The sequence below is a fragment of the Bombina bombina genome, chromosome 5, assembly GCF_027579735.1.
Source record: "Bombina bombina isolate aBomBom1 chromosome 5, aBomBom1.pri, whole genome shotgun sequence".
Classification (NCBI taxonomy): domain Eukaryota; kingdom Metazoa; phylum Chordata; class Amphibia; order Anura; family Bombinatoridae; genus Bombina; species Bombina bombina.
Window position 1 is genome coordinate 1,016,419,987 of NC_069503.1, and position 144,179 is coordinate 1,016,564,165.

The 144,179-nt window shown below is 38.5% G+C and overlaps 2 protein-coding genes across 2 annotated transcripts; one reads left to right on the top strand and one right to left on the bottom strand.

The window, feature by feature from the left end:
* Positions 1-26,001: 26,001 nt before the first annotated feature.
* SLC25A32 (solute carrier family 25 member 32) lies at positions 26,002-46,197 on the bottom strand. The gene is given in 9 exon segments (XM_053715267.1): positions 26,002-28,512; positions 29,203-29,348; positions 29,889-30,002; positions 30,919-30,927; positions 34,162-34,232; positions 34,235-34,312; positions 35,916-35,990; positions 36,586-36,741; positions 45,857-46,197. Coding segments are annotated over 9 exon segments (957 nt in total). The 5' UTR covers positions 46,029-46,197; the 3' UTR covers positions 26,002-28,376.
* Positions 46,198-46,257: 60 nt separating this feature from the next.
* On the top strand, positions 46,258-102,661 carry DCAF13 (DDB1 and CUL4 associated factor 13). The gene is made up of 11 exons (XM_053715266.1): positions 46,258-46,498; positions 47,773-47,972; positions 50,045-50,152; positions 51,906-51,995; positions 53,018-53,173; positions 61,234-61,311; positions 61,909-61,991; positions 67,110-67,274; positions 68,484-68,619; positions 101,156-101,319; positions 102,081-102,661. Exons 1-11 carry the CDS (start codon positions 46,429-46,431, stop codon positions 102,166-102,168), a joined length of 1,338 nt encoding a protein of 445 aa, XP_053571241.1. The 5' UTR covers positions 46,258-46,428; the 3' UTR covers positions 102,169-102,661.
* Positions 102,662-144,179: the final 41,518 nt, after the last annotated feature.

The following is a 144,179-nucleotide window of genomic DNA, read 5'->3' on the forward strand; positions in this document are numbered from 1 at the left end:
CAGCAGCTCCAGAACGTATATACACAAAACAGCACTGTGCAACATCTAGCCTAAACAGCCAGCAGTATGGTTTACCGGGTATGTATTGCGCTATTTTCCAAACCGGGCTACCTCTAAGCCCTCTCTCCCACACAGCCTGACTCGGCTCTTACCTGGGGTTGGATGTTAAATCCCCATACTTCAGAGGACTTACGCTGCAGTGCAGGCACCCATTTTCTTCCAGTTACTGCTGGTGCTTCGCCATCTCTGTAGATCCATTGGCTGCCCTCCTCTACGGTTACTCACGACATTGGCTAAAAACAGACACCAAACTGTCACGGTTCAGAGCCTTGAAGATGGTCTATAAATACGGCACATTTGTAGGCCAAAACGCGTAAGACCAGATCTTTTATTGTTCACCGCATCTATTTCACAATAAAGAGTGATTATTTTTAACGCTTGGATCTCCTCATCTTTATTCTTATGTAAATATGAATATTTTACATTCCAACGATTATCACTTAGCAGAATATGTTTAATTTATTAAATATTTATTCATTAAAACGTATTTCAATATATATCTGATGGTATTTTAGTACAATATATATCTATAACTATATATATATATATATATATAAGACTCCAAACATCCAAAGGAGGAAGAAACAGGAACTCCGGACTCATGGAACTTGTGCAAAGAAGTTTATTCAGCAATGTTGCTCATAGTAAGGTGTGTAACCTAGAATACACCTGACGCGTTTCGCGCATGCGCACATGCGCTTCATCAGAGGTAACGATCTCAGAGCAAAGCCCAAGCCTATAAGCGAACCATCAGCCAATCAGGTAGTAAAGAAACCAATGCCAATCATGAACTGTTAATTCAAGTGCTTAGTCCACCTGAGTGTACCATTGGTAAGCATAGAGGCTTAATATCTCTCACAAATACGTTTGTAAATATGTATTAAATTAAATTAATACATCCAAATATGCATTCACATCAACTTATAAATCAGAAAAATGAGATAATAAAAGAAATTTTTTTACAAAATAAATAAAACAATTTGTTTGAAAACAAAATATATATATGTAAACACAAAAATAGAAGTGTGTACATATATGTCAATACAAACGCAAGAAACAATGCAATAAAGGACCATATATATAAGAATATGCATACATAATACAATGACCATAGGACATCCAAAATATACACATTTAGGTAAACATAAGGTGGTATATCATTAAACAATAAAGATTATTTAGTGTCCCAATAGTCATTATGTTCCATCAATATAAATCAATTAGTTTAGGAAAATAAAAAATGTTAAATGAGATAAAAATATATATACACTTGAAAACAAAAAATATGTTTTCTCCATATGCACTATAGAGAGAAATACTGCAAATTAATAACAAAAAATAAGAATGAATGAAACCATAAAAATAGGTACATTTGAACTATAAAAAAGAGGAACCAAAAGAACAGATAAGTATAACTAAATCTTCTCTAAGTAGACATTTAATTGGTAACACATCTTTAGTCAAGGAGAAGAAATAGAAAGAAGATTCAAGGATTGATTTTCCTAAAAATAGGTCCAATGATAGATACAAATATAAAAATAGATATAACGGGGGGCGGAGCCAGCAGCATAACTAGCAAGACGTGTAGTGACTGAGCTCTCCTTGCAAAAGCGGTATTTTAGCCTTTTTTAGCCAGATACACCTAGCGAATTTGCACACAAACCACCTGGGGCAACTAGTGACACTACCCGGAGCAGATCCCTGCCCGATTTTTCTGTTAATTTTGGCCGCAAAATTAGACTGCCCAGGAGAACCGGACCGCTTCCCAGGAAAGACCGCGGCTGCGGCCTACACCGGCACTCGATACCAGGCCTGAAGTAATAAAAGTGTACCTGGTGGCAACAATACACCTTGTAGACTTACCGGACCTACAATAACCCTAGGAGAGAGGAGAAGCACCGACTGGATTCTACTTTTTTCCACTTTGGCAGATATAGTGACCCCCGCAGCATCCCACGTGGCGACCTGTAAGTAGTGAGTTCCTTGCTGCTCCTATAAGAGACACATAGACTGTGACTATTGTATCCAAATCACTACGTATATTACCCCCCTCTAAGATACAGTCCACACGCAATTGCTCACGCAGACTTTTTCACAGCGGCTTTTTAACACTGTCACGGCCCTATATACCCTGGACACCTCTGAAGTTCGCTGCAGCTCACTTCTCCCTCATACTTACTTGCAGCCCCTCAGAAGCCTGCACTAACAGAATTCTCAGTACCTACTGGCCACAATAAGGGCCTGGCACTACTCACTATCCTTATTATAACTACTCTTCACTAGTCCCCCCCCCACCCTTTCCTGCAGGAGCGGGGTACCTGTGGGTCATACCCCCTAACCTTTTACCGAATTCGCTGATAGGAGGCATATCCCCGGGGGGGAGACAGTGGTTGTAGACGGCTAACTCTGTTAATTGCTTTTTCCTCACCCTGAAACTGTTTGAAACCGAGGAGGCTCTCACTATAAGCCGCCACTGGGTAAAGTACAACCATATGCTGGTTCTAATCTTAAACTAGTCGATCCACATGGCTCACAACATGCACTAGGAGACAGGGGTCCTTAGGGCCGAGGCATAAAAATGGAACATAAAGGGATATGATCTAAGAAACTAAGAGAACTCTACCCAATCATATCATTTCATATTGGAGTACTTCTACTGAACCCCCACTTCCTTTATCATGCCACAAGGGTCTAGAAGAAAAACCGCTAATCCCTCAGAGTATAGGAAATCGGTGGTAGACCACTTTAAAGTCAAACCTACTCTGGGAAAACCTGCAACCGACCCTGACACTCCACAGCAATTGCTAGGGAACGGCTGTGATATGGCCGAAGCTGCTAACATTGAGAGCAGTATCCCTGACTCTGTAGCCTCAGATATTGTCACTACCCTTACTCAGAGGATGAACTCTCTCCAAGATTCCCTTACAAAAGCTATTAAGAGCTCCACGGCAGACCTCAGGCGAGATATTGGCGTTATTAGTGAACGCATTGATGTCCTGGAAAAAAAACAAGAGGACTTAACAGTTGAACAGGGAAACTTGGCTAACCACTCTCAAGTTCTAGTGGACATGCTAGACACGGTTGAAGCCAAGATGGCGGATATGGAAGATCGCTCCCGCAGGAACAACTTAAGATTTAGAGGTGTACCTGAAGAGATTACCCCAACTGATCTTGGCAAATACCTTCTTGAACTGTGTGAAATACTCCACCCTCCAGGTTTCCCCAACGAGACCCTGATAGACAGAGCGCACAGACTCCCCAGGGGGAGGAATGTCTCAGCAGAGAAACCAAGGGATGTGATTGCCAGATTCCACTACTTCACATACAAAGAACAAATTCTTAGAGCCATGTTTCTTCGCCCCACTCTACCAGCCAAATTTGCCTCTATACAAATATTTCCAGATCTGTCTCAATTTACGATGCAAAAGAGAGGCACATTCCGTGAAGTGACAAAGACATTGAGACAGATGGGAATTAAATATAGGTGGGGATACCCTACTAAACTACTGATTCAAAAAGATGGACGATTCTACACAGCGGATACCCCAGACAAAGGCCTCTTCCTTCTCAAGGGATGGACCAAGTTCCCCAACCAATTTGGAGAAAATAGCTCCCTTATCCCTCAGGATACGGAACTCAACACTACCCCCTCCTCTATCCTAAGACCATCTGCATTTGAATGGAGGCCCCTTGCTCAGAGAAGTACCCCTTCTAAAAGACAGAACTTAGCACCTCAGCAACTATCATCAGATAGGGTAGAAGAATCCTCAGGAGATGAAGACTGATAAGTATATCCTTTGCTACTAAATGTTTTTAGTTATATTGTTTTGCAGGGGGGATGTTTTATTTGCTCCCTAGTTGTACAACTGTTATGAAAGGGGGAATGTTAAACTACAGGACTAGAGACATTGGATCCTGATTGAAGATAAGTTTCATGGGCACATACATATTATAAGAGACTTTCTACCTCAAGAACCATGCTCCTGACTCGGCTTTAACTGTGAAAATATCTGAGTACTACATACCTTTCTTGCAATGCTTAGGTTTACTATTGCTGATAATGTAAATGCTAGAATTCTTTTTATTGTTTGCAGTGTCTACAGTTATTATGTGTTACTCTTGATATTGATTACATGTACTGTCATAAGAGACTTTCTGCCTCAGGATTCATCCTCCTGCTTTGGCATTGACTGTGAAAATGTCAGAGTAATACATACCTTTCTTGCAATGCTTAGGTTTATTCTTTATCTGTGTCTACAGTTATTATGTGTTACTCTTGATATTGATTACATGTACTGTCATAAGAGACTTTCTGCCTCAGGATTCATCCTCCTGGTTTGGCTTTGACTGTGAAAATGTCAGAGTAATACATAACCTTCTAGCAATGCTCAGGTTTATTTTTTATCATCTTTGTTACTTGTTGCAAATTTCAATGAATCCTATATGGAAGGTATAAATAGGGATATGCTGCAAAGACATGGACACGCAATAAGGGACTATTCCATTTTGTCCTATTGCTGATAACGAAAATGCTTGAATTTTTTCTTTCTCTTGCAAGGTTTACAGTTATTATGTGCTACTCTTGACACTGATTATATGCACTGTTTATCATAACTCACAAGCCCTATGTTTATTATATGTTACATGTGTCTAGAGATTTGAAACAGGTAATTCCTGACCAACCTAACAGTCTCTACAAGAGATAAAACATCACTATCTTTGTTCCAAAGTACGTATCATTTCCCAGGACCTCAACTGCCGCACCCTATTCCCTAGACACTCATACTTGCTTTAATAGCTCTCAGCTCATAGTACCCTACAATTATATTCAAACCTAGCATACACCCACTAGGTACTAATAGAGACACATAAGCCGTCGAACATGCGAATGGGTATGTTAAGATGGATGGGATAGGAAGGATATGTTTCACCACAAAACTAGAGCCTGTTAGCCTTAGTTGGAGAGTCTCGCTTGATAAGGCATAACTTATTGAGTCCTAAAGTAACTGCTATAAGACAAGTCCTAAGCATATTTGACAAAAAGGCTTTACTAGCTCCCCTCTAGTTCTCTATTGTTTATATGAGTTAATTATTAATTAAGATATATTAGGTTTGCACCTGTGAGTATAGATTAGCCTAAATATCAATAGATACCCGCATAAAAGATGCGAGATCAGAATAGAAACACCTGACCTTGGCAATTAAGATGCCATTATGCACTTAAATGTAGTTGGCAGGTTTTGGTTATACAGAGTGAAGCTACTACGACCCATACCAGATGTTAGATCAGAACAGAAACACCTAACCTAGGCAATAAAGATACCATTATGTGCTAAAATATAGCTGGTAGGTTCTAATTACACAGAGTGAAGCTATTATGATTACTGTGATCCTTCACCAGTTTCTCTCGCATTTATGATTGAAAGATATTGTTTTGATCAGATAAAGTTTTTACATAACCATCAGGACAGCACACTGAACCATTAATATCTCATTTTTCTCTCTTTGACATCTGCCCTCTTAATCATTTACGGTTAAACCCTATACAGGACCACCTTTTCTTCTTTCCTCATGACCTATAGAATGATACTAATTTATACAGTTACACCTCGATAAATATACACAGAATTGACCCTGCTTATCAGGGAAGCGATGCACATTACTGTTTCTCCTCCCCCCCCCCCCCCCCCTGCTTACAGACTTTGCCTCGGCCCGAATCCCCTCTCCTCTCCCCGATTTTCAGTTTTTCTCTCTCTTTTTTCTTACTCTTTTGGACATCGGTTAATGGAGTCGTAGGACTGTATCTCTCCACCCCCCCCAAGGGTAACACCATAGCTTACCGAAAGTAAGCACAAGAACACAGATTCAATCGCACTCACTAAGTGACCTACTTTTCATATTTTCATAACTTATAAGCAGACGATAACCACCAGCCCACACTCATTACTGCTCTCAGACTACTAACAACGGCTATTTAACCTCCCTTCTTCCTCCTCCCTCACCCTTTAGATCCCCCCCCCTTTTTTTTTTTTTTTTTTTTTTTTTCTTTCTTCGCGATGAACCCTGGTCTTAAATTTGTCTCCCTCAACACAAAGGGACTTAACTCGCCAGAGAAGCGAAGCATGGTACAAACTTACTTAAGGAAGCTCCAGTGTGATGTCTCCTTCCTTCAGGAGACGCATTGGTCTTCAACTAATACTCCAGTATTGAAATCTAGACACTTTCCGGTGGTCCTTAATTCGACCTACCATGAAAAAACCAGAGGTGTCTCAATTTGCATCAGTGCAAGAGTTGCATTTCAACCACAACATATAGAAATGGATCCAGAAGGGAGGTTTCTTTTGGTGGTTTGCAGACTGAATTCACACCTCTTCACTCTAGTAAACTTGTATGCCCCTAACCAAGGTCAGATAACCTTCCTCCGCACAATGCTGCATCTTATCGACGGCCTGAAGCAGAGCACATTAATTTTAGGAGGAGATTTTAATCTAGTCTGGGACCCCCATACGGACAAAAAACTCCCGAAAGATAGAGTTTTAGACAACTACTCTAGGTCTACAGCTCCTAAATTTCAAAACCTGATATACCAGTCTGAGCTCTATGATGTGTGGAGGGCATGTCACCCATACTCACAAGATTACACGTATTTTTCTCCCCCTCACCGGTCATACTCGAGATTGGACTACTTCTTTGTCGACTCCTGGTCTATGAACAACATCACAAACTCTAGTATATGCAGCTGTCCATGGTCAGATCATGACGCTGTTACAATGTCTATCGACATTGAGAGATCCGTACTGGCTAGACCGTCATGGAGGCTCCCGAGGTTTCTCTGGGAGGACATCTCTTTTGTCACAGAATTGGTCGACAAGGTTGAGGAATTCTTAGACACTAACAGACCCAATCAGACTTCGCACCAAATCAGGTGGGCAGCATTAAAGGCGTACATCAGGGGATTTTGTATTGCAAAGGCATCGAATATCAAAAAAAAATGGGGGGCCCCGCTAGGCAAGCTCACTTGCGACCTACGGGCGAAAGAAAGGCAAAACAAACTAATGCCTACAGCTAGCCTATCCACTGAGATTTTGAATCTGAAATCACAGATTAAAAACCTGGAAGTGGAAAAATTTAAGCGAGCCCTTTCGAGATTCAAAATGGTCATGTACTCAAAAAGCAACAAAGCGGGCTCGATGCTTGCAAATAAACTGAAGCAGAAACTAGCTAGCTCCCGAATACCATACCTCGTCCTTGAAGGACAAAAAGTACATGCCCCTGAAGACATAGGAAAGGCTTTTGCCGACTTTTATGAACGCCTGTACAACATCAACTCTCATGAGACACCCAAAGTGATGTCTCCTCCGGACATCTCCTCCTTCTTACAGAGACTAGGCCTACCTAAACTCTCAGAAGAAGACAAGGTTAAGCTAACTGAACCTATCACCGAGACGGAACTTGGAATAGCAATTAAACAGTTGAAGACTGATAAAGCCCCGGGCCCGGATGGGTTTCCGGGGCAATTGTACAAAAAATTACAAACGCAACTCAAACCTGTACTCTGTCAAGCGTATAACGAAATCAGAACTGAAGGACAGATACTACAAGAATATCTTGAAGCAACTATAGTTGCGATCCCAAATCCGGGTAAAGACCCGACCCTTTGTGGCAATTTCCGTCCCATTTCACTTATTAATGTAGACACAAAATTATATTCTAAAATTCTCGCGGAAAGGCTATCTCCCCTGCTGCCGGGATTAATCAACACAGACCAGGTCGGATTCGTGAACGGCCGGCAGGGTCCGGACAATACGAGACGACTGATTTCCGTCTTTTCCGAGGCGAAGAGATGAGCTGTCCCCCTTCTGGCCCTGTCACTAGACGCTGAAAAAGCTTTGACAGGGTCAGATGGGAGTATATGTGGAGAGTCTTAGACACGTTTGACTTCCCACCCGAAGCCATAACCATGATCAAAGTCTTGTACTCTAATCCAAGTGCCAGAGTAAGAGGGTTGGGCTTCTGCTCTCCTCCCTTCAATATTTCTAATGGTACCAGGCAAGGCTGTCCATTATCCCCCTTGCTATTTGCCCTGGTCATGGAACCATTGGCAGAACTGATTCGGATGTCGCCTGTTATTGAGGGATTACCAGTAAGCACTAGTCAGGAAAAGATTGCTCTGTATGCGGACGACGTTACTCTCTTTCTCATAAACCCCCAAAGTTCAGTCCCGGCAGTTTTCACTGCCCTAGAACAGTTTAGCCTTCTGAGCTATTACAAGATAAACGTCTCAAAAACAGAGGCATACAGTATTAACTTGCCCGAAGACCAACTCCTGAGCCTACGCGAAACGTATGACTTTCACTGGTCTACAACGTCCCTCAAACATCTAGGTGTTCACTTAAGTGCAGACTTAGACGTCATCCTCTCTTTAAACTTTGACGCCCTCATCATTGAGTTACGATCCTTAACACACAGATGGGATTTCAGAGAAATCTCTTGGATGGGCCGTATCGCCACGGTGAAAATGTCACTGCTTCCTAAAGCGCTGTACCTATTCCGATGTCTCCCATTGAACATCCCGCATGGCACACTACAACAAATTCACCAAATTTTCTCTAAGTATGTATGGGGGAAAAAGATGCCTAGGATTGGCTACAAAACCATGCAGAGAGAGTTCTCTAAAGGTGGAGTAGCTTTTCCAAATATATTCCTTTACTATGAAGCCGCTAGGCTATCACAGATCACGGCTTGGGGCCCGACTAGAGAGGAACCGAAATGGTTCAAAATAGAGGAACTACACCTACCTGAAGGCCTAGACTTACCAAGTATTTTCTGGGTTCATAAACACAAGCAGCTGGTAGATAGGGTTCCTAACCCCATAGTACAACAAAATATTAAAATGTGGCATGAACTTAGACATCATAAGGAGATTGCCCCACATCCCTCACCGATTCACCAGATAAGGGGTCTTCTCTGGGACCTACCGAATATCCATCTTGAGTTTTGGATACAACACAACATAGACATGGTGGAACATCTGTTTTCAAACGGTAAACTTATGACAGTCCATCAAGTACTCGACTTACTAAGCGGTTCTCCTTTATGGCTCTACTTTGAGTGCTGCAGGGTACTCAGCTTACTTCGCTCCTGGAAATTTGGCACTCAGACTCTCAGACCCCATTCTAAATGGGAAGAAAGATGGCTGCTTGAGATGGGGACGTGGAAACCCCTCACATTCCACTACAAAGCCATGCTACAAGATCACTCAGAGGGCCTCCCAAGCCAAATCAAAATGTGGTGCAAGGAGTTGGCTTTGAACATATCAGATATGGAGCTGAAAGCAGCGATCGAATTGACAAAAAAAACGATCCATTGTATAACGATCTTCGAAAGTTACATGAAACTAATGCTACAATGGTACAGAGTGCCCACCAAGCTGTCGAGAATGTTTCCTAATGTATCTCCCGATTGCTGGAGATCGTGCGGAAGGGTAGGCTCCAATTCTCATGTATGGTGGTCATGTCCTAAAATAAAGGACCTATGGAAAGATGTTGAGACACTCTTGCATTCTATGAATCTGACTATACAGCTAACGCCAAGGGTGGCACTCTTCCACATCATGGATAAAACTCTCCCCAAATGTAGCAAGCAACTGGTGATCTATGTGATGGCAGCCACCAAACTTTGCATTGCTAGAGCCTGGAAACAGGTTACCTCACCCACGATTTCGGAAGTCTGTGAGGTAATACAATACTTAGCCAACATGGAAAAATTTGCATATAGCTCGTTAGAGCGAATGGAAGTTTACTGGGCAATTTGGGGTGACTGGATTCAGATCCAGTAGACCCATATGGACTCCCGTACCGCTTTCCCTCTTCCTAGGCAGTTGGGACAGGAGATACCGCGCACATGTAGTTTTACCCCTTTTTTTTTTTTTTTTTTCCCTCTCTCCCCCACTCACTTTCTTCATGTCTCCATCTCCACTACCGCGTTCTTTACCATAACCCCTTCCCCTCTCCTCACCTCTTCTTACCTGAACTTCCCCACCCCCTCCCATGTGATGACTCCCTCCCTACTTACCCTATAACCTACCCCTTACTCCCAATGTCACTGAATGACCATGTTAAAATAAAGACCGACAAACTAATTAAGAAACGTGGTTATAACTGTCACTTCAACCTTATCATTACGACTCTGGAGTTATACTCTGCTATCCGTGACTTCTAGGTACATTGTAGACACTCTGCATTGACTGAATAGAAGCACAAATATTGCTTACAATATATATGGATGTATATAACTCTGCAATATGCCTAATTGCTATATGTTAATGCTATGTAATTGTTTTGATGTACTTGTGGAAAGTAATTTCTTTCTTTGGTTATCTAACTGTATGTACTTTTTGTTCTTAATAAAGAAAAAAATTTAAAACTTAAAAAAAAAAAAAAAAAAAAAAAAAAAAATAGATATAACAATCTAGTTAACAAATAAACCCCTTATTTCTACATTCCAGATGGGAAATGGATGATATCTACACTCATTCTACAAATAGATCTACATCCATTCTTTTATTCATTCCCTCTGGAGTTCTAGTATGTAACTTAACTATCCAAAAGATCTCTTTTTTTCTCAGACACTTTTCTCTATCACCGCCTCTTGGATGCTTTTTGATAATATCAATACCAACACAGGAAAAATACTTTGGTCCAATACCATGGAGTCTGAAGTGTTTCGCTACAGGTGTTTTGGGTTCCTTGTCCTCCAGGGATCTTAAATGTTCACGTACTCTATCCTTAAAGGGTCGAGTCGTGATCCCTACATATTGTTTAGTACAATGAAGGCAATTAACCAAATAAATGATAAATTTAGAATTACAGTCAATTCTATCTTTAATTTGGAAAACTTGTTTTGTAACACTAGAGGAAAATGTATCAGTAACAGATATGCAGGAGCAGGCCTTGCATGGTACATGGCCACATTTAAAGCATCCAGTTCTGGGACTAAGCCAATTAGTGGTAGTGTTATCAGTGATTGGTTTTCCGACTAAATTTTTCCTAGTCAAGTCTGCACTATTTTCCAAACCGGGCTACCTCTAAGCCCTCTCTCCCACACAGCCTGACTCGGCTCTTACCTGGGGTTGGATGTTAAATCCACGTACTTCAGAGGACTTACGCTGCAGCGCAGGCACCGATTTTAGAAACATAGAAACATAGATATTGACGGCAGATAAGAGCCATAGGCCCAGCAAGTCTGCCCGACCTTACCTAACAGTATAAACTTATCTAGTTCGTAGGATAGCCCTATGCTTGTCCCATGCATTTTTAAAGTCCCCCACAGTGTTTGTTGCTACTACCTCTTGAGGAAGTTTATTCCATAAATCAATCACTCTTTCTGTAAAGAAGTGCTTCCTCAAATTACTCCTGAATCTACTACCCTTTAGCTTGAGCTCATGACCCCTTGTTCTTGAATTTTCCATTTTATGTAAAATACCCACAGCCTCAGTTTTACTAAACCCTTTAATGTACTTGAAAGTTGCTATCATATCACCTCTTTCCCTTCTCTCCTCTAAGCTATACATATTTAGGTCATTGAGCCTATCCTGGTAAGTTTTATTTTTTAGACCATGTACCATTTTGGTAGCCCTCCTTTGCACAGATTCAAGTTTGTTAATATCCTTCTGAAGATATGGCCTCCAGAACTGCACACAATACTCAAGATGAGGCCTAACTAATGATCTATAAAGTGGCATAAGAACCTTACTATTTCTGCTGCAAATACCTCTACCAATACATCCAAGCATTCTGCTAGCCTTACTCGCTGCATTACTACATTGTTTACTAAGTTTTAAATCATCTGAAATAATAATTCCCAAGTCCTGTTCCTCGTCTGTAACAGTCAGTAAAGTGTCATTGAGTCTGTAATTAACATTTGGATTTTTCTTCCCTAAATGAATTATTTTACACTTTGCTGTGTTAAACTTTAGATCCCAGTCGTTTGTCCAATCCTCCAATTGTTGTATATCACTTCTCATTTTGTCTACCCCCCCTGGAACATCCACTCTGTTGCAAATTTTTGTATCATCTGCAAAGAGACATACTTTCCCCTGTAGCCCTTTGCTGATATCGCAGATAAATATGTTAAACAAAACAGGATCCAGAACTGACCCCTGAGGAACACCACTAGTAACAGCCCCCTCTGCTGAATGAACTCCATTTACTAAGACACTTTGTTTTCTGTCCTTAAGCCAGCATTCCACCCAGTTCACAATTTTTGAATCTAGACCAAGGAGATATAGTTTGTGAATAAGTTTATTGTGTGGGACAGTGTCAAATGCTTTGCTGAAATCTAGATATGCTACATCAACTGCTCCTCCCTTGTCTAATACTTTTGTTACATAATCAAAGAAGTCAATTAGATTAGTCTGACATGATCTCCCTGAAGTAAAACCATGCTGATTTTGGTCCTCTAAATTGTTTGTCTTTATGTAAGTCATAATTCTTTCTTTTAAGAGGCTTTCCATTAATTTCCCTACTACTGAAGTTAAACTAACTGGCCTGTAGTTGCCAGATTCTTCTCTACTGCCCTTTTTATGAAGAGGTATTACATTTGCTATTCTCCAATCATCTGGGACAGCTCCTGTTAATAGTGACTGATTAAACAGATCAGTTAATGGGACAGTTAGCACTGATCGAAGTTCTTTTAAAACCCTTGGATGAATATTATCGGGACCCACTGCCTTTGTAACATTTATTTTTGATAATGCTAACAAAACCTCATCCTCTGTAAAAAGATTACTGTTAAGCTTGTTTCTATTTTGCGTAGCATCCCTTAATGTAGACATTGTATCTTCACAATCTTTAGTGAAAACAGAACAGAAGTAATCATTGAGACAGTCTGCAATCTGCTTATCTCCTTCTATTATTCTACCATCAACTGATTTCAATTTTACTATTCCTACCTTATTTTTTCTTCTTTCACTGATATATCTAAAGAATGTTTTGTCCCCATGTTTTACTGACTGTGCTATCTTCTCTTCTGCATGAGCTTTAACCTTCCTAATTAACTGCTTAGTCTTTTTTTGTTGGAGTCTCCATATTTTCATATCATCATCTGCTTGTGTGTGTCTGTAATTTTTATAAGCTATCTTTTTTGTCTTTACAGCATGTGCTACTTCTTTGGAAAACCAAATTGGTTTCCGCTTTCTTTTACTTTTACAGACATGTCTAATACAGTGTGCAGTTGCATCTAAAATGGCACCTTTCACAAATTCCCACTGTTCTTGAACCCCTGTAATAAGAGTTTTCCCCTTAAAATAGTTTTTTAGGTATTCTCCCATTAATGAAAAATCTGCCGTCCTAAAGTCTAAAACTTTTGTTTTAGTCTGGGTGGACAGTTCCTGAACATGAATACTAAACCAAACAGATTGATGATCACTGGATCCTAAGTTCTCACCTACAGACACATCTGAAACTGTATCACTGTTTGTAAGTATTAGATCTAATATAGCTTCCTTACGAGTTGGTTCCTTGACTAATTGTTCAAGTGATTCCCCTAGCAGAGATTCAAGAATATACCTGCTTCTAGCCGATCTAGCAGAAGGAATCTTCCAGTCTATATTTTCTTCCAGTTACTGCTGGTGCTTCGCCATCTCTGTAGATCCATTGGCTGCCCTCCTCTACGGTTACTCACGACATTGGCTAAAAACAGACACCAAACTGTCACGGTTCAGAGCCTTGAAGATGGTCTATAAATACGGCACATTTGTAGGCCAAAACGCGTAAGACCAGATCTTTTATTGTTCACCGCATCTATTTCACAATAAAGAGTGATTATTTTTAACGCTTGGATCTCCTCATCTTTATTCTTATGTAAATATGAATATTTTACATTCCAACGATTATCACTTAGCAGAATATGTTTAATTTATTAAATATTTATTCATTAAAACGTATTTCAATATATATCTGATGGTATTTTAGTACAATATATATCTATAACTATATATATATATATATACATACATGATTATATATAGGTATAGATATATACAGATATATATAGAAATATCTATTTATAAATACATAGAACATTGGAATGTGGAATATTAACAAAAAATACACAGTATAACACTTTATTAAAATGTGATTTTATATGTTTTCATCTACTTAACTGCAAAGGGCTCCAATGCATTTATATATATATATATATATATATATATATATATATATATATATATATATATATATATATATATGTCTATATATGTGTAGACATGCATTTGTGTTTATATGTGTATATGTGTCTGTAAATACATATATACACATATCAATACATCTGCGCACACATATAAATATATATATATATATATATATATATATATATATATATATATATATATATAAGTCTCCAGTGGATTCCGCACTCACTATTACAAAACAACATACAGGGTGCACTTTAAATGCTAGCATAAATAATCAAGAAGAAAGGCACTCTCCGTATACTGAAAAGTAAAAACTTTTACTACTGTGAACGTTTTTGGGGTTGCCCCCGTCCTCAGACTTACATACATGTTAAACAAACACACAATTTATATGTGTTACCTGACCCCTGGTGCTTCACAGAGCGTGTAGCGTAACCCTATGCGCAACTGCGCATGCGCAAGAATCCGTACGGTGGCCCTGGAAGATCAAAAAGCCACCATGTCAAAATTAAAAACAATTACAAACCGGCACATTATTCTATACTGTCTAGACCTTATCGCTATACTCGTCAACATGTTAGTTGGATAATTAAAGGGACACTGAACCCACATTTTTTCTTTTGTCATTCAGATAGAGCATGAAATTTTAATCAACTTTCTAATTTACTCCTACTATCAAATTTTCTTCATTCTCTAGGTATCTTTATTTGAAATGGAAGAATGTAAGTTTAGATGCCGGCCCATTTTTGGTGAACAACCTGGGTTGTTCTTGCTAATTGGTGGATAAATTAATCCACCAATAAAAAAGTGCTGTCCAGAGTGTTCAACCAAAAAAAGCTTAGATGCCTTCTTTTTCAAATAAAGATAGCAAGAGAACAAAGAAAGATTGATAACAGGAGTAAACTAGAAAGTTGCTTAAAATTGCATGATCTACCTGAATCTTAAAAGAAAAAAAATTGGGTTCAGTGTCCCTTTAAGCAATATGTATATGTCAGTCAACACAGTGAAGGGAGAATTTGTCAACTGCCCTATATTATTTTCTAGTGTTACGGTAGCTGTCAGAAACTGCAGAGATTGAACCGGAAGGTTACACAGGACCAATATCAGAATCACTTGTGGCTAGAGAATAACGATCTCATAAAGATATATTTGCTTGTATTTACAGTATATATATAATAATAATAAACTTATTCATCATATATAGAAGAATCAATTTAACCTAAGACATCCCAAGGTCTTCATATCACCAATCAAAGTGGCGATATAAGCCTCAATTAGCATACGATCATACCACATAACTCTGTGGCAGTAATGAGTTGAGCTTGAGGACATAACTGTAAGAACATATATAGGCTTATCTTGATGTATAGCAAGCATGTCAAACTCAAATCCTAACACGGGCCAAATAAAGAATATAAAAGTTTATGTGGGCCACAAAAAAAATAAAAGACTTAAATGTTTATAGTAAACTAGGTTTATTTTGAAAAGTATAAAAAAAAGGTAAAATTAATATTTTTTCCCAGATATTTGGCACCTTTTCTCTGCAACCATCTTTCCGACTTCAGGGGCAAACTTGTTTGCAGTGATTAATTTTAAAACTGACCCGAGATGACTGTCAGTAATTCTTGATCTGATTGGAGACTTATTTCCTTTCATAAGAGAAAATAACTGTTCGCACCGATAAGTACTTCCAAACATGGACATAATTTCATATGCGAATCTTCGAATGTTTTCAAATCTGGCTGGCAAATATTTGTAAAATTCAGAAACTCCAACTTCAATGAATTTTGCCTTCAAATTAGAATCACACTGGATATCGATAACCTCCATTTGCATATGGCTAGGTACAGATTCTATATTTATTGAGAAAATTGAAGAAAACAAAGAAAATTTGTCTTCCAACGATTTGAAATCAGCAAATCTGGTTTCAAATTCAGTTCTTAAGCTTAAAATTTTTTCCGCGTATTTTTCATATGATGCAGTTTCACCTAAACTGGATTTATACATGTTGCATGTCTGAAAATGCATTAAATTTTCATTTTTCAACTGCTTTTCCCAAAGAACTAGCTTACATTTGAATGCATTAACTTGGTCACACATGTTGATAATGATCTAATCCTTTCCTTGCAGTTTTAAATTTAAATCGGATAAGTGTTTCGTTATATCAACCATGAAGGGTAAATCTTGCAACCACACCGTATCAGAAAACAAGGTGATGTCTTGATTCTTGGACATTAAAAACTGACATATTTCTTCTTTCAAATCCCAAAATTGTTTAAGAACCTTGGAGCAGGATAACCAACGTACCTCGGTATAGTACGACAAACCAGAATATTCGCTTTCTAATTCAGTTAGAAACCTAGAGAACTGTCGTTGATTTAAACCTAGAGATCTTATGAAATTAATAAAAATTTTTATAGGGTTCAACACATTTTCCATTTTTATTACTTTCGTACATAATACTTCCTGATGAAGAATACAATGGGTATGATGAATCTTGGACCCATCATATATTTCACTTAGTTTTTTTTGCAGTAATGGAGCTCCATCTGTTGCTACAGAAATCAATTTCGACTGAGGTAAATTGTATTTTTGCAGAAGTTCATATACGCAATTAAATATATCTTCTCCTGTAGTAGTGCCATGCATCGGTACTAGTTCCAATAATTCTTTGTAAATGTTGAAGTCTGTGTCGCACGCTCGAAAAAAAATAGCTAACTGGGCAACGCCCCCAATATCCGTACTCTCGTCACAGGCAATGGAGAATGCTTCGAAACAAGATGATTTGGCTTTAATCTGATCACTTAGATTTCTGGCCATATCAGTAACTCTTTCCACAACGGTATTTCGAGACAAAGAGATTACTTGAAATGCCTTCACACTTCCAGGACAAACAATTTCTGCAGCCTTAATTAAACATTCTTTGATGAAATCACCTTCGGTAAAAGGTTTCGAGTGTTTAGCTATCAACTCCGACAAAACGTAGCTTGCATGCACTGCCGCTTCACTTTCGTGTGACACTTTAGTAAACATGAACTGTTGTTTTTTCAGTCCCAACTTAAACTCTTTTAACTTTTCTTGTCTCATTAATCCTTCGTAATTATCATATTTTGATTTATGTTGCTCATAGTGACGTTTAACGTTATATAATTTTGGTACACTGATAGCACTATTACATATCAAGCAGATGATTTTATCACTTACTTCAGAGCAAAAATACTCCAGTTCCCACTTTTCTTGGAAATTTCGATGTTCGTCAGCAATTTTTCGTTTAGTTTTACTGCCACTTGGTGTCGATAAAGACATACTGAATACAAAGGCTTGAAATAAATTAATTAACGCTTTCAAAACGACTAAACGACTGTGACTTATTGCAGGACGTCGTAAAAATTTATTTTCGCTTCTTAACTCATTCGCTGCCTTTCACGCGCAGGCGCGTGATATGGTTCCATCAGCAACAGCCAATCACGTGATGTGCGTGATGTGTATTCAATATATTATTCATATTCAGATAAATCAACATTGTGTGTTAAGCGAGTGTAGTCATATCGGTGTGGATGAAAAGACAATTTTAAAGACTTTTGAGCTTTTGGTTTTAAGTTTTCTGAAAAAAATTTATAATTAAATTGTTAAATACTGTTATATCAAATGGGCCGCAAAGTTATACGTTGTGGGCCGCAAGTTTGACATCTCTGATGTATAGTATACTTTTAGTATCATTACAAGACATTCACTCATAGTAACAAACCTATATGTATAGATATATGCTAATTTATACAAGAAGATACAGAAAGATATTACAGTACCAAAAGCATTATACAGACAAAAAGGGCAACTTAAGTCAACCTATGACACATTAAATATATGACATGGAGCCTGTGCCACCCTACCTCCAATCATACTCATGATGTAGCCAATAGATCAATATCTCACAACTGGTCATCATAGGAGACTATATCTATGTACATCAAATAGTTAAGACCACTCTAATCATATTGGGATCCAGACATAGCCCAAAAATAAAGGCTCATAAAAAACATTGCATGTCCAAATGGACATTTAGGTATTTTGGGGCAAGGGTGTCAAACGTGTAAATCCAACCACTCTCCCTCTGCAGTAACAGTCTACCCCTATCACCACCTCTTGGCAGGGGGACGACGACGTGATCAATGATGATAAATCTTAGATCAGTTACACTGTGTTTTCCATGGACAAAATGTCTAGCCACAGGTTAATCTGATCAACATATAAAACCTGTTTTTCCCACCCCAACGGCTAAAGTTAGAATTAATGGGCAATTGTCAGAGGGGTTCCAGATAAGCAATGGTACAAGACAGGGCTGCCCTCTATCCCCATTGTTGTTTGTCCTCAGCATAGAAACCCTAGCGGCTCGTATAAGACAAAATAAAGATATCAAGGGAATCTCCTTGGGAGAAAACGACTATAAAGTCTCACTTTATGCAGACGATGTCCTCCTGTCCCTCACCTCACCACACACCTCCCTGAGAGCAGTCACAAAAGAATTCGAGGCATTTGGAAATCTCTCCTACTTCTCAATAAATTACTCAAAATCCGAACTATTAAATATTAACCTCCCTAGATCTGACCTAAACACTCTGCTGAGATCTAGCCCCTATAAATTACAACCCAATGCGATAAAATATCTCGGGATTCACATCACACCAAATAATAGATTGCTATTTAAATTAAACTACTCCAAACTGTTCAGCTCTACCAAAGCAGACCTAACTACTTGGCAGAAGAAACCTTTCTCCTGGTTGGGTAGGATTCAGACACTAAAGATGACAACCCTGCCAAGAATACTATACGTAATGGAAGCCATGCCTATAAGACTTCCTGCACCCTTTCTTACTAGATGGCAGAGTACTTTGAATAAATACATTTGGGGACCACTAAAACCCAGAATAAACAGAAATACACTATACAGAACACAAGAGGGGGGAGGCCTGGGTCTCCCATGCCTAGACACGTACTACAAAGCTATATGTCTCCAAAGAATACTTGACTGGCATAGGAACGCACAGACTAAAGCCTGGGTGACAATAGACTCACACATCCTGAGAGCACCAAACGTTGGAGCCCTCTGCTGGATTCCTAAGACACACAGACCGGATTCTACGTGCTACCCACAATATGAGAATATCTTCTCTATATGGGATAAATTAATCACACAGTGTAATTACATCTCCACCCCACGCTCACCACTATCCCCAATCTCACCAAACGCTGAGTTCATGGGGGGGCTAGAATATACAAAAGCAGTTCCTTCCAGGCAGGAAATAGGCTACACCACTCCGATATATAACCTGATAGCTAACTCAAAAGTTAAACAAAGGAATGACCTGACAGACTATCTAAATGGGGCCTTTTCTCAATGGCTTAAATACAAGCAATTAATACATCTGGTAGAGACATCTGAACACAGACGGGACTGGGTGAGGCCACTAACTCTATTTGAAGCACAATGCCTTGCTCAAGGTACATTGAGACACACACTATCTATAGCAAAACGCATAATAACAACAGGCAGAGACCAAGAACAGCTGTCTTTTACACACAAATGGCACAAGGAATTAGATATCGAATTAGATAAGGCCACATGGAAACGCATTTTTCACTCCACCAAAACTACTTCTACATCAGCCAAAATTATAGAACTAAATTACAAAATAATGTCAAGATGGTACCTCACTCCATCACGCTTAAAAAGCATATACCCAACAGTGTCAGACAGATGTTGGAGAGGGTGCGGTCTCAAGGGATCCATGTCACACATATGGTGGAGTTGCCCAATTATTCGCCCCTTTTGGGACCAAATCGAATCCTTCCTAAAACATTTACTTACCCCTACACTTAAGCTTAAGCCAACCACAGTACTCCTAAATTTACCAATCCCGAAACTGTGCCGAATTCGCCAACACCTTCTACAATTTATTCTTAATTCAGCTAAAACCGTGATAGCCCGAAATTGGAAAAACCCAACAGCTCCCACACTACAAGAATGGCTTCATCACTTTGAAGAGACACTAGCATTAGAGGAATATGGTTTTTTCAGAACCCAAAGATTAGAGATGTTCTTAAACATTAAATTTTACTGGGATACAATTAAACAAAAGCAACTTGGTAGTCAACCCTGAAAGAACAGATACCCAAAGCCACTAGTCCTGTAGAATACAGTTAGATTGGAAGCATGCCTTTGGTTCAGACTGACATAAGGGTTTACATACTGTGAAGTGAATTGAAGATGACATTGTATAATGACAGCCCCCTTATATAAAATAATAAAAGGATGGTAATATGACAATAAGGGATTCCAGCATAAAGATTTATGTAAGACTGTAATTACTCATGATATTCTGCAATGCTTCTATACTTGATGTATGACTTGATGTTATTGTTGTTTATTGTTTATTCCTCGGTAAAATCAATAAAAACTATTTTTCAAAAAAAAAACAACCTGTTTTTCCCTGTGGATGTCAGACTTTGTCATCTGCCTGAAGGAACTGTTTGAACCATTTGATAAAGGTGCTGGTTGGCACCGAAAGGTCATGGGATCGTTTTAATCTTTGAAAATTCGACAATAAAAGCTAAGTTTTATTTTTAAATCCAGTGAGTGCTATCTTATTAGTGACTGTTTATATATATATATATATATATATATATATACATGTATATTTATGTATCTCTATGTTAAAGGGACACTGAACCCAAATGTTTTCTTTTGTGATTCAGATAGAGCATGCAATTTTAAGCAACTTTCTAATTTACTCCTATTATCAAATTTTCTTCGTTCTCTTGCTATCATTATTTGAAAAAGAAGGCATCTAAGCTTTTTTTTGGTTTCAGTACTCTGGATAGCACTTTTTTATTGGTGGATGAATGTATCCACCAATCAGCAAGGACAACTCAGGTTGTTCACCAAAAATGGGCCGGCATCTAAACTTACATTCTTGCATTTCAAATAAAGATACCAAGAGAATGAAGGAAATGTGATAATAGGAGTAAATTAGAAAGTTGCTTAAAATTTCATGCTCAATCTGAATCACGAAAGAAAATTTTTGGGTACAGTGTCCCTTTAAAGCCCTTTGTCTGCATTTTTTTTCTCTAACTCCTGAGACCTCATATCTTTGAGTCCTTATAACTTTTTTGTGCATCATTTTTTTAAATTATTTTTATGAAATAGTGTTATTATGAGTGTAACTATACTTTGTAATGTATTTTTGATGTGTTTTGTGACACTATTTTGTTTCAAAAAACGGTTAACCAGAGCTCTGAGAACGTGCTAACCTGATGCGCGTTAACTTCAATTGCACTCAACAATTACGTTTACTTTCAACTTGCAATACGAGCTATAAACACAATGCTCGCAAACATCCACAATAAATCCCTTTTCACTTGTGCATAACTGTTAACACGTCACTGGTAATCTGGCCCTTGATGTTTAGATTTAACATTCACTTGAAGAAAGATAGAGAAAACAAAATTTGTGTTTTCTGCCTTTGCAAAGCAAAATTAAGTGAGAGAAGCATTTTGCCCATGGGGAAAACAGAAATCTTCAGACAAGAAGTACAGTGCACATCAGAACAGGTTCTGTCACTTTTTTATGCAAATGTAAAGGTATATCCAGTGGTTGGGTTTCAAAATTTTTGCAACAGGTTCTCTAACTTCTCTTTAATACAGAACCTATCTACTTTATAAAGTATAGGAACAGGTTCTAAACATTTCTAAATTTTAGGAAGATGTTTTTAAGAACTGGTGAGAATAAACTGAATCCCACCACTGGGTATATCATTGGTTACACAAATGCTTTATGTGCTATAAAAGCACATGAAGCTATTGAGAGACTAATGTGCCCATAACAAAGTTAAAACCTATCTCAAATACCCAGTAGAAAAACAGAGAAGAAACATAATTAACAATAAATAACTAAATAATAAAAATGGAAGCCAAGAAAACAAATCTTAAAAAAATTACAACTGAAGGAACCGTCGGCCAATAAAAAAATATGCAAAGGTGTGTAAGGAAGATATATATTGTTACATAGCTGTTCTAGGGCATGTTGAGAACCCCACCAAGGATGTAGCCCCTTAACACAATGTGGAGTGTTGGGAAAAAGGGGAGATTTTCCTGCACTAATATTAGTTATTTGAATGACCAAATGGATACCTTTGGGTTCGCTGCATCCAGGTGAATTCTTTTGCCCTCGCGCTGCCAACATTCCATTGAGGATGCGTGCGCAACTGCCGACGGCGACGGACATTACAAATGCAATTATAGTATATATATATATATATATATATATATATAGTATTTTGGTACAATATACACAGTGTATATATATTATATATAGATGATTAGGTATAGATATACACACACTATTTAAAGAAATATTTAGAATGTATGCTATGTGCAGGACATAGGAATGTGAAATATTTACAGTAAATACACAGTATGATACTTTATTAAATATAAATATGCTTTAACATTTTTTCCTTTAACCCCTTAATGACCACAGCACTTTTCCATTTTCTGTCCGTTTGGGACCAAGGTTAGATTCACATTTTTGCGGTGTTTGTGTTTAGCTGTAATTTTCCTCTTACTCATTTACTGTACCCACACAAATTATATACCGTTTTTCTCGCCATTAAATGGACTTTCTAAAAATACCATTATTTTCATCATATGTTATCATTTACTATATAAAAAAAATTAAAATATGAGGAAAAAATGGAAAAAACACACCTTTTCTAACTTTGACTCCCAAATTCTGTTACACATCTACAACCACCAAAAAACACCCATGCTAAATAGTTTCTAAATTTTGTCCAGAGTTTAGAAATACTCAATGTTTACATGTTCTTTGCTTTTTTTGAAAGTTATAGGGCCATAAATACAAGTAGCACTTTGCTATTTCCAAACCACTTTTTTTCAAAATTAGCGCTAGTTACATTGGGACACTAATATCTTTCAGGAATCCCTGAATATCCCTTGACATGTATATATTTTTATTTAGAAGACATCCCAAAGTATTGATCTAGGCCAATTTTGGTATATTTCATACGTCATCGGTCGTTAAGGGTATTTTTTTTGGACGATGTACCCTGCATGTTGTCTGTCGTTAAGGGGTTAATTCAATACAAAAGGGCTCCAATGCGCATATATATATATATATATATATATTTGTATGCAAAAGTTTAGGCCAAAACTTTTGCATACGATTGTATATATACACATATACATATGTTTTTATGTGTATATGTGTCTGTAAATACATCTGTACACACATATCCATATTTAGACATGTATATGTATGTATCTCTATTTTAAAGTCCTTTGCCTGACCTTTTTTTTCCTATCACCTGAGACCTCATATCTTTGAGCCCTTATAACTTTTTTGTTCAATATTTTTGTGAATAATTTATATTAGACAGTGTTATCAGGAGTGTAACTGTACTTTGTTATGTATTTATGATGTTTTTTGTGAAAATTTTGTTTTTTACGAAACAGAGCACTGAGGTCGTGCTATCTCGACGTGTTAAATTCAACTGCGCTCAAACAATAGCGTTTACTTTCAACTTGTAATACGAGCGCTATCAAATGTGCAAACAGCAGCGACAAACCTGATATTGCTGATAACACGCCACTCGTAATCTGGCCCTTATTGTTTTCATTATTCTGTAGGACAGTGCTTTCCAAACTGTGTGTCGGGACATACTAGTGTGTCGGAAGCAGTGTGTAGGTGTGTCCCTGTTTCAGCACAATTTTTTTTAAATTTAAATTTTTTTTTTTTAAATTGTTTTTTGGTTTCTGACTTTCCACCTGCCTGCTACGCATATCACATGGTTAACACGTGATTGATACCTAGTGGGTCACAGATCATCTTAACCAATTGGCACAGCTCAGTGGGAACTGAAACTATTACCATTGGCAGATTTGGCGACACATTGGCTCCTGGCTGCACATGTAGTCTCCTTAATTGCGCGGGCAGTAGTCAGTCAGACTCACAGAGCTCTGAGGGTGGCAGCTTAAATGCTGAGCTGGTCAGTGGGATTTTTTTGCAGCTAGCTCCCAGTAGTGCATTGGTGCTCCAGCTCTTGAAATATGGATAGGAAGTGGAAGCTTAAAAATGCTTGATGAAGAAATGTGAGTGTCTTTATCTAATATTCCACCAAATATTCAGAAACTGTGTTCATCTCATCAGCCTCATACATCCCATTAAAATAGTAGCTATTGGTGTTATTAAACTTTTTTTTTAATTCTTGCACATACTTACTGTTACTTGTAAATACATTTTGTTATTATATAATTTATGTATGTGTCCTTATCTTTTAAAACAAGTTAGTTTAACCTCCTGTTTGCTAGTACAACTGAATTACTGTGTCACGAAATTATGTAGGTCTACAAAGTGTGTCACCAACATGAAAAGTTTGGAAAGCTCTGCTGTAGGAGCACAGAAGCATAGGGCTATATCTCAAAAGACCTGTAAAAACGAATCTGCTATTAAAAAATAAATTGCTATTTTATAGTGGCAGCATGGTAATTATTCATCACTAAACAACAGTTACACATACCACAAAGACCAGCTGCATAAATAGCTTTTGATCCCAAGCATAAAATATCTTAATTGCACCATCCTCTATTTCAACAAAAAAGGGGTTATGTGTTTTTTGTCTGCCTGTTTTTTTTCTGGTTTTAAAGAGGTCTCATGCATGTTGCCCTGTACTTTATTGCACATATCTTTTAGAACAAGATCTGCCGCTGTAACTCTGGAAGCAGATTTGGCCATAGGTATCTGTGATGGGTGGAAACCAAAACTTACAAAAAAAAAAGGAGAAAATCCTGTATGGCCACACCTTGTGAAGATGTGCAGCCCAATTACCTTGCATAGAGGAGACATAACATCTCAGATTCTGTTCCAAAGACTTAGTGGGTTTGGTAAGCCCAAGTCAATTAATAATTTCAGAACACATGTGGGATCCTCCATCAAAGAAAACAGCAAAACGAATCCCATAAAGTTGGGGTGTTTAAGGTACTCTTTAAAGTATAAAATAAGAAAAAGAAGTTGCAGACTTATCTTTGTTGTAAATAAAAGTTTATTTTATTGTATACAAAGTATATACATATCTTCCAAACAGTAGATCATACCAAAAAAGATCTGACGCGTTTCCTGTGCCACCAGGCACACTTACTCTCTTTAAAGGACCTAAGTTACTGCATATGAATGATTGAGTTTGTCCACCATTACTAAAATTACTGTGAGTTCTTTTTATTTAGGAAAATACATTATAAAATCCATAGGTAGGTATGGGTGAGATTGTACCAGTACTGGAAGAAGTGGACCAACGCATCAGCTACGATGAACTTTGGTACAAATATATACCTTGGAAGCTGCTTCAAACTATTCCTTGTTTAATGGTCAGTTACAAGTAACAATTAATGGTTAGATCTAAGGTATTGTGTGCTGAAGTTCAACTGCAATATATCAAGATGTAATTCAGGAGGAACAATTACTTTGTTAGCAGGAACCACAATCTCTCTAGTAACAGTGTTCTGGGTGTCAACAATTTGTTTAACAGTATTCAGAGAAATGGAGACAAGAATATCAGGAATAGTGTGCTCTGGGCCTTGTATAAATGGTTCATGTGGAAACTGCCTAAACAAAGCATCTGTCTTAAAATATCATGATCCAGGAAGATGTTGTTACAGGAACTTTCCAAACACGGAGATATAAACAAACTTCTTTCATTCCAATCCTTGAACAGCAAGTAACAGGTTAAAATATAACAGATGAGAGACATAGATGCAGATGTTCCAGCAATGTCTGATATAAAGGGCTTCAGTACAGGCTTTTATACCCTACTTCTCACATACACACCATTTTCTACAAAGTTCCAGAATATTCTCTGACATTCTATAGTGAAAATAGGTTTATTGTGTAAAATAAAGTAGGTTTGTTTAACAAAACATACATTTTGTGACATAAGATATTAAAGCAGTGAAGATGTGGACAGAGGTAAACACAACCTGGTACTAAGACATAGGGGCGATTTAACAACCCCCAAATGCAGGTTCGCCGGAAACAGGAGTTAAGAAGCAGCAGTCTTAAGACCACTGATCCTTAACTCGTCTGCCACATGGCAGATAACAATCAGCTTAATCGGATACAATAGGGATGATTGACACCCCCTACTAGAGGCCGATTGGCCGGCGAATGTGCTAGGGCGGCATTGCACAAGCATTTCACTAGAAATGCATGTGCAATGATAAATGCCGAAAGTGGATGCTGTCGGAATTTATCGATGTGCGGCGGACAAAATCCGCTACAGCTGATCATGTCTGTCCACACTTTCTGTCCCCATTTTCCAAAAGTAGGAGGATTGTGTGTGACTCAGTGAGTGAAGCTGTGATTCCGGAAGTTACTAGAAAGTGATTCTAACTAAATACATCATTATTGTGCATATATCAGCCATATTGGGCTCCATTTATAAAGAGTCCCAAACAGAAGTTAAGAAGCAGCAGTCATAAGACCGCTATATCTAGATGAAAATAGCACTGTTTTGACAATGTCACACAGACAAATTAGATCTAGAAGCAAATACCATGGCTTGCTCCTAAATTCTAAATACATTTATTGACCCCCTGTGGCTTCTTTGGTATCAAACTTTGTTCATAAGAAGAGTGTTATTTGGAGCCAGCTGGCTGTTCAATTTATAGAGGAATCTTAAGATTTTTTTTCCAAGTTGGTAACAAATAAAATGATGTCCAGTACATATATTTCCTTTTTTCATAATTCTACAATAAGCGGCAGTAGCACCCAGGTGAACCTCTGATCAACTAATACAGGGACATCGCTTACTTTGTTTTTTGTTTAAGCAAACAATGCAGACACACATCAATTTTTAGTATTAACATTTGCCATGACCCTGCATTAGTTATCCAAAAAAAATGCCTCTATATTTATATATCTGACTTCTAGATTTTGTGGTTGGCTCCTAGATTATTAATTTATTGGTCAAACCCTGAGCTAGTATATTCTTGGCAGTCAAAATGGTGAGAAGAACACTTTGGTGTGATAACTTTGTTTTTGTTTTTTTTAATGTGCTTACATAGTGTTTTTTCATACGAGTGACACAAAAAATGGAATATTTAGATTCAATTTGCTCAAATTGTATCTTCTATTCATATGAAAGAACAATATTTAAACTTTGAATTAATAACAGTCTAAATATACATTGAAAGTAACAGTCATACCAATTGTGGACTTCCTGACAATTCTCATTGGCTGATAACTACACATACTCGTACCAGTGAAAAAATATCAGTTAGACCATTATCTTGTCTATCAGCCAATGTGCATTAGTACTAAAATAAAAAAACTGAAAAGTTGTATTGCTTTAAATTTAAACAAATCTTCAACATCCTTAAATATTTTTCTTTTAATAGTCAAATACAAGGTTCCCATAAGGCCATTTTCTATACCAATATAATATTTTCCCCCATTCTAATATAATATAGGGAACACTGCAAAATCCTCTCCCAATATAAAACATTCTTAAAAGGCTTTGATGTTCTCTTAAGTGCATGACAATATATAGAGAAAAAAGAGACAATACCAATTGGTGAAATAAAAATTAAAAAAACTATAAAGAACATACACAGAAGTTTAATGTGAAGAAAACCAGAATGTAAAGGCCCCTTCCTTTTATCCAGTATGAATAAGATCTGAACAGGAAATAAAGCAAATGGAGGAGTGTAACTAAATTAATTACAATCTCTAAATTGAGTCTAAATAAAAACAAAAATTAAGTTTTATAAAAAATATTCTCTGAGTAATAAAATAACGCTAACTTTTATATCTTAAAAATGCAGTTATTTTATAGTCTAAACGGAAGAATAGTAATAAATAATAACTCATCGAGTTAAGAACAAGAATTAAAATGCATTTTGGCATCAAACAACCACAGTTCTCTGTCTCTCCGCACGATGCAACGGGTTTGGTATCTTCATTGCTTCCTCTGGACAAGTCAATATCAGCGTGCAATTTCCTTGCTCTGTACCAGTTTCCCCCTGAAAGCAAATCCATTTCAAGTCAACTATTGCCTCAATCCTTTTGTTTTCTTAAGCCAAGTAAGAAATGTGATACATTCTCAAATACCACAAATGTGATACAGCACGCTGGCGTTACTCTGAGAAGATTGGCAATAATTCCCTTGTAAAAACCACGTATGCCTTCTTTCCTAAAGAGCAAAAACAGGAGGAGTCAGTAAAGATTCAACATACGGGGAAGCACAGCACAGACTCGCATGAGATTCAGAGGGACAATAATCATAAAGTAAATAGGTTATAGAGGCAAGAAGTATTGTTAACACAAAGAAGAGAAGACTGGATCTATTGTAATGTATACAGTGTCAGAGTGGAACTAGTGTCTGATCTTCTGGAATCAGCATTAAAAAATCTGAAGAAGATTTTAAGAGTTGCTCTGTATATATTTGTTACTTTTGGGTATTTTGATGGGTACATTTTTTGTGTGCTTTTTGTTTCATAAGAGATGCATCAACATACTTTGATGCATATCCTGTTACAGTAAAAAGCTTTCATAAGTGACTTAAACTAAGAGGGGGAATATAGCCCAGTTATTTGTTAACATACACATAATAGGTATGCATTCATGCATATGCTGTACAAGAAAGAGAGAGAGAAAGCATAATCAGAATTAGTATTAGTTACATCTCGTCCGGTAAAAAGATATATGCCGCCTTATATAAGAACTGCTAGAGAATATAAAGTGATTAGAGAATTAAAAAACAAAAAGAAATCTGTTGGCGCTTTATAAATAAAGAAGAATAATAATAATAATAATAATAATAATAATAATAATAGGTTGAGCTTTTAGGGAAGGGAAAATGTATTTAACTAGATCAACTTACGTCCTGGTTCTGCGAATAACATCTATGACACCTGAATATTGGTTGTGTTGATCCTGTAAACGAGCACGCACGACTTGATACGGATAAGTAACTGCTACTGCAAAGATTTTAGAGACTGCTGCCATTGTGATATATTCCAACGTATTCTGAAATGACAAATGCAAATGGATTAGTTCATATTATGGCATGTGAAGTAATCCTAGTTTTTACAGCAGAATATAATACAAGGATAATTTGAATTAAGTAAAAAACTAGAAATAGTGTGCACTTGCATGCACACAGTTTTAAAATGGCTAAGTAAACTGGAGTAGAAAACTATTTTGGACTACAAAGGCTCAGAAAAGTTTGCATTGCAATGTCACTTTAATGTTAATGTCAAATAAGTTTAAAGCAGGGTTTCTTGAATAGAATTGTTTTGTGACATCATTGACTCCCTTAATAATAATAATAATGATTTAAACTAAAAATATATCGATTTAAAAAGATATATGAAAGTGTACGACTCTTTTCCAGTTTACTTATTATAACATTAGACTAAACCAAATAAAAAAAAAATGTAAAACTAAATAACTTCATCACATCTTAACACACATTGACTTCAGCTCTACACTCAATTACGACTCATTAAACTTTTGTATCTAGTTCTCTAATAGTTTAATTTAATGGACGATTACTGTATAACTTACCAATTTGGTATCATATGGCCGGTTAAGACGTTTGTTATATTTTAGTTTTAGTTCTTCATAAGCCATGAACTGTAGAGCACCGTGGGAGGTTCCTATTAAACCTGGAACAAAACCCTGTTAAAACAAAAAACAAACTCACAAAGGTAATATCAGAGTATGATATTTCAGTCATTCACCAAACAAGAACAGGGTCTATTATTCTTGATGTAAAGAAACCAGGAGTTATAGTTTATGAGATCTTTTCTCTTCTGTAATTAATTTTGTGACATAAAAGGGGGACTGGATATGGCTGCTATCTGAATTAATCAAAAAAGGGGAACTACTGCAGATAATGTTACATTTTATTTTTTCTCACCATGGAACCTATTAACCAAGATGATAATAAACATTAGGATTAGAGAATAATAAATAGTAATCCGTATATGAATTATATATATATATATATATATATATAAAAACTTGTCTGAATCATAAACAAAAAATAGTGTGATAGTGCACAAAATGATATACTGTGAGAAATTAAAAGTTACTGTATATATATATATATATATATATATATATATATATATATATATATATATATATATATATATCTCAAAGTCCTTTTTTTTTTTTTTTTTTTTTAAACTTGCTTTACAAAATGTATGGTGACCGTCATATCAGTTCCCAATGAGATATCCAGGAAGCAAGGGCAGTCCAGGTGTAATGATTGGAACTTCCAGTCCATCTTATACAAATTTACTTCACTGCATTATATCTGCCCTGCTACATTTCCCAAACCTCCTTAGTATAAGAAAAAAAAAAAAATCTTCAAAAAAAATCTTCAGATCATCTAATCAGACCATAAGTGTAGTGCCTTCCACCTTTTACTGGGTATTAATTAGGATAGGCAATCTCTTGTGACCTTTAACTTTTAGGAGACATTCTTTGATTTAAAAGGAGAATAATCATTAGAACTACTCCTTCCATTTAGAGGACTTGCTGCTTCCATATGCTCTTTATGACAGTGCATACCATTTTTTTTTTTTACTTTTGCCACCTTTTTTTAATTTTATTATTCTACAAGTAAACTAAAATATATCAACCCCTGCATTACATTCTAAATACAGGCCCAATACAGATTTATTTTATTTATTATACTTTCAAAATACAATAATCAATGTAATATCTTACAGGATTCACTTTTAGTAATACATTAAACTGAAGACTTGGAATACAATAACTTCACATCAATTTAAATGAACGTCCCAATATATATAGTCCAAAATGAATCCTCACGCTCGACAAAAGCAATGTACATCGCAAACTCTATTTGCCTGAAGATATAAATAACATAGCTTTAAACATTTAACTGAAGGAAAGAACAATAAAACTTACAAACGCGTGTTGTATGGTAACTTTTCTGTACACAGGACGTAGCTCAGATATAAAATATTCCAGCGAATTAAACAGATTATGATACCATAGCTATTCCTACTTATGAAGAACAATAAAGAACATTGGAAGGCTCGTTCTATGAGGATATAGTTTTCATTTTTGCTAAATGTTGGATTGGATTATTTTAACCTTAACTAATAATAGAAAAGGGGAGAAAGAGAATAAGTGCCAGGAATAATCAGAAGTTAGCGGGAGAAAGGGAGGAGGAGACCTGGATCAACCGCTCAATGTAAGACGAAAAATAGATCATTCTTGTTCTATAGTATTTAGTGCTTTTTCCTAATATTGACATCTAGAAAAAGGGAAATTTTGTTTTGTTTGTGATACCCATATTCCTCTAAAGATAGTATATATGTGGTTCTATCTAACAACATTTGTAGTGTTATTGGAGAAGCTGTTTTTCAGTAACAGCCTAGCAAGGATTTAGCACTGTTTATACCTATTTGTAGCAAAAGCGTTCTAATCTTACAAACTATTTTGGGCAAATTATTGTAGAATTAATTTTAAAACATTCATTGCAAAGTCATTAACTTGATTTCAGATAAAAAAAAAATAAGGAAGATAAAATGATTGGATTTATTTAAGCAACTCCTTTAGCTAAAGGTGCTTTTCTGTCACTAGTTGAGCACTTGCTCCTAGTGCTCTTTTCATATCTTGCATCAAAATGCTCAACAAATTCTCTTAAAGGATAGGAGAGTTAAAATTAAACTTGCATGATTCCGAGTATGTAATTTCAAGACACTTTTAAATTCACTTCTATTTTCAAATGTGCTTCGTTCTATTGGTATCCCTTGTTGAAAAAGAATATGCACATTTCCTACACTAGTGTGAGCTAGCTGCTAATTGGTGCCTGCAAACATTTGTCTCTTGTGATTGGCTAACTAGATGTGTTCAGCTACCTGCCAGTAGTGCAATGCTGTTCCTCCAGCAATGGATAACAAGAGAATAATGCAGATTTGATAATAAAAGTAAATTGGAAAGTTGTCTAAAATGATATGATTTTTTCCAAATCATAAAAGAAAATTGGGATTTTCGGCTCCCATTAACTTTAGAATGCATTATGGTGGTCTTTCCTACTAAGAATTCCCATAAACTTTGAAGTCATCCTTTGATCCAAACACCCTACAACTTAGTCATGCTGATGAGTCATGTTGTTGGAACCATCTCCTGCTGGCCCACATACGTTTTGTCTCTGCAGCCTGAAACCAATTATCATTTGTACAGGACAGAATAGAATTATGGTGGATTATGTTTTTTTGCAAGCTGCCAAGAATCTATACCAACCAAGTGTACTGTGCCCACTATGTCCCACTGGAGTTAGGGAACCACTTTAAGTACCCATTCAATGTGTTGCAGATATGTTTGAATCTACTATCAAAATGTGCTGCAGCACATTCAACAATTTAACCAATTGAAAGAAAAATTAATTTGTCTAAAAACCACCCCCCCTTTAAAGGGATACTAAACACATTTTTTTTTTCTTTCATGATTCAGAAAGAGCATGGGATTTAAAGCAACTTTCTAATTTACTCCTATTATTTTTCTTCATTCTCTTGCTAATTTAAAAAGCAGGAATGTAAAGCTTAAGAGATGGCCCATTTTTGGTGCAGGACCCTGGATAGCATATGCTTATTATTGACTTTATTTAGCCACCAATAAGCCAAGCCATAACCCATGTTCTGGACCAAAAATGGTCAATCTCTTAAAGGGACAGTCAACATTAGAATTTTGTTTAAAAGATAGATAATCCCTTAATTACCAATTCCCCAGTTTTGCATAACCAACACAGTTATAATTATACACTTTTTACCTCTGTAATTACCTTCTATCTAAGCCTCAGCAGACTGCCCCCTTATTCCAGTTCTTTTGACAGACTTGCATTTTAGCCAATCAGAGCTGTCTCCATGGTAAATTCACGTGCATGAGCTCAATGTTATCTATATTAAACACGTGAACTAATGCCCTCTAGTGGTGAAAAACTATCAAAATGCATTTAGATTAGAGACGGCCTTGAAAGGTCTAAGAAATTAGCATATGAACCTCCTAGGTTTAGCTTTCAATTAAGAATACCAAGAGAACAAAGCAGAATTGGTGATAAAAGTAAATTAGAAAGTTGTTTAAAATTACGTGCCCTATTTGAATCATGAAAGGTTTTTTTGGACTTGAATGTCCCTTTATGCTTTACATTCCTGCTTTTTAAATAAAGATAGCAAGAGAATGAAGAAAAATTGATAATAGGAGTAAATTAGAATGTTGCTTAAAATGGCATGCTCTATCTGAACCATGAAAGAAAAAAATGTGGGTTTAGTATGACTAAGAATTTGTATGTGGCCTAGAATGGTGGCATTTCTAGACAGCCACTGGCCAGCCATACTATACACGTTTATTAATCTGTATGATGTCACAAATATCATTAGCACTTCACATTCATTGCTAACTTTTTTCCTTCAAAATCAGTATTGTGCATCCATTACATAGAAACACTACACAAGCTAACACGCCTGTGCAATCGTTTACTAGTTTGGTTTAATGTACTATTAGATTTTACTTTTCAAAATGCATTGCAGACAGGGGGCATCATTATTTGTTCATAATACTAGAACCCTTAGAGACATTTGTTTTTGCAAATGCTATAACACATATAAATAAAACATATACATTTCGAGATTGAGGAAGAAAAGGAGAAGTGGACTTAAAAGATCATAGTGAGTCTCTCTCATACCAATGTGAAGAAGCACATCTTGTTTGGAGAATGCCAGCCATAAAGAACTATTAATATACGAAATTAATGATTTCCCTGTATGAAAAAAAATATTAAGGTTTACCTTTGTAAAGCCCCTGGCATGCCCTCATTTCTATAAATCGTTGCAAGTGCATGGAACATTCCTTTGTACTGACGCTTAGAAGGTCAACACCAGCATCATACTGAAGGACCAAGCGTGTCTTTGTAACCCAGATTGGGTTGGTAAAACACATAGTTAAGGCACCTAGAAATAGTAAAAAAAAAAAAAAAGTGGAATGTAATTTAAAGGGACATTCAAGTCACAATTCAACGTTTCACTGATTCATATAGAGCACACAAAATTAAAGAACCTTTCATTCACTTCAACTATCTAAATGCACACAATCTTTTTATATCAACATTTTCTGAGCACAGGTGCTCCGACTGAGCATGTGCAAGATTCACGGAGTATACGTATTTGCATTTTGTGACGGACTGATGGCTGGACTGATGATGCATTAGGAAGGAAATAAACTGAACGAAAAAAATATCTAAATTCACACTAAATGCTTTTGCTTTGCCTTGTTATTCTGAATTTATTAATTATGTAATTCTACCTGTGTTTAGTAGTCATTTAATAGTATTGGGTTATGACATAAGCCTACAAAGAATATTTTATATTTAGAGAAGATAAAGAGGTTGGAGTTTTGAAGACTTTAAATATATAAAAAAAAATTATTTATAATATATATATATATATATATATATATATATATATATTATATATATATTTATATTATTACTATATTATATATATAAATATATATATATATATATATATATATAGTGGTCAGGGTAAAGATAAGCACTCACTGGGATTTAAACACAACTATTTAATGGCAGTGACGTTTCGGGCATTCACCCCTTCCTCAGGACAATACATACATACATACATACATTCAATGGCACAACTTTTTGCCATCTTAAAAATGGTAATTTAAAGTATGATTAAATAACTTTTAAACTGATGTGCACTACACGGCCAAAAAAATGTGGGACATCTTACTAATTATTGAGTTCACGTGTTTCAGCCAAATCCATTGGTAATAGATGCATAAAATCCAGCACACAGCTATAAAATCTCCAAAGACAAACATTGGCAGTACAATGGGTCATACCTAAAGAGTTTCAGTCACTTTAACCCCTTCATGCCATCCTAACAGCGTCTGGTCTTTAACTTTCGAAAGACGACATGGAACCTCTTACCTATTGAGGCGTCCTGCAGGCCTCCCCTTTGGACAAAATCAAGATTGGGACTGGGGGGAGGGGGGCATGGCCTAGCAACATAGGCCAGTCCCCCAAGATTCGATTCCAGCCCTTGAACCCATGAGATTGCATCGATGATCGCGCTATTTAATTTTTTTACACCAAGGTGTGTTGACGTGCAGAATTTACTTCCGATGTTAACATTTTAGTGCCAGCTCAAAGGGTAAATGCGGCACTGTCATAGGAGGCCAAAAGTCAGGTTTATGACATTTCTGCCCTATTAGATCTGTCCCAGTCAAGTCTAAGTGCTTTTATTGTGAAGTTAAAGTGTCTAGGAGCAACAACAGCCCAGCACAAACTCCCATAGCTAGACTGGCCAAGTGCTTGAGCAAGCATTGCGTATATATCACCTGTCATCTGTTGCATCACTCACTACAAGAACTGTGGAGAATGGATATGGTCTTGCGCTATTTTCAGGGTTTGGGCTAGGCCCCTTAGTTCTCAGTAAAGGGTCATCATTGTTTTAAATTGCAGTCCTTTAATAGGGTAGAATACAATGAATTCAGATTTTGGTTGTAGCAAACAAGGAATAACGGAGTTACCTGCTCCAGCTGCAGATAAAAGGTGTTCTGTGGGTGAAAGGTTTTCAGTTCTGCCTTCCATTATATAGGCTTTAACTGGCATATAGCTAGGAGACAAAAAAAAAAAACACACCAGGATATGGAACACAATAAGTAGACTTTCATGGTTCAGACAGAACATGCAATTTTAAGAGACATTTCAATTTACTTCTATAGGTGAAATTGCCTTATTCTCTTATTATGGGAGCTAGCTGGTGATAGGTGGCTGTTTAGATATGCTTATTTCATTGGCTCACTAGATGTGTTCAGCTAGGTCCCAGTAGAACACTGCTGCTGCGGCGCTGGAGTTGACTTTACCTATGTGTTTAATTTATGCACTTTATTGTCCCTTTAAATAAACCATTTATTCAATTGTAGTAGAGAATGACCCACCTATGGCGTGCTCAAATTTGGTAGGTGAGCTTACATACTGGGCAAAACATTGTACTAAAATATTCTATTTTAAATGGTTGAAAGGAAAAAAAGAGTTGTGTTTATGCCCCTTTAACTAGATATCTGCTTTCCGGCTATTACACTTAATCAGTACTTACACTTTCCTAGACATGCATGATTACATGGTAATAAAACTCCATCAAGTGGTACATCAGACAGGACTATATTGTATAGTGAAAACCCAGTCCTCTTGCATTACTTACATAGAAGAAATAAAGGCCCCAGGAGGCTCCAGCCCCCCACATGTTTGGTTGTCACCCCCGGTACAGACCACGTAACCCTTCACGCTTCCACACAGTGGCCAAACAATGAATAATGCCATTGTATTTGGGTCTTAACTCCAGACCATCACTTACTGAAAACACAAAAAAAGCAGTTATTTCAAAAGGTCTCCTAAAACTGTTAAAATACATATATTATAGAGACAGTATGTAATAGCAATGGTATTTACCTAATATGGACATAAAATGAGGGCTAATAAAATACAGATTTGGACCAAAATATTTCTACCCTTCCACTTTTTTTAGGAGAACGCACAATTTTTCTTTCTAACCAAGTTAAATTGACAGAAGTAATTTGGTACCCAACATTCTTTTTTTTTAAATGGTAATTGAACAGAACTCACATATTACTGGTAGACAGTAAAATAAATGAGAATGGCACAGACAAAAATATTGTTACTCTTAACCTAATATTTCATAGCACAGCTTTTTGGAGACAATAAATGCAATCAAGAGATGTCTGTAGCTCTGAATAAGGTTTCTACATTTCTGAGGAAAACTGCTCCAGGTCTCTCAGGTTTGATTAGTGCCTTTTCCCTAACTGCCAGTTTTAGCTCTTTCCACAGTAGTGCAATGGGATTCAGATCTGGACTCATAAGGCCCACTTCGGGAACGTTACATGTTTCTTCTCATCCATTCTTGGGTCATTATCCTGCTGGAGGACCCATGACCTGCAGCTGAGACACAGCTTTCTGACACTGGGGCAGTATGTTTTTGCTCCGGAATGCCTTGATAGTCTTCTGAATTCATTGAGCCCTGCACAGATTCTAGGCGCCCAGTGTCAAAAGCAGCAAAGGGAACCCCCAAAACATCACTGAAACCTTCTCCATGTTTCATGGTAGGATGCTCTTTTCTTTGAAAGCTTCTTTTTTTCTTCTGTAACACATGGAGTTGTTGCGATTTGCCCAAAAGGCTCTACTTCTGTTTCATCTTGGGAGAAAGATATTCTCCCAGAAGGACTGTGGCTTGTCAACATGCCCTTTTGGCAAACTTCAGTATGGCTTTTTTTGTTTCTCTCTTAAAGATAGTCTTCTACCAAAGGAACCCATTTTAATTCAGACAGCGATGGATAGTGCGACTTGAAACTGTAGCACCTTGAGCTTCAAAGTCAGCTTCCATCCGTTTTTAAAGCTGTCCTTAGTTCTTTCTCCACTCATTCGAACATTCTTGGGCTCCGTTTCCCTCTGTGCGGCCACACCCAGGGATGTTGGTCTACGATCCCATGTGCCTAAAACTTCTTCATAATATTGGCAACAGTGCTCACAGGAACATCAAGCTCTTTAGAGACGGTCTTCTACCCTTTTCGCTGATCATGCTTGGCTATTGCCTTCTTTCTAACCTCCTCAGACAACTCTGGTTTTTCTTGTCAAAAACAGCAAAGTGAGCACTTTTCTCCATTTAGACTAAATGGGTGATTATAAGAGAATACTCTGCTTGAGGTATCACTACAAAATAATTCTTTGTTGTAACTTCTAAAGAATATTAATAGTATTGTCCAGGTTATTTTAGAATGTCTTTATAGACTAAGCAAGAATTTGCTCAATACGTTGTGTAATTGTTACAAAAGATATTTACATTTCAAACCTTCTCAGAGCGAATGCAGTATTATTTAATTAAAAATGAAAGGGTACCAATACTTGAGGCCACATCTGTAGTACGTGGTGCAAAAAAAAAAAGAAGATTTCTCCAACATAGGTGTGTCCGGTCCACGGCGTCATCCTTACTTGTGGGATATTCTCCTCCCCAACAGGAAATGGCAAAGAGCCCAGCAAAGCTGGTCACATGATCCCTCCTAGGCTCCGCCTTCCCCAGTCATTCTCTTTGCCGTTGTACAGGCAACATCTCCACGGAGATGGCTTAGAGTTTTTTAGTGTTTAACTGTAGTTTTTATTATTCAATCAAGAGTTTGTTATTTTAAAATAGTGCTGGTATGTACTATTTACTCTGAAACAGAAAAGAGATGAGATTTCTGTTTGTAAGAGGAAAATGATTTTAGCAACCGTTACTAAAATCGATGGCTGTTTCCACACAGGACTGTTGAGAGGAATTAACTTCAGTTGGGGGAACAGTGAGCAGACTTTTGCTGCTTGAGGTATGACACATTCTAACAAGACGATGTAATGCTGGAAGCTGTCATTTTCCCTATGGGATCCGGTAAGCCATTTTTATTACAGAAAGAAAAAAAGGGCTTCACAAGGGCTTTTAAGACTGTAGACATTTTTCTGGGCTAAATCGATTTATATATAAGCATATTTTATACTCATAGCCTTGAGGAATTATTTTAATCTTGGGAATTATGTAAAATAACCGGCAGGCACTGTATTGGACACCTTATTCTCTAGGGGCTTTCCCTAATCATAGGCAGAGTCTCATTTTCGCGCCTCTATTGCGCACTTGTTTTTGGGAAGCATGACATGCAGATGCATGTGTGAGGAGCTCTGATACATAGAAAAGACTTTCTGAAGGCGTCATTTGGTATCGTATTCCCCTTTGGGCTTGGTTGGGTCTCAGCAAAGCAGATACCAGGGACTGTAAAGGGGTTAAATATAAAAACGGCTCCGGTTCCGTTATTTTAAGGGTTAAAGCTTCCAAATTTGGTGTGCAATACTTTTAAGGCTTTAAGACACTGTGGTGAAATTTTGGTGAATTTTGAACAATTCCTTCATACTTTTTCACAATTGCAGTAATAAAGTGTGTTCAGTTTAAAATTTAAAGTGACAGTAACGATTTATTTTAAAACGTTTTTTGTACTTTGTTATCAAGTTTATGCCTGTTTAACATGTCTGAACTACCAGATAGACTGTGTTCTGAATGTGGGGAAGCCAAGGTTCCTTCTCATTTAAATAGATGTGATTTATGTGACACAAAATTTAGAGAAAATGATGCCCAAGATGATTCCTCAAGTGAGGGGAGTAAGCATGGTACTGCATCATCCCCTCCTTCGTCTACACCAGTCTTGCCCACACAGGAGGCCCCTAGTACATCTAGTGCGCCAATACTCCTTACTATGCAACAATTAACGGCTGTAATGGATAATTCTATCAAAAAACATTTTAGCCAAAATGCCCACTTATCAGCGAAAGCGCGACTGCTCTGTTTTAGAAAATACTGAAGAGCATGAGGACGCTGATGATATTGGTTCTGAAGTGCCCCTACACCAGTCTGAGGGGGCCAGGGAGGTTTTGTCTGAGGGATAAATTTCAGATTCAGGGAAAATTTCTCAACAAGCAGAACCTGATGTGATTACATTTAAATTTAAATTGGAACATCTCCGCGCTCTGCTTAAGGAGGTGTTATCTACTCTGGATGATTGTGAGAATTTGGTCATTCCAGAGAAATTATGTAAAATGGACAAGTTCTTAGAGGTCCCGGGGCCCCCCAAAGCTTTTCCTATACCCAAGCGGGTGGCGGACATTGTAAATAAAGAATGGGACAGGCCCGGTATACCTTTCGTCCCTCCCCCCATATTTAAGAAATTGTTTCCTATGGTCGACCCCAGAAAGGACTTATGGCAGACAGTCCCCAAGGTCGAGGGGGCGGTTTCTACTCTAAACAAACACACCACTATACCCATAGAAGATAGTTGTGCTTTCAAAGATCCTATGGATAAAAAAATTAGAGGGTTTGCTTAAAAAGATGTTTGTTCAGCAAGGTTACCTTCTACAACCAATTTCATGCATTGTTCCTGTCACTACAGCAGCGTGTTTCTGGTTCGATGAACTAGAAAAGGCGCTCAATAATAATTCTTCTTATGAGGAGATTATGGACAGAATTCATGCTCTCAAATTGGCTAATTCTTTCACCCTAGGACGCCACTTTGCAATTGGCTAGGTTAGCGGCGAAAAATTCTGGTTTTGCTATTGTGGCGCGCAGAGCGCTTTGGCTAAAATCTTGGTCAGCGGATGCGTCTTCCAAGAACAAATTGCTTAACATTCCTTTCAAGGGGAAAACGCTGTTTGGCCCTGACTTGAAAGAGATTATTTCTGATATCACTGGGGGCAAGGGCCACGCCCTTCCTCAGGATAGGTCTTTCAAGACCAAAAATAAACCTAATTTTCGTCCCTTTCGCAGAAACGGACCAGCCCCAAGTGCTACGTCCTCTAAGCAAGAGGGTAATACTTCTCAAGCCAAGCCAGCCCTGGAGGCCAATGCAAGGCTGGAACAAAGGAAAGCAGGCCAAGAAACCTGCCACTGCTACCAAGACAGCATGAGATGTTGGCCCCCGATCCGGGACCGGATCTGGTGGGGGGCAGACTCTCTCTCTTCGCTCAGGCTTGGGCAAGAGATGTTCTGGATCCTTGGGCGCTAGAAATAGTCTCCCAAGGTTATCTTCTGGAATTCAAGGGGCTTCCCCCAAGGGGGAGGTTCCACAGGTCTCAATTGTCTTCAGATCACATAAAAAGACAGGCATTCTTACATTGTGTAGAAGACCTGTTAAAAATGGGAGTGATTCATCCTGTTCCATTAGGAGAACAAGGGATGGGGTTCTACTCCAATCTGTTCGTAGTTCCCAAAAAAGAGGGAACATTCAGACCAATCTTAGATCTCAAGATCCTAAACAAGTTTCTCAAGGTTCCATCGTTCAAAATGGAAACCATTCGAACAATTCTTCCTTCCATCCAGGAAGGTCAATTCATGACCACGGTGGATTTAAAGGATGCGTATCTACATATTCCTATCCACAAGGAACATCATCGGTTCCTAAGGTTCGCATTCCTGGACAAGCATTACCAGTTTGTGGCACTTCCGTTCGGATTAGCCACTGCTCCAAGAATTTTCACAAAGGTACTAGGGTCCCTTCTAGCGGTGCTAAGACCAAGGGGCATTGCAGTAGTACCTTACTTGGACGACATTCTGATTCAAGCGTCGTCCCTTCCACAAGCAAAGGCCCACACGGACATTGTCCTGGCCTTTCTCAGATCTCACGGGTGGAAAGTGAACGTAGAAAAAAGTTCTCTATCTCCGTCAACAAGGGTTCCCTTCTTGGGAACAATAATAGACTCTTTAGAAATGAGGATTTTTCTGACAGAGGCCAGAAAATCAAAACTTCTAAACTCTTGTCAAATACTTCATTCTGTTCCTCTTCCTTCCATAGCGCAGTGCATGGAAGTAATAGGTTTGATGGTAGCGGCAATGGACATAGTTCCTTTTGCGCGAATTCACCTAAGACCATTACAACTGTGCATGCTCAGTCAGTGGAATGGGGACTATACAGACTTGTCTCCGACGATACAAGTAGATCAGAGGACCAGAGATTCACTCAGTTGGTGGCTGTCCCTGGACAACCTGTCACAGGGGGATGAGCCTTCCGCAGACCAGAGTGGGTCATTGTCACGACCGACGCCCAGTCTAGTGGGCTGGGGCGCGGTCTGGGGACCCCTGAAAGTGCAGGGTCTTTGGTCTCGGGAAGAATCTACTCTCCCGATAAATATTCTGGAACTGAGAGCGATTTTCAATGCTCTCAAGGCTTGGCCTCAGCTAGCAAAGACCAAGTTCATACGGTTTCAATCAGACAACATGACGACTGTTGCGTACATCAACCATCAGGGGGGAACAAGGAGTTCCCTGGCGATGGAAGAAGTGACCAAAATCATTCAATGGGCGGAGACTCACTCCTGCCACTTGTCTGCAATCCACATTCCAGGAGTGGAAAACTGGGAAGCGGATTTTCTGAGTCGTCAGACATTTCATCCGGGGGAGTGGGGACTCCATCCGGAAATCTTTGCCCAAATCACTCAACTGTGGGGCATTCCAGACATGGATCTGATGGCCTCTCGTCAGAACTTCAAGGTTCCTTGCTACGGGTCCAGATCCAGGGATCCCAAGGCGACTCTAGTAGATGCACTAGTAGCACCTTGGACCTTCAAACTAGCTTATGCATTCCCGCCGTTTCCTCTCATCCCCAGGCTGGTAGCCAGGATCAATCAGGAGAGGGCATCGGTGATCTTGATAGCTCCTGCGTGGCCACGCAGGACTTGGTATGCAGACCTGGTGAATATGTCATCGGCTCCACCATGGAAGCTACCTTTGAGACGAGACCTTCTTGTTCAGGGTCCGTTCGAACATCCGAATCTGGTCTCACTCCAACTGACTGCTTGGAGATTGAACGCTTGATCTTATCAAAGCGAGGGTTCTCAGATTCTGTCATTGATACTCTTGTTCAGGCCAGAAAGCCTGTAACTAGAAAAATCTACCACAAAATATGGAAAAAATATATCTATTGGTGTGAATCTAAAGGATTCCCTTGGGACAAGATAAAAATTCCTAAAATTCTATCCTTTCTTCAAGAGGGTTTGGAGAAAGGATTATCTGCAAGTTCTTTGAAAGGACAGATTTCTGCCTTGTCTGTGTTACTTCACAAAAAGCTGGCAGCTGTGCCAGATGTTCAAGCCTTTGTTCAGGCTCTGGTTAGAATCAAGCCTGTTTACAAACCTTTGACTCCTCCTTGGAGTCTCAATTTAGTTCTTTCAGTTCTTCAGGGGGTTCCGTTTGAACCCTTACATTCCGTTGATATTAAGTTATTATCTTGGAAAGTTTTGTTTTTGGTTGCAATTTCTTCTGCTATAAGAGTTTCAGAATTATCTGCTCTGCAGTGTTCTCCTCCTTATCTGGTGTTCCATGCAGATAAGGTGGTTCTGCGTACTAAACCTGGTTTTCTTCTGAAAGTTGTTTCTAACAAAAACATTAACCAGGAGATAGTCGTGCCTTCTTTGTGTCCGAATCCAGTTTCAAAGAAGGAACGTTTGTTGCACAATTTGGATGTTGTTCGTGCTCTAAAATTCTATTTAGATGCTACAAAGGATTTTAGACAAACATCTTCCTTGTTTGTTGTTTATTCTGGTAAAAGGAGAGGTCAAAAAGCAACTTCTACCTCTCTCTCTTTTTGGATTAAAAGCATCATCAGATTGGCTTACGAGACTGCCGGACGGCAGCCTCCTGAAAGAATCACAGCTCATTCCACTAGGGCTGTGGCTTCCACATGGGCCTTCAAGAACGAGGCTTCTGTTGATCAGATATGTAAGGCAGCGACTTGGTCTTCACTGCACACTTTTACTAAATTTTACAAGTTTGATACTTTTGCTTCTTCTGAGGCTATTTTTGGGAGAAAGGTTTTGCAAGCCGTGGTGCCTTCCATCTAGGTGACCTGATTTGCTCCCTCCCTTCATTCGTGTCCTAAAGCTTTGGTATTGGTTCCCACAAGTAAGGATGACGCCGTGGACCGGACACACCTATGTTGGAGAAAACAGAATTTATGTTTACCTGATAAATTACTTTCTCCAACGGTGTGTCCGGTCCACGGCCCGCCCTGGTTTTTTAATCAGGTCTGATAATTTATTTTCTTTAACTACAGTCACCACGGTATCATATGGTTTCTCCTATGCAAATATTCCTCCTTTACGTCGGTCGAATGACTGGGGAAGGCGGAGCCTAGGAGGGATCATGTGACCAGCTTTGCTGGGCTCTTTGCCATTTCCTGTTGGGGAGGAGAATATCCCACAAGTAAGGATGACGCCGTGGACCGGACACACCGTTGGAGAAAGTAATTTATCAGGTAAACATAAATTCTGTTTTACAAGGAAAGACTTTGGGACCTTAATATGTATAGTTTAGAATAGAAAATGAATAGACAATATGGAAGAAACCTTTGTTAGAACATGTAATTTTAAGACTTGCAACCCTACACTACTGCATTTTTAACCCCTGCAAAAGTGGTTAAAAACACAGTAAAAGTTCTATCCGGGACCCACAGAGTACTGCTGGTCCCAAGCTGACACTGGCACTGATCCAATCAGTAGCAATATGCACACAACTCAGCTGTGTAACTAGTGCTGCTGATTGGATCAGTGGCAGTTTCCGCTTGGGAGCAGCAGTGCTCTGCAGGTCTCAAGTAGTACTTCTACTGTGTGTTTAAGCCGTTTTCGTGGGTTAAAAACACAGTAGTGCAGGGTTGCAGAGCATGAATTTTTTTTACTATTATGGCCCTTTAGGTATATCAAGGGATTTATAGTCTATACATTACATGCTCTAATTTGTTATAACATAATTTTAAGACTAGAAACTCTTTAATGCCAAATATTTAACCTCCAGAAAGGGTAAAGAATTAGAGTACTTTTTTAATTTTGTTTTATTAAAAGAACACCACTAGAAAAGCAGGGCAAAATCTAACAAAGTAGCAGGGTCATGAGTAATATGCATAAACACTTCTTTACAAAAAGGAGTAGTCATTATGTGTAAGAGGCTTCCAATAAAGGTAATATGGACAAAATAAAGAATGTTTGGGATAAGAATAAGGCTATTCTTAGAATACATTAAAGTAATATGGGAAGACACATTTGTAGTATGAAAATGTTGAAGTGTGCCTCAGGCGCTTTATATAGTTAAAAATAGCACACTTCCATTAATAATATAGCGACAACTTTTTATTTACTAAGTCAGAGCCTATAGCTAATATGAAGCAGAAATGGCTATAATTTATGGTAACTTACTTTTGTGGGTAGTGGAAAGCACCAGAGGCAGCTGTTCCTTTGGTAATTCATGGGAACTTACTGTTTGTGGGCAGTGGAAAGCACCAGAGGCAGCTGTTCCTTCTGTAAATCATGGGAACTTACTGTTTGTGGGCAGTGGAAAGCACCAGAGGCAGCTGTTCCTTCTGTAATTCATGGGAACAATTCCTGATAGTTACTCATTTATTAATGTGCTTCCGCTTTGCAGGGCTGCTCCGAATTTAACTGTTCTCTTCAAAAAGCGCTTTGCTCTGACTGCACCGTTAAGGAAAACTTACACATTGCAGCCAGAGCACAGCGTTGTTTGAAGAAAACAGTTTGATGCGGAGCCAGAGCAGCACCGCAAAGGGATAGCACTAGCCCTTCCTGCATGTGTCCTGTTTCTACTGAAGACATACTGCATATTATGCAATTACATCTCTGATCACAGCATGTCCTGGCTTAGGGTTACAAGTGGGAGTACAAAGAGGTATAAATACAGCAGACACGACACAGTGTTATGTAATGTCCTTCAAATCTTTCTGGCAGCTGGTTCTAAACAAATTCTACACAAATAGATTCTACTGTGAATCTGAGGCACTTGCAGAGTATGTCTCACATCAAATTCCTTTTTATAAAGTACTAATATTACAAACTACTTTTGATCTTTATCCCTCATAATACATTACTTGCTCATACTTGTTACCTGCAAACCTAATCTTGACCAGATCCAGCGGGTGCAGCACCAAGGTAGATATGACCCCACCACTGAGCCCGGCCACCAGGTTTTCGTAACGCACATGCTTGAACACCTTTGTAAACACGCCGAACGGTGAGGTAGGAAGCGCAGACTTCGCAGGGCCCGAAGGGGCAGCCATGTAAGCTTATACCAGCTGATTACCCCTGTTACCGGTGAACCCACGTTGCATCAGACATGAAAGATGTTGACCTCCACACTTAGCCCCGCCCACCACATGCCTACTGTCATTTCAGCCTCGCTTTCACAAACCTTAGAGCGAGCATAGCAAATTTCGCCCTCAGTCAACATGTCTTCTGTTAATCCATAGCATTGAGGAAGTGGATGTCAATATTTGCCCTCAGTAAACATGGCTACGTTAAAATTTGTAGCATTAACTTGCCAGAACTAAAGATGACCGTATTAGCCTCTCAGTCGTAATTTCCGCTAACGAAATCGATCTTCCCTTATTTCCGGTGGCCGCATGTGTAGTGTTTTAGGTGAATTCTGTAGTCTTGCTAAATAAAGGTAAAACCTTTATTATGAAAGTGAAGGTTTTATGTCGGAATCCTGATGACTATGTCCGAGAGACAAAGAGGGACCTGCCTAGAGGTGAGTACGCCATATCTAGGAAATAGTTCCACATTAGGATCTACTTGTTCTGTAACTGTGCACAGTGTGCTAACCTAGTGCTAATATAGCAGAGGTGCTAGATAAACATGTTTATGAAAAAATATTCAACGTGTTAACACATTATTGTTGACTGAAAAGTAATTCGAATAAACCTAACATTACACACTAGGTTATTAAAGCCAAAATGGAACTTTCGTGATTAAGATAGAGTTTGCAATTTTAAACAACTTTCCATTGCACTTTTATTAAATGTGCTTTGTTCTATTGGTCTCCCTTGTTGAAAAAGCATACATAAGGTAAAGCTCAATAGCAGCAATGCACTACTGGGAGCTAGCTGCTGATTGGTGCTGCACTTAAATTCCTCTTGTCATTGGCTCACCTGATGTGTTCAATTAGCTCCAGTAGTGCATTAATGCTCCTTCAATAAAGGTTGCCATGAGAATGAAGCAAATTTGATAATTGAAGTTTTGGGTTTCATGCTCCTCTAATTTTGATACGTTTCACAACAATGTTGTTAAAGGGGCATTAGTATAGATCAACAATTAAACACCACATTGATACATATCTGCAAAGAAAATAATTGTTGTAAATAAATTTAAAACTTACATTTTATTTAAAAACTTTACATTCAATTCCAGTGACATATCACTTGGAACTCCTTTGAACATCTTATTTTTGGCTAACTAAGCTCCTATGCTAAACAATCATTGTGACTATTATTGCAGTATTGTTGTCTTGAATCCAACAATATTTACTCCAGTCTCTTTTGGGAGGGATTTGAACAACTACAGATTTTAGAATTAAATTGCAGAAAAAGGGGGCAAAATAAATAATTAAAGTACATTAGGACATGATTTTTTACAATGTTTACAGTGTTCACAGGTGATATGCAGAAAATAAAGGACTTTAATATTTCTTTTAAAACTAGCAGATACTTTAATTATTTAAATGAATTTCAATATTTGAATTTCATAATTAATTATTGTAGTGTGTGTGTTTCACAGATGAAAATGATAATACCATATATATATATATATATATATATATATATATATATATATATATATATATATATGTAACAAAATATTTATATTGTTTTTCATTTTATGAAATAAATCCTATGTTTAGAGTTGATAGTTTGCTGGTTGAATATACTTTACTTTTCATAATGTTTTGTAAAATAAATGTTCCATGTTTCTCTTCCAGTTAGTTTGACTACTAGTTATAGAATTTACTACATTTATTTTATCTAGTTCCTCGAAACTATGACCCCTCATTACATCCATTTGAAGTCCCCCGGGAGTACACAAGAGCCCTGAATGCCACCAAACTGGAGCGTGTGTTTGCTAAACCTTTCATTGCCTCACTGGATGGCCACAGAGATGGGGTAAACTGCATGGCAAAACATCCCAAGAGTTTGTCCATTGTCTTATCTGGAGCTTGTGATGGAGAGGTAAGACCTGAATGGAAATAGCTGATTTTATTTGTATCCTACAAAAGTATTTAAAGGGTGTGTGTGTGTGTATATGTATGTATATGTATGTATGTATGTATATATATATATATATATATATATGTATGTGTATATATATATATATATATATATATATATATATATATATATATATATATATATATATATATATATATATATATCTATATCCCTCAGTTTACGCCGGGGTTAGGTTCCAGAAGGAATGGTTGTAAATCGAAACCGTTGTAAATTGAAACCCTGTTTATAATGTAAGTCAATGGGAAGTGAGGGAGACAGGTTCCAGGCCCCTCTCAAAATTGTCATAAGTAACACCTAATACATTATTTTTAAAGCTTTGAAATGAAGACTTTAAATGCTAAACAGCATTATAAACCTAATAAAATAATCACACAGCACAGAATATATAATTAAACTAAGTTAAATTAACAAAAACATTTGCTAAACAGCATTATAAACCTAATAAAATAATCACACAACACAGACTTCACTTGCATTTTTCTGCAAACAGTTCTTTCTATGTATTACAATCTGGACTGATTTATAGACAGGAAGATCTTGTTCCTCTGAAATCTGCTCGATAGCTCAGGTCTGGTTAAACTGATTAATTTCAGATTGCTTGGCTTTACTGCAACACAAGCGGACAGCTCCACCTACAGGCTATTTTAATAAATGCACTGCTTCTCAATGCTTTTCAATAGCAGTCACATGACTGGAAAAAAAGGTTGTTATTCTGAAACGGTGTAAATTGAACCGTTGTAAAACGAAGGCCACCTATATATATATATATATATACACACAAAAGAGAGACTGCACTCGTAGGACTTAATTTCCCCACATCTTTGGAATTTTAATACTCAGTAACGTTTCGGGGTTTCCCCCTTTATCAAACATAAAGACATAGTGAAATACATACCCCATATATACATACATAATCTCTTACCCCCAAGTGTGACCGTCCAGCTCTGCCAGCGGCAGACTTCCGACAGCGTCTACCACGCGCAACTGCGCATGCGCCGGGCGGCACTACGGAATACTTAGCAGGCCAACTGCAAAAATCAAAGTAAAAAGTTACCGTAACTAAGCAACGGTAACACATTCTGTCACGTAAATTAGAACAGCCTGTCAAATTCATTACACAGTGTGCCCCAACTATTTCTAAATTATCCCCAAAATTGAGATTATATATATATGTATGTGTGTTTGTACAATACTATTAAAAACCAAGTGTATGGGCAGGAAGAAAACACACATTTTGTGACGTTTATGACCCCAGGCTCTATTCAGTGCTCTCCCTAATCAATGGGCACACCATCTGGCTAATTTTACTGACCACCCGACTAAAGTTTAAGCCAATACTAAGCTAAAAAATGTTTTTTTTTCTTCTTCAATATTTGTTGCACAACTTATCATTTCTCTGCAGTACACTCACAAAGACGGATCTGTGTAGTGTGAAAAAAGTTTCCAGCTTGAGTGAAGCCTTAATCTCCATGAGCAGTAAATGTGTTTGGGTGGGTGGTTTCCTTCTGTTAGACAGAACTGCTTGCTGCTGATTTAATGTCATTTTAAAAAATACACACGCTGCAGGGCACTTTTTGAAGGTGACATTTTGCTATAAAAATTCATATTTTACTAATTCTTACAGCTAATTTAGATAATTGCCGCTAATTATTTAATGCTACAAACGTTTTCATATTAACTTTACCTTTAACTATATAAAATCACATAACAAGCTTGTTTCTTTAATCAGACATCGATAAATACTTTTCCTTTCCATGTTGTTTAAGAGAGATCTTTTTTTGTGTGCAAACAGATATTCACTATATTTTATTGGAAAAAAGGTTTACAACAATGTGTTGTGGTACAGTTATAACTATATGTAATTTGTTGCACTATCTAATTTTGCCAGTCCCTGTCAGTGGTGGTTTTTATTTGTTGTTTTATTGGGTTTACTAAGCTTTGTTACAAATGCAAATCATGTTATGTCTGTATACCCTGATATTCTATTTTTTTATTATTATTTTTTTTTTCAGGTTAAAATTTGGAATTTGCCCAAGCATGAATGTGTTAGAACAATACAAGCACATGAAGGTTTTGTGAGAGCGCTCTGTGTTCGATTCTGTGGGACCTCATTTTTCACAGTATGTATATGTCATTGGGGTCAAAGAAATTGAAGATTGGCTATTTTGCAGCAAAGAAAAGTTTATTTATATAGCCTTTGGGAAATGTTTTCTTGTGTAAATAGAACAGCATAAGGTGACGCAGAAGTTCTAGCATTGCAAACAACAAGCAGAGCACAACTCCGATTCAGTAGTATTTATATACAACAGAGTTATCGGTGTATTATATCCAGACTACATACTGGGATGCATATGGATGCCCATAATCCTGATTGTAAAGAGAAAGTGTGCATGTTATTGTGCTCTATTGTATAATAATAAATACTACTGAATCGTACCCCGCTGGTCATTCATTTTTTTTTTTTTTTTTTTTTTTTTTTATTTTTTTTTTTTGTGGTTATAATAGAAATAGCATGGTGTAGCTCTAGCCCATAGGAAGACCAGCGACAAAGGGTTAAAGGGACATAAAACTGAAAATGTAATTGCCCTTGAATGAATAAAATGGAACAACGTTGCAATATACACTGGTTATTTTTTTTATTTGGCTTTGCAATAAAATACATAGTTTTTACTGGAAAATTATGCTTTTTCCCCGCTTCTTATAGAGGTCAAAATTATTTACCAACTTTCTAATTTACTTCTATTATCAAATTTACTTAAAGGGACATTCCGGTCAAAATGTAAATGCACGTAGATGAATTAAATCTTAAAATAGAAACCTATTTGTAATATATTTGTATTGGCAAAAATGCTTCTAGTAAAAGTAATCACTGTTTTAGTGTTAGCACTTTTCTCTGCACGTGCATGTAAAGGATAGCAAGATATTCTCAGTGCACCAGCATTTTAAATACTGCATCTGCTCAGAGCACCAGTGGGGCTGTATCATGTCAGCAATTAACAAATTGAGTCATTACCAGATAAAACAAGCACCTTAGGCTCTCTGAGCTAGTGCTGAGTATAAAATGCTGGTGCACGGTGCATACGCAAATACACTTTTGAAATGGCTATAACTTTTATTAGAAGTGTTTTTGCTAATACATGTATATTACAAACATGCTTATATTCAAAACTGAGATGCATCTGTGGCTTCCAGTTTTGGCTGGAATGTCCTGTTAATTCCCTTAGTATTCTTTAAAGGGGCAGCAATGCACTTTTGTGAGCTAGCTGAACACATTGGGTGAGCCGATGATCAGAGGTGTGTATGTGTGTGTATGTATGTATATGTGTGTATATATATATATATTATATATATATATATATCACACAGAGAAGGAGCGCACTATTACGCAACAGTCACAGATGATCCTTGGAAGGAAAGAAGAATGTTTTACTCTCGGCAAGTAAAAGCAATAAGTCCAAATTTTATTGTTTAAAACGGATGCCAAAACCAGCGTTCAGTATCCAAGAAGAAGAGCCAGCAAAAGCTAACATTCAGGTGTAGAGCTGATCCCCACGCAGACGCGTTTCGTGCCCATGCGCACTTGTTCACTGCTCTATATATATATATATATATATATATATATATATATATATATATATATATGTGTGTGTGTGTGCAGCTGCCAATCAGCAGCTAGCTACCAGAGTGCATTGTTGCTCCTGGGTCTACCTAGGTATGATTTTAACAAAGTATATCAAGAGAATAAAACAAATGTGATAATAGAAGTAAATTGGAAAGTTGTTGAAAATTCCATGCTCTGTCTGAATCATGAACGTTTTTAATGTTGACTTTACTGTCTCTTTAAGTTAGTTGTTGGTTTATTATGTATTTTAGGTTGGAGATGATAAGACTGTGAAGCAATGGACAATGGAAAGCCCAGCTTATGGAGTAAAAGAAGAGCCGATTCACACAATCCTCTCAAAGGTAAGAACAATCAGCTAGGGAGCGTGGCCCCTGAATGTGCTCGTTGCTTGCATGATGGCATAACGTGTACAAACAATACAGGAAGAGACTAGTGAAGGGGAACTTGTTACGTGCGTTACTGATACAACTATTAGCATCATATATTGAGAATAGATCTGAAAGGGCTCTGCATTGTTAGTGAAGTGGGACGAGTGCTTTCTCTCTATTGGTTTCTAAAATAAATGGTCTGTTTCCCAGAGACCTGCAATTATGTCTTTGTATTAAACTTGTGCGACGCACACAGCTGGGAGTTTGAGGACTAAATGAGCGCCACAATACCTTTTACTTTACAGGTCTGAACATAAATTCCCTTAAGTCATGCTGATATAGTTGCTAGTTTCCTTTTACAATAGATTATTAAGGCTTAGCTGATATTACTGCAGAAAGGGTTATTTAAACAGTTTTGCAGATATTGCATCTAATGCTACACTAAAACAGCATTTTTTTGTCCTATGTTACAGTAGCTGCAGTGAGATTTATAGCTGAAGTTTCTGTAATGTTACCTGTGGTAGATACGTTAGAAATTTGCACAAACAAAAAACAGTTTTGGATTAATCCAATTGTCATGAAATTTGATTTTCTTTTTGTTTCATCCAAGATTAGTTCCTGGGGTCATTCATTTAAGCCAAATTTTGACAACTTTTATTTTGTTAGTTAATGCAAATTTGTTAACCCCTTATTTCCTGTAGGAAACCTTTTCAAAAGCATTGGATATGGTTGGATATATTTATTGAGTAGTGGTAAAGTTCCCATCTTCAGAGTAATGGTTTTAAAGGCAAGCTCAAGTCACCATGGTGGGCTTCAGGCTGAGTGGGTGCAAATTCTTGCCACTTTTTGCAATCCCTGTTACACATAAATCTATAAAAACTTCACCCCAAATGGTTGTTGGGCAATCACTTTTTAATACCTGATATTGAGATGGATCTCTCCTCCTATAACATAGAGTGATGGTAATAATGCTTGTTCTATGCATCATTTTGCAGAGTGTGATCACAGGGATTGACCATCACTGGAAGAATGCCGTATTTGCCACCTGTGGGCAGCAGGTCGATGTCTGGGATGAGCAGCGGACAAGTCCTATGCGTTCCTTTACATGGGGAGTGGACAGCATTTCCTGTGTCAAATTTAATCCAATTGAGGTTAGTATTTATCTCCATATATCTTATACGTATTGAATGAACCATAAAGGGAGCATTAAATTCCGCATTTAAAGTGATTGTCAATCCTAACACTACGATTTAACAGTGGATCAAATAAATGGGGCTTTCAGTAATAAAGTATAACATACTTCATGCTGAAAGCTCCTTTATTTCTATCTATCTATCTAGCACTAAGCTGCTCAGACAGGAAACGGCATAACGTTGTTTTGCTAAGAGGTGGAAACGTCACCTCTTAGCAAAACAGCTTTCTGCCGTGGGCTGCCTGAGGAGCTCAGTGCGGCGAATGCTTCAAACAAATAAAGGAACTTTCAGCATGAAGTGTGTTGTACTTTATGACTGAAAGTCCCCTTTATTTGTTCCAATGGTCAATCCTAGTGTTTCCCAAACACTAGGATAATTACCACACGTTACTGATCAGCTAATTATTTCACCTGTGCTCGAAAATCTGGCTTGTTAGGGTTACTTGATGACTGTAGTTGAGAAGCAGTGATATGTCACCCAAGCAGATGGCTCTTTGGTCTGTCCTATGTATAACCCAAAACTATGCAGAAGTCAAATCAATATCTACTCAAGATCACAATAATAACTACCATATCTGATATAACTCTAGAGGAACACAACATTTCTAAAACTATTTGCAATCGTTTAAATAAATATAATCCAAATTTCTTCATAATACTAATAAAACAATTTCAATATTGAATCAAGTTCCATCTTCTTACACAACTTAAAGGGATACTAAACGCACTTTTTTTTTTTTTTTTTCTTTCATGATTTTGATAGATCATGCATTTTTAAGCAACTTTTGAACTTCTATTTTTTTCGTTCTCTTGCTATCTTTATTTGAAAAAGCAGGAATAGGAGTAAATTAGAAAGTTGCTTCTATCTGAACGATGAATTGGGTTTAGTATCCATTTAAAGGGACAGTTTACTTGAAATTAAAAAAAAAAAAAAAAGATAATCTCTTTATTACCCATTCCCCAGTTTTGCATAACCTACACTATTATATTAATAACTTTTACATCTGTGATTACCTTTATATCTAAGCCTCTGCAGAGAAAAAAGCAAACTTGATGATGAAAGTAAATTGGAAAGTTGTTTAAAATTGCATGTCTTATCTAAATCATAAAAAAATCATTTTGACTTTACTGTCCCTTTTAACATGCTTTCTATATTTGCACTAATGATCAAGTTTGTTCTAGTCTATGCAAGAAATACATTAGTTCAGAGTTAGAGAACCTATCGCATGAGTGTCCAAAGTAAGACATAAAACCAATGTTCTGTCACTTCACCTCTGAGCTACAATAATACTGCTTGATTCTATTGGGTGCTATTGATTGATTAATAAAGTCCTTTTCTTATAAACCCATTCTATAAATGAGAATTTAATCTTTAAATGTTAACTATTGTGGATAAAAGAAAACATAATTTTAATGTTTTTTTTTTTGTTGTTTGTTTTAAAGGGACAGAAAAGTCATAATTATACATTCATGATTTAGACAAAGCATACCATTTTAATATTTAGGTAAACTCGGGAGCAGCAAATAACCTAGGTTCTAGCTGCTGATTGGTAGCTGCATATATATAACAAATGTTATTGGCTCACCCATGTGTTCAGTTAGAAACTAGTAGTGCATTGCTGCTCCTTCAACAAATGATACCAAGAGAATGAAGCAAATTTGATAATAGAAGTAAACTAGAAAACATAATTTATGTAAGAACTTACCTGATAAATTCATTTCTTTCATATTAGCAAGAGTCCATGAGCTAGTGACGTATGGGATATACATTCCTACCAGGAGGGGCAAAGTTTCCCAAACCTTAAAATGCCTATAAATACACCCCTCACCACACCCACAATTCAGTTTAACGAATAGCCAAGAAGTGGGGTGATAAGAAAAAAGTGCGAAAGCATATAAAATAAGGAATTGGAATAATTGTGCTTTATACAAAAAAATCATAACCACCACAAAAAAAGGGCGGGCCTCATGGACTCTTGCTAATATGAAAGAAATGAATTTATCAGGTAAGTTCTTACATAAATTATGTTTTCTTTCATGTAATTAGCAAGAGTCCATGAGCTAGTGACGTATGGGATAATGACTACCCAAGATGTGGATCTTTCCACACAAGAGTCACTAGAGAGGGAGGGATAAAATAAAGACAGCCAATTCCTGCTGAAAATAATCCACACCCAAAATAAAGTTTAATGAAAAAACATAAGCAGAAGATTCAAACTGAAAACGCTGCCTGAAGTACTTTTCTACCAAAAACTGCTTCAGAAGAAGAAAATACAACAAAATGGTAGAATTTGGTAAAAGTATGCAAAGAGGACCAAGTTGCCGCTTTGCAAATCTGATCAACCGAAGCTTCATTCCTAAACGCCCAGGAAGTAGAAACTGACCTAGTAGAATGAGCTGTAATCCTATGAGGCGGAGTCTTACCCGACTCAACATCGGATTTCAACCAAGATGCCAAAGAAATGGCAGAAGTTTTCTGGCCTTTCTAAAACCGGAAAAGATAACAAATAAACTTGAAGTCTTTCGGAAAGACTTAGTAGCTTCAACATAATATTTCAAAGCTCTAATAACATCCAAAGAATGCAACGATTTCTCCTTAGAATTCTTAGGATTAAGACATAATGAAGGAACCACAATGTCTCTACTAATGTTGTTGGAATTCACAACTTAGGTAAAAATTCAAAAGAAGTTCGCAACACCGCCTTATCCTGATGAAAAATCAGAAAAGGAGACTCACAAGAAAGAGCAGATAATTCAGAAACTCTTCTGGCAGAAGAGATGGCCAAAAGGAACAAAACTTTCCAAGAAAGTAATTTAATATCCAATGAATGCATAGGTTCAAATGGAGGAGCTTGAAGAGCCCCCAGAACCAAATTCAAACTCCAAGGAGGAGAAATTGACTTAATGACAGGCTTTATACGAACCAAAGCTTGTACAAAACAATGAATATCAGGAAGAATAGCAATCTGTCTGTGAAAAAGAACAGAAAGAGCAGAGATTTGACCTTTCAAGGAACTTGCGGACAAACCCTTATCTAAACCATCCTGAAGAAACTGTAATATTCTCGGTATTCTAAAAGAATGCCAAGAAAAATGATGAGAAAGACACCAAGAAATATAAGTCTTCCAGACTCTATAATATATCTCTCTGGATACAGATTTACGAGCCTGTAACATAGTATTAATCACAGAGTCAGAGAAACCTCTTTGACCAAGAATCAAGCGTTCAATCTCCATACCTTTAAATTTAAGGATTTCAGATCCTGATGGAAAAAAGGACCTTGAGACAAAAGGTCTGGTCTTAACGGAAGAGTCCACGGTTGGCAAGAGGCCATCCGGACAAGATCCGCATACCAAAACCTGTGAGGCCATGCCGGAGCTACCAGCAGAACAAACGAGCATTCCTTCAGAATCTTGGAGATTACTCTTGGAAGAAGAACTAGAGGCAGAAAGATATAGGCAGGATGATACTTCCAAGGAAGTGATAATGCATCCACTGCCTCCGCCTGAGGATCCCGGGATCTGGACAGATACCTGGGAAGTTTCTTGTTTAGATGAGAAGCCATCAGATCTATTTCTGGAAGTTCCCACATTTGAACAATCTGAAGAAATACCTCTGGGTGAAGAGACCATTCGCCCGGATGCAACGTTTGGCGACTGAGATAATCCGCTTTCCAATTGTCCATACCTGGGATATGAACCGCAGAGATTAGACAGGAGCTGGATTCCGCCCAAACCAAAATTCTAGATACTTCTTTCATAGCCAGAGGACTGTGAGTCCCTCCTTGATGATTGATGTATGCCACAGTTGTGACATTGTCTATCTGAAAACAAATGAACAACTCTCTCTTGAGAAGAGGCCAAGACTGAAGAGCTCTGAAAATTGCACGGAGTTCCAAAATATTGATCGGAAATCTCACCTCCTGAGATTCCCAAACCCCTTGTGCCGTCAGATACCCCCACACAGCTCCCCAACCTGTAAGACTTGCATCTGTTGAGATTATAGTCCAGGTCGGAAGAACAAAGAAGCCCCCTGAACTAAACGATGGTGATCTGTCCACCATGTCAGAGAGTGTTGTAAAATCGGTTTAAAGATATTAATTGAGATATCTTTGAGTAATCCCTGCACCATTGGGTCAGCATACAGAGCTGAAGAGGTCGCATGTGAAAACGAGCAAAGGAGATCGCATCTGATGCGGCAGTCCTAAGACCCAACATTTCCATGCATAAGGCTACCAAAGGGAATGATTGTGACTGAAGGTTTTGACAAGCTGATATCAATGTTAAACTTCTCTTGTCTGACAAGGACAGAGTCATAGACACTGAATTTATCTAGAAACCTAAAAAGGTTACCCTTGTCTGAGGAATCAATGAACTGAATGGTAAATTGATCCTCCAACCATGAAATTGAAGAAACAACACAAGTCGATTCGTATGAGATTCTTCGAAAATGAGAAGACTGAGCAAGTACCAAGATATCGTCCAAATAAGGAAATACCAAAACCCTATTCTCTGATTACAGAAAAAAGGGGCACCGAGAACCTTTGAAAAAAATTCTTGGAACTGAGGCTAGGCCAAACGGTAGAGCCACAAAACTGGTAATGCTTGTCTAAAAAGAGAATCTCAGACACTAAAAGTGATCTGGATGAATCGGAATATGCAGATACACATCCTGTAAATCTATTGTAGACATATAATGCCCTTGCTAAACAAAAGGCAGGATAGTCCTACAGTAACCATCTTGAATGTTGGTATCCTAACATAACGATTCAATAATGACAGATCCGGAACTGGTCTGAAGGAATTGACCTTCTTTGGTACAAATGAAGAGATAAAATAAAACCCCAGCCCCTGTTCCAGAACTGGAACTGGCATAAATACTCCAGCCAACTCTAGATCTGAAACACATTACAGAAATGCTGAGCCTTTGCTGTGTTAACTGGGACACGGGAAAGAAAAGAATCTCTTAGCAGGAGGCCTTAACTTGAAGCCAATTCTGTACCTTTCTGAAACAATGTTTCTGAAACCAGAGATTAAGAACGGAATTGATCCAAATTTCTTTGAAGAAAACGTAATCTGCCCCATACCAGCTGAGCTGGAATAAGGGCCGCACCTTCATAGGTACTTAGGAGCTGGCTATAGGTTTCTATAAGGCTTGGATATATTCCAAACTGGAAATAGTTTCCAAACTGATACCGCTCCTGAGGATGAAGGATCAGGCTTTTGTTCCTTGTAAGGAAAGGAACTAAAATGATTATTTACCCTGGAAAGAAAGGGAAAGCAAAGATGACTTAGAAGACATGTCAGCATTCCAAGTTGAATCCATAAAGCTTCTCTAGCTAAAATAGCTAGAGACATATACCTGACATCAACTCTAATGATATCAAAAGATGGTATCACCAATAAAATTATTAGCATGTTATAGAATAATAATAATGCTATAAAATTATGATCTGTTACTTGTTGCTCTAAAGCTTCTAATCAAAAAGTTGAAGCTGCAGCAACATCCGCTAAAAATATAGCAGGTCTAAGAAGATTACCTGAACATAAGTAAGCTTTTCTTAGAAAGGATTCAATTTTCCTATCTAAAGGATCCTTAAATGAAGTACTATCTGCCGTAGGAATAGTAGTACATTAGCAGGAGTAGAGATAGCCCCATAACCTTAGGGATTTTTGTCTCAAAAAACTCTAATCTGTCAGATGGCACAGGATATAATTTGCTTAAACGTCTAGAAGGAGTAAATAAATTACCCAAATTATTCCATTCCCTGGAAATTACTTCAGAAATAGCATCAGGGAGATAAAACACTTCTGGAATAACTACAGGAGATTAAAAAACCTTATTTAAACGTTTACATTTAGAATCAAGAGGACCAGAATCCTCTATTTCTAATGCAAATAACACTTCTTTAAGTAAAGAACGAATAAATTCCATCTTGAACAAATACAAAGATTTATCAGCATCAACCTCTGAGACAGAAACCTCTGAACCAGAAGAACCATTATCAGTATCAGAATGATGATGTTCATTTAAAAATTCATCTGAGAAAAGAGAAGTTTTAAAAGACTTTTATGTATACTAGAAGGAGAAATAACAGACATAGCCTTCTTAATGGATTTAAAAAATAAAATCTCTTATGTTATCAGGAACACTCTGAAAATTAGATGTTGACGGAACAGCAACAGGTAATGTAACAGTACTAAAGGAAATTTTATCTGCATTAATAAGTTTGACATGACATGCAATACAAATAACAGCTGGAGAAACAGATACCAAAAGTTTATAGCAGATACACTTAGCTTGGTAGCTCCAGCACTGTGCAGTGACTTTCCTGAAGTAACTTCTGACTCAGTTGCAACGTGGAACATCTTGCAATATGTAAAAGAAAAAAAACAACATATAAAGCAAAATTGATCAAATTCCTTAAATGACAGTTTCAGGAATGGGAAAAAATGCCAAAGAACAAGCTTCTAGCAACCAGAAGCAATAAAAAATGAGACTTAAATAATGTGGAGACAAAAGTGACGCCCATATTTTTTCGCGCCAAATAAGACGCCCACATTATTTGGCGCCTAAATGCTTTTTGGCGCCAAAAATGACGCCACATCCGGAACGCCGACATTTTTGGCGCAAAATAACGTCAAAGAATGACGCAACTTCCGGCGACACGTATGACGCCGGAAACGGAAATAGAATTTTTGCGCCAAAAAAGTCTGCGCCAAGAATGACGCAATAAAATGAAGCATTTTCAGCCCCCGCGAGCCTAACAGCCCACAGGGAAAAAGTCAAATTTTAAGGAAAAAAAAAAAATGTTAAATTAAAATGCATTATCCCAAATATGAAACTGACTGTCTGAAAAATAAGGAAAGTTGAACATTCTGAGTCAAGGCAAATAAATGTTTGAATAAATATATTTAGAACTTTATAAACAAAGTGCCCAACCATAGCTAGGAGTGTCACAGAAAATAAGACTTACTTACCCCAGGACACTCATCTACATATAGCAGATAGCCAAACCAGTACTGAAACGAGAATCAGCAGAGGTAATGGTATATATAAGAGTATATCGTCGATCTGAAAAGGGAGGTAAGAGATGAATCTCTACGACCGATAACAGAGAACCTATGAAATAGACCCCTTAGAAGGAGATCACTGCATTCAAATAGGCAATACTCTCCTCACATCCCTCTGACATTCACTGCACGCTGAGAGGAAAACCGGGCTCCAACTTGCTGCGGAGCGCATATCAACGTAGAATCTAGCACAAACTTACTTCACCACCTCCATCGGAGGCAAAGTTTGTAAAACTGAATTGTGGGTGTGGTGAGGGGTGTATTTATAGGCATTTTAAGGTTTGGGAAACTTTGCCCCTCCTGGTAGGAATGTATATCCCATACGTCACTAGCTCATGGACTCTTGCTAATTACATGAAAGAAAGTTGTTTAAAACTGTTCTACCTAAATCATGAAAAAACATTTTTGGGTTTCATGTCCCTTTTTTAATGTCCCTTTTTAAATTGTAAAAAAGGTACAATGGGCTCTTTAGAAATTTTTTTTTCGATTGCAATGTCTAAAAGATTCCCTACCTTTTGGACATTGTACTTCCTACTCTATAATATCCATCTTATTGGAAAATCTTGCGAATATTGCTGTAACCGTTTTTGCTAAATCATTGTCTAAAATTTCTATCTTTCTCCATTTAAAAAATAAATAAATGACATGGACATTGTCATTCATATTGAATTGGTGAGAATCCGCATAACGATTGAGCTTTGTGGGTATTTAAAATTCTAGAAAACTATTATATTCACTGGCTAAATACAGTTTATTTTTACATACATAATTATGTCTTGTAAGTGTGCACATCAGAGGCTTCTCATCTTTACAAAAAATGCCTCCTATCTTGTGGTTTTATTTTATCTTTTGTGCTATTTTGTAGATCATAGCTAAATTGTGCATCATTGTTTTAAGTGCAGCAGTGGTGGTTTGCGTTAATAAAATGTTTTTTTGTTTCTTTTAGACACACATTTTAGGAAGCTGTGCTTCTGATAGAAATATTGTCCTATATGATATGAGACAGGCAACGCCATTGAAAAAGGTTTGTCAAATATGAGAGCATAAAGTGATCTGTTATATTATCATCTTACTTCTGCCTAATCAATTGCCAAATATAACCTAGATCCCCTAGGAGATACATTAATATTAGAGGGAGGGGGGATTACTATTAAATTGTTTTGTTCTGTTTAAAAAAAAATGTAACTACTGGCCCAAAAGGGAAAAGCTACTAGTCCTAGACTAGAAATCAAAATCTGTACTCATCCCCCCCCCCCCCCCCAGTCATGTCCAGTCATTAGAAATGAAGAGCCTCAGCCTTATACAGATAGAAAGATAAGTCTTGTTTTGTCCCTCCCCCTGTTTGGTTGGTTGCTTAGTTTATTTCTGTGATTATAAAGATTATTCTAGGATAATGAAATCTTGTATACCGCAGTTTCTTAAACTGGACAGCTGTTGCTGTGCAAGTGCAGTGCATTATAAATGTGTTGGGGTTTTTTTTTTTTTAATTGGAATAACACATTTTCCTGACATTTGGTAAATGTGTTGGCATTAGTAATCAATGTAAAACTGGAAAATCAGTTATTGATCATAGTTTGCCTGCATGGAGAACATATTATTATGCTTTTGTTTTGTATGATAGGTTATTCTAGAAATGAGGACAAATGCACTCTGTTGGAATCCTATGGAAGCTTTTATATTCACTGCGGCCAATGAAAACTACAAGTAAGTGTTCTAGGCCCTCCCGCTCCATCCTTTTAAAGGGACTTGAAACCCCAATTTTTTTTTCTTTCGTGATTTAGCAAGAGCATGCAATTTTAACCAACTTTCCAATTTACTTCTGTTTTTTAATTTTATTAGTTCTCTTGATATACTTTGATTTAAAAAGCATATCTAAATAGGCTCAGTAGCTGCTGATTGGTGGCTGCACATTGATTCCTTTGTTTTATTAGCTTACCCATATGCATTGCTATTTGTTCAACAAAGGATACCTAAAGAATGAAGAAAATTAGAAAATAAAAAAAGTAAATTGGAATGTTTAAAATTTTGTATTCTTTATCCGAGTCATGATAGAAAAAAAAAATGGGTTTCATGTCTCTTTAATGGGCTGTAGTAGCCTACGACTTCCTCTGTGTTACTGAAAATGCTTAATTTTTGTTTTGGATTTACGTATACAAACATATCAAATTGCAGATAACTTCCAATGAGCATCAAGTACTCTTCGAACTATTTGGGTAACAGTGATCATAACATGGTCACATTTGAAATCTCTTTTCATATGCAGTGTTTTAAAGGCTTAACTAAGACTTTTAATTTCAAGAAAGCAAAATTCAACGATTTAAGGAAATCATTAAATAATATAAATTGGCACAATGTATTTTCTAATAAAAATACAGAGGATAAATGGATAATATTTAAAAATTTGTTAAATAAATATACATATCAATACATACCATATGGTTATAAAAATAAAAATAAAAAAAATAAGCCGTTATGGCTAAATAAAAATGTGTTAAAAGAAATTAGGAAAAAACGTAGGGCATTTAAATTATTAAAAGAAAATAGTACAGACTCAGCATACAATATTTATAAGGAATGTAACAAAGCATGCAAAAAAGCAATCAAATTAGCCAAAATTGAAAATGAAAAATTAATTGCCAAGGATTCTAAGTCTAACCCTAAAAAGGTTCTTTAAGTACATAAATAGCAAAAAATCTAAGAAGGATAATATAGGTACATTAAAATGTGTGGAGGGTAGCATGATAAATAATGACAGGGAAAAGGCTGAGGTACTAAACCAGTTTTTTTCTTCAGTATACACAAGAGAGGAACCATTGAATGATACTTTGGAACAGAATAGAACATGCCAGTCCATACCACTAACTGGGTTTTGTTTAGAGGATATCAGGAAAAAACTAAAAAATATTAAGGTAAATAAAACTCCAGGCCCAGATGGAATACACCCAAGGGTGTTAAGTGAACTTAGCACTGTTATAGACAAACCTTTACTCTTAATTTTTCAAGACTCATTATCCTCAGGCATGGTACCCCAGGATTGGCGTAAAGCTGATGTGGTGCCACTCTTCAAAAAGGGAAGCAGGGATGATCCAGGAAGCTATAGACCAGTTAGTCTGACATCAATAGTGGGGAAGATATTTGAAGGGATTATAAGGGATTATATTGATGAGCATATTCGTGTAAACAAGATTATGAGTTCTAATCAGCATGGCTTTAGGAGAAATAGATCATGTCAAACTAATCTAATTAGATTCTACGAGGAAGTAAGTAAAAATATAGATAAAGGGGAATCAGTTGATGTGATATACTTAGATTTTGCAAAGGCATTCGATACAGTGCCACATGAGAGATTAATGCACAAAATTAAGGGACTGGGACAGTGACGTGCACTCATAGGAGGCAGGTGAGGCAGTGCCGCACCTGCCATTTGGGGCAAAAGAAAACAAATATAGAATTTTATTTAAAAAAAAAAAAAAAGCTAAATTTTTTTTTTTTTTTTTACATTTCAAACTATAATATTGCGCAATAGAGAGGCACTGGGTTCTGGTGTTTCTCTATTGCGCAATATTTTAAATGTATTTTTATATCTAGCTGCTCTGCAGCATCACCCGGTGGTGATTTGCAGGAGCAGCGCGGCTGAGAAAAGTGTTATATGAGGCATCTCTAATGAGGCCTCGACTGTTCCCTGGGAGACCGGCTCATCCAATCAACACCGGTGTTTAACTTTTCTCCCTGGCTCTGCTTACACTACTGTGACTGTCTATGCCAGGCCCGGTGTCTACTGCATATGCGCAAGGAATGAGCAGTCTGGCGGCGTGGGAACAACAGTCAGTGCCACACATTCCTGACCTGCCTGTTTGGGAGTCTGACTGTCAGTGTCACTGTCACCGTCCGTCATTGTGAGCCGGCTGCCGGAGTGTAAGCCAAGTAACTAGCGAGTGGAGTGGAGGAGCCTGCCTGATCTAACCGGCACCGCATATCGCAGCTGCTGCCCCCTGGTCCTGCCTGACCTGTCACCTGAAGGAAGGAGCCGTCGTCGCCGAGTCAGCACAGATTCCGTCACACGGTCACACAAGCAAGTCATCAGAATGACAAGCCATGCCATTGTGTGATCGTGTGATGATGGTGCTGCTGTTATATTATGCTTGTGGTTGTGAGACTTAATACGGGTAGTGGGCGCCCCCCTCTGCTGCTCTGATGTGAAATTTGACATTTTTAAGTGCCTGTGTGACCGTGACCGTCAGTGACTCAGTCTGACTCTGACATCCTCTTCTCTGCTTATTTGCTTAATAAATGTATTTTGTGGTGTATGACCTGGTCAGTGTTGTAACTTGCTAGTTGCTATGCTATCTTCTCTGCTTACTAAATAAATTTTACTGAATGTTTAGCCATCTTGTGATTTTGTGAACACACTGCAGTAAAATATATTAAGGCAGAGAAGTGGCTGCCCCCTCTGATGTTAAACTTTAAGTGTCTGACCGTGACAGTCAGACACTTAAAGTTTAACATCAGAGGGGGCAGCCACTTCTCTGCCTATAATATTTAATGTTCACAAAATCACAAGATGGCTAAACATTCTGTAAAATGTATTAAGTAAGCAGAGAAGATAGCATAGCAAGTTACAACACTGACCAGGTGAGACACAAAGTTTAACATCAGAGGGGGCAGCCACTTCTCTGCCTATAATATAGTTTCTCCCCTCTGTCTCTCTATCTCTCTCTCCCTGTCTCTCCCACCCCCTCTGTCTAATTTACATCTAATATCTAATTTCCTTCATTCTCTTGATATCCTTTGTTGAAAATCATATCTAAATATGCTCATTAGCTGCTGATTGGTGGCTGCACAATAGATACCTCATGTGATTGGCTCACCCATGTACATTGCTATTTCTTCAACAAAGGATATCTAAAGAATGAAGGCATATCCTAGCCAGTGCCTCACCTGCCTCTCACCTCACTGCACGTCACTCGACTGGGAATAGCTGAAAATGTTAGCTCATGGATAAATAACTGGATAAAAGATAGGGAGCAACGAGTAGCAGTAAATGGATCATACTCTGATTGGACAAAGGTAATCAGTGGCGTCCCCCAGGGATCAGTACTGGGCCCTGTTCTTTTTAATATTTTTATAAATGACTTGGAGCAAGGATTAAATAGCGACATCTCTATTTTTGCAGATGATACTAAGTTAAGTAAGGTCATTAGGTCAGAGCAGGATGAACTCTCTTTGCAAAGGGATTTGCGAAAATTAGAACTATGGGCAAGTGAATGGAAAATGAGATTTAATACGGAAAAATGTAAGGTTCTACATTTTGGAAGTAAAAATAAGCAGGCTATGTATTTTTTAAATGGGACAAGACTTAGCCAAACACAGGAGGAAAGGGATTTGGGAGTAGTAATAGATAACAAGCTAAAAATGAGTGCACAATGCAGGGCAGCGGCTTCAAAGGCTAATAAGATACTAGCATGTATTAAAAGAGGCATTGATTCAAGGGAGGAAAGCATAATTCTGTCATTATATAAAGCCCTGGTAAGACCTCACCTTGAGTTTGGAGTGCAGTTCTGGGGACCGATTGCTAAAAAAGATATTGCAGAACTAGAAAAAGTTCAGAGAAGGGCCACAAAGCTAATAAGGGGATTGGAGAAATTAACCTATGAGGAGAGGCTAGCCAAACTGGGCCTGTTCTCTTTAGAAAAAAGGCGCTTGAGAGGTGACATGATTACTTTATATAAATATATTCAAGGCCCATATACAGAGATGGCAGAAGCTCTTTTTATTCCAAGAAAATTGGTTCTGACAAGAAGTCATAATTTAAGGTTGGAGGAAAGGAGATTTAATCTCCTGCAACGGAAACGTTTTTTCACTGTAAGAGCAATAAAATTGTGGAACTCATTACCAAAGGAGGTAGTGAATGCCAATACCATAGATACATTTAAAAATAGTCTGGATAAATTTCTGTATATAAACAAAATTCATGGATATGATTGCTAGTATTAAATGGGTCACATTTTAATGGGGTTATTTAAGCTTAACTGGAGCTTTTTGTAAGTATTTTAGATTTGTATAGGTTGAACTCGATGGACTTCAGTCTTTTTTCAACCTTATCTACTATGTATTGAATGTCAAGATATTTTTGAACGAAATCATTAATTTGTGTTCTAAGTTTAACTTCCTCCGTGCTTAACTAATTTATAAATAGAGAATCCAGCTATGTGGGAGAGTATAGTTAAAAAGTAGTTGCTCTATTGGAAAATAAAGGGCACATGCAGCAGTTTAATACCCAGTTCTGAAAATCCATAACTGCTTTAGGCTGTTGAGAACTTTTACAAATTAGTTTGAGGACATTTTTAATGAGTTAACCACTCAACGCATACCTTGGTTTTTTTTTCTGCACTTTCAAAAAACAACTTAAGTTTGCAGAAATGCCCAGTTATTGGAAAGATTTGACCATAAGAAGAATAAGAAATTGTATTTATGTGTTTGCCATTATCTGTAGCATAAATAATTATTGCCTAAACACCTTCCCATAACATCAGAATGTACAATTCTATGTTGTTGTTGAAATTGAGCATACGCCTGTTTGTTCTGGTAGTTTGTGCAAAATGTCCTTTTTAATTCGTTGTCCAAATCCATTCTTTTAAAGAGAATATGCTGGAGTGAGCATTAGTCAGAGCTGCAACAAATAGGTTCATTACAAATATGTAGAAACATGACATGAATATATTTAGCAGTTCCTTATAATTAGTTCTAGAATAAACAGAATGCAGCACTTCCATGCTTTATAGTTTGCAATTTCATCACCATGCATTTGTGTTCCCCTTGTAGCTTGTACACATATGACATGCGCTACTTGGACAGCCCTGTAAAGGTTCATATGGATCACGTATCAGCGGTTCTGGATGTGGACTATTCCCCTACTGGAAAGGAGTTTGTGTCTGCAAGCTTTGACAAGTCCATCCGTATCTTCCCTGTAAACAATATGCACAGCAGGTTAGTGCATATTAGAGGAAATCTCACAAACTGAAAACTCAAATGTGAGACGGACGCTCCATAGTTTGTGCCAGAATTGTGCTAAGGTCTCTTGCTTCACATATGTATCATTACATCTGCCCTATCCTTGTACAATGATGTAGCTAAAAAGATGTTGAGAAGTGCATCATTTAAATGGACATAAAAGTGCAAAAAGAAAATGGTCTAATGCAAGAGAATTTTATCATTGCACAGTTGCTTGCATATAATCATGTGTAAATGGATTAAACACATAGTTAAAGACCAGTCCAGAGCAGCAATGCACTACTGGGAGGAAGCTGAATACATCTGGTGAGTCAATGACAAGCAGCTAGCTTACAGCAGTGCGCTGGTGCTCCTAACCTTACCTAGATATTGTTTTCAACAACGGATATCAAGACGACAAAGTAAATTTGATAATAGAACTATCTAAAGCATTAATATTGAAAGTGTCATTATAGTAAAAAAAAATTATATGCATGCCCCTGCACCTCTTGTGTTAATCCCTGCAGATGGGTTAAACACATAGTAGAAGTACCACTCTGAATAAGCAGTGCCATGGTGGCCTGGTACAGAAACTGATGCTGATCCAATCAGCAGCGCTAGTTGCATAACCCAGCTGAGTAACTAGTGGAGCTAATTGTGTCGGCAGCAGTTTCCACTTGGGACCAGCAGTGCTCTGTGGGTCCTGAGTGCTACTTCTAGTATGTTTAACCCCTTTGTGTGGGTTAAACACATAGAGGTGCAGGGACTCTTGTCTTAAAATTACATACACTAATGTCCTTTTGAATATTAACTGTCATGTCCTTTTTACTATTACACATTCTAAAGCCTTTTATTGTACAAAGGTGATCTGGCAAGTCTGTGATTCTGTGCCCCAAAAGAAGAGAAGTGTGCGGTTTTCCACCTTTTTGAAAGCTACACAGGTGACATTAGTCATTTTCTATTGGACATATGAAAAAACAGCAATTCAATTAAAAAAACAACAAAAAAACATTTTCTTTAAAAAAACATTGATTTAAATCTGTTTCTTGAAATGAGTTTTTGTGCCCAGTATTTAACACATTGCTGATGGGGACGGTATATAGGAACAAGTCCCACATGCATAACTTCAGTAGGTTTCATAAAACATGTTAAAAGCGATGCAGACTAGTGTCATAATATACGGTGCTTTGTATCTCTTTGTCACAGAGAGGTGTATCACACAAAAAGGATGCAGCACGTCACCAGTGTCAGATGGTCTCTAGACAACAAATATATCCTGTGTGGCTCAGATGAAATGAACATCCGAATATGGAAAGCGAATGCTTCAGAGAAGCTTGGTGTGGTAAGAACCTGCTCAGTTATTCATGTACTCATAGGAACAGCTTTTCACTGAAGCCAGGTGATGGTGATTCATACTACATAATAATCGCCCTTTAGCTCCCAAACCCTGAAAGATGTCAAGGGAACCTCAAGTGCTTCTGATTGCCTTTAAAACTAATTTTATATCGGGGTAACGTTACTGAGACTAGCGAATGGCTTGCTTGTGCAATGTTTTGTCATTGCAGAAGGGTGAGCTGTGTGCATTGCCGGTAATGTGATTAGCTGATGTCTGTTTACTGTTAAAGGGCTAATAGCAGGAGCCGCCCCATTTTTTGTTCAGCACCCTGGGTAGCGCTTGCTGATTGGTGGCTACATTTAGCTACCTATCAGCAAGCGCTACCCAGATTCTGAACCAAAAACGGCTGGCTCTTAAGCTTACATTCCTGCTTTTTCAAATAAAGATACCAAGAGAACCAAGAAATTGATAATAGGAGTAAATTAGAATGTTGCTTAAAATTGCCTGCTCTATCTGAATCGTGTGTCTGCATTACACATTTATTTATTGTTGCAGTTGTTTTTGCTTTAGGTTAGGCCAATCGTTTCCCTATCTCCTTATATCTCCGTAAATTTCAGCAGGTGCCCACAAAACTAGCCAAAATAAACTTTATCATCCAATCCAAAGTCAAAAGTGTGTGTGTGTGTATGTATGTGTATATATATATATATATATATATATATATATATATATATATATATATATATATATATAATCTTATATATTACTTATATATTACTTTTATTTTTTTTGTATAGTAAAAAAAAAAAATCTTTATTTTGCAGCACATGAACTTCCATTTGAGCTCTGCTAACTGATTATGAAGTTGCATTGCATGCAATAAAGGAATAATAATGTTTTTTATTGGAATTTCTGGAGCTGTACCTCTTGTTGGTAAAATGTTTATTCAATAATGCTGTGTAAGGTCATTGATGTGCTTGCAGCTATAACACATCTTTAAACCACCACATCCCACCACTAGGGGGAGCCAACCAAACATAAATTTGTAGACTTAGGAAGACAGGGGCTCTATGGCACGTGTGCCATAAAGGTAGATCAGGATCTGCCAGTAGATCTCTCAGTTGTATCAGTAGATCACAAGAGTGCTACTTTTTCCTGCAGATAGCACTGTTACTATTATCTCCACATTAAATAAAAGTGTAAATGTATTCACAAATATTTTCTGCGCCATATTAATGGTGTCCAGTAAAAAAACAACTGGTATAAGTGGGGAGTAAACTGGGATTTAGCTCAAGCATGTTACACATTTGGTCTGCAAGACGTCCAAAAGTAGTTCACACAGTAAATCCCATTTGACTAAAGTCCCAACTGCTCTCATTATGATAAATAATTGTTAAAGGGACACTGAACCCAAATTGTTTCTTTCATGATTTAGATAGAGCATGCAATTTTAAGCAACTTTCTAATTTACTCCTATTAATTTTTCTTCATTCTCTTGCTATCTTTATTTAAAAAATAAGGCATCTAAGCTAAGGAGCCTGCCAATTTTTGGTTCAGACCCTGGACTGCACTATTGGTGGGTGAATTTATCCACCAATTAGCAAAAAACAACCCAGGTTGTTCACCAAAAATGGCCCGGCATCTAAACTTACATTCTTGCTTTTCAAATAAAGATACCAAGAGAATGACGAAAATTTGATAATAGGGGGTCTATTTATGAAAAGCCTGTCGGACATGATCCGACATTGCGAATCATGTCCGACAGACCTTGCTGAATGCGGAGAGCAATACGTTCTCAGCATTGCACCAGCAGCTCTTGTGGTGCAACGCCGTCCCCTGCAGATTCGCGGCCAATCGGCCGCTAGCAGGGGGGTGTCAATTAACTCGATCGTATTCGATCGTATTCGATTTGGGTTCAATGTCCCTTTAAGTTTATTTTATGTGATATCTGTTATCCCACTGTTGTCAAATTATTTACAGCAATTTTATTATGACCACCGCAATGGCTCCTGTGTACGAATACCACAGGCGATATTGACGGACACTGGGAGAGAGCAGACTCCTGAAACTCTAAATTTTTCTTTCATTATTTAGATAGAGCATATGATTTTAAACAACTTTCCAATTTACCTCTTATCAATGTTGCTTCACTCTCTTAGTATCCTTAGGTGAAGGAACAGCAATGCACATGGAGGATCTAGCTAAATACATCCGGTGAGCCAATCACAAGAGGTATATATGTGCAGCCACCAATCATCGGCTCTCAGTAGTGTTTTGCTACTCCTAAGCCTACCTAGGTATGCTTGTCAACAAAGGATGCCAAGAGAATGAAGCAGGATAGATAATAGAAGTCAGTTGGAAAGTTGTTTAAAACTGCAGACTCTTTCTGAATAATGACAAAAAAAAATATTTGGGGTTTCATGTTCTGTTAAAGACCAAGGAATTTTTCAGAATTATCACCTGCTTTGGTTAAACTGTAATTCTTGTTGTTTTATGCACTCCCAAATGTTAGGAGATAGAGCCTTTTATTTCTGCATTTCTTTGTGTATCTTTCTAAATAGTTTAAATGTTTGTAAAAGTATTGTCAAAGGATAAACGCTGCACTACCGATGAGAGAGAAAATCCTGTACATTGGTGTCATGCCGCAATAATTAAAGGGACATAAAAACCCCAATTTTTGTTTCATAAATCAGATGGAACTTACAGTTTGATACAACTTTCCATATTGCTTCTTTTATCAAATTTTCTTCATTTTTTTATCCCTTGTTAAAAAGCAGGGAGGTAAGTTTAGGAGTGTGCACGGGTCTGCCGCACTATATGGCAGCAGTTTTGCAACAATGTTATACGTTAGTGGCAGCACTACTTCCTGTGAGGTAGTGCTCTAGACATGTGCACACTACCTATCTACATATCTCTTCAACAAAGAATAACATGAGAACAAAGCAATTTTAATAATAGAAGTAAATTGGAAACTTTTTTAAAAAAAAATGTATTTTCTATCTGAATAATAGAAGAAAAAAATTGGGCTTTAAAGGGCCATTATAGTAAAAAAAAAAAAAAAAAACCTGCTGTAATCCATTAGAGCATATGATTTTTAGACTACTGTGTGTTTAACCCTCACAAAGGGCGGCGTTCTCCACCAGTGCTCTGCGAGTCGTAAGCGGTATTTCTACTGTGTGTTTAACCCTCACAAAGGGCGGCTTTCTCCACCAGTGCTCTGCGAGTCCTAAGCGGTATTTCTACTGTGTGTTTAACCGCTTAGTGGGGATTAAACACACAGTCGTCTAAGACGGTCTTAAAATGACGTGCAGATTAGAGCAGTGTTTCTCAAGTTACCCTAAAAAGGCCAGATTTTCATAAGATCTTAGCTAGGGCACAATTGAAATAATCAGCTGATGAGTCATAGCAAGTTAGTAACCATGGTTGCTGATCACCTGTGCTCTAGGTAAGATACTATGAAAACCTGGCCTGTTAGTGGCACTTGAGGACTGAAGTTGAGAAACACTGGATTTAGAGCATCATTTTTTACTATAATGTCCCTTTTAATGTGAATGTAAATTTTCACAAATAAAAGCCCTGCTGTTAAAAATACTATTAAACAGAGCCACCTTCATTCATGAAAGTTTACATTGCAGCCGTTTTGTTTTTTTAAATACTTACCTTTTATTCCTAGCAAGCGTGGAACACCAGTACAGCTATTCCCCCGCCCCCAGGTCGTCTCTTCTTAAGTCAGAAATGACGCATCCGGCTTCCTCCAATAACAGCTTCCCCCCACAGCATACAATGCCTGAGGCCACGCCGTGATTGGAGGAAGCCGTATTCATCATTCCTGACGTAAGAAGAGACAATCTGGGGGCGGGGGAATCGCTGCTCCGGTGTCCCACGCTTGTTAGGAATAAAAGGTAAGTTTGTTTTGTTTGTTTTTTGTAAATTTAAACATTCATGAATGAATGTGCCTCTGTTTAATAGTATTTTCTCCTGTTAAGTGTAGTCAGTCCACGGGTCATCCATTACTTATGGGATTATAACTCCCGCAGAGCTGCTACATAGCTCCTCCCCCCTACGTCATACCCAGTCATTCTCTTGCACCTAACTAATAGATAGGATGTGTGAGAAAAATTGATTGCTATAACTAAACCGGTTCATTGTTATCTCAATGTGACAGTTTTTTTGTGTGCTTCTTAAAGGCACAGTAACGTTTTTTATTTTGCTTGTAAATTCATTTGAAAAGTATTTTCCAAGCTTGCTAGTCTAATTGCTAGTTTGTTTAAACATGTCTGACACAGAGGAATCTCTTTGTGCAATATGTTCAAAGGCCAATGTGGAGCCCAATAGAAATTTATGTACTAATTGTATTGATGCTACTTTAAATAAAAGCCAATCTGTACATGTTAAGAAAAATTCACCAGACAACGAGGGGGAAGTTATGCCGACTAACTTGCCTCACGTGTCAGTACCTGCATCTCCCGCTCAGGAGGTGCGTGATATTGTAACGCCAAGTACATCAGGGCGGCCATTATAAATCACTTTACAAGACATGGCTAATGTTATGACTGAAGTTTTATCTAAATTGCCAGAATTTAGGGGTAAACGAGACCACTCTGGGGTGAGAACAGAGTGCGCTGATAATGCTAGGGCCATGTCTGATACTGCGTCACAACTTGCAGAACATGAAGACGGAGAGCTTCATTCTGTGGGTGACGGATCTGATCCAAATAAACTGGATTCAGACATTTCAAATTTTAAATTTAAGCTTGAGAACCTCTGTGTATTACTAGGGGAGGTGTTAGCGGCTCTGAATGATTGTAACACGGTTGCAATCCCAGAGAAAATATGTAGGTTGGATAAATATTTTGCGGTACCAACGTGTACTGACGTTTTTCCTATACCTAAAAGACTTACTGAAATTGTTAACAAGGAGTGGGATAGACCCGGTGTGCCTTTCTCACCCCCTCCTATATTCAGAAAAATGTTTCCAATAGACGCCACCACAAGGGACTTATGGCAAACGGTCCCTAAGGTGGAGGGAGCAGTTTCTACTTTAGCTAATCGTACCACTATCCCGGTGGAGGATAGCTGTGCCTTTTCAGATCCAATGGATAAAAAGTTAGAGGGTTACCTTAAGAAAATGTTTGTTCAACAAGGTTTTATATTGCAACCCCTTGCATGCATTGCGCCTGTCACGGCTGCGGCGGCATTCTGGTTTGAGTCTCTGGAAGAGACTCTTGACACAGCTCCATTGGATGAGATTACACACAAGCTTAAAGCCCTTAAGCTAGCTAATTCATTTATTTCTGATGCCGTAGTACATTTAACTAAACTTACAGCTAAAAATTCCGGATTCGCCATTCAGGCGCGCAGAGCGTTGTGGCTAAAATCCTGGTCAGCTGATGTGACTTCTAAATCTAAATTACTTAACATACCTTTCAAAGGGCAGACATTATTCGGGCCCGGTTTGAAAGAAATTATCGCTGACATTACTGGAGGTAAGGGCCATGCCCTGCCTCAAGACAGAGCCAAACCAAGGGCTAGACTGTCTAATTTTCGTGCCTTTCGTAACTTCAAGGCAGGAGCAGCATCAACTTCCTCTGCTCCAAAGCAGGAAGGAATCGTTGCTCGATTCAGACAGGGCTGGAAACCTAACCAGACCTGGAACAAGGGCAAGCAGGCCAGAAAACCTGCTGCTGCCCCAAAGACAGCATGAAGTGAGGGCCCCCAATCCGGAAACGGATCTAGTAGGGGGCAGACTTTCTCTCTTCGTCCAGGCTTGGGCAAGAGATGTCCAGGATCCCTGGGCGTTGGAGATCATATCTCAGGGATATCTTCTGGACTTCAAAACTTCTCCTCCAAAAGGGAGATTTCATCTTTCAAGGTTGTCAACAAACCAGATAAAGAAAGAGGCGTTTCTACGCTGTGTACAAGATCTTTTACTAATGGGACTTATCCACCCGGTTCCGCGGTCGGAACACGGACAAGGGTTTTACTCAAATCTGTTTGTGGTTCCCAAGAAAGAAGGAACCTTCAGACCAATCTTGGATTTAAAGATCCTAAACAAATTCCTAAGAGTTCCATCGTTCAAAATGGAAACTATTCGGACAATCTTACCCATGATCCAAAAGGGTCAGTACATGACCACAGTGGATTTAAAGGATGCCTACCTTCACATACCGATTCACAAAGATCATTACCGGTATCTAAGGTTTGCCTTCCTAGACAGGCATTACCAGTTTGTAGCTCTTCCCTTCGGGTTAGCTACTGCTCCAAGAATCTTTACAAAGGTTCTGGGTTCTCTTCTGGCGGTACTAAGGCCGCGAGGAATATCGGTAGCTCCGTACCTAGACGACATTCTGATACAAGCGTCAAGTTTCCAAACTGCCAAGTCTCATACAGAGTTAGTACTGGCATTTCTAAGGTCACATGGGTGGAAAGTGAACGAAGAAAAGAGTTCTCTATTGCCACTCACAAGAGTTCCCTTCTTAGGGACTCTTATAGATTCTGTAGAAATGAAAATTTATCTGACAGAGGTCAGGTTAACAAAACTTCTAAATGCTTGCCGGGTCCTTCATTCCATTCCACACCCGTCAGTGGCTCAATGCATGGAGGTAATCGGCTTAATGGTAGCGGCAATGGACATAGTACCCTTTGCACGCCTGCATCTCAGACCACTGCAATTGTGCATGCTAAGTCAGTGGAATGGGGATTACTCAGATTTGTCCCCTATGCTGAATCTGGATCAAGAGACCAGAAATTCTCTTCTATGGTGGCTCTCTCGGCCACATCTATCCAGGGGGATGCCCTTCAGCAGGCCAGATTGGACGATTGTAACAACAGACGCCAGCCTGATAGGTTGGGGCGCTGTCTGGAATTCCCTGAAGACTCAGGGATCTTGGACTCAGGAGGAGAGTCTCCTTCCCATAAATATTATGGAATTAAGAGCAGTTTTCAATGCACTTCTGGCTTGGCCTCAGTTAGCAACTCTGAGGTTCATCAGGTTTCAGTCGGACAACATCACGACTGTGGCTTACATCAACCATCAGGGAGGGACAAGGAGTTCCCTAGCAATGATGGAAGTCTCAAAGATAATTCACTGGGCAGAGTCTCACTCTTGCCACCTATCAGCGATCCACATCCCAGGCGTGGAGAACTGGGAAGCGGATTATCTAAGTTGCCAGACTTTTCATCCGGGGGAGTGGGAACTTCATCCGGAGGTCTTTGCCCAAATACTTCGGCGTTGGGGCAAACCAGATATGGATCTCATGGCGTCTCGCCAGAATGCCAAACTTCCTTATTACGGATCCAGGTCCAGAGACCCGGGAGCGGTTCTGATAGATGCTCTGACAGCACCTTGGGTCTTCAACATAACTTATGTGTTTCCACCCTTCCCGATGCTTCCTCGATTGATTGCCAGGATCAAACAGGAGAGAGCATCGGTGATTCTAATAGCGCCTGCGTGGCCACGCAGGACCTGGTATGCAGACCTAGTGGACATGTCGTCCTGTCCACCATGGTCTCTACCTCTGAGACAGGACCTTCTGGTGCAGGGTCCTTTCAAACATCCAAATCTAATTTCTCTGAGGCTGACTGCATGGAGATTGAACGCTTGATCCTATCAAAGCGTGGATTCTCGGAGTCAGTGATTGATACCTTGATACAGGCTAGGAAGCCTGTTACCAGGAAAATTTACCATAAAATATGGCGCAAATACTTGCATTGGTGCGAATCCAAGAGTTACTCATGGAGTAAGGTTAGGATTCCTAGGATATTGTCTTTTCTACAAGAAGGTTTAGAAAAGGGTTTATCCGCTAGTTCTTTAAAGGGACAAATCTCAGCTTTGTCCATCCTTTTACACAAACGTCTTTCAGAAGTTCCAGACGTTCAGGCTTTTTGTCAGGCTTTGGCCAGGATTAAGCCTGTGTTTAAAAATGTTGCTCCGCCATGGAGCTTAAACTTAGTTCTTAACGTTTTACAGGGTGTTCCGTTTGAACCCCTTCATTCCATTGATATCAAGCTGTTATCTTGGAAAGTTCTGTTTTTAATGGCTATTTCCTCGGCTCGAAGAGTCTCTGAGTTATCTGCCTTACATTGTGATTCTCCTTATCTGATTTTCCATTCAGACAAGGTAGTTCTGCGTACTAAACCTGGGTTCTTACCTAAGGTAGTCACTAACAGGAATATCAATCAAGAGATTGTTGTTCCTTCATTGTGCCCTAATCCTTCCTCAAAGAAGGAACGACTTCTGCACAATCTGGACGTTGTCCGTGCCCTGAAATTTTATTTGCAGGCAACTAAAGATTTTCGACAAACTTCTTCCCTGTTTGTCGTCTATTCTGGACAGAGGAGAGGTCAAAAGGCTTCGGCTACCTCTCTCTCCTTCTGGCTTCGTAGTATAATACGTTTAGCCTATGAGACTGCTGGACAGCAGCCTCCTGAAAGAATTACAGCTCATTCTACCAGAGCTGTGGCTTCCACTTGGGCCTTTAAAAATGAGGCCTCTGTTGAACAGATTTGCAAGGCTGCGACTTGGTCTTCACTTCACACTTTTTCCAAATTTTACAAATTTGACACTTTTGCTTCTTCGGAGGCTGTTTTTGGGAGAAAGGTTCTTCAGGCAGTGGTTCCTTCCGTATAAAGATCCTGCCTGTCCCTCCCGTCATCCGTGTACTTTTAGCTTTGGTATTGGTATCCCATAAGTAATGGATGACCCGTGGACTGACTACACTTAACAGGAGAAAACAAAATTTATGCTTACCTGATAAATTCCTTTCTCCTGTAGTGTAGTCAGTCCACGGCCCGCCCTGTTTTTTATGGCAGGTCTAAATTTTAAATTATACTCCAGTCACCACTGCACCCTATAGTTTCTCCTTTCTCGTTTGGTTTCGGTCGAATAACTGGATATGACGTAGGGGGGAGGAGCTATGTAGCAGCTCTGCGGGAGTTATAATCCCATAAGTAATGGATGACCCGTGGACTGACTACACTACAGGAGAAAGGAATTTATCAGGTAAGCATAAATTTTGTTTTTAACAGGGCTTTCATTCGTAAAAATGTATTCACTTTAAGTTCTACAGAGCATTCAGTGATAATCTGTTTTAGGTGCTTGTGACTTTGGATTGGACGAATACATTTATTTTGTCAGTTTTTGGGCACCCTCTTGAAAGAAAATGTATAGAAATTTGATGAAATTGGTTGAGTTTTCGAGTAAAGTGTTGAGATGAATAAAATGGCTGCATTAATCTTTATGACATTTGTGGCATCTAGATAGATTTATTTATTGGCTGAATTACAGATCAATGGTTGCAGACAATATAGGCCTTGTCTTGATCTATTTTATGCATAAAGAATTGTATAAACTGGATGTAAAGGCTAAAAAGCTAAACATTCTGAATTTAGTTTGCTTACCCACAATCCCTGTCTGTAGTGGAAAGACAGTGGCTGTGGGAAAAAGTCACCTGATTTGTTATCTGTTTTCCGATCTAATTTGTTTTTTGCATTTAGAGCATAATGAGAGGAAACACAGTAAATCTGTTGCTCAGGTTACCCAGAGTGTACAGAGGTTGCACATATGACTTGACAAAAAAAGATGTCTCAAATAAACGTTTAAAGGGACACGAAACCCATTTGTGCTTCATTCTCTTTGTATCATTTGTTAAAAATCCTGCCTAAGTAGGCTCAGAAGCAGCAATGTACTATTGGGAGCTAGCTGCTGATTGGTGGCTGCACATATACTGATTTGTTAGTGCATTGCTGGTCCTTCAGAAAAGGATAATAAGAGAGTGAAGCACTTTTAAAGCACCAGTAAATACAGTAGATTTGCATTATCAGCACATACATGATAAAAAGACAATACAATAGCACTTAGTCTGAACTTCAAATGAGTAGTAGATTTTTTTTTTTTCTGAGAAATTTCAGTTATGTCTATTTCCACTCCTGTACCATGTGACAGCCATCAGCCAATCACAAATGCATGTGCGTATGTTCTGTCAATTCTTGCACATGCTCAGTAGGGGCTGGTGACTCAAAAAGTGTAAATATAAAAAGATTGTGCACATTTTGTTAATGGAAGTAAACTGGAAAGTTATTATTTTTTTTTTTTTTAAATTGCATGTTTTATCTGAATCATGAAAGAGAAAAAATTTGGTTTTGTGTCCCCATTTTTTTTATTATTTTTTTTTAATCAACATTTTTGTATCAAGTACCCCTATAGATTTATATTGTTGCGCTTCATACCCCCAGCTGTAAATATTATTAGGTTAAAAGGCAATTGACTGTGACAAAATGGTATTGGGTATATTTTTCTGTTTTTCAGGAATTTAAAATTGTTTTACTGAATGCAAATGCAGCAAATCTTTTTGGAAATATTGAAAGCAACCAATAGTGGAAGCGCACGTCGCACATGTATAGTTCTTTAATATTGTGTCACATTAGAAAACAAAATTCTGCCTCTAACTTTTTTTCATTGCGACATACTTGTGATATTTCACTGTGGCTCTATATCTGGCACAATTTCATGCTATACACATTACCTGGCAGTTTCCCTTTGGTACAGTTTATATCATCATTTCTTAAAGGGGCAGTTTACTCCAAAAATGGTATTGTTTAAAAAGATGGATAATCCCTTTATTACCCATTCCTCACTTTTGCATAACCAACATGGTTATCTTAATACACTTTTTTTTTTACCTCTGTGATTACCTTGTATCTAACCCTCTGCAGACAGCCCCCTTATCTCAGGGCTATTTACATACTTGTATTTTAGCCAATTAGTGCTGGTTCCTGCACAACTCCATGGGAGTGAGCATAATGTTATCTATATGACACACACGAATTAGCAGTGTCTTGTTGTGAAAATCTAATAAAAAAAAAAAAGCATTTGATAAGAGGCTGCCTTTAGTGGCTTACAAACGGGCAGAAATTTAGAGGTTTAAAAGTTATAAAGTATATTAATATAACAATGTTGGTTATGCAAAACTGGGGAATGGGTAGTAAAGGCGTTATCTTTCTTTTTAAACCACAATAATTTTGGTGTAGTCTGTCCCTTTAACTCCAGTCCTTAAATCTCTCGAACAGCTCGGATTCAAAGAATCTCTCTACCAGTGTTAGGGTTGCCACCTCGGCCATGTTTTCTTGGACACTTATAAGTTGCACATGCTGCAGGGTGTGCAGGTAGGAACATGAATAATGCACACCCTGCAGCATGTGTAACTTGTAAGTCGCCAGTCACAGTGAGTCAGCAGCTGACCAGCCCAGTCAGGGAATTAGAATCTGGCCTGTTAGAGTGCTTGAGGTAAAGAAACATTTATTTGATATAGTGAATGTTAACTGTAGCTATGTCAGGGCAAAAAAGGAAAGAGCAAGGCACTGAGTACCCAAGTATTGGACTCAAATATAATTCGCTTTGTATCTGTGGAATATAAATAAAATGGTTGGATTTATTAGCACCTCTAGCATAATGCTGCAATAAAATGGCTACTTTGTCTTTGATACATAAATCAAGATATGCAAATTCATCATGTTGCATTTTCATAACAGAAATACAATCTCACAAACTATCTGCAGTATTTTCCTAACTGCTAAGCACCCTGTTCTGCTTTCTTCCATTGTAAACACCAATTTATTTAACTAGCACACCTACAAGGACAAAGTTTTAAACTGATATTTTTATTGTGTTAAGCAGGAATAATACTTGTTGAACCAAAATGTTATTTTGCTTTTCATCCTTTAAAGGGACACTAAACACTAAATAAATGCTAGATAGAGTGATGCAGTCACAGAAAAGATTAGTCTGAGAATAACATGTAGATGTATTTTGTTAAAGTTTCATTAACTGTTTTAAATATTGACAAAATAAGTATAACGTTTTTAGTGTTTATAAATCAATGGGAGCTGCCATGTTGTAACTTAGGTTACGTTCTCTGCTGTGGCCAATTAGGGGCAGTTATAAATAGGTCACTAGAGTGTGCAGCCAATGGCTGTGGGGAATATAACAATGTTCAGCACTTCCATTTCTTACAGGAACTGAGAAGCTCACAATTTTAGAATTGAATTGCAGGAAAAGGGGACAAAATAAATAATGAAAGTATATTGTAGTGGTTTTTATATATCCGATTTATCATTTTATATTGCTATATAAAAGTGTTTAATGTCCCTTTTTAATATACAACATTTTTAAAAAGAGAGAAAGCAATACATTAACACCTAGTTTGCTGCAGTTGCTTTACAATGACCAAATTGACTTTACCACGTCTTATTTGATATATCCTGTAGTATTTTTTTCGCCTCTTCTAAAACCAATTAGGGAAAGATATGCAAAACAGAAAAATCCACAATTTTCAGAACTAAATTGCAGGAAAATTGGACAGAAAAAATAATCAAATTTTTATGTTATTCATTTTAAACAAGTAAAGTTTTATGTTTTAATATTACTCTTTGGTTGTGCAAACAAAATGATTATTTGCATATGCTCCTTTAAAGGCATATTAAACTCTAAATCAAATTCCCCCATGAAATGTTTAATTATGCAAAGTGAATAAACCTATTTCATTGTGCTGTTAATTTTCCTATAATTTGTTGTATTCAGAACCTTGACCCTGCAAAATTATGCACAGTGCTGCTTGGGTAGTGCAGGAGCTCATGTTGTCCATTTCTAACCGGCCATAGTAGAGGAGATAAGCTTAAAGGGACATCAAACAGGTGGAGATTTGTGCATATCCTAAAAGGGCTAATTAATTTAAAAATAGTTTGCATTAAAAAAATGGTTTAAAAATTGCTGGAAAGTATTTAAAAATGTTCAAAAATAAGCAAAATGAATTACATAGCTAAGCTGTCTGGAGAAGCCATCTCCACCCCCCATCAGTGTTTAGACACAGGCATTGTATTTCAACTGAGTTCACAGCTTCTAGGCATGCTCCAGCAGATAATCCCTATTCACTTTTGCATTCTACCAAAACAACAATAGATATAGATACAGCCATAAAAGGAAATGTGTGGGGGGAGTTAGAGCTTTACCATTCAGAAACTAAAAAGAAAGGGTTAATGACGAGGCACTGCAGTATAAATTTGCAGGTAAAGTATTTAAAGTACATTTTATATTTTGTCTCTATCCCAAGTTGTTTTATGTCCCTTTTAAGTCAGAATTAAAATTTTATGATTCAGATAAAGAAGCAGTTTTAAGACACTTTCCAATTTACTTCCATTATCAAATTTTGTGCAGTCTTTTTATATTCACACTTTCTGGGAAACAAAATCCTTAAAGGGTAAACATATACTAGTCTGTGATTGGCTGATGTCTGTCACATGATACAGGGGGCTGGAATATGAGGGGGAAAAATAATCTGTTTATTTGAAATTCAGAGTAAGTGTTAAATCATTGTCTTTTTATTATGCACTTGTTAATTTTGTAATTCTACTGCATTGAGTGATCCTTTAAAAAAACTAAATTTATGCTTACCTGATAAATTGATTTCTTCTATGGTAAGACGAGTCCACAGATTCATCCATTAATTGTGGGATACAATACCAAAGCTACAGGACACGGATGAACGGGAGGGACAAGACAGATGGTTAAACAGAAGGCACCACTGCTTGAAGAACGTTTCTCCCAAAAACAGCCTCCGAAGAAGCAAAGGTATCAAATTTGGAAAATTTGGAAAAGGTATGAAGCGAAGACCAAGTCGCAGCCTTACAAATCTGTTCAACAGAAGCATCATTTTTAAAAGCCCATGTGGAAGTCACCGCTCTAGTAGAGTGAGTTGTAATTCTTTCAGGAGGCTACTGTCCAGCAGTCTCGTATGCCAAACGGATTATGCTTTTTAGCCAAAAGGCAAGAGCGGTAGCCGTAGCTTTTTGACCTCTACGTTTTCCAGAATAGACAACAAACAAAGAAAATGTTTGACGAAAATCTTTGGTCGCTTGCAAGTAAAACTTTAAAGCACGAACCACGTCCAAGTTGTGCAATAGACGCTCCTTCTTAGAGGAAGGATTAGGACACAGAGAAGGAACAACAATTTCCTGATTAATATTCTTATTAGAAACAACCTTAGGAAGGAATCCAGGTTTGGTACGCAGAACCACCTTATCAGCATGGAAAACAAGATAAGGCGAGTCGCATTGCAATGCAGATAGTTCAGAAACTCTTCGAGCCAAAGAGATAGCAACTAAAAACAGAACTTTCCAAGATAGAAGCTTAATATCTATGGAATGCATAGGTTCAAACGGAACCCCTTGAAGAACTTTAAGAACTAAATTCAAACTCCATGGCGGAGCAACAGGTTTAAACACAGGCTTGATTCTAACTAAAGCCTGACTGAACGTCTGGAACATCTGCCAGACGTTTGTGCAGTAGAATTGATAAAGCAGATATCTGTCCCTTTAAGGAACTAGCTGATAGCCCCTTCTCCAATCCTTCTTGGAGAAAGTATAAAATCCTAGGAATCCTGATCTTGCTCCATGAGTAGCCTTTGGATTCGCACCAATAAAGATACTTACGCCATATCTTATGATAAATTTTCCTGGTGACAGGCTTTCGAGCCTGAATCAAGGTATCTATGACCGACTCAGAGAACCCCCGCTTGGATAAGATCAAGCGTTCAATCTCCAAGCAGTCAGTCGCAGAGAAACTAGATTTGGATGCTGGAATGTACCTTGAATCAGAAGGTCCTGTCGCAGTGGCAGAGTCCATGGTGGAAGAGATGACATGTCCACCAGGTCTGCATACCAAGTCCTGCGTGGCCACGCAGGTGCTATCAAAATCACCGAAGCTCTCTCCTGTTTGATTCTGGCAATCAAACGAGGAAGGAGAGGAAATGGTGGAAACACATAAGCCAGGTTGAACGACCAGGGTATTGCCAGAGCATCTATCAGTACTGCCTGGGGATCCCTTGACCTGGATCCGTAACGAGGAAGTGTGGTATTCTGATGAGACGCCATCAGATCCAATTCTGGTGTGCCCCATTGCTGAATCAATTGTGCAAACAACTCCGGATGGAGTTCCCACTCCCCCGGATGAAAAGTCTGGCGACTTAGAAAATCCGCTTCCCAGTTCTCCACTCCTGGGATATAGATTGCTGATAGATGGCAAGAGTGAGTCTCTGCCCATCAAATTATTTTGGTAACCTCTATCATCGCTAGAGAACTCCTTGTTCCCCCCCTGATGATTGATATATGCTACAGTCGTGATATTGTCCGACTGAAATCTTATGAATCTGGCCGACGCCAGCTGAGGCCACGCCTGAAGCGCGTTGAATATCGCTCTCAGTTCTAGAATATTTATCGGGAGGAGAGCCTCCCTGAAAGCTCCACAAACCCTGAGCTTTCAGGGAATTCCAGACTGCACCCCAGCCCAATAGGCTGGCGTCCGTCGTCACTATGACCCACGCTGGCCTGCGGAAACACATTCCCTTGGACAGATGATCCGGTGGCAACCACCAAAGAAGAGAGTTTCTGGTCTCTTGATCCAGATTTATCTGAGGGGATAAATCTGCATAATCCCCATTCCACTGTTTGAGCATGCAAAGTTGCAGTGGTCTGAGATGCCAGCGAGCAAACGGAACTATGTCCATTGCCGCTACTAATAAACCGATTACCTCCATACACTGAGCCACTGACGGGCGAGGAATGGAATGAAGAGCTCGACAGATGGATAAAATCTTTGATTTCCTGACCTCCGTCAGAAAATTTTTAATGTCCACCGAATCTATCAGAGTTCCCAGGAATGGAACTCTTGTGAGAGGTATAAGTAAACTCTTTTTTTTTTACGTTCACCTTCCACCCGTGAGATCTTAGAAAAGCCAACACGATGTCTGTTTGAGACTTGGCTAGTTGGTAAGTTGACGCCTGGATTAAGATATTGTCCAGATAAGGCGCCATAGCTATGCCCCGCGGCCTTAGAACCCCTTCATGCTGTCTTGGTGGCAGCAGCGGGCTTCTTGGCCTGTTTATCCTTGTTCCAAGTCTGGTTAGGTCTCCAGACTGACTTGGATTGAGCAAGATTGCCCTCTTGCTTTGCGGCAGGGGAAGAGGAAGAGGGACCACCTTTGAAGTTTCGAAAGGAACAAAAATTATTTTGTTTGGTCCTCATCTTATTCGTCTTATCCTGAGGAAGGGCATGGCCTTTCCCTCCAGTGATGTCTGAAATGATCTCTTTCAGTTCAGGTCCGAATAGGGTCTTACCCTTGAAAGGGATGGCTAAAAGCTTAGCCTTTGATGACTTAAGCCAAAACGCTGTACGCGCTAAAATGGCAAAACCTGAATTCTTCGCCGCTAATTTAGCCAATTGAAAAGCGGCATCTGTAATGAAAGAATTGGCTAGCTTGAGAGCCCTAATTCTATCCAGAATATTCTCTAATGGAGTCTCAACCTGAAGAGCAACTTCCAGAGCCTCAAACCAAAAGGACACTGCAGTAGTTACAGGAACAATGCACGCTATAGGTTGGAGAAGAAAACCTTGATGAACAAATATTTTCTTGAGGAGACCCTCTAATTTTTTTATCCATAGGATCTTTAAAAGCACAACTGTCCTCAATAGGTATGGTTGTACGCGTAGCCAGGGTAGAAATAGCTCCCTCCACCTTAGGGACCGTCTGCCATGAGTCCCGCACGGCGGCTGATATGGGAAACATTTTCTTAAAAGTAGGAGGGGGAGCGAACGGAATACCTGGTCTATCCCACTCACTAGAAACAATTTCCGAAATCCTCTTAGGGACCGGAAAAACATCAGTGTAGGCAGGAACTTCTAGGAATTTGTCCATTTTACACAATTTCTCTGGAACTACAATAGGGTCACAATCATCCAGAGTCGCTAAAACCTCCCTGAGCGATAAGCGGAGGTGTTCTAGTTTAAATTTAAAAGCCGTCATATCTGAATCTGTCTGAGGGAACATATTTCCTAAGTCAGAAATCTCTCCCTCAGCCAGCAAATCCATCACTTCAGAACATTGTGAGGGTACATCGGATATAGCTAATAAAGCGTCAGAGGGCTCAGCGTTTGTTCTCACACCAGACCTGCTGCGCTTCCCCTGCAACCCAGGCAGCTTAGATAAAAGCTCTGTGAGGGTAGTATTCATAACTGCGGCCATATCTTGCAGGGTGAAAGAATTAGACACACTAGAAGTACTTGGCGTCGCTTGTGCGGGCGTTAATGGTTGTGACACTTGGGAAGAATTTGATGGCATAACCCGATTCTCTTCTGACTGAGAATCATCCTGTGACATACTTTTAGTAGCTAAAATATGTTCTTTACAATTTATAGACCTTTCAGTGCATGAGGGACACATTCTAAGTGGAGGTTCCACAATGGCTTCTAAACATATTGAACATTGACTTTCCTCAATGTTAGACATGTTGAACAGGCTAGTAATGACCACAAACGAGCATGAAAACACTTTTTTTATTTAGTGAAAAAAAAATAACAATCTTAAAAAACGGTACTGCGCCTTTAAGAGAAAAAAAAGCATACACGTTCTGTAAAACAGCCTAAACATGCACCAAATTTCTCAAAATTTTGTATGTAGAGACACTATAGGTAGTTAAGATTGCACTACAATTTTTTTTTAACAATTAACCCCTTAATTTCCAAACCGGATCGAAAATAGGCCCAGATCCGGAAAAAAAACCTTCAGCACCTTGCCACAGCCCTGCTGTGGCCCTACCTGCCCTCAGGGATCGAAAGTGTGGGGTAAAAGCTTCGATTTGTCCCAAAACATACACCAGGGCCCTCAGAAGTTAGAGCTTGCTGCTTGCTGACAAAACTAACTGCGCATCTGAGGCCCTTCAAAAAAACGTTTGCTCACAAACATTTGCCATACAGTGTCAACCATATATGTAATTGGCCCCATATGCAAGCCAAGTAATGCCCTTCTTTTAGCTCTAGGATTACTGCTTACCCTTACCCTCCTGGGTATAATGTCAGCCTTTCTGAAATACACAGTCTCTCCAGAAAAAATATGACTGAACATACCTCATTGCTGCATAGCATGAAACCGTTCCTCACACTGAAGTTTCCTGTACTCCTCAGCCTCTGTGGGAACAGCAATGGACCTTAGTTACAAATGCTAAGATCATCATCCTCCAGGCAGCAGTCTTCATCCATCTGCTGCCTGAGAGTAAATATTACAAACCGGTACCATTTAAAATAACAAACTCTTGCTTGAAGAAATTAAAAACTAATATTTTATCACCTCTTTCACTTTACCCTTCCTAGTACTTAGAGTAGGCAAAGAGAATGACTGGGGGGTGGAGCTAAGGGAGGAGCTATATAGACAGCTCTGCTGTGGTGCTCTTTGCCACTTCCTGTAGGGAAGGATAATATCCCACAAGTAATGGATGAATCCGTGGACTCGTCTTACCTTTATAGAAGAAAAGTTATTTTTAAAAGGTTTAGATGCTTTATAATCCTTAAAGGGACACTCAGGTTAAATTACATTTTCATGATTCAGATACAGCATGTAATTTTAAACAACTTTCCAATTTACTTGCATTAAAAAAAATGTGCACAGTCTTTGATATTTATAATTTTTGAGTCACCAGATCCTACTGATAATGTGCAAGAATTCACAGACTATACGTATATGCATTTGTGATTGGCTGACTGCTATCACATGGTACAAGGGGAGTGGAAATATCCATAACTTTGAAATTTGTTATTAAAAAATCTACTACTCATTTAAAGTTCAGACTAAGTGCTATTGCATTGTCTTGTTATCTTGCATTTGTTGATTATACAAATCTAATGTGTTGACTGGTCCTTTAAAGGGTCAGTCAACACCAGAATTGTTGTTGTAAATTGTTGTGTTTAAAATATAGATAATCCCTTTATTTACCATTCCCCAGTTTTGCATAACCAATACAGTTATATTAATATACTTTTTACCTCTGTGATTACCTTGTATCTAAGCATCTTCTGACAGCCCCCTGATCACAACATTTTATTTATTATCTATTCACTTTCATTTTATCCAATAAGTGCAGTGTCTGTCACAAGCCTTGGGCGTGATCACAATTTTATGTATATGGCTGACATGAACTAGCTCTCCCCTGTTGTGAAAAGCAAATAAAAAATAAAAAAAAGCATGTGATAAGAGGCGGCCTTCAAGGGCTTAGAAATTATCATGTTTAGCTTTCAACTAAGAATACCAAGAGAACAAAGCAAAATTAGTGATAAAAGTAAATTGGAAAGTTGTTTAATTTTTAAATAACATGCCCTATTTGAAAAATGTTTTGTTTTTTGTTTTTTTTTTTGGACTTGACTGTCCCTTTAATTTTGAATGCAGATAATTTTTAATTTTATGCATAATTGAGGATGTGTGTGTGTGTGTGTGTGTGTGTGTGTGTATATATATATATATATATATATATATATATATATATATACACATTTTAAGAGTTTATTATATAATAATTTATTGTATTGCTGATACATACTGAATAACCTGAATTTAGTGTGTTGCTCTTTAGGTCAGCATTATACAGCTGAACTCCGCTGCAGGAGATTTCTAGGACACACAAATATTACCGATTTTTATTTTCCACCGTTCAGGTCACTGCTTAACACATTTACAAAGAAGCACCTTTAATTGAATTCTAATTTGTTTCCTCCTAGTAGGATTCCAAGTCAGACAGTAGCGGCTACAGGGCCATTTCATCTATAGGGGGGTCTATATTTTTATTTAATGTTTAGCTGGTAATACAGTGTTGCATGTAAAATGGCTTAAATTAAACTGTTAAAATAAAGAATGCACCCTTTTTCCCCCCAGATAGAATAAAAACTTTTACTACTGCGTGGGTAGCATTTTTTCCCCAGCATGCCGTTTCATTATGGCAGACTAGTGATTTGACAAGTCAGGTTTGTCTGTCTTAGAGCTTAGTTTTTGAGTTTATATTTTAAATAACACCTACTGTACTTTCAAATGCTGATTATTATTATTATACAGAACTATTCTCAAGATTTTGTTCTGATAAGGTCTGTCTGCCTTTAGCTGTCAATTCATGTCTATTAAAGGAACATGAAACCTAATTTTATTTCCTTTTATGATTCAGATAGAGCATACAATTTTAACCCCTTCGATGCGCAGCTCGTTGTGAACATCGCAGTATGTATGCACATGACGAGCCCTTTTCGTCATGCAGGAGGATTGCCGATCAAACACTGTTTTCGGCAATCCCCTGCACTACAGGCTGGGTATCATTTGTGGCTTAGTGCACGCCACACCCAGGCTTCATGGGAATGCCAGTGACGTTACCACGTACACATGTGGTGACTTCACAAAGGGGCTGAACCAGAATCCACCAGTAGCTGCAAGGTAACTGGATGAGGGGACGTTCTTTAACCCCCTCAATCTCATTTCCCTTACAAGCTACAAACCTCATTTGAACAGTCAGGTGATCACTGTGGTAACAGTGAACAGATAGCAGAATTTTTTTTACATGTGGCTACCCTTGATGACAATTTAGTAAGCTAATCACAGTAAAAGCAGTGGTTACTGGGCCATTTTCAATTTTGCTAAAATGTGCGCAAAAATTATAATTTTTTGTTTTGTACAGTTTATGTCCCAGCTATCTCTCATGCCATGAATTATAAATATAATAATGGCATATTGTGAATCTGCTGGGAAAAAACAATATATAAGTTGTGTATGTCAAATTTGACTTGCTAGGGGGTTTAAATGTAGGTAGCAAAAAAAGTTTAAAATTGGTTCAGCACTGGGGTGAAAAAAGGCATAGCAACAAAAGGGTTAAAGGGAGACTCAATCAAAATTAAACTTTCATTATTAGGATAGAGCATGCCATTTTAAACAACTATCCAATTTACTTCCATTAACTAAATGTGCGCAGTCTTGTTATATTTAAACTTTTTGAGTCACCAACTCCTACTGAGCATGTGCAAGAATAAGTGTGTGTGCATTTGTGAATGGCTTATGGCTGTCACATGGTATGTGTATGCATTTGTGATTGGCTGATGGCTGTCACATGGTACAGGGGGAGTGGAAAAAGACATAACTTTTAAAATTGTCAGAAAAAAATCTACTACTCATTTGAAGTTCAGACTAAGTGCTATTGCATTGTCTTGTTATCTTGCATTTGTTGATTATGCAAATCTACTGTGTTGACTGGTCCTTTAAACAACTTTCCAGTTTAAAGGGATTCTGAACCCACATTTTTTTTCTTTTGTGATTGATAGAGCATGCATTTTTCTTTTTTTTTTCTTTGTTGTCTTGGTATCTTTAGTTGAAAACAGGAATGTAAGCATAGGAGCCAGCCAATTTTTGGTTCAGTACCCTGGATAGAGCTTGCTGATTAGTGGCTACATTTAGCCACCAATCGGCAAGCACTACCCAGATACTGAACCAAAGATGGGCCAGCTCCTAAGCTTAGATTCCTGCTTTTCAAATAAAGATACTTAGAGAACAAAGAAAAATTGATAATAGGAGTAAATTAGAAAGTTGCTTAAAATTGCATGCTCTATCTGAATCATGAAAGAAAAAAATATCGGTTCAGTGTCCCTTTTAATTCTATTAAATGTGCTTCATTCTCTTGTTATCCTTTACTGAAGGAGAGCAGTTTACTACTGGAAGCTAGGTAAACACAGTTGGTGGCAGCCACCAATCTGCAGCTAACTTGTGGTACTACATTGCTGCTCTTGGGCCTACCTAGGTATGCTTTACAACAAAGGATACTTAGGATACCAAGAGAAGGAAGCAAATTAGGTAATAGAAGCAAGCTGGATTTTATTTAAATAACAATTAAATTATTGACTAGGATTTCAAATCCTGTTTTTCTACATTTAAGGTCTTATTTTTAGAATAAGAAATTTTCAGGTTATTTTTCCAGTTATATCAGAAAATTACTGATTTAGTTATATACCATTAGAAATACTTAAAGGGATAGTAAACGCCAAAATTGATGTTGTTTAAAAAGATAATGATTCACTTTTATTACCCATTCCCCAGTTTTCCATAACCAACACTGCTCTATTAATACACTTTTTACCTCTTACCTTGTATCTAAGCTTCTGCTAACTGCCTCCTTATCTCCGATCTTTTGACAGACTTGCATTTCAGGCAATTAGTGCTGATTCTTAAATAACTTCACGTGCATGAACACAATGTTATTTATATGAAACACATGAACGAACGCCCTCTAGCTGTGAAATTGTCAAATGCATTCAGATAAGAGGCAGCCTTCAAGGGCTTATAAATTAGCATATGAGCCTACCTAGGTTTAGCTTTCAACTAAGAATACGAAGAGAACAAAGCAAATTTGATAAAAGTAAATTACATGCCCTATATGAATCATGAAAGTTTAATTTACACTTTACTATTCCTTTAAATAATTCTGCAATTATAGGAAGGTAAACTATCTAGTTTAATAGGTTAATCATTCATGTTTGATCACATTTTCAGCTGTACGTTATTGGAAGGAGAAAAATAAGCATTACCTTTTTTTAATAACATTTTAAATATGTTTATTAAACTAAAACAATAACCTTTTATAGGTTTCACTTTAATTTTTACTGCTTGCCCCCCCCCCCCATATTTGGGTCCTTGAGCAGTTATATTTCACACCAAACAATCTTCTATTCATTGAGCTTCTTAAACCTTCTGTGTACATAACATTGCAAGGGAGCAATGGGATTAAAAGGACAGTAAAGTAAATTAAACTTTTATGGTTCAGATACAACATGCAACTTTCCAATGTACTTCTATTCTCAAATGTGCTTCATTCTCTTGGTATCCTTTGTTTAAATGCATACCTAGGTAGGCTCAAAAGAGCAATGCACTACTGACTGCTAACTGCGTATATATGCCTCTTGTCATTGGCTCACTGTGCTCAGTTAGCTCCCGGTAGTGTGTTACTGCTAGTTTAACAAAGGATACAAAGAGAACGAAACAAATTTGATAATAGATGTAAGTTGTAGATTTTTTTCAAAATGTCATGCTCTATCTGAATCGTAAAATAATTTTTTGTTTTTTTCTGTCCTTTTTTAAATTTATGATAATCTCAATAAAAATGAATAATCATTTAACTCTGTAAATTATAAAAATGCTGTAAAAAGATTAAGTTCTGCTTTGTAATGCCTGTATGATATTGTGCTGTACAGCACTTCCTCATCTAATAGGCTGTTCTGTTTTGTAATGATGAGCTCTATACATATCTAGTATGGGGGAAATCAAGCTAAGACTTTCATTGTGGGGGAGATCAGGGAAGAGGGATATTTTTAACAGCTAACCCCTTTGCTGCTGGGAATGTCAGAAGTCTAGTACGTAGCAGCAATTAGCTGCCTTCTAACTACAAAAAACAATTTCAAAGCCATGCATCTAATCTATTCCGGAACAAAGGGTATCCCAGAGAAGCTTATACAACCATTTGTCTTATGACTGCAGTAGTTGTGTGTAAATATAATCCGTAAAAAAAAAAAAAGTTTTTGAAAAAGTTAACAATTATTTTTTTTTTTTTTTATATGATCAAATTTGACATTTGAAATTTACTTTTGGCAAGGTTTTTTTCTTTAATTCACATGAGTGAAGGGGTTAAACTGAGTGATATAAAAAAATGCTTAAAAAAAGTCTCTGGTTCTTTGGTCAAGTTTCCCTCTGAAATTCCTGGTAGCGAAGGGGTTAAGTCCGTTTCACTAATTTATAATGGCTGTCCCTCTAACTTAGGGCTCGACAAAGCCATTGGCTCCTAGAATTTTACACCTGGCTCCTAACTTTTTGGCTAATCCTCTATATATCTATATACAAATCCCACTGTCTGGCTCCTAAATATTACTGCTAAATGTAATCCTAGGTATGGCGCGGTGTAGCTTACGCTTTTAGGTATGGCGCCGTGTAGCTTAGGCTTTTGGGTGTGGCGCCGTGTAGTTTAGGCTTTTAGGTGTGGCGCTGTGTAGCTTAGGCTTTTGGGTGTGGCGCCGTGTAGCTTAGGCTTTTGGGTGTGGCGCTGTGTAGTTTAGGCTTTTAGGTGTGGCGCCGTGTAGCTTAGGCTTTTGGGTGTGGCGCCGTGTAGCTTAGGCCTTTAGGTATGGCACCGTGTAGCTTAGGCCTTTAGGTATGGCACCGTGTAGCTTAGGCCTTTAGGTATGGCACCGTGTAGCTTAGGCCTTTAGGTATGGCATCGTGTAGCTTAGGCCTTTAGGTATGGCACCGTGTAGCTTAGGCCTTTAGGTATGGCACCGTGTAGCTTAGGCCTTTAGGTATGGCACCGTGTAGCTGAGGCCTTCATTGCAAATAGCGTAGTCAATTTTTTTATTGTACCAAGCACAGAGCTTTTTTTTTTTTTTTAGGTCTACAAAAGTGTTTAGGTTGTACTAAATCAGCAACAGCACTTTGCTCTTCCTCAATTAAATTAAAGAAAATCATTGCTTTTAATTAGAATAAAAGCCCTCTAAGTTGGAAGATGTTGACAGTTTGCTACACAATGAGAAACTGTAGGATTTATTTAGGCTGGCTCAGGAAAATGATCATGATTATATGATGAGGTGAAAACATTTAAATGGTAATGGATGCTGGATTTGCCTTGTGATTGAAGTGCGGACGTTAAATAAGTGATTTAAACAGGAGTAAATGATTTGTCTGAAGACTTCAAAGGGGACTTTTTACAGGGCTTGCAGCTTCATCCATTCCAGCAGATGATGCGCCAATATTTACTATTGCTTAAATTATAACAAGGAGCTGAATTGCTAACGACACTTTATTTTATTGCAATATTCAACATGATGGGATCATCATTCTTTAAATGTAATTAAATGGATGTAAAGTGTTTTATTTATGCATCAGGAATGAATGACTGCATCACAAAATATTTGCATTTAAAATACATATGTTAAATGCACTTAAAGGGACAGTTTACTCAAAATTTTTCTCCCCTTTAATTTGTTCCCAATGATCCACTTTACCTGCTGGAGTGTATTAAATTGTTTACAAGTAGCTCCTTTACCCTTATATTTTCATTTGAAATTGTTAATTTAGCATGTGGTATCCCCACCTATTCTGAAAGTTTGTGGCCGCGCGTACCAGCTATAGATAAGCTTTGTAAACACAGCCAGCAGAAGAAATTACACTCCCAGTGTGATAAAGCAGAGATAAGTTAATAACATGTTGATTTTCCATTGTTCTCTCAAAGTATTGGTGATTGTTTTAAGGACAGATATAAGATAAAGAAGCAGGTATATGTGCACAATGTGATACAGTAATGAGATCTGATTATACCTACAAGCTCAACCTATTTTATTAGGCTGTGGCTTCAAAACACAAAATCAGAGCTTTAATATACACAAATAAACCTTAAAAAGCTAATTTTCATACATTTTTTACTCTGCAGTTGGTATAAAAAGCAATTGTAAACACATTAAGGGAAAAACTATTTTACAGTATACTGTCCCTTTAAAACTGTCTTTATGTAAATCAAATGTTGCATGATTTTGCAGTACAAGACACACCCTTTGAATCCTTGATTGTTTATCTTATCTGTTCTGTGACTATCACTGTGCAGCATATAGAAGGGTCGGGATTCAGAATTCCATGGACCCCAGTCTGACTGGGGGCAGTGGATAACTACATCTGATGTATCAATATATCCGGGTAACTGGAGTCATTTGAGACTATGGAATGCACATTATATTTTGTTAATTACACAGTTCATACAAATTTAAAAATATCTAAATTTTAAATGCTTCTAAAATCCATAGTTTCAGTATCAATTCTTGGTATTTTACTGTATTGTATTGTATAGTAATTCTAGCGTAGCCTCTACCAGGCATCACCAAGAACCTCATAGTGGCTATTTAACAGAAATTTAGTAGAACTTACTAAAAAAAAAAGCAGATAGGTCCTACTGTTTTTTTAAGTCATGTGTCAGAGCTTAGAACTTGGTCTCACCTGTAAGAAAGCATGAGTGACAACAGCCAGGTCCTATGACAAAAGATAGGTAGGTAAGTAACTTTTCTTTGTAAAATGATGATGGTCCACAGTCCACCATAACATAAGGGATATATTTGCCATCAAGAACCCATACAAGCTTTAAAACCCTCCCATCTCTCTCTAGTTTTGTTCTTGGACTCATAGAAAATGGTAGAATGGATAGAGGTTGTTCCAACTACTTGCTTATGTATTACAAATTGGGAGCTCAGATCTATGTGAGATCCAGAGTTCCTGGGGAGTATTTACAAAGAAGACGGAAAAGACTCTTCACAGCAGCTGAATGATGCAGGGACACAGGAATACCCTTTTATGTGCGCAGCATTTCCCTAATGGGACTTCAGCCATAACTACCCTCAGGCGTCACAGGGACTCGTCTCTATCCGCCCCCTGAGGGACTGCATTGACATAGATGACATGCCTGGTAAGCTAGTGGAGGGGTGCTGCGTAAGGTAAGTGATTTACACAGCACATCATAGCCCAGAGGCTATTTGTAGGTGCTATGACACAGGTACAGCATAGACAGGGGTTTTCCCCTCCATGACACTTTTTTTTTTTCCCTCTCCATATCATGTCCCTAACAGTTCTACTAGCATTGGGAACACTTAGGGAAGCCTCAGACACTTTTTAACCCTTTGGCAGCTTTTGGGCTATTTATTTTTTTTAATTATGTGTCTGGCCCTTTAAGAGAAATGGCAATAGCTTAATGCATGATGTGGTTGTATAGTGCAGGCTCCGGTAGGCTGGGGAACACATTTTTGCAGGATTTTATGATTATTATGCTTGGTGCACATTATTTTACTTAAAAACTTTCAAAAGTGTTTTTTATGATTTCTAAGCCCCCGACTTTACTCCCGGGGGGGTAGCCTCGCCCCCTTTTCTTTCCCCAGCTTTTCTATCAGCTAACTGGAGCCTCTGTGACTAGATTTCATCTGCAACCATTGGTGCCTGATCTTTAACGGGTTCTAATCTGGTTTTTATTGTCTGACAGTCCTAGGAGCTACCAGGGGTACTTAAGGGCTTTACTTATATCTTGGGGCTTGTTATACTTACTATATTGGGAGATTGTACAAGTATCCCTATAGTGTAGAGGGCTCTCTACTAGGTTTCTCTGTACTGTTTATTATATAAGGTGTTATTGTATACTGTTATATAAGTACAAGTATGGAACAAAATGTTTCTGTCCCCAATGATATTTCTTTAGAGGAGTCAGTTTCTGATAACCCCCCCCCCCCCCCCCCCCAGTTACATATATTTGTTTATTTTGCAAATCTGTTCCAGTATGCCAGGTCAACCACATTTGAGAAGTGGAAGGTTGTGTTTGGTTTGCATGCAAAATCTGAGGTACACAATTTTCACAAAGGGAAGTTTGCCCAATACTTATCACTCAGGGGGAGTCTACTGATATTACTTCTGAATTTAAAAGCAGCATGTATAAAATTATGATTGTTTGGCGGCAATACCCAATCCAAGTGAGCGTATATCTTGGGATTTATCTGTCTCATGAGGTTAATGTGCAAAATACTCCCCCTCAACCCCAAGCTACTGCTTTCTTACAGAGCTTTGACTCTGACTATGCAAATATATCTAGTTCTGATGGGGAAGTGTCATCAGATGAACAGGAGCCTGTGCCTGATGCTGAATATGACAATGCCTTTAGATTTAAGGTGGAGCATATCTGCAATTTATTGCCGGTGGTATTAAAGAATTTAGAAAATGTTGAAAACAAGCCATTGAATCAGTTAAATATTGCTTTAAAAGCTACACCAAAGATTCCACAGCTGTTTCGGGTCCCTGATTTGTTCTCTGACTATATTGCTATGGAATGAAAAGCCAGGCATACCTTTCACCACTTCCACAAAATTTAGGAAAATGTACCCCATTCCAGAACAGAATGTGAAAGTGTGGGGAACAATCCCTAAGGTTGATGGTAGTATTTCCATTCTCGCCAAACGTAAGACTATCCCTGTGGAGGTTAGCACTTCATTTAGAGATCCAATGAACTGCAAATTAGAGTCGTCCTTAAGGAAACTCTTTTTTTTTTTTTCTTTCTTCAAACAGGCCTTTTACTTAGACTGGCTGTTTCTCTCACCTGTGTGGCTGCAGCAGGAACACTATGGTGTAATTCCCTAGCAAAAATGGTGGTGGACAATTCCTCTACTGGGGATTTACAAAACTGCATTAAAGCACTTAAAATGACTCAGGCATTTATTTGTGATGCGGTAATGGACATTATTAAGATCAATGTCAACAAATATGTCTATAGCAGTGCTGGCAAGGAGATTCTTATGGTTAAAGTCTCGGTCAGCAGACATAATCTCTAAAAATAGACTGATGACTTTTTTCCTTCCCAGGGAAGATTCGATTCAGGCCAGACTTAGACTCCATTATTAAGACACTCACTAGTGGGGAAGGCACTTTTCTTCCTCAGGACAAAAAATCTAAATGAAAGAACAGAAGAGGAAATCAGTTTTGTTCCTTTCGCTTCTCAGGAGATCAGAAGTCCTCCTCTTCTCAGAAACCTGAGCCCTCCAAGTCAGCCTGGAAGAATGGTTCTTCATGGTCAAAGAACAAGCAATCCAAAAAGTCCAACACCACCACTAAATCAGCATGAAAATGTGGCCCCTTGAACCAGAATCTGTTCTGGTAGAGGGCAGACTTAGTCTCTTTCAGGTGGCCTGGTGCAGGTCAGTCCAGGACCCCTGGTTTTAAAACATAATTTCTAAGGGTTTTTGAATAGGCTTCAGGTCCAGACCTCTTCGAGGTCGATTCCTTCTGTCTCATGTTCCCAAACTTCAGTCACAGGCGTCTGCATTTCTACAGTGTGTTCGGGAATTGGTGGATATGGGGCTAATTATCCCAGTACCTGTATCTCAACAGGATCAAGGGTTTTACTCCAATCTGTTTATAGTCCGCAAGAAGGAAGGGACCTACAGACCTGTCTTAGACCTAAAAACATTAAACCTATTTGTCAGGGTTCCGAGTTTAAAGATGGAAACAATTTGCACTAACTTGCCCTTAATTCAACAGGATAAATTTATGACTACAATAGACCTCAAGGATGCATACCTGCACATTCCCATCCACAGGGATCACTATCAGTTCCTGAGGCTTGCTTATATGGACAAACACTACCAGTTTGTCGCTCTTCCATTTGGTCTGGCTACAGCTCCGCATCTTTACAAAGGTGCCAGGTGCTGTCAGGTGTGTCTTGTAATCGTCTCATATAATTCCTCCATGCCTGTTCCTTTAAGTATTCCTACTCATCATTATAAAAGGCACCTCCCACCAGCACTTATTGCTGGATTATTGAAGTTCACCTACCCTGTAGAACCGAAGCTTTCACCAGCCGTGGAGACCTAAACTAACCTTTCCGAGTTATCCGCTCTCCTTGCTGAACGCAGTATATCAGGAACTACTGCCTTCTAGCTCCACGCTCAGCGGAACGTACGTGATGTCAGCTGCAGCCGAGGACACTCTCTCACAGTGTCTCGCTCCACGCTTGTCAGGGATTGCAACAGGACGCCACTGCTCAACTCCTGCCGACCCAGTGACTTCCAGGACACGCTACAGACAGGTCGTATGTCACAGACCTCTGGGTCAAGTTGTATGCATTATTCCAATAACTTTTATTTCTCACTTGGTATCACACATTTGCTCACTGTTCACCTAACCAGAGGTATTATAGACGGTTCTGCTCCAACTGTACTACTCTCAATCTGTTCTAAAATATTAAGCAGTGTGTACGGAGTGTTATATAATTGTTGTATACGAGTAGCAACTCCAGGTTTTCAAATCTTACTTACAACAACCACCTTCTGCCAAACTTCTACCATATATCAGATGCACCAGTGTGTACTTTGAATTTACTGTTTGGCTATAAAAAGACAACGGGGTTAACTCTGGCTATATACTATAGTTGTTAACCCTATTGTCACAAATCCATCACATTAAGCAGGATAACCATTGCATGACATTAAGGATCACTAAGATTTGTAGTGGTTCTAACAGGTGCCCTGTTAGCAGTGATCAAAGCTCAGGGGATCTCAAATGCACCATATCTTGACGAGATACTGGTGCAAGCTCCTCTGTCATTAGCAATCACTCATGCTTGCAAGCTACAACTATTGCTACCAAAACTATGGTTGGAAGTTTCCAAAAGCTTGTTATATCCTGCAACAAGGGTTACATTTTTTAGAGTCATAATAGACTCAGTCCTGACGGAACTGTGCAGGTTAAAACTCCAGAGAGCATCTCTCTCCTTGCAGAGTACTCAATTGCTGTCTGTAGCTCAGTGTATGGACATAGTCGCTCTTATGGTAGCTGCTTCAGACACGGTTCCTTTTGCCCGCTTTCAGTTATGTCCCCTTCTCTATCCATGCTCAGTCAGTGGTAAAAAAATGTTATCTTCATTTGGAGCAACAAATAGCTCTGGATTCATCTGTCAGATAATCTATGTCTTGGTGGACATAAAGTCCTTCTTTGATCCTTGAGGCATCTTTTCTTTGTCTGTCATGGGCCATTGTCATTACGTATTGCAAGGAGTTTGGTCTCCTTTAGAGGTAAGGTTACCAATAAACATTCTGCAACTTTGAGTGATTCTTTGAGCTCTTCAGGCATGGCCTCTGTTGAAGGAGGATAAATGTTTTAGTTTCCAGTTGAACAATATCACAGCAGTAGCCTATATCAATCATCAAGGAGGTACTTACAGTCCACAGGCAATGCAGGAAGTCTTTTAGGTTCTGTCTAGTTTGTTTTTACATTACTCTGGATATTGTAAAGGACAGAAAAGCTACTAAGGTAGCATTAGCATCTTGGCTTACACAAGTTATTCACAAGACTTACTTGGTGGCGGGTAAGTTGCCTCCTAAACGTATTACAGCTCACTATACCAGAGCAGTGGCAACATCATAGGCCTTTAAGAATGATACTTTTTGTTGGAGCAGATTTGAAAAGCTGCCACATGGTCCTCCTTGCATACTTTTTCCAAAATGAATCATTTTGATGTCTTTGCTTCTTCTCAAGCAGCTTTTGTTCGGAGAGTCCTTCATGCTGTGGTGTCGGCTAAATAGGAACTGTCAGAGAAAGTATTTTCCCACCCTGTACGTAACATTGACCATCGGCTTGGGTCTTGATCCCATATGTTATGGAGGACTGTGGACCATCATTTTTTTAAAATGAAACAACATTTATGCTTACCTGATGATAAATTCTTTACTTTCATAATGATGATAGTTCACAGGCCCTGTTTTATTTCATGGGCGACAGTTCTGATGACACCTCTATAAACCCTGCTTTCCCTTTCCTACCTTTCTTTCCTATTCTCTACTCGCCTATATGTAAAACTAGAGAGAAGTGGGAGGGATTTAAAGCTCTTGTATGTGTTCTTGACCTCTTCCTAGTGGCAGGAAATATATCCCATATGTTATGGAGGACTGTGGACTATCATCATTCCGAAAGAGAAAATAATTTATCAACTATGTATACATTTTTTTTATTAACTCAATGTGCTGTTATATTAATATACTTTTTACCTCTATGATTACCTGTATCCAAGCCCCTGCAGACTACCCCTTTTTTTTTTTTTTTTTTTTTTTTTTTTTTTTTAAAAGCGTTCCACAATCTTGCATTTTAACCAATCAGTGATGGTTCTTACATAACCATGGAAGTGAGCAGAATGTTATCTAAATGGCACATATGAAATAGTACTGTCTGGCGGTTGTGCAAGATTTAAAAAGCACAGAGATAAGGGGCGGCCTGCAGGGTCTTAGAAAAAGGCAAACTTAGAGGTTTATAAAGTATATTAATTAAACAATTTTAAAGTAGACTATAACTTTCTTATACTACCCATGGCGTAATCCTAAGTAAGAATTCCTAAGCATTCTAAAACAAGTGTGTTCGGCTCTATGTATCTTATTTCCTGTTAAGAATGATATTTTTTGCACGTTTTGTTAATATTCAGAACTGCTAAAGGATATATTTTGACAGATTGAAGTTTAGTCTCTTGCTAGCATAAACAAACTAACACTTGTCCAACACATCAGCTGAACTGCTTTGGTAACCGAGATTAACTCACTAATTTTCTTAGATTTGACAGTAAATTAGGGCTGAAATAAGTAATGCATGCTGAGCATAGAAAAAGCTTTCCCCCTTTCATCTGCATTATGGGTGCTAAAGTAAACGGCAAGACTGTTATTCGCCTGAGCAAAGCGCTTTAGATCATCAGCCACTAGGTAGTGGGCTTTGTGTATACATACAGTTATAAGATAAGGAAGCCTTTATGTGTATAGAGAATGGTAAGATAAATGTCTGCTCTGCCTGCAAGCTCAGCCCATCTTAATAGATTGTGGCTTTAGTGAGCAAAAGGGGCTATTTCATATACATAAATAAACCCAAAAGGAGCAATGTCTCATACATGTTTTACTCTGCAGCTGGTTAAATAAGTAACTGGAAATATATTATGCGGAAACCAATTTTAATGTACATTCTCCTTTTAACTTCTCCACTACTTGTTTCTCATAGTAAAATAAAATAGATTTAAAAATGCCTTAAATGAAACTGCCATTAGTGCTATACTGAGCCTTGTGCTTTGAATACAGCACATCAATTAGAATTTCTTGCTTTTCCACTAGTTATCCCCACGAGAGAGAGCTGCCCAAAACTACAACCAGAAACTAAAAGAGAAGTTCCAGCACCATCCACAAATCAAGCGGATCGCACGGCACCGGCACCTTCCCAAAACCATCCACAGCCAGATAAGGGAACAGCGAATCATGAGAGAGGCGCGTCGTAGAAAGTAAGTACCAAATACGTGTGATCCAACTGCAGAGAGCGTGGGTAAAACACTTTAGTTCAGGACAATCTGATTGATCCATCATATATATAATATAGTCTCAAACAGTACAGAGCTTTATATAGTCCTCCAGATGGTCTAAGGGTCTTTTCTCATCACACAGCCTGGGTCACCATGCTAATGCTTCTTGCAGAATGAAGCGTTGCATGAGGTTTAGTGTAAACCCCCTACCTAAAATAAGATAGGAGCTGGTGAAACTGGAGAGGCCTTTTGTGGTTCTCTGTGGAAGGGAGACGTTATGGTCAGCAGAAAAAAAATTATACCATAAACATTGCAATTTCAAAACTATGAATAACTTATAATTCTATATAATAAAATCTTGTATTAATCATTTTGAGAAAATACTCCATATTGTAACAGAATTATTGCATCAAATGCGGCAAATTTAAAAAGATTACAAAGTGCAGACACGAGAATTATTTAAACATGTTCCCCCCCCCCCCTAAAAAATGGGAAGTAAACCCAATTTACATTTAAACTTAAGCCTAATACAGCAGTATGAGTTTAAATTTATTTATTCATTTCAACATTTTTATCAGCAAATGTAAATGCTCATTTCATATGGTTGATAGAAATGTTGTGAGTACAATTTTCCTTTAAGTTGTTGCTAAATGAAATATCATTGCATGAGAACATGTTCCACTTTATATCTTCGAAACAGAATCTCCTCAGCCTCTCTTACTAAATAATAATTTTATTTCTAGGGAAATGAATAGACGCAAACACAGCAAAAAGGACTCCGTACCAATTGTGACAGAGAAGAAGAAACATGTGGTGGCTGTGGTCGAATAGCAAGACTTGTGTTTAATAAAGTGTTAATCCATTCGCTGCTGAAAGAGTTGGCGAAAATTTCGTCCTCAATGTATTACAGCCAAAAAGGGGTTAAAAAAGTGTACTGGGAATATAATGCCATACTGTGTAGAGGAGCCAACTCTTGTTTTGTATTTTACTGAATCTACACGAGTAGACATTCAGTTTCTTGGTATTGGATACATTCTGGAAGCCTAGGTGCCATGGCATGGCATTTTATTTGCAGATCCTAACTATGGATTTTTGTACATATATAAATATACATATATAATCATCCTTGTATGACTCCTACACCATGGATGGCGGCCTTCACTCTTCTTTATTTGTAATGTCTCCATCTGTTTAGACCATTTCTTTGAAAGAGCGACCTTTTGTAAGGTGTTTTTTTGTTTTTTTTCCCGCCTCACTCTTACTGATGGTGGAAACACATTTCCTTTAATTCCTAAAGTCTAATAAAATTTTAATTCCTCCTAAACATCTATGTAATTCAGAAAAAAGGTTTCTGAAATCATGAATTGGTTTCAAATTCTTACAAACTGCAACCAGAAGTGAACTAATTATAATGAGCACAGACCTCTGCCTCCTGCACAGCCGTTTCTTTTTATGTCAATTCATTTGTGATAATTTTCAAAATTAGTTTGAAGCCCCAATTTTTATAGTATTTTAATATATATATATTAGCCATATTGCAGGGCTCTAAAATGCCTCTGAAAATTCTGCTTGTTCCATTCCCTCAGAGAAGCTGTTTTAATCATATGGGGAATTTTATGTAACCCTGCAAAATTCAACAGAGAGAGGTTTTAAAGGGATATAAAACCCAAAAATATTTCTTTTATGATTCAGACAGAACATGCTAATTTAAACACTTTCTAATTTACTTCTATTATAAAAAGTTTTATTTTTCTCTTGGTATCTTTTGTTATAAAGCAGGAGCCGGTCCATTTATTTGGAAACTTTTTAAAATGGTATGCTCTGTCTGAATCATAAAATATTTTTTTTAGGTTTCATACCACTTTAACAGCACTCATTTGTTCCCCTTAAAGGGACAGTCTAGTCCAAAATAAACTTTCATGATTCAAATAGGGAATGTAATTTTTAAACAACTTTCCAATTTACTTTTATCATCAATTTTGCTTTGTTCTCTTGGTATTCTTAGTTGAAAGCTAAACCTAGGAGGTTCATATGCTAATTTATTAGACCCTGAAGGCTGCCTCTTATCTGAATGCATTTTGACAGTTTTAACCACTAGAGGGTGTTAGTTCATGTGTGTCATATAGATAAGTTACCTAGGAGTCAGCACTGATTGGCTAAAATGCAAGTCTATCAAAAGAACTGAAATAAGGGGGCAGTCTGCAGAGGCTTAGATACAAGGTAATCACAGAGGTAAAAAGTATATTAATATAACTGTTGGTTATGCAAAACTGCGGAATGGGTAATAAAGGGATTATCTATCTTTTAAAACAATAAAAGTTCTGGTGTAGACTGTCCCTTTAATGACCATGACATACCCTATACGTCGCTGGTCCTAATGGATTTATTGGGCCGTAATAGCACAGGTCTCAATGCAAGTGGCAAGACCGTGCTATTACAACCTCTCTCCTGCATTCTTCCGAATATAGTGCAGTCTCGCCACTGGCAGTGAGGGCTGCGCTATCATAAACACAAGCCCTGTTAAAAGACCTGCAAAGTACCCCATTAAGGGGTTATTTAGCCACAGTTAAGAAAACCAGGGAACATGTATTTAATCATACTTTATGGTAAGTATATCCTGTTCTTGATTTGCAAACCATGAAAAGTGTGCTAACAAAATGTTTTATCTAACACTCTCATTTGCATATACTGTATAATAATGCTTTATAACTGATATAAGATATGAATATCTCCTATTCCAAACAATAAGCCCAGAATCCATCTACACAAAACTGGTACAGACACCCACAGTTTTTTTTTTCTCTCTCATTGATCAAGGAAACAAAATCGGTCTCTATGAAGTCTATAGCAAAGTACAAAGTGAGAGGTCTAGCAACATCCTGTGTATGTAGAATGTGAATTAGCTCAAATAAAGGAGACGGCACATTTACATGTAGGCAACCAAGCATATTATCCTTCCTAGAGAATAAATGTATAGAACAGTGTCTCTGTGACTTAGATTCTATGCTCTACACCCGGGGTCAGCAACCTTGGGCCCCCATATGTTTTAGAACTACATTTACCATGATGCTGAGACACTCTTTAGGCTGTCTGAGCACCATAGGAAATGTATTTCCAAAACATCTGGGGCAAAAGGTTGCTGGCCCTGCTCTCTAGACAAGTGTTTCCCAAACCCAGTCCTCAGGACCATAAACAGGCCAGATATTAATTATATCTTAACTAGAACACAGGTGAAATAAGCAGCTAATGGATGAACTGATGACTGGGTTTGGGAAACACTGGTCTACAGTACTGGATTTAAAACATGTCCTCAGGCCTCCCTAACAGACCACGTTTTGAAGATATCTGAACTAGAGCACAGGTGAAATTATCAGCTGATTAGTAACCATGGTTATTTACCTGCTCTCACCCAAGGTAATCTTGAAAACCTGACCTGCTGGGGACAGGTTTGAAAACCAGTGGTCTAGAGCATAAGTCACATAGAGACAATAGAGGCTGTACAATTGGTTAATAAGATTATGGAGGATTCTTATATGCGTGACACGGATGCCTCCGATTCGGAGCTTGTGTCTTGTGATGAATATGAAATGGCCCGGGTAATCAATTGCCGTTCTAGAGTACTCTCTTCTCCCGAAGCAAGGAGCTTAGAGTGCGTTGAGCGATCCACCTCCGAGATTTCCGTGAAGCGAGTGCTCCAGTCCATTTCCCGGCTATGCAAGCAGTTGTCCCTATGGCCTTTACTCCGGAGGGTACGGCACGGTTCCGCATGGCCATTTCTATGGCAATGAATCATATCTCCCAAGTGAAGTATTTCTAAGATACTGTCCGTGTTCCGTTAATCAGGGCCCGTCCAGTGTGGATTCGCCCGATACAGTTCGGCCTTTCTCAGGGCCAGGGCCTTCAGTTGATCTGGCAAGGGGTGATTTTGCCTTCCGTTATAGGCTGGCTCGCCTTTGTGTTCTTTTAAGACATGTTTTGGCAATGTTGGAGAATCCCAGTCCTAGTGGGCCGAGGGATTCGAGGACTTAGAAGCTGTCTTCGGTTCCAGTTCTGAGCTTGGGTGAATGGGACTTTTAATCGGCTGGTCCCGTTGTCGTCCTCATTCACCTTGGGCGTTCACCCAATGGGTGCTGCCTTCATTTTATTTTGATCCGGATGGATGTGTTTTGTTTTTTTTCTTAAGCTCATGTCTGTTAGAGTTTCGTTTTTATGAACAATCTTCTCTGGAACCGATACTTGCGATTTAGGTCGCATGAGCACTTCGTCGGAAGTTGCGCACTTGTTGAATTATGTTTTTTCTAGTTCATTTATCGATCCTTCGGGACAAATTTTCTTGGACCTTGGGCAGTTCTAGAGTGTCCTTATGCCAGGCAGGTACTGGTTGGATACTTTTTCGGCTGTTACCAGGGTTTATGTCACCCTCGTGGTGCTGATAATTCCGCTGGATTCTGAAATGTCTCTTGGCCTATTCTATGGACTCCGGGCTCGGATCCTACCGAAGTATGAGGCCTGTTATTTAAATACAACCCCTCCGTAAGGAGGGTTATGAGTGCCAATCTAGGTTGGTTGTTCGGGCTTCTCGCCTGGGATACGGATCTGTTTTTGCAGACATCATCATGGTTCTTCAGGTCCCCGGGGACTCAGGACCGTTATGTTCTTTATCTGCTCAGAGTTGTGTTACTCTAAGAGTTGATGTGCAGGGGTTCCCTGTCTTCTGTGGGGAGCTGTGAAGCTTCAGCTTTTCCCTGCTTAAAGAAGATTTTGGAAGGTAGATCATTCAAGGATCTCTGGCTGTTGTCTCTTCCATAACCCTTGGTCTGACCAAGGTCTCAACGTTTGGGTGATTCTCTGTCCTCTTTGCAACTCTAGCCTTGGGGCTTTTCAGTGAAGAGACGAGGTCGGTTACGGAGGGCTGCCCTTCTGGGGTCAGATAGTTGACCATTTTTCCCTCAATGCTCCGTTAGGGACTTTGTGGGTGGTGTTTTAAGTTTGATTCTCTGGGACTGGTGAGGTAGCTCAGTTGGTAAATGCCCTGATTACAAAAAAGCCTGTTTAAAGGATCCAAGGTCACAGGTTTGAATCCCGGCAGGGCCGACATCGCCTTTCATCCTTCCAAGGTCGATGAAATGAAAACCATTAAATTACTTTAAAGATGGCGAGCAGGGTACAGGGTTCTCATTCGCCTTTGGGTGTTAGTTGCTATCCTGCCTGTGTGTGTAGCATGTATTAACGCTTGCCTACGAGATTTCTTTGCGATCTGGGTGCCGAATCTTAGATCGTTAAGGAAGTTTTGAGGCTATTGCTAGATCGCCAAGTCTACGGACTTTAGAGGTACGTTCCTTCTTGTAGATGGCAGCTTAGGGTTCCTCTGGAAGTTGGATCTTCGATTGATTTCTTTTTTGAGGACCTGACCTAGGTCCGTCTCTCTCCTTGGATGGACGGTTCGATATCACACTAGATGTTTGTGGTCCCGCGGGCCTCTCTCCATAGATGCTGGGGCTCTGTGAGAGATGCCTATGGTTTGGTGGCTTAGGTTTTAGGTGCTCTTGACGGTTCCCTACTGGTCTTCTGGTGCATTTATGCTGTTCCTGTAGACTCCAGGTATCTCTCCTGGGTTATGATATGGCTGAGGGGTCTCGCCTCTATGGTAGGGTGGGTTACCTTAGTATTTGGAGCAACCTGTGGGTCCTTGGTGTATTGCATTGTGATGGTTTTTCCCTTCTTGTGTTCCAGAATCTTGGAAGGAGAGTTGCAATGTAGTGACTGGTTCCTCCATTCCTGCAGCGGAAGGCTGAGAGTTTGATCCCTATGGGGCTCCTGCTATATGTTGGAATTTGATATATGGATGCTGAGGATCTGAGGGCCTTCTTCCCTTGGGAAGTGTTCCTTGTTTTTAGAGGAGACAGCTGTATAGGGGCTTTGTACCCGAGCACAATGTCTATCCTGACTCATGGTAACATACTGTTTGTAGTAATGGTCAGCAGTTCCTACGTTGACCCTTCCTTTCTCTTCCGGAAGTCTGGGACTCTTGTCCATTATCCTAGAGGGAAGATTCGGGGTCAGTTACTCTATGCGGGTTGACCGTTTTCTTAAAGTCAGTTCTCTCCTGTGTGGGAGGTCTTGGATGTTCTCCTTTCCACTGACGTTCACTGCTGGGATGGGACGCTCCTTGGAGCTTGATATTCGGAGGGCTGTGAGCCTTGGAAGGTTTGCTGTTGAATCCAGCTTCAGCTATTGCACTTTGAGGGTGTATCCAGCTACAGCTAATTGCACTTTGACTGGGGGTTAGCAAGCTTTGAAACCCTTTTCGGTGTTTGGATTTAGCAACGGTGAGTCAGCTTTCTACCTGAAAGCTGGTCATTGGGAGTTCCTGTTCAGACGGTTGGTGTTCTTTTTGGAGAACTCTTTCCTAGCTGCTGGGATAGTTATCCTTTTTCTGCTGTCTAGCTTGCGGATATAGATCTAATATGAGGCAATGGGGAGTTAATGGTTTTCCTGGAGTACCTTTGGATATGGTACAGGGTCAGGGATATGAGGGTGTTCCTCGAGTCCTTTTTTTGGACATGTTTCCCTGTGTATGGATCTCTTTTTCTTCAGCCCTTGTGTTTCTAGGGAGTTTGTCTCCCTGGGCGTTGCTATTGTACGACAACCATGGGTTGTTCTATGTTCTGCAGAGTGGAATGATCCTTTGGATCTTTCGTGAGAATCTGTTCTCCCTTTTAGGGGCAGATAGCAGTCCTTGTCTTGGCCGGGTCCCTTCATGGCAGTCGTGATCCACGGGGCTGACTCAGAGGTTGTTTGGGCTTGACAGACTCTGGGACTGAGTGGTTTAGTTTGGCTTTGCCGGTGGTGTAACTAATGTGCAGTTAACTGGGCTTTGGGTTTTCACCCATGTCGTCTATATTTTTTAGGGTGTAGAGTAGACTCTGTAGACTCTTCCCTTTTAAGAAGAAAAACATCAATTATGCTTACTTGATAATTTCATTTTCTTCTGAAGGGAATAGTCCACATCTCCGGCCCGTGTTTTATCTATGAGGCGGCTGTATTTTTTTTTTTTTTTTTTTTTGTTCTTCTGGCACCTTTTTTTTCACCCTGATGTTTCTCCTACTGTTCCTTGTTCCCTTGGCAGAATGACTGGGGGATGAGGGAAGTGGGGGACGTATTTGAGCCTTTGGCTGGGGTGTCTTTGCCTCCTCCTGGTGGCCAGGTTCTGTATTTCCCAAAAGTAATGAATGCGGCTGTGGACTCTTCCCTTCAGAAGAAAATGAAATTATCAGGTAAGCATAATTTATGTTTTTGGGGCTGTGCAAATTCAGCTTTTAGCGTGTTGCCCTTTCACAAAAAGAAATCCGGCATTCGTTTTTTCATATCCGTATTCTTTTTTTAGAAATGGATACGTTTGAAAGTGTAAACATTCTGGATTTCTAAAGCGACAGTTTTCTAGTCACTTATACAGTTGAGCCTGCAAGAAATCTAGAGTTTATAGAATGTTGATAAAGTTGCCAATAGATTATTCAAGGACAGTTCCATTCTTTAGATATGTGGTTTTCATTCACTGCATACTTTACAAATATTGTTTTTTATTATTTAACTCCTTTATGGACCAGCACCACAAAGGGTATGGCACTGGTCATTTAGCCCTTAAGTGTAGTACCCTGTACGGAGCTGATGTCCTGGGCTTTTTCTGTTACGATCTTACTGACAGTGGCGAGAGAGCAGTGCGGAAATAGTAAAGCAGGAGATTACAGAGAGACACTACTTATAATAAAATATATATAAAAAAAAAAAGTTAAACATATATAAAAACTGTGTACCAACAGACAGCTGCCAGACACTAGTTAGGGGAGGGGGGGTTAGAGAGCTGTTTGAGAGGGATCAGGGAGGTTGGAGGGTAAGGGCAGATCCTACACTGCTGAAAAAAAAAAATGCCTTAAAACTTAATATTCGCAGACTTTCTGCCAGTACCTAAGATGGTGGTGACCACTGGGGGTTGAGGGAGAGAAGAGAGCTGTTTTGGAGGGATCAGGGGGTGGGAGGTGTCAGCTGGGATGGGATCTCTATACTACAACTAAACTTAAAGGGACAATGAACCCAAATTTTTTCTTTTGTGATTCAGATAGAGCATGCACTTTTAAGCAACTTTCCAATTTAATCCTATTTATCACATTTTCTTCATTCTCTTAGTATCTTTATTTGAAAAGCAAGAATGTACGTTTAGATGCCGGCCCATTTTTGGTGAACAACCTGGGTTGTTCTTGCTGATTGGTGGATAAAATCAACAACCAATAAACAAGTGCTGTCCAAAATTGCTTAGATGCCTTCTTTTTCAAATAAAGATAGCAAGAGAATGAAGAAAATTTGATAACAGGAGTAAATTAGAAAGTTGCTTAAAATTGCATGCTCTATCTGAATCATGAAAGAAAAAAATTTGGTCCAGTGTCCCTTTAACCCCTTAACGACCGAGGACGTGCAGGGTACGTCCTCAAAAAAAAGGCAGTTAATGCCTGAGAATGTACCCTGCACGTCCTCGGTGTGGAAAGCAGCTGGAAGTGATCCTGCTCGCTTCCAGCTGCTTTCCGGTTATTGCAGTGATGCCTCGATATGGAGGCATCCTGCAATAACCTTTGGTAGCCATCCGGTGCAGAGAGAGCCACTCTGTGGCCCTCTCTGCACCGGAGATCGGTGGCTCCCTGCGTTGGTGGGTGGGAGCCGGACCGGGAGGCGGGTGGCGGCCATCGATGGCCCTGGTTATGTGCAGGGATGAGCGCGTGCACGGGAGGGCGGGCGCGTGCACGGGGAGGGAGCGGGTGGGAACCGCTACACTACAGAAAATGTATTTAAAAAAAAAGTATAAATGTCTAAATATTTAAAAAAAAAAAAAAAGATCAGCAAGGTGGTGGGGGTTTGTCTGTGTGGGGGGGGGAAGCTACACTACAGAAAAAAGCCAAACAAAAATAAAAAAAGCACTTTTTTTTGCAAACTGGGTACTGGCAGACAGCTGCCAGTACCCAAGATGGCCCCCAATGAGGCAGAGGGGAGGGTTAGAGAGCGGTTTTGGGGGGGATCAGGGAGGTTGGGGGCTAAGGGGGGGATCCTACACCCTAGCATATGTAAATATGCTAAAAAAATTTTTTATTTTTTTTTAAAAACCCTTTTATTTTAGTACTGGCAGACTTTCTGCCAGTACTTAAGATGGCGGGGACAATTGTGGGGTGGGGGAGGGAAGGGAGCTGTTTGGGAGGGATCAGGGGGTGGGATGTGTCAGGTGGGAGGCTGATCTCTACACTAAAGCTAAAATTAACCCTGCAAGCTCCCTACAAACTCCCTAATTAACCCCTTCACTGCTAGCCATAATACACGTGTGAGGCGCAGCAGGATTTAGCGGCCTTCTAATTACCAGAAAGCAACGCCAAAGTCATATATGTCTGCTATTTCTGAACAAAGGGGATCCCAGACAAGTATTTACAACCATTTGTGCCATAATTGCACAAGCCGTTTGTAAATTATTTCAGTGAGAAACCTAAAATTGTGAAAAATTTAACTTTTTTTTCAATTTGATCGCATTTGGCGGTGAAATGGTGGCATGAAATATACCAAAATGTGCCTAGATCAATACTTGGGGTTGTCTACTATACTACACTAAAGCTAAAATTAACCCTACAAGCTCCCTAAAAGCTCCCTAATTAACCCCTTAACTGCTGGGCATAATACACTTGTGGTGCGCAGTGGCATTTAGCGGCCTTCTAATTACCAAAAAGCAACGCCAAAGCCATATATGTCTGCTATTTCTGAACAAAGGGGATCCCAGAGAAGAATTTACAACCATTTATGCCATAATTGCACAAGTTGTTTGTAAATAATTTCAGTGAGAAACCAAAAGTTTGTGAAAAATTTTGTGAAAAAGTGAACGATTTTTTGTATTTGATCGCATTTGGCGGTGAAATGGTGGTATGAAATATACCAAAATTGTCCTAGATCAATACTTTGGGATGTCTACTAAAAAAAAATATATACATGTCAAGGGATATTCAGGGATTCCTGAAAGATATTAGTGTTCTAATGTAACTAGCGCTAATTTTGGAAAAAAGTGGTTTGGAAATAGCAAAGTGCTACTTGTATTTATGGCCCTATAACTTGCAAAAAAAGCAAAGAACATGTAAAGTTAGAAAAAGTGTGTTTTTTTCAATTTTTCCTCATATTTTTTTTTTTTTTTTATAGTAAATTATAAGATATGATGAAAATAATGGTATCTTTAGAAAGTCCATGTAGTGGCGAGAAAAACGGTATATAATATGTGTGGGTACAGTAAATGAGTAAGAAGAAAATTACAGCTAAACACAAACACCGCAAAAATGTAAAAATAGCCTTGGTCCCAAACGGACAGAAAATGGAAAAGTGCTGTGGTCATTAAGGGGTTAACCTTACAAGCTACCTGGTTAATTCCTTCACTGCTGGGAATTTCAGAAGTGTGGTGCGCAGCTGCAATTAGCGGCCTCATAATTACTAAAAAAAAACTATGGCAAAGCCATGCATGTCTGCTATTTATAAACAAACATTTGTGTTATGACTGCACAAGCGGTATATAAATAATTTCAGTGAGAAACCCAAAGTTTGTGAAAAGTTATAAAAAAAAATTAAAATGATCACGTTGTGCGGAGAAGCGGTGGCATGAAATATAACAAAATGGGCCTAGATCAATACCTTGGGTTGTCTGCTAAAATATATATATACTGTATATATAGGCATTATTAAAGTGTGTCACAAAAGACACCAAAAATAACTTTAAAGGGACAGTGAACACCTTGTAATTACAAGACATTTCTGTTGTGTTGCTATAGAATACAATATCAGCCAAGTCTTAATGTTTTTAAAACCCATTAACATCCCTTTTTTTACTGCAATTAGTGTCAAATTCCACCCACCATTTGGAGGAGCTAATCTGGGTTTTAGTCAGAAGATAATAAATTTAGGCCCTGTTGTAAAGTTAATTTAACCCCTTAATGACCACAGCACTTTTCCATTTTCTGTTCGTTTGGGACCAAGGCTATTTTTACATTTTTGCGGTGTTTGTGTTTAGCTGTAATTTTCCTCTTACTCATTTACTGTACCCACACATATTATATACCGTTTTTCTCGCCATTAAATGGACTTTCAAAATCTACCATTATTTTCATCATATCTTATAATTTGCTATAAAAAAAAATACAAAATATGATGAAAAAATGGAAAAAAAACACACTTTTTCTAACTTTGACCCCCAAAATATGTTACACATCTACAACCACCAAAAAACACCCATGCTAAATAGTTTCTAAATTTTGTCCTGAGTTTAGAAATACCCAATGTTTACATGTTCTTTGCTTTTTTTGCAAGTTATAGGGCAATAAATACAAGTAGCACTTTGCTATTTCCAAACCACTTTTTTCAAAATTAGCGCTAGTTACATTGGAACACTGATATCTTTCAGGAATCCCTGAATATCCATTGACATGTATATATTTTTTTTAGAAGACATCCCAAAGTATTGATCTAGACCCATTTTGGCATATTTCATGCCACCATTTTACCGCCAAATGCAATCAAATAAAAAAAATTGTTCACTTTTCCACAATTTATTTCACAAACTTTAGGTTTCTCACTGAAATTATTTACAAATAACTTATGCAATTATGGCATAAATGGTTGTAAATGCTTCTCTGGGATCCCCTTTCTTTAGAAATAGCAGACATGTATGGCTTTGGCATTGCTTTTTGGTAATTAGAAGGCTGCTAAATGCCACTGCGCACAACACACGTGTATTTTGCCCAGCAGTGAATGGGTTAATTAGGGAGTATGTAGGGAGCTTCTAGGGTTAATTTTAGCTGTAGTGTAGTGTAGTAGACAACCCCAAGTATTGATTTAGGCCCATTTTGGTATATTTCATGCCACCATTTCACCGTCAAATGCGATCAAATTAAAAAAAACATTATATTTTTCACAATTTTAGGTTTCTCACTGAAATTATTTACAAACAGCTTGTGCAATTATGGCACAAGTGGTTGTAAATGCTTCTCTGGGATCCCCTTTCTTTAGAAATAGCAGACATGTATGGCTTTGGCGTTGCTTTTTGGAAATTAGAAGGCTGCTAAATGCCGCTGCGCACCACACGTGTATTATGCCCAGCAGTGAAGGGGTTAATTGGGGAGTTTGTAGGGTTAATTTTAGCTTTAGTGTAGTAGACAACCCAAAGTATTGATCTAGGCCCATTTTGGTATATTTCATGCCACCATTTCACCGCCAAAAGCGATCAAATAAAAAATTGTTCACTTTTTCACAAACTTTAGGTTTCTCACTAAAATTATTTACAAACAGCTTGTGCAATTATGGCACAAATGTTTGTAAATGCTTCTCTGGGATCCCCTTTGTTCAGAAATAGCAGACATACATGGCTTTGGCTTTGCTTTTTGGTAATTAGAAGGCCGCTAAATGCTGCTGCGCATCACAGGTGTATTATGGCTAGCAGTGAAGGGGTTAATTAGGTAGTTTGTAGGGAGCTTGCAGGGTTAATTTTAGCTTTAGTGTAGAGATCAGCCTCCCACCTAACACATCACACCCCCTGATCCCTCCCAAACAGCTCCTGCTGCTAGTAGGATTCCCCCTTAGCCCCCAACCTCCCTGATCCCCCCCCAAAACAGCTCTCTAACCCTCCCCCTCTGGTTTATTGGGGGCCATCTTGGGTACTGGCAGCTGTCTGCCAGTACCCAGTTTGCGAAAAAAAATGGTTTTATTATTTTTATTTTATTTTTTTCTGTAGTGTAGCTTCCCCCTCACAGACCAACACCCCACCAGCCAAACCGATCTTGCTAAATTAAATATAATCCCCCCTTTTTCCCCACTTCTAACAAAAATATTTCTGTAGTGTATCGGTTCCCACCCGCTCCCTCCCCGTGCACGCGCCCGCCCCCGCCTCCCCGTGCACGTGTCTGTGCGCGCTCCCGGCCATCCCCGCCCACAATCCCGCCCCCTCCGCATCACAAGGGCCATCGATGGCCGCCGCCCGCCTCCCACGCCGGCTCCCACCCACCAACATACTTAGCCGTTAATGTCCGGTGCAGAGAGGGCCACAGAGTGGCTCTCTCTGCATCGGATGGCTAAAAATGGTTATTGCAGGATGCCTCGATATCGAGGCATCACTGCAATAACCGGAAAGCAGCTGGAAGCGAGCAGGATCGCTTCCAGCTGCTTTCCACACCGAGGACGTACAGGGTACGTCCTCAGGCGTTAACTGCCTTTTTTTTTGAGGACGTACCCTGTATGTCCTCGGTCGTTAAGGGGATAAAGTGAATTGTTTTGCCGTTGTTATCAGTTAAAGCCCATTATGAACTGATATGTAGCAGAGTTACATTTCAAGGTCAGAGAGTTAGAAATTGCTCTATTTTCACAGCTAAATTACATTAAATGAGGTCGAAATAAATAATGAAATTATATTGCAGTTTCATTTTTCATAAATAAACTTTTTATATAAACCATACAAGGAGTTTACTATCCCTTTAACCTCGTCTTTTGTATATAAAATGTTTATGCATAATGAAACTACTTTGCAAAATATTGTTTTATTTATTTTGTCCCCTTTACATGAATTAGCTCTGAAAATTGAGCAATTTCTAATCCTCAGAACTTGAAATGCACCCTGCTGATTTCTCAAGGGGTAACTCTGTTAGATAGCTTTCCCTAATTGGCTTTAACTGATGACACCTGCAAATAAATGCATTTTATACTAACTTTATGACTGTGCCTAGCCTCGTTGTCTGAAAACTAAAGCCCAGATTGGCTCCTTCAAATAAGGCAATTGGTGGTTTGAGTTTGGCTATTGAAAAATAATTGCAGAAAAAAAAGATGTTAATTTGGTTTTAAAATGTTTACTTGGCTGATTCTTTAGCAACACAACAGAAATATCTTATAATTACACAGTGTTTACCGTCCCTTTAATTTTGTGAGACGTGTTTGAGAATCAAATATGTCTTTAGCACATATGGCAGCAGTGCAATAAGTTTCAACAAATGATACAAATAAAGTACTCATTTAGATAAAAGAAATAAATTAGAAAGTTATTTAAAATTGTATGATTTGTCTCTATCATAAAAGTTTAATTTAAAAGGGAAACTAAAGTCAAAAAGTTTCATGATTCAGATAGATCGTGTAATTAAAAGAAAACAACTTCCATTATCAAAACGTTTACATTCTTTTTATATGCACACTTTCTGAGGTCCTAGCTTCTACTGAGCATGTGCAAAATTGCACAGTATATACGTATATGCATTTTGTGATTGGCTGTTTGCTGTCACATAATAGGGAGGGAGGGAAAATTGGATACATTTTGAAATTTGCCAGACATTATTCTACTGCTCGTTTCAAATTCAAAGTAAGTGCTATAGCATTGTCTTTTAATTATGTATTTGTCCATTCACTTCTAATGTATTTAATGGTCATTTAACTTCTAAGTCCCTGATAGGAAGGTACACTGGCCTACTTTTTTTACTGTGTCTGTTACAACTAGCTGCATGGCCTGTTACTGGGCTATGAAGAAGAAACTGTAGTTCTAGGTGACAAAAATGGAGTTTTGTGGTGGTGTGTTCTACAGAGGCTTCCAGCATATAAAGCAAAAAAATAAATAATTTGATGTATTGGGCCTCCAAAAGAGAATCTGGTGTCCTTAAAGGGGCACTGAACCCAAATTTTTTCTTTCGTGATTCAGATAGAGCATGATATTTTAAGCAACTTTCTAATTTACTCCTTTTATCAAATTTTCTTTATTTGAAATGCAAGAATGTAAGTTTAGATGTGGCCCATTTTTGGTGAACAACCTGGGTTGTCCTTGCTGAAAAAAGTGCTGTCCAGAGTTCTGAACAAAGAAAAAAGCTCAGATGCCTTCTTTTTCAAATACAGATAGCAAGAGAACGAAGACAAATTGATAATAGGAGTAAATTAGAAAGTTGCTTAAAATGGCATGCTCTATCTGAATCATGAAAGAAAATATTTGGGTTCAGTGTCCCTTTAATCTAACAACTGCCTGTTTCTATTCAATGACCTGAAATGAATAATAGATGTGTCAGAACCATTAAGGTAAATGTAGCAGAGGGACACAGTCTATATAGATCCCTAAATAGATTTAGTGGGATATGAGACCCCCCAAAAAATCTTTTTAGTCAGATAGAAAATACATTTTAAAATAAGTTTTCAATTTACTTCTGTTCTCAAATTTGCTTTGTTCCCAAGGTATTCTTTTTTAAGAGATGCTTAGCTAGGTGGCTGGAGCACTACATAAATTAGTTCTGCCATCGAGTGCTCTTGCAAATGGATAACATTCTTGCAAAACTGCTGCCAAATAGTGCTCCAGAAATGTGCACGCTCCTGAGCTTACGTCCCTACTTTATCAATAAAAGATATAAAGAGAACGAAAGAAATTTGATAGTAGAAGTAAATTAAACATTTGTTTAAAATGACATGCTCTATCTAAATAATTAAATAATAATTTTGGGTTTTATGTTCCATTAAAATCAGGAGTTGGAAAGATTTAGGGCCCAATTCTCAAAATCTCACTGTCAGAAAGAGGAATTATAACCTTATTTTTTATATATTTTAAAGTACGTGTCTCTCCTTAAGGGGATATGAAACCAAAACGTGTTAATTTGTGATTCAGACAGAACAGACCAGTTTTAAAAAGTTTCCAATTTACTTCTATTATCAAATTTGCTTTGTTCCCATGACGGAAATGAGTGCTGCCATCTAGTGCTCCTGCAAATAGATCAAATCCTTACAAAACTGCTGCCATCTAGTGCTCCTGCAAATAGATCAAATCCTTACAAAACTGCTGCCATCTAGTGCTCCTGCAAATAGATACAATCCTTCCAAAACTGCTGCCATCTAGTGCTCCTGCAAATAGATCAAATCCTTACAAAACTGCTGCCATCTAGTGCTCCTGCAAATAGATCAAATCCTTACAAAACTGCTGCCATCTAGTGCTCCTGCAAATAGATCAAATCCTTACAAAACTGCTGCCATCTAGTGCTCCTGCAAATAGATACAATCCTTGCAAAACTGCTGCCATCTAGTGCTCCTGCAAATAGATCAAATCCTTACAAAACTGCTGCCATCTAGTGCTCCTGCAAATAGATCAAATCCTTACAAAACTGCTGCCATCTAGTGCTCCTGCAAATAGATACAATCCTTACAAAACTGCTGCCATCTAGTGCTCCTGCAAATAGATACAATCCTTACAAAACTGTTGCCATCTAGTGCTCCTGCAAATAGATACAATCCTTACAAAACTGCTGCCATCTAGTGCTCCTGCAAATAGATACAATCCTTACAAAACTGCTGCCATCTAGTGCTCCTGCAAATAGATACAATCCTTACAAAACTGCTGCCATCTAGTGCTCCTGCAAATAGATCAAATCCTTACAAAACTGCTGCCATCTAATGCTCCTGCAAATAGATCAAATCTTTACAAAACTGCTGCCATCTAGTGCTCCTGCAAATAGATCAAATCTTTACAAAACTGCTGCCATCTAGTGCTCCTGCAAATAGATCAAATCCTTACAAAACTGCTGCCATCTAGTGCTCCTGCAAATAGATACAATCCTTGCAAAACTGCTGCCATCTAGTGCTCCTGCAAATAGATCAAATCCTTACAAAACCGCTGCCATCTAGTGCTCCTGCAAATAGATCAAATCCTTACAAAACTGCTGCCATCTAGTGCTCCTGCAAATAGATACAATCCTTACAAAACTGCTGCCATCTAGTGCTCCTGCAAATAGATACAATCCTTACAAAACTGCTGCCATCTAATGCTCCTGCAAATAGATACAATCCTTACAAAACTGCTGCCATCTAGTGCTCCTGCAAATAGATACAATCCTTACAAAACTGCTGCCATCTAGTGCTCCTGCAAATAGATCAAATCCTTACAAAACTGCTGCCATCTAGTGCTCCTGCAAATAGATACAATCCTTACAAAACTGCTGCCATCTAGTGCTCCTGCAAATAGATCAAATCCTTACAAAACTGCTGCCATCTAGTGCTCCTGCAAATAGATACAATCCTAACAAAACTGCTGCCATCTAGTGCTCCTGCAAATAGATCAAATCCTTACAAAACTGCTGCCATCTAGTGCTCCTGCAAATAGATCAAATCCTTACAAAACTGCTGTTATCTAGTGCTCCTGCAAATAGATCAAATCCTTACAAAACTGCTGCCATCTAGTGCTCCTGCAAATAGATCAAATCCTTACAAAACTGCTGCCATCTAGTGCTCCTGCAAATAGATACAATCCTTACAAAACTGCTGCCATCTAGTGCTCCTGCAAATAGATCAAATCCTTACAAAACTGCTGACATCTAGTGCTCCTGCAAATAGATCAAATCCTTACAAAACTGCTGCCATCTAGTGCTCCTGCAAATAGATACAATCCTTACAAAACTGCTGCCATCTAGTGCTCCTGCAAATAGATACAAACCTTACAAAACTGCTGCCATCTAGTGCTCCTGCAAATAGATACAATCCTTACAAAACTGCTGCCATCTAGTGCTCCTGCAAATAGATCAAATCCTTACAAAACTGCTGCCATCTAATGCTCCTGCAAATAGATCAAATCTTTACAAAACTGCTGCCATCTAGTGCTCCTGCAAATAGATCAAATCTTTACAAAACTGCTGCCATCTAGTGCTCCTGCAAATAGATCAAATCCTTACAAAACTGCTGCCATCTAGTGCTCCTGCAAATAGATACAATCCTTGCAAAACTGCTGCCATCTAGTGCTCCTGCAAATAGATCAAATCCTTACAAAACTGCTGCCATCTAGTGCTCCTGCAAATAGATACAATCCTTACAAAACTGCTGCCATCTAGTGCTCCTGCAAATAGATACAATCCTTACAAAACTGCTGCCATCTAGTGCTCCTGCAAATAGATACAATCCTTACAAAACTGCTGCCATCTAATGCTCCTGCAAATAGATACAATCCTTACAAAACTGCTGCCATCTAGTGCTCCTGCAAATAGATACAATCCTTACAAAACTGCTGCCATCTAGTGCTCCTGCAAATAGATCAAATCCTTACAAAACTGCTGCCATCTAGTGCTCCTGCAAATAGATACAATCCTTACAAAACTGCTGCCATCTAGTGCTCCTGCAAATAGATCAAATCCTTGCAAAACTGCTGCCATCTAGTGCTCCTGCAAATAGATACAATCCTTACAAAACTGCTGCCATCTAGTGCTCCTGCAAATAGATCAAATCCTTACAAAACTGCTGCCATCTAGTGCTCCTGCAAATAGATCAAATCCTTACAAAACTGCTGCCATCTAGTGCTCCTGCAAATAGATCAAATCCTTACAAAACTGCTGCCATCTAGTGCTCCTGCAAATAGATACAATCCTTACAAAACTGCTGCCATCTAGTGCTCCTGCAAATAGATCAAATCCTTACAAAACTGCTGACATCTAGTGCTCCTGCAAATAGATCAAATCCTTACAAAACTGCTGCCATCTAGTGCTCCTGCAAATAGATACAATCCTTACAAAACTGCTGCCATCTAGTGCTCCTGCAAATAGATAAAATCCTTACAAAACTGCTGCCATCTAGTGCTCCTGCAAATAGATACAATCCTTACAAAACTGCTGCCATCTAGTGCTCCTGCAAATAGATAAAATCCTTACAAAACTGCTGCCATCTAGTGCTCCTGCAAATAGATCAAATCCTTACAAAACTGCTGCCATCTAGTGCTCCTGCAAATAGATACAATCCTTACAAAACTGCTGCCATCTAGTGCTCCTGCAAATAGATCAATCCTTACAAAACTGCTGCCATCTAGTGCTCCTGCAAATAGATCAAATCCTTACAAAACTGCTGCCATCTAGTGCTCCTGCAAATAGATACAATCCTTACAAAACTGCTGCCATCTAGTGCTCCTGCAAATAGATCAAATCCTTACAAAACTGCTGCCATCTAGTGCTCCTGCAAATAGATCAAATCCTTACAAAACTGCTGCCATCTAGTGCTCCTGCAAATAGATCAAATCCTTACAAAACTGCTGCCATCTAGTGCTCCTGCAAATAGATCAAATCCTTACAAAACTGCTGCCATCTAGTGCTCCTGCAAATAGATCAAATCCTTACAAAACTGCTGCCATCTAGTGCTCCTGCAAATAGATACAATCCTTACAAAACTGCTGCCATCTAGTGCTCCTGCAAATAGATACAATCCTTACAAAACTGCTGCCATCTAGTGCTCCTGCAAATAGATCAAATCCTTACAAAACTGCTGACATCTAGTGCTCCTGCAAATAGATCAAATCCTTACAAAACTGCTGCCATCTAGTGCTCCTGCAAATAGATACAATCCTTACAAAACTGCTGCCATCTAGTGCTCCTGCAAATAGATACAATCCTTACAAAACTGCTGCCATCTAGTGCTTCCTGCAAATAGATACAATCCTTACAAAACTGCTGCCATCTAGTGCTCCTGCAAATAGATCAAATCCTTACAAAACTGCTGCCATCTAATGCTCCTGCAAATAGATCAAATCCTTACAAAACTGCTGCCATCTAATGCTCCTGCAAATAGATCAAATCCTTACAAAACTGCTGCCATCTAGTGCTCCTGCAAATAGATACAATCCTTACAAAACTGCTGCCATCTAGTGCTCCTGCAAATAGATCAAATCCTTACAAAACTGCTTCCATCTAGTGCTCCTGCAAATAGATCAAATCCTTACAAAACTGCTGCCATCTAGTGCTCCTGCAAATAGATCAAATCCTTACAAAACTGCTGCCATCTAGTGCTCCTGCAAATAGATAAAATCCTTACAAAACTGCTGCCATCTAGTGCTCCTGCAAATAGATAAAATCCTTACAAAACTGCTGCCATCTAGTGCTCCTGCAAATAGATCAAATCCTTACAAAACTGCTGCCATCTAGTGCTCCTGCAAATAGATACAATCCTTACAAAACTGCTGCCATCTAGTGCTCCTGCAAATAGATACAATCCTTACAAAACTGCTGCCATCTAGTGCTCCTGCAAATAGATCAAATCCTTACAAAACTGCTGACATCTAGTGCTCCTGCAAATAGATCAAATCCTTACAAAACTGCTGCCATCTAGTGCTCCTGCAAATAGATACAATCCTTACAAAACTGCTGCCATCTAGTGCTCCTGCAAATAGATACAATCCTTACAAAACTGCTGCCATCTAGTGCTCCTGCAAATAGATACAATCCTTACAAAACTGCTGCCATCTAGTGCTCCTGCAAATAGATACAATCCTTACAAAACTGCTGCCATCTAGTGCTCCTGCAAATAGATCAAATCCTTACAAAACTGCTGCCATCTAGTGCTCCTGCAAATAGATCAAATCCTTACAAAACTGCTGCCATCTAATGCTCCTGCAAATAGATACAATCCTTACAAAACTGCTGCCATCTAGTGCTCCTGCAAATAGATCAAATCCTTACAAAACTGCTGCCATCTAGTGCTCCTGCAAATAGATCAAATCCTTACAAAACTGCTGCCATCTAGTGCTCCTGCAAATAGATCAAATCCTTACAAAACTGCTGCCATCTAGTGCTCCTGCAAATAGATACAATCCTTACAAAACTGCTGCCATCTAGTGCTCCTGCAAATAGATACAATCCTTACAAAACTGCTGCCATCTAGTGCTCCTGCAAATAGATACAATCCTTACAAAACTGCTGCCATCTAGTGCTCCTGCAAATAGATACAATCCTTACAAAACTGCTGCCATCTAGTACTCCTGCAAATAGATCAAATCCTTACAAAACTGCTGCCATCTAGTGCTCCTGCAAATAGATACAATCCTTACAAAACTGCTGCCATCTAGTGCTCCTGCAAATAGATACAATCCTTACAAAACTGCTGCCATCTAGTGCTCCTGCAAATAGATACAATCCTTACAAAACTGCTGCCATCTAGTGCTCCTGCAAATAGATACAATCCTTACAAAACTGCTGCCATCTAGTGCTCCTGCAAATAGATCAAATCCTTACAAAACTGCTGCCATCTAGTGCTCCTGCAAATAGATAAAATCCTTACAAAACTGCTGCCATCTAGTGCTCCTGCAAATAGATCAAATCCTTACAAAACTGCTGCCATCTAGTGCTCCTGCAAATAGATCAAATCCTTACAAAACTGCTGCCATCTAGTGCTCCTGCAAATAGATACAATCCTTACAAAACTGCTGCCATCTAGTGCTCCTGCAAATAGATCAAATCCTTACAAAACTGCTGCCATCTAGTGCTCCTGCAAATAGATACAATCCTTACAAAACTGCTGCCATCTAGTGCTCCTGCAAATAGATACAATCCTTACAAAACTGCTGCCATCTAGTGCTCCTGCAAATAGATACAATCCTTACAAAACTGCTGCCATCTAGTGCTCCTGCAAATAGATACAATCCTTACAAAACTGCTGCCATCTAGTGCTCCTGCAAATAGATCAAATCCTTACAAAACTGCTGCCATCTAGTGCTCCTGCAAATAGATACAATCCTTACAAAACTGCTGCCATCTAGTGCTCCTGCAAATAGATCAAATCCTTACAAAACTGCTGCCATCTAGTGCTCCTGCAAATAGATACAATCCTTACAAAACTGCTGCCATCTAGTGCTCCTGCAAATAGATACAATCCTTACAAAACTGCTGCCATCTAGTACTCCTGCAAATAGATCAAATCCTTACAAAACTGCTGCCATCTAGTGCTCCTGCAAATAGATACAATCCTTACAAAACTGCTGCCATCTAGTGCTCCTGCAAATAGATAAAATCCTTACAAAACTGCTGCCATCTAGTGCTCCTGCAAATAGATACAATCCTTACAAAACTGCTGCCATCTAGTGCTCCTGCAAATAGATACAATCCTTACAAAACTGCTGCCATCTAGTGCTCCTGCAAATAGATAAAATCCTTACAAAACTGCTGCCATCTAGTGCTCCTGCAAATAGATACAATCCTTACAAAACTGCTGCCATCTAGTGCTCCTGCAAATAGATCAAATCCTTACAAAACTGCTGCCATCTAGTGCTCCTGCAAATAGATCAAATCCTTACAAAACTGCTGCCATCTAGTGCTCCTGCAAATAGATACAATCCTTACAAAACTGCTGCCATCTAGTGCTCCTGCAAATAGATCAAATCCTTACAAAACTGCTGCCATCTAGTGCTCCTGCAAATAGATACAATCCTTACAAAACTGCTGCCATCTAGTGCTCCTGCAAATAGATACAATCCTTACAAAACTGCTGCCATCTAGTGCTCCTGCAAATAGATACAATCCTTACAAAACTGCTGCCATCTAGTGCTCCTGCAAATAGATACAATCCTTACAAAACTGCTGCCATCTAGTGCTCCTGCAAATAGATCAAATCCTTACAAAACTGCTGACATCTAGTGCTCCTGCAAATAGATCAAATCCTTACAAAACTGCTGCCATCTAGTGCTCCTGCAAATAGATACAATCCTTACAAAACTGCTGCCATCTAGTGCTCCTGCAAATAGATACAATCCTTACAAAACTGCTGCCATCTAGTGTTCCTGCAAATAGATACAATCCTTACAAAACTGCTGCCATCTAGTGCTCCTGCAAATAGATCAAATCCTTACAAAACTGCTGCCATCTAATGCTCCTGCAAATAGATCAAATCCTTACAAAACTGCTGCCATCTAATGCTCCTGCAAATAGATCAAATCCTTACAAAACTGCTGCCATCTAGTGCTCCTGCAAATAGATACAATCCTTACAAAACTGCTGCCATCTAGTGCTCCTGCAAATAGATCAAATCCTTACAAAACTGCTGCCATCTAGTGCTCCTGCAAATAGATCAAATCCTTACAAAACTGCTGCCATCTAGTGCTCCTGCAAATAGATCAAATCCTTACAAAACTGCTGCCATCTAGTGCTCCTGCAAATAGATCAAATCCTTACAAAACTGCTGCCATCTAGTGCTCCTGCAAATAGATCAAATCCTTACAAAACTGCTGCCATCTAGTGCTCCTGCAAATAGATCAAATCCTTACAAAACTGCTGCCATCTAGTGCTCCTGCAAATAGATACAATCCTTACAAAACTGCTGCCATCTAGTGCTCCTGCAAATAGATACAATCCTTACAAAACTGCTGCCATCTAGTGCTCCTGCAAATAGATCAAATCCTTACAAAACTGCTGCCATCTAGTGCTCCTGCAAATAGATACAATCCTTACAAAACTGCTGCCATCTAGTGCTCCTGCAAATAGATACAATCCTTACAAAACTGCTGCCATCTAGTGCTCCTGCAAATAGATCAAATCCTTACAAAACTGCTGCCATCTAGTGCTCCTGCAAATAGATCAAATCCTTACAAAACTGCTGCCATCTAGTGCTCCTGCAAATAGATACAATCCTTACAAAACTGCTGCCATCTAGTGCTCCTGCAAATAGATCAAATCCTTACAAAACTGCTGCCATCTAGTGCTCCTGCAAATAGATCAAATCCTTACAAAACTGCTGCCATCTAGTGCTCCTGCAAATAGATCAAATCCTTACAAAACTGCTGCCATCTAGTGCTCCTGCAAATAGATACAATCCTTACAAAACTGCTGCCATCTAGTGCTCCTGCAAATAGATCAAATCCTTACAAAACTGCTGCCATCTAGTGCTCCTGCAAATAGATACAATCCTTACAAAACTGCTGCCATCTAGTGCTCCTGCAAATAGATACAATCCTTACAAAACTGCTGCCATCTAGTGCTCCTGCAAATAGATACAATCCTTACAAAACTGCTGCCATCTAATGCTCCTGCAAATAGATCAAATCCTTACAAAACTGCTGACATCTAGTGCTCCTGCAAATAGATCAAATCCTTACAAAACTGCTGCCATCTAGTGCTCCTGCAAATAGATACAATCCTTACAAAACTGCTGCCATCTAATGCTCCTGCAAATAGATACAATCCTTACAAAACTGCTGCCATCTAATGCTCCTGCAAATAGATCAAATCCTTACAAAACTGCTGCCATCTAGTGCTCCTGCAAATAGATACAATCCTTACAAAACTGCTGCCATCTAATGCTCCTGCAAATAGATACAATCCTTACAAAACTGCTGCCATCTAGTGCTCCTGCAAATAGATACAATCCTTACAAAACTGCTGCCATCTACTGCTCCTGCAAATAGATACAATCCTTACAAAACTGCTGCCATCTAGTGCTCCTGCAAATAGATACAATCCTTACAAAACTGCTGCCATCTAGTGCTCCTGCAAATAGATACAATCCTTACAAAACTGCTGCCATCTAGTGCTCCTGCAAATAGATCAAATCCTTACAAAACTGCTGCCATCTAGTGCTCCTGCAAATAGATACAATCCTTACAAAACTGCTGCCATCTAGTGCTCCTGCAAATAGATACAATCCTTGCAAAACTGCTGCCATCTAGTGCTCCTGCAAATAGATACAATCCTTACAAAACTGCTGCCATCTAGTGCTCCTGCAAATAGATCAAATCCTTACAAAACTGCTGCCATCTAGTGCTCCTGCAAATAGATACAATCCTTACAAAACTGCTGCCATCTAGTGCTCCTGCAAATAGATCAAATCCTTACAAAACTGCTGCCATCTAGTGCTCCTGCAAATAGATACAATCCTTACAAAACTGCTGCCATCTAGTGCTCCAGAAATGGGCTGGCTCCTAAGCATACGTTCCTTCTTTTCAACAAAAGATACCAAGAGTATGAATAAAAATTGTTAATTAGTTAGAAGGAAATTAGAAAGTTGTTTAAAATTGCATGCTCTATCTGAATCATTAAAGAAAAAATGGGTTTCATATTCCTTTAACATAAAGAGATACTAGATTGTAAATTCCCACGGGAATAGGGCCCTTAATCCCTCCTGTATGTGTTTGTAAATTTTGTCCTGTCTCTTACAAGTTTTATATCATTGTTTTATTGAAATGAATTGTACCCATCATCCATGGACAGGGTTGCGGAATATGTTGGCGCTTCATAAATAAAAGTAGTATAATAATAATAATACAGAGTTCTCAAGGTAAACTGCCTTTAAAACCACACCCTGAGGGTTATTGTATATCCCAGATGTTGAAGGTAGATAAATGCCAAAGATTAGTACTTTAAAGGAACAATAAACTGCTGGGTACAGTTAAACTAACTTACTACTTACTGTCTTATTATTGTTCCTCTTTTGTCTGCATCTCTCTGCCATTCTTTTATTTATCCATTCACAAGTGATGGTTAGTGAAGTTCTGTATCTTGTAGTTTTACGTATTCTAGTATCCTGTTGCACAAGTGGTGCACATTTACAGATCAGAGATATTAATGTCTGGATCATGCACTTCAGTTTAGCGAGCACAATACAGAGGGAGGAGCTGTACATATTTGCAGAGGCTGCATTTCTCTATATTATTCTTTAGGGGCTTTTTTATGTTTATTATGTAACTTTCAAACCATGTAAACATGTAACTCTTCTATTGTGCAAATACAATCCAAAATGCAAGGTACAGCTTTCAAAGAGCCAGCAACGTCACTGATCTGTAAAAGTGCATTGCTATCACAGGCTGTAACAATACCTGGTGCCCAGTGGAAAGTTGCAGAGCTTTAGCAACTGGATTCTGTAATGGGATAAAATAATAGAACAGCTTTCATAAGAGTCATAGGTTACCAGGGTGAGTAGTAACTGCTACTGTCGTTGTACTTGGTCGTTTAGTGTCACTTTAACAGAAAAGCTATGTAAAAATTAAATTTCAAAGTACCATAGTTTTCCATTATCCATGACTTTAAGATAGTGTGGAAATATTCACACAAGAATGATGTCTGTGTGTGTGTGTGTGTGTGTGTGTGTGTGTGTGTGTGTATATATATATATATATATATATATATATATAAATATATATATATACACACAGTCATATCCCTCTTAAAGGGACAGTCAAGTATAAATTAAACTTTCATTATTCAGATAGGACTTTTAATTTTAATTGACTTTCCAATTTACTTTTATCATCAAATTTACTTTTTTCTCTTGGTATTCTTAGTTTAAACTAAACATAGGTAGGCTCATATGCTAATTTCTAAGCCTTTGAGGGCTGCCTCTATCACATGCTTTTTAAATCTCTTTTCAACACAAAGAGACAGAAAGTACACGTGGTCCATATAGATAACACTGTGTTCAGGCACAGGGGGTTATTTAAGATCTAGCACAAAACAAAGCTAAATGCAAGACAATAGATAATAAACAGTCACAGTCATGTGATCAGGGGGCTGGAAGAAGGTTCCTAGATACAAGGTAATCACAGAGGTAAAAAGTATATTAATATAACTGTGTTGGTTATGCAAAACTGGGGAATGAGTAATAAAGGGATTATCTATCTTTTAAAACAATAACAATTCTATGGTTGACTGTCCCTTTAAGGGTGAAGTCAGAAAGCATAAGAAAAGCATTTTAACCACAACAAAATAGTAAAAGGGTAAATAGTAAAAGTGTAGGGACTCTGGCAGTGACTGGCATTCAATTATTGCTAAGTATCTTCTAATTCTGAAAATAATAGATCTTTATTTGGAGCAAGAACTCTAATTCTACACATTCTCTAGAACATAGAGAATGTAAACGAAGATTGAGGGGCAATGGAAAGAAAAAAACACTAAAGATTTTTGGTATTGGAAGCCTGTGCTTCATTCAGTTTATGGGGAATGTAGCAGAAAATCTTGTTTTGGGTGCCTTCAGAACAGAAAATAAGAGAGAAAAAGAAGTCTATTAAAGTGAACAGATAGAAACCAAAAGCTCATAAAATGTAGTGTAAGATAATTGGCTCTCCCTGACTAATAATCATTAATCAGAACCCTCCAAGTGACAGTGGGCAGAACTGACCACTGCCAACTTTGATCAGTATATAATGAGTAGTATTACCCCAGAACCCTCTAACTCTTAGTTCTATCCAAAGTTGGGACAGGATTAAGTCTCTGCTCCTATGTTAACTCAGTAGTTCGTTGAAGAGGATTGCTGGATCTTTAAAGAATTATGCTTATTTCCAGGATTGTACGTTGCGGTTGTTCCACCAGGTACTGCCTGTGAGTTGTCCAGTGGTTGCCGCCATATTGGTCACATTTGTGTCATCAGGTGAGGCCAAGTAGGGGTGCGCATACATTCATTGCATTTTGGGTAGAAAAACCATGGCGCCAACCATAGGAGCAAAGAACTCAGTGTTTGTGTGCCTGTATTCATGTCTGTATTGCTCCTGACCTACTGTAAGTCATGTAGCGCATATAGCACCACTACTGCACTACAGAAAAGTAGTCCTTACAGTTTATAAGCTGTCTCACCTCTATCTGTCTTCGTATCACTTTTTCATGGACTGTATCTGATTTTATTCTAAAGGTGGTCTCTGTTTCATTCCTCACAAGACAAAATTTTACCATTATTTTGCCCCAACAAGCAGAATATACAGTAAAGGCCTCTCTAAATTGTGTGTGGTTTGATATCTAAGAAGACAAACAAGTTTATATTCCTCAAGGTCCTGCCATAACCATCATTTCTAGTTGCATCGTTAAGGCCATAACCAACAGAAAGCAGTTCCTGTTCTGGATGGGCTTAGAACACATTCTATGAGATCTGTTCCCACTTAATGTGTTTTCAGGCAGATGGTTCATTGGCAGAACTTTGCAAAGTTGTTGTTTGGAAAATCTCCACATACCTTAATTTTTCATTACAAGTAGGAAGCGAAGCAAAATTTGAGGGCAAGGTGTTATCGTCAGTAGTTTCCTGGATGCATTTTTTGTTGCTTGTCGTTTTGCTCCCTTCCACCCATTATATACCTTCTTGCCATTGTGTTGTATTTGTCTTACTGGTGATTATTAGCCAGGGAGAGCCAAGATAACTAGAAATTAACATCAAAATATCTAGCAATTTCTATATCTTGGGTCATATGCCTGGATAATAGTCATCAAGTTTCCCCTCCTGACCACTAGGAGGGAAAGATATCCCAACACAACAGACATTTAAATGCCTCCCTTTTCCTATGATTCTCAGTCATACATATAGCCAAGTAGATGAGGAAACACGAAAAGTAGGGAAAATAAAGTGGGGCAAAACAAGTATTGCCACCACCTGAACAAAAAATGTGGGGTTTGTGGACTCTCCCCATAATTAAATTTAAAAAAATTATCAGGTAAGCATTAATTTATTTATTTTCCGTCAGATGGTAAGAGACCACAAGACAACACATGTGGAAATCAATACCAAAGCAGTGAAGTCCACAATATCGCCATGAAAAGAGAGTACAAACAATGATTACTGAACAGGCCCTACAGCCAGCAGAACTTTCCTGACAAAAGCAGTTTCAGAAGAGGCATACAAATCAAAGTGATAAAACTTAAAAAAAATGTGAAAAGGGATCAAGTAGCTTCCTTACAAATATGCTCAATAGAAGCCTCATTACGAAAGGCCCAAGAAGGGCAACTGCTCTAGTAGAATGAGCAGTAATGCACTCAGGGATTAAACCAAGCAGCTAAGGTAACAGCAGCAGATTGACCCTTGTGAAGCCCAGAAAACATTAACAAAAGTAGAAGAAAGCCTGAAGTTTTTTTTGGCTTCCACATAATATTTGGCAGCTCCCACAAATCAATATTAGCAGCAGGTAAAGGATATAACTTTGTAAACCTTGCAGAAGAAGTAAATGAATTACTTGGCTTAAACCATTCCCTAGAAATCATGTCAGAGACAGCATCAGGAATAGGAAAACCTCAGGAAGATTAACAACAGTCTTAAAAATATCCTCAACTTTAAACAAAAAAGAGGAAACATCAGGTTCAACATCTGTTGATGATTCCTCATCACCAGATGAGACTTCACCACCTGAACACATAACAGTATCCCTGGTTTAAGGGCATATAGAACGTGTAGAAGGTAAATTCTGAACTGACCACTTAAGCAGGTGCGTTAATACTCAAAGAAACAGCATTAGGTTGGTCTGATTGCATCAATAATTCAAAACATGAGTCACATAAATGAGCTTGAGAAGGCACCTCAGTTTTTATACAATAAGCACACCTAATAATGGTAGAAAGGTCTTCAGAAGACTCACAGCTAGATTACGAGTTTTGCGTTATGGCTGGCTCGCTATTAACTTGCAAGTTATTCTTACTGCTCACCTTTAATAGCGCTGCTATTACAGGTTTGCAAAAAAAACGGCTTGTGCGGGCGATATGGTTGTGTTGAGCTCCATACCGCACCCAAATACAAGCAGTGTTTTGACGTGCTCGTGCACAATTTCCCCATAGACATCAATGGGGAGAGCTGGATAAAAAAAAGCCTAACACCTGCAATCGTGGAGCGTAAAGCTCCATAACGCAGCCTCATTGATGTCTATGGGGGAAAAAAATGTATGTTTAAACCGAACATAAAAACCACATCTAAACACCCCTAATCTGCCGCCCCCGACATCGCCAACACCTACATTACACACCTACATTACACTCATTAACCCCTAATCTGCCGCCACCCACCTACCCTTTTTAACCACTAATATGTCGCCGTCGCCGCCGCCGCCACCTACATAAATTTATTAACCCCTAATCTGCCGCCCCAAATGTCGCCGCCACCACTATACTAAAGTTATTAACCCCTAAACCTCTGGCCTCCCACATCACTAACACTAAATAAATATATTAACCCCTAACCAAACCCTAAATCTAACCCTAACGTAACACCCCCTAACTTTAATATAATTAAAATAATTCTAAATAAAACTTACTATTAATAACTAAATAATTCATATTTAAAACTAAATACTTACTTAAACCATAAACTAGCTACAATATAACTAATAGTTACATTATAGCTATCAGGTTTTATTTTTATTTCACAGCTAAGTTTGTATTTATTTTAACTAGGTAGACTAGTTAGTAAATAGTTATTAACTATTTACTAGCTACCTAGTTAAAATTAATACAGTTACCTGTAAAATAAAACCTAACCTGCCTTACACTAACACCTAACATTACAATAAAATTAAATTAAATTAACAAAATTCATTTATCTAAATTACAAAAAAAAATAAACACTAAATTACACAAAACAAAAAAAGAAATTATCAAAAATAAAAACAAATTAGTTCTTATCTAATAGCCCTATCAAAATAAAAAAGCCCCCCCAAAATAAAAAAAAACCTTAGCCTACACTAAACTGCCAATAGCTCTTAAAAGGGCCTTTTGCGGGGCATTGCCCCAAAGAAATCAGCTCTTTTACCTGTAAAAAAAAATTACAAACAACCCCACAAAACAGTAAAAACCACCACCCACACAACCAAACCCCCCAAATAAAATCCTAACACTAACCCCCGATGATCCACTTACAGTTTTTGAAGACCAGCCATCCATCCTCATCCAGGCGGCAGAAGTCTTCATCCAAGCGGGCAGAAGTCCTCATCGAAGCCGGCAGAAGTCTTCATCCAGAAGGCATCTTCTATCTTCATCCATCCGGCGCAGAGCGGGTCTATCTTCAAGACATCCGGCGCGGAGCATCCTCTTCTTCCGATGGCTGTTGAAGAATAAAGTTTCCCTTTAAATGACGTCATCCAAGATGGAGTCCCTTACATTCCGATTGGCTGATAGAATTCTATCAGCCAATAGGAATTAAGGGGAAAAATCCTATTGGCTGTTGCAATCAGCCAATAGGATTGAGCTTTCATCCTATTGGCTGATCCAATCAGCCAATAGAATGCGAGCTCAATCTTATTGGCTGATTGGATCAGCCAATAGGATGAAAGCTCAATCCTATTGGCTGATTGCAACAGTCAATAGGATTTTCCCCCCCTTAATTCCTATTGGCTGATAGAATTCTATCAGCCAATCAGAATGTAAGGGACGCCATCTTGGATGACGTAATTTAAAGGTAAACTTTATTCTTCAACAGCCATTGGAAGAAGAGGATGCTCCACGCCGGATGTCTTGACGATGGACCCGCTCCGCGCCAGATGGATGAAGATAGAAGATGCTGTCTGGATGATGACTTCTGCCCCCTTGGATGAAGAATTCTGCCGCCTGTATGAGGATGGATGTTCGGTCTTCAAGAACTGTAAGTGGATCATCGGGGGTTAGTTGTTTTTTTAAGGGTTTATTGGGTGGGTTTTATTTTTAGCTTAGGGTTTTGGGCAATGTAAAAGAGCTAAATGCCCTTTTAAGGGCAATGCCCATCCAAATGCCCTTTTCAGGGCAATGGTTAGCTTAGGTTTATTTAGATAGGATTTTATTTGGGGGGTTTGGTTGTGTGGGTGGTGGGTTTTACTGTTGGGGGGTTGTTTGTATTTTATTTTTACAGGTAAAAGAGCTGATTTCTTTGGGGCAATGCGCCGCAAAAGGCCCTTTTAAGGGCCATTGGCAGTTTAGTGTAGGTTAGGGTTTTTTTTATTTTGGGGGGGGCTTTTTTATTTTGATAGGGCTATTAGATTAGGAGTAATCTGTTTTTATTTGATCATTTCTTTTTTTATTTTGTGTAATTTAGTGTTTATTTTGTTTTTGTAATTTAGATAAATGTATTTTGTTAATTTAATTTATTTAATTTTATTGTAATGTTAGGTGTTAGTGTCACTCAGGTTAGGTTTTATTTTACAGGTAACTTTGTATTTATTTTAACTAGGTAGGTACGAAATAGTTAATAATTATTTACTAACTAGTCTACCTAGTTAAAATAAATACAAACTTAGCTGTGAAATAAAAATAAAACCTAAGATAGCTACAATGTAACTATTAGTTATATTGTAGCTAGCTTAGGGTTTATTTTACAGGTAAGTAAGTCTTTATTTTTAAATAGGAATTAGTTAGTTATTAATAGTAGGTTTTATTTAGATTTATTTTAAAGTGAATGTAAATTTTGATGGTAAAGTGCCCGTTTTTTAAAAATTCGATTAAAAACAGGGGCACTTTAATTCATCAAAATTTGCATTTCACTCCTGTTGTGAAAAAAAACTTACCTTTTAAATTTGACAGCAGCTCCAGCTTCCTCCAGTCGTCGCAAACCATTTCTGATGTCAGAAATGATGGATAGGTCGTCCTCCAATCAAGGCTTCCCCCCCGGGGGAATCAGTGTCTGATCCAATGCATTGGAGGAAGCCGGATTCCTCATTTTAGACCCAGGAAGAGACTTTGCGACGTGTGGAGGAAGCTAGAGCTGCTGTAAAGATTAAAAGGTAAGTTTTTTTTCACAACAGGAGTGAAATTTAAATTTTGATGAATTAAAGTGCCTCTGTTTTTAATCGAATTTTTAAAAACCGGGCACTTTAGCTTAAAAATGTACATTCACTTTAATTATATTTAAGTTAGGGGGTGTTAGGGTTAGGTTTAGGGGTTAATAGGTTTATTATAGTGGCGGAGTGGGCGGACCGCAGATTATGGGTTAATTATATTTAAATAGTGTTTTTGATGCGGGAGGGCAGCGGTTTAGGGGTTAATCATTTTATTATAGTGGCGGCGATGTCGGGAAGCGGCGGAATTTGGGTTAATACATTTTTTAAGTGGCGGCGATGTCCGGAGTGGCAGATTAGGGGTTAATCATTTTATTTTAGTGTTTGCGAAGCGGGAGGGCCTCGGTTTAGGGGTTAATAGGTAGTTTATGGGTGTTAGTTTTATGCTACAGCTTTGTAGCGTACAACTCATAACTACTGACTTTAGATGGCGGTACGAATCTTGTCGGTATAGGGTGTACCGCTCACTTTTTGGCCTCCCAGGCAAAATTCGTAATACCGGCACTATAGAAGTCCCATCGAAAAAGGACTTTTCTTAAAGTGCGGTACTGACGTTGCGTGACGGCCAAAAAAGTGTGCGGGTACGGCTATTCTGACAAGACTTGTAACAGCAGTGGTAGGGAAAAAGCAGCTTTATGAAGCATAACGCTGCTTTTTCACTCATAACGCCAAACTCGTAATCTAGCTGTCAGTTTCTTTGGTAGATTTAGGGACAAAATCAGACTGCTCCTTTATAGCATATGGCAAAGCAATGCAATAAACACTATAACCCCCTTAAGAAGCTCTTGAGTAATGGAAACCAATTAACCCCTCCTAAGTAGCTTTTTAAATAAACTCACAGGTACAATACGCACTAAGCCGAACTGTAAAACAAAGCAAGAGACTTTAACATAACGTACGAAGGGCAGATAACACTCATCAGAAAGAATTAATGCAACTAAAACTAACAGATATAAGGAATTTAGCACGCCAGAAACCCGACGTCCATTTAGCCGATGAATATATGGATATGGATGAACGTGCGCTAACCCAACGTGTGTAAACTGGCCAACGCGTGTAAGAACTATAGAAAGACCAAAGGGACATTAACGCGATGTGCACAACTAAGACGCACGTGAACCTAAAAACTGAAGTGTGAAAATCAAACTAAGCACGCAAAACAGCAAGGGAATAGTGTAAAGGATTCTGTCCCAGGGCCATATATATTAGCAAATATATATACAAAATAAGAAAATGCCCATAACATAGCTATGGACTGTCTAATATGTTTAATAAATTATACTTACCAATAGACACTTATCTAGTAGCAAACAAAAATCAGACAGCCAAGCTAGTACTGAAACATATAAGCAAAGGTTATGAAATAGGAGTATATTATAGTTCCATAAAGGGAGGCAAAAGACAAGTCCCTGCGACCAAATATGGAATGTTGATTAAAAATGTCCCATGAGGTGAAAAAAGAATCACAAACCATACCCCATATACAGTCATGGCCAAAAATATTGTGTCCCCCCCCCTGCATTTCTGTCAGATAATGCACTACTTCGCCCACAAAAATGTTGCAAATACAAATGTTTAGGCATTCTCATGTTTATTTATTTTGTTTGTATTGGTATGACACTAAAAAAAGTGGAGAAAAAAAAGCCAAATCTGACTAAATTATTGGCACTCTCAATTTAATATTTGGTAGCACACCCCTTGGAAAAAATAACTCAATCGCTTCCTGTAACCATCAATGAGTTTCTTACACCTCTCTACTGGAATTTTGGACCATTCTTCTTTCGCCAACTGTTCCAGGTCTCTCAGATTGGAAGGGTTCCTTTTCCCAACTGCTGTTTTGAGATCTTTCCACAGGTGCTCTATGGGATTGAGATCTGGACTCATTGCTGGCCAGTTCAGTACTCTCCAGCGCTTTGTCTCACCCATTTCAGAGTGCTTTTTGACATGTGCTTTGGGTCATTGTCCTGCTGTAAGACCCATGACCTCTGACGGAGACCCAACTTTCTGACACTGGGCCCTACATTGCACCACAGAATTCTTTGGTAGTCTTCAGATTTCATAATGCCATGCACACAGTCAAGACATCCAGTGCCTAAAGCAGCAAAGCAACCCCCAAAACATCAGTGAACCTCCACCATGTTTGACTGTACGGATATATTCTTTTCTTTAAAAGCCTCATTTCTTTTTCTGAAAACAGTAGAATGATGGGCTTTACCAAAAAGCTGTAATTTTGTTTCATCTGTCCACAGCACATTCTCCCAAAAGGATTTTGGCGTCCTCAGGTAAGTTTTGGAAAACTCCAATCTGGCTTTTTATGTTTCTGTGTCAGCAGTGGGTACCTTCTGTGTTTCCTATCATAGCGTCCCTTTTCATTCAGATAGTGCAAGCTGACACATTTGTACCCTGTGCCTGAAGGTCAGCTTGAATTTGTCTGGAAGTTGATCGAGGTTCTTTATCCACTTTTTGAACAATCCTTCATTGCAATCTTTTATAAATTTTTCTCTTTCGTCCATGTCCAGGGAGATTAGCTACAGTGCCATGGGCTGTAATCTTCTTGACAATGTTGCGCACAGTGGACACAGGAACATTTAGATCTCTGGAGATGGACTTGTAAACTTGAGATTGTCCATGCTTTTCCACACTTTTTGTTCTCAAATCCTCAGACAATTCTTTGCTGCTCTTTGTCTTCTCCATGCTCAGTGTGGCACACAGAGAGACACAACAGAACGGTTGGGTCAATTTTTCACCATTTTAACTGGTTGCTGGTGTGATTTCTATATTGTCAGCACCTGTTAATTGATACAGGTGAGTTTGATTACAAATTACAGGAGCATCACAAACTTGGAATGCAATTATTTCTTACCATTTTGAGAAGGTGCCAATAATTTTGTCCAGTCCATTTTTGGAGTTTTGCATGGAATGTGTCAAATTTTGCTTCTTTTTTTTTCTCCACTTTTTTTGTATCATACCAATACATACAAAAGAAATAAACATGAGAATGCCTGAACATTTGTAATTGCAACAGATTTCTGGGCGAAGTGGTGCATTATCTGACAGAAATGCAAGGGTGCCAATATTTTTGGCCATGACTGTACATCCCTCTGACAAGCACTGTACTTTGAGGGGAATCAAATGCACATCTTCATTCTTCAACCACCTCCATTGGAGGCAAAGTAAAGACTGAAGTATGTGTGAGGTGGGAGGGGTTTTATAGGGCTCTTGGGGTTTGGTAATTTTTGCCTCCTCCTAGTGGTAGAGAAGAGTAATTTCCAGTAATAATGGATCATGGATTATCCCCACCTGTATGAATAAAAATAATGGCTTGGAGGAAAATCATACAAAATATATATTTATTTATTTTTATCTTAGATTGTAATGTATTTGTGTTTCCTTCAAATACAGAACCCTGAATAATAAAATTAACAGTGATCATGCTAAGCTATGCTTTCTAAAATTCTTTAGGAGACTTTGGAGTACTAATGAGACTTATTAGAAAATCGTACCAGTCTAGATAGCTTTAGATTATAGGTCTTAGGTGTTAAAGGGATTGGAAAGTCAAAATTAAACTTGCACGATTCAGATAGAGCATATCATTTTAAGACACTTTTAATTTCACTTCTATTTTGAAATGTGCTTCGTTCTCTTGGTATCCCTTGTTGAAAAAGAATACGCACATATCCTACACTAGTGGGAGCTAGCTGCTGATTGGTGCCTGCACACATTTGTCTCTTGTGATTGGCTAACTAGATGTGTTCAGTTAGCTGCCAACAGTGCAATGCTGTAACTTTAGCAAAGTATAAATTAGATAATGAAGCAAATCTAATAGAAGTAAATTAGAAAGTTGTTTAAAATTGTATGTTCTATCCAAATGATAAAAGAAAATGTTGTGGTTTCCTGTCCCTTTAAGCAGCTGAAATTTTTTTCCAGTTAATAGGTGAGGCAAGTGGAAATGTCATAATTTTGTCTCTACAGTCTCTGATGTAATAGCTAAAACGTTTGAGCTAGCAGTTAATATACATAAAATGTAACTATAGGACTTCCAGTGGGCGGGACTAAGAAGCGGCAGCACAGACTGAGAGCTCCGGTCCCTGCCACAATTAAACCAAAGCCTTATAACTTCGGCAGATCTTCGCCACGCACATTAGTTGTTGGGCAAGCATCCCCGACACAGCGCCAACTGAAAAAAAAAACATGTGAAGAGCATTTTGACAGCAACCCTTGCCTCCGGAGGTACAGTGAAGGGCGTGAGAAAGATACTCTGCGCCATCTTGTAAAGCTGACAGAGCCGTGCATCAATGTTCTGAAGCAAACAAACAAAGTCACAGAGAGCGCATGGACTTCTACCTTACTGAAAACAGGTACCGCTAGATTAAGGAGAGCCCACTAACATACCGACCACACTAATAGGGCCAGACACGGGGCATATATTCAGTATGCTACAACCCGCCATCTTGGATTGCAATTGGAGCTATAATCTCAGTGGCACTGGCGGTTTATTCAATCCGCTGCCCCTGCATACACAAACCCCCGCTCTGATAACAGGACAACTATCCGAAACGGAAGAGGAGCTGTATAGCAGGGCACCTGAATAGACAAGTAATAGAAAAAAGGGGGAAAAATGGAATATAAAAATGAAAAATAATAAAGTGGCATCTAAACACGATTCGCTTCCACCACTTTAATCAGCTGACTAGTGACACAGTCAAACAACTAAGTAGCAACAAGTGCAATAAGCAAAGCGACTAGATATCAGCTTGCCCAGCAAAAACAAACCTAATCAGATATCTACTAATCTGAGGAGTCCCATAAAAGTGGACAAATATTTTCAAAAACTTTCGCCCTCTGTAAAAGACACCATGAGCCACAAGGCAAAAACAACGGATAGAAAACAAAAACACACTGTTGAAATCCACACTGAACAGATAACTCTAGGAGAACATTCTGCACAGGCTATTGAACAAGCTTCCTTATTACAGGAACTTAAATCCTTTTTCCTCCCAAAAACGGAATCGCTACAATCTGGGGTGGATACCCTAACGACTGTGATGCGACAGTTTTCCTAATGATTGAGCTCCGCTGAATCCCGTATTTCTGATGTTGAGGATAGACAAATCATCTCTGAAGCATCTCATAAACAACTTGTGAAACAGAATCAATTGCTCCAGGACTGGGTCGAGGACCTGGAGAACAGAAGTAGATGCAATACCCTGCGAATAGTGGGTGTCATGGAAACAGTTAAGGGAAAAGTCTTCTGGAGTTTACAGCACTAACATTTCCCAAAATGTTAGGGATATCCCCTGACATCCTCCCCATAGATGTGGAAAGAGCTCACTGTGTTGGTCTGGAAAGGACTCTTGAACACATCAAGATGAGGCCCAGACAGGTCATATTTAAATGTTTAAAATTACAAGAGAAGCTGAAGATACTATGAGCATACAGAGCCCGCAAGGAAATTATCTATGAAGGTACACGACTTCCGCTCTTTCAAGATTTCTCTATAGAAGTAACAAACAAAAAAAGAGTTTGCTCCCCTCTGTTCACAGCTGCATGAGCAGGGATGGCAGGTGGCATTACTCTACCAGGCAAAGCTGCACCTTCACATACCATATGGAACCAAGCTCTTCCACTCACCGCAAGCACTGTGAAGTTATCTCGCAACGAAGAATCAACAACCAACTCCATGAATGAAAGTTGACATAGGTGATAGCTGATATTCAGAAATAAATAAAAATGGAGACTTCCTGCCTCTGCAAGTTTGGCCGACTCCCTACCCATTGGTTTCAGCAAGGGGAGTGGAAAAGGTGCCCAGCCCCTCAACTTGGGTAATGTTCGAGAGTCAATGGACCCTATTTCACATAGGCTCTTTACAAAACAACGATACTGAAGTCAAGATGAGTATAATTTTTAATGTTGTAAAATTTGTTTTTTTGTTATAATGTTTTTATATGAGTTTTACAATCCTGTCACAGAGTTAACGGAAAAGAAGAGGTGCAAATTCTTTTGCTCATTGCGGACAGGGTTTTACCAGGCCCGGGGGAGCAAAATATCCACTCACGATGTGTTAAACAATTTAATGTGAAAGTAAGCCTAACTATATCTTATCTGAACTTACTGAGTTTACTAATAGTTTTGTTTAATGTTTTGTTTGTATTCTTATGTTCAATTACATCATGTTTGCATAATCCTGGCATGCACATACTTACACACCTAATGTCTGGAGTCCGGACTGCCCATTACTGCTCCTATACAAGCTCTTAGAATCAGACAGGACACTAGAAAATCTTGTATGTTTATTTCTAATGTTTGTATCTTAAAATTTGTGGGCTTCTTAGTTTTGACAATTCTTTACTATTTAAGCATAGTGCAGTCTAGACTAGATTGGTTTAATATGTGTATTAATCACTGTATGCCACCTGGAAGGATTTGTCCACAGATTTAGTTGTTTCCTTGCTTCATGTGGATGGACTGTAGGTGTAAATACATCACTTGGACATTCATAAAAATGTCTAAATGGCCACACCGTCCGCATTGGAGTGAGGTCTACATTTTATTTCACTATTGCCCAGCTCCCCCCCCCCCCCTTCCCCCACATTTCTTTTTTTCTTTTTTGCTCTACCTCAATTTCAAAATAAGCCACCCCTTTGACCAAATATGGCTCTTAAACTTGTAACCTGGAACATGGGAGTTATCAACTCCCCTGTAAAATGTAAAGCAATACTTACTAATTTGAGACGAATAAGGACAGATGTAGCATTCTTACAAGAAACTCACCTGACTGACACAGAACACCCCAAACTTAAAAAAGACTGGGTAGTAGAGGTTTGGCTATTGTTTTTGGTAAGCGTCTGACCACTCGCATTAAACAGTCATACTCAGAGAGAGAAGGGAGATTTTTAATACTCCAGACACAGATTAACTCCATGGAGTATATATTTTGTAACATTTGTGCCCCTAACCACAAGTCGGTAGATTTTTGGAATACCTTAACACAAGCCGCCCTAATACCCCATATGGGATCAAAACTGATAATTGGAGGCGACTTCAACCTCACCCCTTCACACATTCTGGACAGGATGTGATTGCAAACATCAATTGTAAAAGACCCGAAAATGTATTATAAAGCCAAATTTGAAACTAAAATATTTAACATGCTTGAATCAAATCTTGACACTTGTGACATAGGGAGATTACGACACCCAGAAGGCAGAGATTTCACCTGCCTTTTCAATGCTAAATTCACTTTATCTAGAATTGACCTTTTTTACTTTCCAACGCCTTAACTACTCAAGTCCAGCAATGTAAAATACGAGATATAGTAATATCTGACCATGCCCCGGTTTAATTGGTTCTGGGAGCTCGGGGACCAAGTCCTAATAGAAATATCTTAAGAATTTCCACCTACTTAGCTTCGTTAGAAGCATTCATGAAATTTGTATCACAATGTTGGACAGACTACTATTCTGATAATATAACTCATCTAGATAATCCCCAACTCTTTTGGGAAACAGCAAAAGTGGTAATGACAGGCTCTATAATATCATACACTTAAAACACAAAGTCCAGCAACGATGCAATGATCTACAAAGAAAACTAGGACAATCCTATCAAACATACCGCATAAACAAATAAAATAGTACATACGAGACATACATTGCTGCAAAATCAGAACTTGACGCATTGATGATGCAACAAGCTGCATCGGGTCTACTGCAGTCTGCGGGCAAGTACTATAGATTTGGCAGCAGATCTGGAAAACTGCTAGCCGCCTCGACGAAACCAAAGACAGTAAGAACTAATGTGGCTGTACTGAGGTTTCAGGGTAGGGGCTTATAAGATGCCATCAGAAATAGCACAGTGTTTCGTGAAATACTTCACTCAACTTTACACTAAACAACACCCTAGCCACCCTGAATGCAACCCCCCCTTCTGGCAGACAATTAACTTACCCCAATTAACACGAGAGCAAATAGAAAACCTAAATACTCCCATAACCACTGATGAGATAAGTTTCACTCTGAACTTGAAGTCAATCCCAGTTGGCAAAGCGGCGGGCCCAGACGGACTAGCAACCGGATTCTATCAAACTCTCCAGCCACAAATCACTACGACACTAGCTAGATTATATAATAACTACTTTTAGGAGGACTCCGCCCCATCACAAAGCTTTACCGCTGCACACATAACCCTTATACCAAAACCAGGGATGGACCACTCCCTTCCAGATTCATATAACCCCATCTCACTACTAAACACCGATTACATACTCTTCATGAAAATCTTAGCCAGTAGACTGAAAACTATACTCCCAATGCTATTACATCCAGACCAAACAGGTTTTTTGTTTAAACGCACATCAGTGGTCAACCTGCGTAAAGTTTTACAAGTTTCACTATTGGACAGTAATGGCCAGGGATGGGGTGGGCGTTCTGCCGGAGGCCTTCCTGCTATCTCTTGATGCAGAGAAGGCATTTGATAGAGTGAATGGGCGCATCTAACACCATGCAAAATTTTCATTTTCAAGGTCCTTTTTTAGACATAATTCGTAAAATATATAACACCCCAACAGTCGTATTTTGACTAATGGCTTGTTCTCTCCTGACTTCACCCTGCAAAGAGGCAACAGACAGGGTTGTCCCCTGCCCCCCTGCTGTTTGACTTGGAACCGGAACCCTTAGCAAAAAAACTGAGACAGATCTTTCCTGGTATCACAATTCAGGGAGTTCCAGTTCACCTAGCTCTCAATGCAGATGACATGCTCCTGTTTGTGGACACGAAATCAGTGCACATCCCTCACATACTGCAGACAATAGCAGACTTCAGAAGTTTTTTGGGCTATAAAATAAAAAAAATAATGTGGCTGAATAAACACCCCCACTCAAAACACGACTACCCATTTGTGGTAGTGTCAGAGGGGCTCACATTTTTGGGTATTCAATTACATAGGAACCCACAAAGGATATTTGACCTAAACATAACAGAAAAATGTAAGAACTTAACAACACAACTACAAAATTTGATCAATCTCCCTCTGGGATTATCAGGCCAGATTAATTTAACGCTAATTTCCAAAGCTATAACTACCTTAATTTGAAAGGAGCAAAAATCTTGCATAACAGCAGATAAGCTGAGCCTACCCTATCTTAGTGGAGGTCTTGGCCTCCCAAATCTAAAGCTGTACAACTGGGCAGCATTGGCAAGGCTGGTAACAGACTGGCAGCTCAACGCTTCACATTTCTATGAAGCAAGGTTAGAGGAGGTGACAAGTGCACCTATAGCTTTAGCATAGTTACCTTATATAACATTAAAAGACGCACCACAACACATCAGCAAAAATCCTCTATATAGAGATTCCCTACGGGCCTGGAGTTTTATTAATAAACACATGGGAATCAAACACCCCACACCTAAATTCATCCCGTTGGTTGGAAACCAAGACTTTCCGGCAGGTAATGACTGTGAACCGTTACATATATGAAACACTATAGGCATCAGGACGGTGCGAGAACCAAATTCCACACAAACACTTCTACGCATACCTGCAGATGAGACTACACTTCAGAACTCCAAAAGAATCACCCAGAATTCTGGAATGCCTCACCCTTTGTTGTCTTACATAATCTATTTAAGATAGGGAGCTTTACTATCTTTGATTTTTATAAACGTCCACTGAAACAAAAAAGTGATTATACAAAAAAACATACTGAATAAATTAAGACTAGAGATTCCAACACAAATAACTATCCATGACCTGACAAAGAGTCTGGAATTGACCAGGGCAACAACTTTGGCAATTCCACTAAGGGAAGCACAAACCAGAATGCTACACAAAGACTATATCACCCCAAATATATTATCTAAATAGAACCCACATCACCCTAAGAGATGTGTTAAGTGTAGCACCGAATCTCCATCCCTCCAGCATTATTTCTTCTCCTGCCCGCTAATTAGATGTTTTGGGGCCACTTCCAATACTGGATACAATCAATTTTTCATATAAATCTTACTATAGACAAAGACAAAATATACCTATACCAATGGGACAACTCACACAAAAACCTGCATAAAATCCTGATGCTATGCACACTTCTGGCAAGACACTGCATTTTAACTAGATGGATTTATAAGCATCGACCAACAATAGCCCAACTTAAATGTATTTTTTTAAAACTGCTTTTCACTGAACAGCACGATGTTACGCTAGATACAAAGTATAGGCTCCAACCATTCCTCAAAAAATAGCAACTGTTGTTAACTACTTTTACCCCCTCTTTACAACAAGTCGTTAGGCCATTTACACAACATGTGGTTATACTAACAGCAATTTTGAGAGGAGAATGGCAGGCCCTAAGAGACCCATTGGGGAATCAAAATGAGGATAATGTATCTGAAGAGATGCTGTTTTGACAACCATTGGTATTGAATCGCTTAATTATATAGAAGGACAAGAGATAGAATTAAGAAAGAATTTGCTCTATCTCATTTTTTTTTCTTTTACTTTTCTAGGTTATTAATTGTTATTGGGTTATACAAGTTAAGTTTATAAGGTTTATAATTGAAAAGTTGGAGA

Excerpts from the sequence above, each read along its gene's own strand:
- DCAF13 (XM_053715266.1), top strand. The coding sequence starts at position 46,429 with ATGAAAGTGAAGGTTTTATGTCGGAATCCTGATGACTATGTCCGAGAG. Across the intron at positions 47,973-50,044 it reads CTGGAGCTTGTGATGGAGAG|GTTAAAATTTGGAATTTGCC; the intron begins GTAAGACCTGAA and ends TTTTTTTTTCAG. Across the intron at positions 101,320-102,080 it reads AGAGAGGCGCGTCGTAGAAA|GGAAATGAATAGACGCAAAC; the intron begins GTAAGTACCAAA and ends TTTTATTTCTAG.